General features: G+C 43.3%; 1 protein-coding gene and 1 pseudogene across 1 annotated transcript; both read right to left on the minus strand.

The window, feature by feature from the left end:
- Positions 1–26,890: 26,890 nt before the first annotated feature.
- LOC106589200 (high affinity cAMP-specific 3',5'-cyclic phosphodiesterase 7A-like) lies at positions 26,891–28,162 on the minus strand (annotated as a pseudogene).
- A 28,025-nt stretch (positions 28,163–56,187) lies between these two features.
- Positions 56,188–105,720, minus strand: shisa9a (shisa family member 9a). The gene is made up of 4 exons (XM_014178923.2): positions 104,533–105,720; positions 102,792–102,898; positions 67,347–67,475; positions 56,188–62,750 (listed from the first exon to the last, which is right to left on the minus strand). Exons 1-4 carry the CDS (start codon positions 105,048–105,050, stop codon positions 61,420–61,422), a joined length of 2,085 nt encoding a protein of 694 aa, XP_014034398.2. The 5' UTR covers positions 105,051–105,720; the 3' UTR covers positions 56,188–61,419.
- Between the last annotated feature and the right edge of the window lie 8,241 nt (positions 105,721–113,961).

Genomic DNA, 113,961 nt, shown 5'->3' on the forward strand with positions numbered 1-113,961 from the left:
ATGTGAATCATGGAGTGTTAGAGACAACATGGGTCCATCAATAAGGCTGCGTTCCAAATGGCAATCTATTCCCTATATAGTTTACTACCTTTGAACAGGACCCTGGGCGCATACAGGGAATAGGGTGCCTGATGTATGTCCTGATCCAGGACAGGATCGGACCATGTTTCTCTTTCACCCTGACTTTTTATTTATTTATTTTTATTTAACTAGGCAAGTCAATTAATGCAACGAGTGTGCTGAGAGTCGGAAACAAGTTCAGGGAGTGAGTTATTTAATAAATAAACAAAACATAGTACAAAACAAGAAACACGAACAACACACAGACATGAAACAGAAACAAAAACAATAAAGCCTGGGGAAGGAACCAAAGGGAGTGACATATATAGGGCAGGTAATCAGGGAAGTGATGGAGTCCAGGTGAGTCTGATGATGCGCAGGTGAGCCATAACAAGCAGCCTGGTGACCTAGAGGCCGGAGAGGGAGCACACGTCTCAGTTAAGAACAAATTCTTATTTTCAACGATGGACTACCAAAAGGCAAAAGGCCTCCTGCGGGGACAGGGGTCTGGCATTAAAAATAAAAAATAAATACAATATAAATATAGGACAAAACACACATCAGCGAACTGAAAAGAGGAGCGACCCAGGGATGTTTGTGCTTTGGGGACCTTTAACAGAATGTGACTGGCAGAACGGGTGTTGTATGTGGAGGATGAGGGCTGCAGTAGATATCTCAGATAGGCGGGAGTAAGGCCTAAGAGGATTTTACAAATACGCATCAACCAGTGGGGCTTGCAACGGGTATACAGAGATGACCAGTTTACAGAGGAGTATAGAGTGCAGTGATGTGTCCTATAAGGAGCATTGGTGGCAAATCTGATGGCCGAATGGTAAAGAACATCTAGCCGCTCAAGAGCACCCTTACCTGCCGATCTATAAATTATGTCTCCGTAATCTAGCATGGGTAGGATGGTCATCTGAATCAGGGTTAGTTTGGCAGCTGGGGTTGAAAGAGGAGCGATTACGATAGAGGAAACCAATTCTAGATTTAACTTTAGCCTGCAGCTTTAATATGTGCTGACAGAAGGACAGTGCACCGTCTAGCTATACTCCCAAGTACTTGTATGAGGTGACTACCTCAAGCTCTAAACCCTCAGAGGTAGTAATAACACCTGTGGGAAGAGGAGCATTCTTCTTACCAAACCACATGACCTTTGTTTTGAAGGTGTTCAGAACAGGGTTATGGGTAGAGAAAGCTTGTTGGACACTAAGAAAGCTTTGTTGTAGAGCATTTAACACAAAATCCGGGGAGGGGCCAGCTTTGTATAAGATTGTATCATCTGCATATAAATGGATGAGAGAGCTTCCTACTTCCTGAGCTATGTTGTTGATGTAAATTGAGAATAGCGTGGGGCCTAGGATCGAGCCTTGGGGTACTCCCACGGTGACAGGCAGTGGCTGAGACAGCATATTTTCTGACTTTATACACTGCATTCTTTGAGAGAGGTAGTTAGCAAACCAGCCCAAAGACCCATCAGAGACACCAATACTCCTTAGCCGGCCCACAAGAATGGAATGGTCTACCGTATCAAAGCTTAGGCCAAGTCAATAAAAATAGCAGCACAATATTGCTTAGAATCAAGGGCAATGGTGACATCATTGAGGACCTTTAAGGTTGCAGTGACACATTCATAACCTGAGCGGAAACCAGATTGCATACCCGAGAGAATACCATAGACATCAAGAAAGCCAGTCAGTTGATTATTGACATGTTTTCCCAACACTTTTGATAAAGCGGACAAAATAGAAATAGGCCTATAACTTCACCCATCATAATGAGGCCCTGCTCTGAAGACTATGGCCCAGCTGGGACACAGCTATGTTTATCTAAACCAGGGGTTCAGCAGGGGGGTAGGGGAGGGAGAGAGGGGGAGGGAGGGAGGGGGAAGGAAGGAAAGAGAGAGAAAGGGATGGAGAGCGAGAGAGAGAAATTATGGAATATGTCAAGTTGCAGCAGAGGAATGCATGACATTGATTGCTCTGCAACCACCTGAGATTTGGGAAAGATTGCTTCTTTCTTCCTGCCTGGTGTTGCAAAGATGAGAGCAGCAGGCTCTTCCTATCTCTACCTTTAGATTTGTGGGTAAATGAGGTGGTTACAGTATGTCACGATTCTGCTGATGGTCAGAGATATTCTAGGGGTGATACAATTCCCATGTTGTGATTTGCATTTGATAATACAGCAGGATGCAGATTGAGAGGGACGCTGGGTGCATCTCAATGAAGTCTGACCTGGCCTCCTCTCCTTTCCTTCCTCTGCATTGATGTGAAACAAGAAGAGAAAACACACAAAACTGATTGTACTATCCTTATTTCCAGTGTATTACTCTCCAGCCTTGAGAATCTCTGGTCATGCCCTGCCTTGTTTCTGAAGTTGTGCTGGTAATCGGCTCCTTGCTCCCAGTAATCACAGATTTGTTGAGAGGAGGAGGGGCTTGTGCTGCAAAGGAGAATGCTACGGCAAATCTGTTGGCCTAATTAAGGGGATTACAGTGCCTTGCAAAAGTATTCATCCCCTTGGCATTTTTTGTATTTTGTTTAATTACAACCTGTAATTTAAATTGATTTTTATTTGGATTTCATGTAATGGACATACACAAAATAGTCCAAATTGGTGAAGTGAAATGAAATAAAAATAAAAAATATTCAGAAAAGTGGTGCGTGCATATGTATTCATCCCCTTTGCTATGAAGCCCGTAATTAAGATCTGGTGCAACCAATTACCTTCAGAAGTCACATAATTAGTTAAATAAAGTCCACCTATGTGCAATCGAAGTGTCACATGATCTGTCACATGATCTCAGTATATATACACCTGTTCTGAAAAGCCCCAGAGTCTGCAACACCACTAAGCAAGGGGCACCACCAAGCAACACTTGAGTGGTTTAAGTGGAAACATTTAAATGTCTTGGAATGGCCTAGTCAAAGCCCGGACCTCAATCAAATTGAGAATCTGTGGTATGACTTAAAGATTGCTGAACACCAGCGGAACCCATCCAACTTGAATGAGCTGGAGCAGTTTTGCCTTGAATAATGGGCAGAAATCTCAATGGCTAGATGTGCCCAGCTTATAGAGACATACCCCAAGAGACTTGCAGCTGTAATTGCTGGAAAAGGTGGCTCTACAAAGTATTGACTTTGGGGGGTTGAATAGTTATGCAAGCTCAAGTTTTCTGTTTTTTTTGTCTTATTTCTTGTTCCACAATAAAAAATATTTAGCAATTTTAAAGTGGTAGGCATGCTGTGCAAATCAAATGATACAAACCCCCCAAAAATCGATTTTTATTCCAGGTTGTAAGGCAACAAAATAGGAAAAATGCCAAGGGGGTGAATACTTTCGCAAGCCACTGTAATCTCTCACTGGCTCTCATATCGGGAGGGACCTTGGTGCTTTTTGTTTGGAGGATAGAGATGAATTCCCTCCATAGCTGAGAGTCTGAGACACTGGGTGTTGGGAGGGAGAACGTGAATGTGTGATGTTTCTATCAGAAATAAATCTAAAATGTAATGTTTTTGTCATACTGGTTGCCTCTGAAGTTTTAGGGTGTAAAATGTTTGAACAGTTTTAGGGAACTCTCTCTTGGCTGTGCAGCTGGGTTGTCGAGAGCTACAAAGCTACAAAGGAAACTCAACCCAGATCAGTTGTGTGAGGACGTTGAACTCTCCATATAAATTAATGTTACTTTGAAAAAAGTATTTTGTCTTGAGGGATGTCTCTTACTTTGGCCTTCTGTGACTGTTCAATAGATATACTCCTGTCATTATCTCAATGTTCTCTAGCCTCAGCCCCAGCTTCACAGTAGGAACATAAAGACTAATACATTTTCAGGCTAATAGCTCTTTTATTATCTGTAATCCAAAGACAAATGGATTCAATAAGCTGCCCAAATCTCTCTGTCTGTTTGTGCTATTCTCCCTCCTCTATTCAGAGTAGGATTTATTTGGGGACCTGCTTCATTGATTAAAATAAAAACGCTCAACTGTTGTGGTTTTTATGCTAATTTGTTGGAGTAAGTAACCAGGGATAGTGTGGTTGTTTCATGGAGATTAGCACAATTTCATGAATATTTCCTCTTTAGGACATATTTATGAGGCTCTTTTTAGACATGCTGTAGTCGTGTGGTGTGGTTTAGTATGTAATGTATAGTACAGTATGTTGGCACTATGAAACTGAATTGTGTGTAAAATATGGGTTTTACACCTTTGGGACTGAGTGACTACTGACTTGTGTGGGTGCGGGTGTGCGTGTGTTTGTCCCTTTCTGTGTATGTTAATTAAGACCTGAACATGTGCCAAAGCCCCACCATATCTCTGACAACCATCTGGGGAGTGTGCTGCTGTAACCATAATAACGTCTAAATTCCAATTTCCCAGCCTGCCCTTTGCTTTTAGTGGGGGTCAAGTCTCTTATGCTAATTTGTTTGCCTGGCTGGTGAACGCTTGGTGCTCTGTGGTACAAACAGAGTGTGCTGTCAAGTTTAGGAGAGCAGGGCTGAGTCTAGCCTTTTGGGGGCCCTAAGCGAGATTTGGTTCGGGGGCCCTACTACCCTTGCGCGCAAAACTTTGAAGTGGCACCCCTCTAGGCTGTGTTTTTTTTTGTTCTTGCAGTTTTAAAGCACATTTTCTGTAATTCTACACATTTTGCCATGGGGCGGAGAGAACATTTTGTTTTTCTTATAATTGTTGACTTATGCCATGATATCTGAGTTAAACTGACTATTCAAGCAGATCCGCTTTAGCCGACATCCGCATAGCTGATGTTTTGATGTTGTCAGAGGTGGAACTGCGTTACAGCCAGGGGCGGAAATCCCGGGGGGGGACGGGGGGGACACGACCCCCCATCCTGGGAAAAATATGATTTGTTCCCCCCAATATATCACTGAAACATAACTATGTAATTTAAATAATATGAATAATACGCAATGAAAGCAATTGTGCTGATTATAGACACTTAATAGCGCGTTTTTAAGTTTCAAAAGATTGCGACCCCCCCGCCCTTTGTCTCACAATGGTTTGATCCACTGCCAGTTCCTTAGCTTGCTACGTAACTGCCGTGAGGTTCATCCAGTCAATCGCGCACACACACACTAGCTGAATATGCAGAGCTAGCGCGCAAATATGAACTATTAAGCTAGCTAGTACCTATTCCATTTATGTGGCGTCGTCAAAGATGGAATCAGCATGCAGATGATGTAAGTTAGTGCTTCAAAGTCCCTGTGATAAGGTTAGCGATAAACTGAAGTCCAAACTGAACAGAACTACACTCTCATCTACCATTGTCTTAAATATATTTAATGGTCTCGTTGCAAAAGCTAAATTGTCGCAAGGGAACTTTTATTTATTTATTTATTTTATTTCACCTTTATTTAACCCGGGTAGCAAAGATTATAGCAAACACCACTGAAACTGAATTGGTGCTCGCTAGCTTTGCAAATTCAGCTATTGTTGGAAGCCAGCCAATATGAAACAAACTATTAAAATTACAAAAGGTTGCAGCATATGTTGTGTAAATGGTGAACTCATACAGCTGTCAACTCTTGTCATTTTAATCCGTTTCACATTTGCTAGCTACCTTTTAGATCGAAGCCCATATAGAATGATTGAAGATGATAGAAGCCCATCTCCTACTGTAAATAGCCAGCCAGGTAGAAAAATGGCAGAAAAATAAAAGACGGACATCAGAGTATTTTTCAATACACCAAAACGCATAGTAAGAACCCTAGTAGCCTAATATCTCAAAGACTAGTTGATAAAATGTTCATAAGAAAGAAATGAAATTCTAATGGAAATGTTTCACAATGATGTCATTAGGCAGAGCAGGCAACAGATGGCACACAGACAGCAGAGTTGGGGACAGATATGCAGGGACAGACTGGCAGAGACAGGGAGTCTCAGGTAAGTTTGTTGAGTCTTTGTTTGGCAACATTATGAAAGGTTCTCAATTTTTTTGACTTGTAAAATAGGAACATAATTGGAAAATGCCACGGATACCCCCACTCTCAACTTAAACTGGTGACTGAACTAAGATTTGTTAAAGGCAATGGTATTGCTGTTGTGATTAGTTGTGTAGTTTTGGGTACCGGTAGTTAGGAGTACGGCAAACACCTTATTTCTTTGGTTCCTCAATATACATTTACCATATTACAATGTAGGCTATGTGTTACAGCACTACTTTTGGTGTCCCCCTCAGGAATTGCTCTTGAGAAAATTTCATGTAATTGTCCCCTCCAAAGTGGATATCAGATTTTCGCCCCTGGTTACAGCTGTCAAATCCACAAGCGGCTCCTGGCATATACCTAAACCAGACATTGCTATTGGCTGCACGGAGTCACATTAACAGAAATCCCATGCAAGTTTGAACAGTGGAATGTGAGATGTAATCTACACCTCCATTAGGATGATAGAAATCCACATTATTTTGTTTAATGATTTTTCAATATGAGCGTTATTATTTCTGTATTGCCGGCACTTTCTCGTTCTGAACTTCTAATGCGCGTGTGGCGGGTGTGGCTTCCTGACAATGATCACAAGAGCAGCTGCACACTAATTTGACGGCTCCAACGCAGTTCCACCTTTGACACTGCCAAAACCTCCTCTATGCGGGTGTCTGCTATTGCTGGTTAATGCTTGATCTGATCGAATATAGGCCTAACATAATCAATGGGGGCACCCTTGAGGTCAGGGCATGGGCAGGTGACCTACGTGCCCGGTTGGTAATTCAGCCATGATTACTACAAGGTTTAGATAGCTGGCTAGACTAACTACCTGGCAATCTAAACATGTTAGCTTACATGGGTTAATTGAGTGAGATAACAAGAGGAAAACTGCTGATGCACTATCGTGGGGCTTAGAAATGGCATCTTGTGACTTCTACTATTCTAACTCTCCACAGTAAGTTGAGACCCTGACTAAACCGGCACTGGAGGAGAGGACCCAGGGAGGAGAGGGGGAGGAGAGGAGCCGGGTAGAGAGGGGCCAGGGAAGCGAGGAGCAGGGCTGCGGTGGCTTCCTTTACGGAAAGAAGACAATTTCACGTGAACATGTGATTTCGTGTGATCTCATGTGATCACGTGATTTAATGTGAAATTCATGTGAAATAAATATGACATCATGGGGATGCGAAATCTCAACATGTGATAACATGAAACTACAAGTGACATGTCAGCACATGTGAAAACACAATCTCATTTGAAATAAATGTGACAACATGGGGAAGCAAAATTTCAACATGATACCATGAACAGTATTTTAACAGCGAAATTGAGGTGTTAAGGTTAAAGGACAGTAGGATGCTGACTATTTGGGACTCAACCTCGCTTGGGATATGAACTCACAACCTCTAGATTTGTAGTTAACTGAAGTTCCCGCTGTGCCACCAGGCCTATGGACGTTGTGGAGATCGGCTATATATTTATTGCCAAGAACACACTTCTGTGCTTTGCTTGAAGTTGCAGTTAATATAAAGTAAATATATATATAGAAAAAATGATGGTGTTATTTCTATAAAATCACAGTATGCTGCTGTATTCTGATTTCAATTATTGTAAAATCTTGTAGTGTGACCACAATTGGGACTAAGATGCAAATAGGATTTGAATCAATAACCTCTTGGTTACTCGCAACCTGAAATGTCCTGCTACAGTTCAGCTGCACCACACGATCTGTGAGTGTTTAAGAGCTATGGGCCACAGACTTACTGGCAAGAATGTATTTCTGCACTTTGCTAAAAAGCTGCCCAGAATCAAGTAGATAAATGTCCAATTTCACCACCAACATACCCTTAATTTAATGTAAAACTAGCAGTGCTCAAGGACACTTGACATCATAGAATATACATTGATTATTTGAACTTGCAACCTTGGTTGGGAGTGTAGCGATGTTTCTGCAGTGCCACCAGGTTCATACTTACTACTTGAAAAGTATATTAACACGCTCTCAAAACATAATGATATAGTTAAGGTACACTACAGTGTTGTTCCCTGGGGTACAAAAAGGTAAAGGTACACTTCACAGGTACACATATGAACTCACATGGTACTTTGTAGGTATAATGGATACATTTTCTACCAATATTTTTTATGTAAGGTACGATCATCACTGCGCTTTGAAATATAGGTGGTGGCAATGTACTGGTGGGAAACATTAGCATATTTGGGGATATGGTCAAATATTTCTTCATTTGTGCCAACCGTCAGTGGAAGTGTTTGATGGTTATGCCGAAGTTAAGCACCTCCTTTGACACGGTCTATTCTGCAAATGTATAAGAGAATGCATCATTAATGAGCTGTATTGTAAATAGATATTGTGCATTTTACTGTAAGTTAATGGCAACTACACTGAACAAAAATATAAATGCAACATGTGAAGTGTTGGTCCCATATTTCATGAGCTGAAATAAAAGATCCCTGACATTTTTCATACATACAAAAAGCTTAGTTCTCTCAAATTTGTTTATATCCCTGTTAGTGAGAATTTCTCCTTTGCCAAGATTATCCATCCGTCTGACAGTACAGGTGTGGCATATCAAGAAGCAGGTTAAACAGCATGATCATTACACAGGTGCACCTTGTGCTGGTGACAATAAAAGTCCACTCTAAAATGTGCAGTTTTGTCACACAACACAATGCCACAGAAGTTTTGAGGGAGCGTGCAATTGACATGCTGAATGCAGGAATGTCCACCAGAGCAGTTGCCAGAGAATGTAATGTTAATTTATCTACCATAAGCCAACTCCAACGTTGTTTTAGAGAATTTGGGAGTGCGTACAACCGGCCTCATTGTAACCGACTTCAATGGGCAAAGGTTGACCTTCTATGACCACTGGCACGCTTGAGAAGTGTGCTCTTCACGGATGAATCCCAGTTTCAACTGTATTAATCAGATGGCAGACAGTGTGTATAGTGTCGTGAACAGAGTGCTCCATGGTGGCGGTGGGGTTATGGTATGGGCAGGCATAAGCTACAGACAACGAACACAAATGCATTTTATTGATGGCAATTTGAATGCACAGATATACCATGATGAGATCCTGAGGCCCATTGTCGTGCCATTCATCCGCAGACATCACCTTATGTTTCAGCATGATAATGAACAGCCCCATGTCGCAAGGATCTGTACACATTCCTGGAAGCTGAAAATGGCCCAGTTCTTTCATAGCCTACATACCCACCAGATATGTCACCCATTGAGCATGTTATGGATGCTCTGGATCGACATCTACGACAGCGTGTTCCAATTCCCGACAATATCCAGCAACTTCGCACAGCCATTGAAAAGGAGTTGGACAACATTCTACAGGCCAAAATCAACAGCCTGATCAACTCTACACGAAGGAGATGTGTCGCATTGCATAAGGAAAATGCTGGTCACACCAGATACTGACTGGTTTTCTGATCCACACCCCTACCTTTTTTTAAGGTATCTGTGACCAACAGATGCACATCTGTATTCCCAGTCATGTGAAATCCATAGATTAGGGCCTAATGAATTTATTTCAATTCACTTATTTCTTTATATGAACTGTAACTCAGTAAAATCTTTGAAATTCTTGGATGTTGCATTTAGATTTTTGTTCAGTGTAGTTGCCAGAAGTTGCTGTGAATTTGTAATTTCTTACCTTGAAACTACTAGTTAGTAAGTTATTGTAAAATCCACTGTAATTTACTGGCAAAACGTTGCCAGTATCAAACAGGACACTTTCTGCCACTAGCAATTCTTGCCAGTAACATATTGTGCCATCACTGACTTTTCTGTTGAAAACATGCGCATCACTTGCTGATTGGTAGCATATTGTAGCAGCAGCAGCATATCAGAAGATTGCAGGCGTGGCTTTCAGCTAACTCTTTTTGGTCTCCCATGAGAGGGAATGTCATCCCTGTTAATGTGCTCTGTTGTATTCTGTTCATAAACACTGTAGTTGGAAGTTCTGTAGCCTTGTTAAAGGCTGATATACGTGCATGTACTACAAAATAGCCATACAATATTTAATTTCTAGCATGTCACTGTAATTAGCTACAGTAAATTACTGTGATTGTTTTTGGTTTTAGTTTATGGTTTATGCAGCTTGTTCGTCATTAGCCAATCAGCATTTCTCAACAATTTCAAAGCATGTAAATGCATCCAACTGGTATTTACTGTCATACCCGGATCTGTTTCACCTGTCTTGTGCTTGTCTCCACCCCCCACCAGGTGTCTCCCATTTTCCAGCATTATCCCCTGTGTACTTATACCTGCGTTTTCTGTTGGTCTGTTGCCAGTTCGTCTTGTCAAGTCAAGTCTTACCAGCGTGTTTCCTGGTTTCCAGTATCTGTAGTTTCTGTTTTCTAGTTTTCACGCTTCTGACCATTCTGCTTGCCCTGACCCATCTTAGATAAGGATTCCAGACCTTGGCGGAACGCCATCACCACGCTTTCAGTACATTGCTGGAGCAATTCCGCGGATTGTCTATTAGGCAGCCAGCCACAACAGTATCCTCCCAGACTCTCAGTAACCCCTCTGTCAGCAGCACGTCTCCCCAGCCCACCATGGCTTCCCGAGAACCCTGCTTACCTCCTCCAGAGCGCTACGCTGGAGATTCAGGAACCTGTCGGGCATTTCTCTCCCAGTGCTCCCTCATCTTCGAGCTGCAGCCCTCTTTTCCTTTGGACCACTCGAAGATAGCATACCTTATAACGCTGATGTCCAGGAGAACTCTCGCCTGGGCTATGGCGGTGTGTGAGCAACAATCCACCATGTGCTTCATTCTGGAGGAGTTCATGGCGGAGGTAAAAAAATGTGTTTAAAAAATGTGTTAGATCCGTTGTCCGGGAGAGAGGCTGCTCGGAAGCTACTCCTACTATGTCAAGACTCCTGTAGTGTGGCAGGCTATGCGGTCGATTTCCGCACGTTAGCCGCCGAGAGTGCCTGGAATCCGGAATCCCTGTTTGACATGTTCCTTCATGGATTATCGGAGAAGGTTAAAGATGAGCTCGCAGCCCAGGAGCTGCCCATGGATCTCAACTCTCTCCTCGCCTTGACCATACGGATCGATGGGCGGCTACGAGAACGTAGGAGGGAGAGGTCTGTTCCCACTCACACTCGCTTGTCCAAGGATCCCACCTCGCCCCCAAGGAATCCCGGAAGTCCCTGGCATTTACATTATCGAGAGAACCCGAGTTCTACCGGGAATCACAGATGTCTGCCGACTGAACACCAAGACCTGTCTGTATTGTGGAACTACAGGTCATTACATTTCTACCTGTCTGTTAAAAGACCAGACTCATCAGTAGGGATGAGTACGCTGGTGGGCCATATGGAGAATTTCCAATCTCCCATTACTCGTACCCCTCTCCATGCCAACCTGCTGTGGGGTGACCGGTCAAAATCTATCCGGGTACTCATTGACTCTGGGGCCAATAAGAGTTTTATGGACACTACCCTGGTGTCAGAGCTGGGAATCCTCACTCAACCCCTCTCCATTCCCATGGATGTCAGAGTGCTGGATGGGCGCTCTATTGGCAAAATCACCCACAATACGGTTCCTATCAACCTGCGAATGTCAGGTAACCACAGTGAGTCTTTGCAATATCTGCTCATCGAATCTCCTCAGGTACCCGTGGTTTTGGGCTTTTCATGGCTCCAGAGGCACAATCCCCTTATTGACTGTACTGCTGGTTCTATCAAGGGTCGGAGCCCGTTCTGCGACGCTCATTGTCTGAAGTCGACGCAGCCTGCCCTGGGCTGTCTTCCTGCGGGCTTGGGAAAAGCCTCGAACCTCTCCGCCGTTCCCGTGGAGTACCAGGACCTCCGGGAGGATTTCAACAAGGCCAGTGCCACATCGCTTCCTCCGCATCGGCTCCACGACTGCGTTATTGACCTTCTCCCAGGCATAAGGGGAGAGGCGTTGTGCCGTGAGGTGTTGCTTTATCTGTTTTTTGAAACCAGGTTTGCTGTTCATTTCAGCAAAATGAGAAGGAATGGAGTACCATGCAATAATGGCTCTATATAATATTGTATGCTTTCTTGAATTTGTTCTGGATTTAGGGACTGTGAAAAGACCCCTATGGCATGTCTGGTGGGGTAAGTGTGTGTGTGTCAGAGCTTTGTGTAAGTTGACTATGCAAACAATTTAGGATTTTCAACACAATGTTTCGTATAAAAAGAAGTGATGCAGTCACTCTTCTCAACTCTTAGCCAAGAGAGACTGGCATCCAAGAGGTTGTAAGTTCAAATTCCAGTTGTGGTTGTGTCCCAAAAGTGCTAACCAATGTTGAGGTCGATTCCATTTAAGTTTCAGTCAATTCAGAAAGTAAACCAATTTTCCAGCATTGAAAATAATTAGAATTGGAATTTCTATGTACTTCCTGAATACAATTCATTGTTGTATGTCTACTGACAAAATACAGTTCAGCTGTAGAAATACATTAACAGTTGTTTCCACTAACTCAGTAGTCGGTAACTTACTATAAAACAATGTATAGCAAAACACTAATACAGTATCCTATTACTGTAGAAATGTACCTTAAAATTACTAACATTTCCACAAAATCAACAGCAATGGCGAACAGTGTAGTTTTATGTTATTACATGTTGAACCACCCGATTTCACATGTGAAATTCATTTTTGGAACACTTCACGTGTGAAATTTCACATGTGAAATTATGTCAAAAGTGTTTTTGGAACACTATATCTGACATTTCACATGTGAAATGATGTCAAAAGTGTTTTTGGAACACTTCATCTGAAAATATGTTTTTACAATACTTCACATGTGACATGTTTAACTAGGCAAGGCAGTTAAGAACAAATTGTTATTTATTATGCTGGCCTAGGAACAGTGGGTTAACTGCCTTGTTCCGGGGTAGAACAACAGATTTTTACCTTGTCAGCTCAGGGATTTGCTCCAGCAACCTTTTTGTTACTGGCCCAATGCTCTAACCACTAGGCTACCTGCCGCCCGAAAATCATGTGAGCATGTGTTTTTGGATTACTTCACATGAAATTTCACATGTGAAAACATGATTTTAGACCACTTCATGTGACATTTCATATGTGAAAACATGTTTTTGAAACTTCAAATGTTTTTCACATGTACAATTTCTTGTGTTATTGCTGTTCAGCTAAAGTATGACCACACCTGGGATTTTAACTCAGAACCTCTGGATTTGAGGTACGCTGACCTTTCTGCTGCGCCACAAAGTCTGTAGTATTCTCATACACATTCAATACCTATAATAGATCTCTGCTCTTAGCAAAAGCGTGTCATCTGCACTGCTATTTTAGTTATCAGATATTCTGACTATTTTCTCACCATTGATCACATTTATTATTTCAGCAATTTGAGGGTTTTCTGTATAGTTGTCTAATATTGGTGAGGTATATTATTTTGATTTAATGTTACACCTGAATCACTATGATAAAATATAATAGTTTTTCTTTCGTATATTTTCAACAAAGCTAAGCTGTACTTTGAAGTCCAAAGTGTAGGAACACAGGTGAAATCAGTTATTGACACAGACATGATGGTATAGCAGGATGATCAAAATCCAGTAAATCAAGAGTTCAAATCACAGGTAAGGACATGTTGACTAACAATTACTGTTCAAATAAATATAGGCTACACAATGTGGTCAAATATGTAAGTTGAAAACATTGTATGTTAAAACCACTATGTGTGTATCATAACTACTCGTTTTTGTTTGCAGGGCATCGCCAGTTAAAGTTCATGTGAAATATCACTTGAAGTGTTCCAAAAACGCATGGTTTCACATGATTTCACATGTGAAAGTCCACATCATCACATGTGAATTGTTCCAAAAACACATGTATAAATGTCACGTGAAATCGTGACAATTTGACAGGAGATGAACATGGGGTGTGTTTTCGTGGGCACGAGGTGGTTTAAAGGGGTTGAATCTGATCATCTATTGTAGAATACATTTGTTGCTGCATGTTGTTGACTGCGTGGGATGTATGGGGCTACATACAAAGTGCTAACTCTCACTCCAGCCATGCATACCAGAAATAAAAGTTTATGCTTTTATACACTGCGAGCAACACAGAGATAAATCAAATCAAAGTATTAATGACTTTTTAGAGCCTGAGAGAACCAATATTTGCTCCAATATTACTACACAATTGTATTTCACGTGTGCTTTTCAAAACATTAATTTGATAGTCCTCACCAAACTGAATCACTGCAACTTTTGATATAGCAGTTGCCACAGCAACCAGAATGTCCAGCACTACTTGTTGCCTGCAAAGCCCGTGCTGTAGGTAATGGTTATGTAAGGATTAATCAATGAGGGGGGTATGCATTATTGAAAATAATGAACGACGTGGAAGGTGTGTTCCATAACGCGCTAGCGGAGTGGAACTGACCTTCCACGGCATAGAGCCTCTGTATATAGTCCATTTTATACAATGGCTATAATTTAGCACACTAGCTGCTTGAAATCTGTTCAACATCCACTGAAGTAGCTAGCAGGTTTATTAGATAGCTACAGTAGTTTCTGTGGTAACCAAACAAACAGATTTGCTTGTTTAGCTAACCAAACCAACAGTCCTAGCTTGACATTATGAAAATCGAATTCAGCAATGCCATTAATGTCTTCAAATCGACTTTTGCTGTCAAAAGCAGTTTAAACATAGAAGATATAAGAATGAACTATAGCCATTGAATTCTACCGTGCAAATATACCCTGCGTTTTTGGGAAATAATGCACGTTCTAGATTGCCCTTCAAACCAATCAGAAACAAGTATTTAACAATGCCATGGTATAAGATGACTTTAACACAGGGCCAATATCAACCCCTATTCCTTACATTGTGTACTACTTCTAACCAAAACTATAATGACCCTTTTGCCAAAAGTGCACTTTATAGGGAGGGAATAGTATATTATTTGAGATTGAGCCACAGTAGATCACAAAAGAACTAGCTTGGCTAGCCAAAGACCGTTGTCCAGGACAGCAGCTGTAGAAAAGACTGCTAATGGCTGGTTGACAACTTGGAGATACTGTAGTTCCCTGGCTTCTCTCCTGGCATGTTGGCTTACATGATAAGCAGCAGTGTAATTTTGGGGGAGAATAGCACAACTCTCATATTACCAGTCATTACAGTTTAGTTAGTAACAGTAACTGAAATAACGAGGAGGGCAGTGATCAGAACAGATACCGTTCACAAGTTTCTCCTCCTTTCTACTCCCCCCTTCCTTCTCGCTCTCTCTCTCTCCCCCTCCTTTCTCAGCTGATACACTCTATATTTCCTAATATTGCGTGGTAATTCATCAGAGCTGTGTAGAGCTGACTTGCAGACTGTGGGAATAACTGGTTTCTAAGGACAGAGGTCCTCACTACCCTGATGCAGTTGAAAAACATCACTCTCCATTTCTCCAACTGTACTGTACCTCTTTCCTGTAATCAACTCATTCTACATCCTGTAAGAGATTGTCCTTATTCATCTGAGGACTTCAGTCAGATATGGGAGTCATTTTTGAAAATGTTTTGAGTATTAAGATCTACTACACCTCTCTCTTCCTTTCTCTCAAACTTCCTCACTCTTCTTTTCCTCTTGATTACTTTCCGTTTGTCTCTCAATCTCTGTCTGCCTCTCTTTCTTTCTTTCTTTCTTTCTTTCTTTCTTTCTTTCTTTCTTTCTTTCTTTCTTTCTTTCTTCCTCCCCTTCCCCATCTCTCTGTATCTCCCAGTGATTGTCATACATCTCCTGTATGTCTGGTTGATGATACTGCCCGTCTATCTGTCAATAAATCACTGCACTATAGATCAGAGCTCAGAGGAAAACCTCCCCTACACAGATAGTCTTGTCTGTTTCTGTCAATCACTAAACACACTCTGTCTCTCTGCCAGTTATCCAGCACTCCCACTTTATCCTCCTCCTCTCCTCTCTCCTCCACTACGCTGTGCCTTCCCTGCCAGCCTTCTCCAATGTCACCCCATGATGTCCCAGGGCAGATCATTTCATGGACTGCCCCTCTAGCCATTTTACCTCTGTTGTCCCAAAACACCAAGATCACTGTTGTGCAACCATCTTGTTGTAAAAAAATAGAATTTGTATACACCTGGATTCTGAGCACCCAGTTGCATACAGTCAGTTCAAAGCTAAGTTAAACGGTTTATTACAGACACAGAGGTAGCCTGAGGTTCTGTGTGTATGGAAGGATGAGCAGGGGACTCTTTTGGATTGGTCTGGGTCTCTCTATTAATTGTGGTGGTGCTGTGGAGATTGTGGTGCTGGGGTGACTGTGGTGCAGGGGAGCAGAAGAACGTTAGCGCTGCTGGGTGTCATTGAGACATGCCAGCCCCAACAGACGTGCCAAATGGAGCAGAACAGCCGACCTGGCATCGCACCACCGCCTTAGCCACACAGCCACATAGCATTGCCTCAGTCGCACAGCCACCCAAAGAAAGGAGGGAGGCAGCGAGAGAACACGATTAGAGGGAGGCACTGAGGAGGAAGGGAAGGAAGGAGCAGGGAGGCGACGAGGCGACGAGGCTGGGAATACATGGGGGGGAATTGAAAAGAGGACAAGATGAAAGAGAGTTTGTGAGTGGGGAGTAGGTGAAAGGGGAAGCGGGGAGAGGAGACGGTGAGGAGAAGCTGGGAGGCAAAGGCGGTGTGGAGGAGGCAATGAGGCATGCAGCCATGTCAAGTATACCCCGAAGGACCCTCTTCTCTCCTCTCCTCTCCTCTCCTCTTCTCTTCTCTTCTCTTCTCTTCTCTTCTCTTCTCTTCTCTTCTCTTCTCTTCTCTCATCTCCTCTCCTCTAACTTCACTCGTGTTTTATAATCTATCCTTGTATGTCCTCTCCTCTTCTGTCCTCTCGCTTTGTCTCATAACCTCTGTTCAAATCCCTCTGTTCTCCTCCACTCCCTCCTTCAAAGTATTACCGTGGAGATCTGAACAACTGGATCCAATATACACTGCTCAAAAAAATAAAGGGAACACTTAAACAACACAATGTAACTCCAAGTCAATCCCACTTCTGTGAAATCAAACTGTCCACTTAGGAAGCAACACTGATTGACAATAAATTTCAAATGCTGTTGTGCAAATGGAATAGACAACAGGTGGAAATTATAGGCAATTAGCAAGACACCCCCAATAAAGGAGTGGTTCTGCAGGTGGGGACCACAGACCACTTCTCAGTTCCTATGCTTCCTGGCTGATGTTTTGGTCACTTTTGAATGCTGGCGGCGCTTTCACTCTAGTGGTAGCATGAGACGGAGTCTACAACCCACACAAGTGGCTCAGGTAGTGCAGCTCATCCAGGATGGCACATCAATGCGAGCTGTGGCAAGAAGGTTTGCTGTGTCTGTCAGCGTAGTGTCCAGAGCATGGAGGCGCTACCAGGAGACAGGCCAGTACATCAGGAGATGTGGAGGAGGCCGTAGGAGAGCAACAACCCAGCAGCAGGACCGCTACCTCCGCCTTTGTGCAAGGAGGAGCAGGAGAAGCACTGCCAGAGCCCTGCAAAATGACCTCCAGCAGGCCACAAATGTGCATGTGTCTGCTCAAATGGTCAGAAACAGACTCCATGAGGGTGGTATGAGGGCCCGACGTCCACAGGTGAGGGTTGTGCTTACAGTCCAACACCGTGCAGGACGTTTGGCATTTGCCAGAGAACACCAAGATTGGCAAATTCGCCACTGGCGCCCTGTGCTCTTCACAGATGAAAGCAGGTTCACACTGAGCACGTGACAGACGTAATAGAGTCTGGAGACGCCGTGGAGAACGTTCTGCTGCCTGCAACATCCTCCAGCATGACCGGTTTGGCGGTGGGTCATGTCTCGCTCCATCCACCAATGCCACGTTGCACCACAGACTGTCCAGGAGTTGGCGGATGCTTTAGTCCAGGTCTGGGAGGAGATCCCTCAGGAGACCATCCGCCACCTCATCAGGAGCATGCCCAGGCGTTGTAGGGAGGTCATACAGGCACGTGGAGGCCACACACACTACTCAGCCTCATTTTGACTTGTTTTAAGGACATTACATCAAAGTTGGATCAGCCTGTAGTGTGGTTTTCCACTTTAATTTTGTGTGTGACTCCAAATCCAGACCTCCATGGGTTGATAAATTGGATTTCCATTGATTATTTTTGTGTGATTTTGTTGTCAGCACATTCAACTATGTAAAGAAAAAAGTATTTAATAAGATTATTTATTTCATTCAGATCTAGGATGTGTTGTTTAAGTGTTCCCTTTATTTTTTTGAGCAGTATATTTCTGAATAAATGCTTTCCAGGAGTTTGCATGACGCATTTCAATACTTCTGCCATATTTTAAATGATTCATAAATCAACTTGCAAATGTTGCTTGCTGTGTTGTATAACATTTTGGAAGGTACCTCGGCTCCGCATTTTCTCCCCTGCCAGCAGCCAGCCATGTTTAGAGCCTTGTTAGAATGAAAATGATTAGATTCTCCTTGCTGAGCATCCATTCTCCATGAATTTTCTAGTTTAGCTCCCTTTTCGTGTCTTGAAATGTGCTATTTGTGAGAAGGTGGTGTGAGATGTGGTGCTGTTCTATGTGTGTGTGTAGTCTCACCCAGGGAGAGGAGAGAGAGGAAGCTGTGCCTGTGTGAACCCTAGGCCTGCCTGTGTGAACACCATTCAGCGATCCATTCTCCTACCTGAACAATACCCAGTCCAGCTACCTAGCTTCCCATTTCACACGCGCTACAATGCTCCCATCTCGTGCAGCCAGCAAGGCTCTCCTCACATTCACACTCCATCTCCCAGCTCCTGAAACTTTACAATTCTCTCAGAAAGCAAATGCAAATTCATATTCGAAGCATTCCTGTCCCAGTGGCTGTGCAGATATCCTGGCATATTAACCATGGAGAGCACACTCAGAAAAGATCAGATGTGACAATTAATATGCATACAGCTTGGCAAATGACCATTTTAATTTATTTAGTGCTGTCTCTAGGGTTACATAGTTTGTTAATGCTGTATTACATGAAACATTCCATTAAACAAATTACATAATTCCTCACATTTATCTGGATGAGCTGGCTAGAGAGGATCGTCAGTCTGAGTGATAAGTAAATAAAGTGTTTCCGACTAGTGGGATGCTAGTAACATGTTTGAGCTGATGTCAGGGGCGGTCTTGAAATCAAAGGGACCAGTACCCTCAACCTCCTCCTCTGTCTGACAGAATTTGATGCAACATGTGATTTTACATCACTAATTGGACACCAGTATATCTTAATTGGCTGATTACACATCGTATTTAATCATGGCAACTAGCAGTGATTGTGACCCAGTCGTCGTGGCGATGGTAGAATAAGCAAGAAGCAAGCAACAAGACAGAAGAGAACAGCAACACAACAACAACAGGCAGAGAAAAAGAGAGAGGAATGTTTTAGCAAATGAAAACAAAGCACTCTAGGCCTTTTGAGCAGCCACACACAGGCGAGTACTTAATGATGCACATTAAAGAGGAGATTTATTAAGGAATGTGCAAAGGCCATTAGCTGGGGCTTTGATTTGTTCATCACAGCCACACTTCAATAAATATGGAAATAGCTTCTGCCCTTTTTGTGTCATGGAGGTGCTGAGTGGAAAACTCGAATATAAGGTTATACACTACATGGCCAAAAGTATGGACACGTGCTCGTTGAACATCTTATTCCAAAATCATGGCCATTAATATGGAGTTGGTCCCCCCTTTGGTGCTATAACACTGACGTTGGGCGATTAGGCCTGGCTCCCAATATGCGTTCCAATTCATTCCAAAGGTTTCCGATGGGGTTGAGGTCAGGACACTGTGCAGGCCAGTCAAGTTCTTCCACACCAATCTCGACAAACCATTTCTGTATGGACCTCGCTTAGTGCACATGGGCATTGTTATGCTGAAACAGGAAAGGACCTTCCCCAAACTGTTGCCACAAAGTTGGAAATAAAAAAGAATCTAGAATATCATTGTATGCTGTAGCGTTAAGATTTCCCTTCACTGGAACTATGGGGCCTAGCCCCAGACCATTATTCCTCCTCCACCAAACTTTACAGTTGGCACTATGCATTGGCATTCGTCAAACCCAGATTCGTCCGTCGGACTGCCAGATGGTGAGGCGTGATTCATCACTCCAGAGTCCAATGGCGGTGAGCTTTACACCACTCCAGTGGACGAATCGAGGACATCTTAGGCTTGTATGCGGCTGCTTGGCCATGGAAACCCATTTCATGAAGCTCTAGACGAACAGCGTTGCTTCGAGAGGCAATTTGGAACTTGGTAGTGAGTGTTGCAACCGAGGACAGACGTTTTGTACGCACTACGCGCTTCAGCACTCAGCGGTGCCGTTCTGTGAGCTTGTGTGGCCTACCACTTCGCGGCTGAGCCATTGTTGCTCCTAGACGTTTCCACTTCACAATAACAGCACTTACAGATGACCGGGTAAGATCTAGCAGGGCAGAAATGTTACGAACTGACTTGTTGGAAAGGTGGAATCCTATGACGGTGAAAGTCACTGAGCTCTTCAGTACGTGCCATTCTAGTGCCAGTGTTTGTCTGTGGAGATTGCCTGGCTGTGTGCTCGATTTTATACACCGGCCAGCAACGGGTGTGGCTGAAATAATGTTAAGGGGTGTCCACATACTTTAGTGTATCTAATGCTATGACTTTTCCCAGACCAGTAGACAAACCAGAAAGAACTCCAAGCCCTAGTTGTAGTTGTTTTGTATTACTATGAGTTTTCTAGTCATTTCAACTTCAAACTCGGCCTTATATAGATCTACAGAAAGCAATATTGATGTAGGCCTACACTAATTACAGGTTGAATATCATTCAAGAATCGTTATTTATTGATACAAAACAATCTTTTTTTTTTTTAGCTTGCTTGATGTATTCACTCTCCCACACCACCATTATGTGAAGTATGCATTACTGCAGAATGCATAATGTTGTTTTTCTATCTGTCCAACCTTTCGAATATTCATGAATCTCATTGGACAGCAGATGTAAAATAAGGTAATGCATTTATTGGACGTGTGTACATTCTCTCTCCTCTCCAGCTCTGCTCTACTCTGCTCCTCAGAAGTGGAAGGTGAATTCATGTTTAAAGATTTCCTACCTTTCCCAACTCAAGTTCTGACAAGTCTAGTCAATTCTGCCTACTCACGTCAACTGTGCACCTAATTATAAACGCTTCTAATTCTTTAGAGAACTGTGAGTTTGGACAACCCTGCTTACAGGGCAGCTTAATTTCCACAGAAAACAGACCAAAGTGTTATTTTGCATATTCTATCCTGTTTCAGCACTGTGGACAGTTCCAATTGGCTTCTGTATATTCCTGCATAGGGGAGGCAATGATAAGACTACCTTCAGCAATTTCCATGTGTCCTTGCTTAACTTAGCGTAATGGTAATGGTTAGGTTTAGGGTTAGAGTAGTGGCTGAGGGTAAGGGTTGAACCGGGATGTGGATATGAAGCTAGGTTAATTTTGGGGGGAGTTTGTCAGGCGGCCACACTGATTAACAACCAGTGAGTCTATTTAAGGTGGAAAGGGTGTGGTAGAAGTCCCACCTCGGGAGTGGATGGAGATTGGTTAGTGGGAAAGTTAGTCATGTGAGGTGGGCGAAATGTCCTACATGGAGTGGAATTTCCTATGCTAGGGTTAGGGTTATGGTTAGTTAGGGTTAGGGTTTGTGTTATGGCTGAGGCTTGGGTTAGGGTTAGGTTGTGTGGCTGTAGATAGGGTTAGGCCTACAGGTGTTTATACTGACTAATTGTGGATTCAGAATTCTCTCAGTCATAACAAAACATTACAGATGCCATTAATAAACTACACTGAGTGTACAAAACATTAAGAACACCAGATCTTTCCATGACATAGACTGACCAGGTGAATCCAGGAGAAAGATATGATCCCTTATTGATGTCACTTGTTAATTCAGCTTTAGTCAGTGTAGATGAAGGGGAGGAGACAGGTTAAAGAAGGATTTTAAGCCTTGAGACAATTGAGACATGGATTGTGTGTGTGTGCGATTCAGAAGGTGAATGGGCAAGACAAAAGTCCCTTTGAACAGGGTATGGTAGTAGGTGCCTGGGCACCAGTTTGTGTCAAGAACTGCAACACTGCTGGTTTTTCATGCTCAACAGTTTCTCATGTGGATCAAGAATGGTCCACCACCCAATGGACATCCAGCCAACTTGACACAACTGTGGAAAGCTATGGAGTCAACATGGGCCAGCCTCCCTGTGGAACGCTTTCGACATCTTGTAGAGTCCATGCCCTGACAAATTGAGGCTGTTCTGAGGGAAAAAAGGGGTGTGCAACTCAATATTAGGAAGGTGTTCTTAATGTTTTGTACACTCAATACTCACACAAAGACCTACAGTACAGAGCAAGGGTGTGATCTATGGGACTATAAAGATGATATGTGAATGTAGAGCGAATAAAATGCATCATTGATTATGATGGGCTTTACAAATGGCTGTCTGAATGTCAGCCTGTACATCTTTCAGTACGGAGAAAAAAATGTATGAAATGTATGCACTCACTACTGTAAGTCGCTCTGGATAAGAGCGTCTGCTAAATGACTAAAATGTAAATGTAAATTATCCCTATGTATTGTAGTGGGATAACAAGGGACTTTTTCTTAGATACTTTATTTCCATCCCAAAGACAGAGGAATAAACAATGCATGTTCTTGAATAGTATATTAATATGTTATCATGTCTTTAGATACTGTTACCAACAAAGAAGTTACAGGTAACTGCCAAAATTAAAGAAAAGTGATGGCATAGATTCTACCACTGTCTGAAACTCTATTGGAGGGATGCAACACCATTCTTCCACAAGACATTTCATCATTTGGTGTTTTGTTGAAGGTAATGGATAATGCTGTCTCAGGTGCCGCTCCAGAATCTAACATAAGTGTTTAATTGGGTTGAGCTCTGGTGACTGACACACACACACACACACACACACACACACACACACACACACACACACACACACACACACACACACACACTGTCTTGCACAGCTAACCTTGTAGGGACGTGCAATTCAGTCCCATTTAAAATCCTATTTTCCTTAACCCTTAACCCTAACCTGTACCCTTACCCTAACCTGAACCCTAACCTTAACCCAAAAACCTAACCTTAACTCTAACACGAAAACCTAGCCTAATCTCCTAATCCTAAAACTAACCCTAGCTCCTAACCTTAGAAATAGCATTTGACCTTTTGGGGACCAACAAAATGTCCCGAGTTTGTTAAATTGTTGTTTGTTTTAACTATACTTCTGGTCCCCACAAGTATAGTTAAACACATCCACACACAAACACGTCCACACACACACACACACCATCATCTGATATTCATGAAAAGAATACCACTCTGCAGTGGATAGTAGCCATCTTACGGGCTATTATTTTACGCTGATCTTAACTTTTTTGGTACATAATATCTCCGGTGATTTTAATGCAAGGAAAGTGAAATCTGTTTTCCCTCATTTTTACCAGCATTTTCACCTGCGCAACTAGAGGGGACAAACTCTGGATCACTTTTACTCAACACACAGAAATGACAAGGCTCTTTCTCGCCCTCCCTTTGGCAAATCAGACCATAACTCTATACTCCTGCTTCCGGCTTACAAGCAAAAACTCAAACAGGAAGTACCAGTGATATATTCAATACGGAAGTGGTCTGATGAAGCAGATGCTACGCTACAGGACTGTTTCGCTAGCACAGACTGGAATATGTTCCCGGGATTCATCCGATAACATTGAGGAGTTTACCACATCAGCCACTGGATCTTTTAATAAGTGAATCGACAACGTCGTCCCTACAGTGACCGTACGTACATACCCCAAACAGAAGCCATGGATTACAGGCAACATCCGCACTGAGCTAAAAGTTAGAGCTTCTGCTGTCAAGGTGAAGGACACTAATCCGGACGCTTATAAGAAATCCCGCTACGACCTCTGACGAGCTATCAAATAGGCAAAGTGTCAATACAGGACAAAGATTGAATCCTACTATGCCAGCTCTGACGCTCTAAGGCTGTGGCAGGGCTTGCAAACTATCATGGATTATAAAGGGAAACCCAGCCACGAGCTGCCCAGCGACGCGAGCCTACCAAACTAGCTATGTTCACTTCGAGGCAAGCAACACTGAACCATGCATGAGAGCACCAGATGTTCCGGACAACTGTATGATGTCGCTCTCATATCCTCATGTGAGCAAGACCTTTAAACAGGTTAACATTCGCAAGGCTGCGGGGCCAGACGGGATACCAGGATGTATACTCAGAGCATGCTCTGTCCAGCTGGCAAGTGTCTTCACTAACATGTTCAACCTATCCCTGATCCGATCTGTAATACCAACTTGTTTCAAGCAGACCACCGTGCCCAAGAACGCCAATGTAACCTACCTAAATGGCTAGCGCCCAGTAGCACTCATATCTTTAGTTATGAAATGCTTTGAAAGGCTGGTCATGGCGCACATCAACACCATCATCCCAGATACCCTGGACCCACTCCAATTTGCATACCACCACAACAGATCCACAGACGACACAATCTCTATTGCACCCCACACTACCATCACCCACTTGGACAAAAGGATTACCTATGTAAAAAGGCTGTTCATTGACTACAGCTCAGCATTCAACACCATAGTCCCCTCCAAGCACATCACCAAGCTCAGGACCTTGGAACTGAACACCTCCCTCTGCAACTGGATCCTGGACTTCCTGACGGCCGCCCCCAGGCGGTGAGGGTAGGCAACAACACATTTTCCACGCTGACCATCAACATAGCATCAAGTTCTTGGGATCATGAGTGGAATGTTATTCATATTTTTCATAATTTCATAATTCATTAACATAATTGTGTTTAAAATGCCGAAAATCCAGTGTTTCTATGTTTCTTTTGTTATATTTAAGCATTCTATGATGTGTATAAAGTGTAATATTGGGTTGGGATGCAAACTCTACATCTGACATGGTACAGGTGTCTTCTTTTATTAGGACCATACCCATATGTGTGAGGTGTATACTTCTGTTTTAAAGTAAATGTGTTTAAGACTACCAAGAAACACTCTGTGACCCTGATTTACCCCACTGCAGGAAAAGGTTAACACGGTCCACACACACCCACAGAGTTGTGAAGAGGGCATGACAGCACCTCTTCCCCCTCAGGAGGCTGAAAAGATTTGGCATGAGCCCTCAGATCCTCAAAACGTTATACAGCTGCACCATCGAGAGCATCTTGACTGGCTGCATCACCGCTTGGTACAGCAACTGCATGGCACCCAACCGCAAGGCTCTCCAGAGGGTGATAACTATGGCCCAGTACGTTACTGGGGCCGAGATCTCTGCCATCCAGGACCTCCAGGTAGTGTCAGGAAAAAGCCCATAAAATTGTCATAGACTCCAGACACCCAAGCCATAGACTGTTCGCTCTGCTACCGTTCGGCAAGCAGTGCCAGTGCACCAAGTCTGGAACCAACAGGACCCTGAACAGCTTCTACCACCAAGCCATAAGACTTCTAAACAAGACCCTTTTTTTTGTACTGACACCCTAACACATACAGTTTTTTTGCACTACCTCCCCTACACTGACTCTATGCACACAAACTGGACTCTACCCACACACTCACACATACTTACACTGAAACCCCAACACACACACACTACATACGCCCACATACACATTACAAGTGCACACATGCATACTGACACCACACACACAAGCACACACACAAGCACACTCACACACACACACGCACACACACACACACACACACACACACACACACACACACACACACACACACACACACACACACACACACACACACACACACACACACACACACATTAACACTCACCACATACGCTGCTGCTACTATCCATTTTCGATCCTCTTGCCTAGTCACTTTACCCCTACCGATATGTACAAAGCTACCTCAATTACCTCATACCCCTGCACATCGACTCGATACTGGTACTTTATTCATTATTCACTGTGTTTATATATAGATTTTTGTTATCATCTTTAACGCTGCATTGTTGAAAAATGACCCATAAGCAAGGATTTCACTGTTAGTCTACACCTATTGTTTACAAAGCATGTGACAAATAACATTTGATTTGATTTGACATTTGATTTGATTCCCTTCAGCCGAGGATAGCAATGTGGGGTGTTATAACACCATTAATGCCAATACCCTCCGGAATGAGAACATACATATGGTCCCGAGGGACAGTGGCACACCGAGCATATCAAAGGAGAAGTAACGTAATATATGTGATTGTGATTTAATGGGAACGCAGATGTTCCCATGTGTGCATGCAGAAGAGTATAACTCTGTAATCAAATGAATCCAATCTGGGTCTGTGTTCTCTCTGTGAGAGTTATAGGTATACGGCACATACAGTACTTTGATCAAATGCAAAACACAAGACAACACAGCAGGGCCTTTTCTTTTGTTGTGAGGCAACTTATATGTAGGTTTGTTGTCATGTCAATGTGATGTCACCATGGAGTAGGCATTTGTATGTAATTTCACAGGGAACCTGACTAATTACATAAAACAAAAGAGGAATAATTGTCTGCACCCAAACCTTCTTTCCACTTTTACCCTTACATTAAACTATTAAACTTACATTAAACTAGAACCATGAAAAGTGTAAGATAAACCAATTAAATCAATTATAATCGTGCAACAGGCAAGCAACAACTGAACAAAAACACTTTTGTGACCAGTAGCTGTGTGTGGGTAAAATCACTGGGGAAGCCAAGCCCCCCAAAAATGCCATATTACAACCTGTGTTGTAATAATTGCATGGTTTGCTCTATAATCTGTTAGTTCATATACATTTATATTTACATTTAAGTCATTTAGCAGACGCTCTTATCCAGAGCGACTTACAAATTTCACTCTTTCTCACCTCACCGTGGGCGCCAGTCATGCTTGGCATGTCATGACCCTTTGCTTCCCTGAGGTAATACTTTGGAGTTTGAGTCTTTGGTGGCAGGAGTCCTCTGTTCCTCTGAGACCCTACTAGAGCTAGCCTCCTGCTTGTCCTTCCCCTCCTTCCAGCCTTGCTTGTTCAGGCTCAGGTGGCTCATCATGGTCATGGACAGCTGTGTGTCAGAGAAGCGTGACCATTCCACAAAGAGAGGCTCTACCACGTACGCCATGAAGCCAATCTGTATATTGGCAACCGAGTTGGATTGCCTGTCACAGAGTGGGGTTACTTCAAGATTATGTTTCCGCTCAATGTCACCTTGGTGGAAGAACTCCTCCGTCACTTTCTCGCTCCACTGTTTGCTGAGTTTCCACGGGCGGCAGGGGTTGCAGATGTCCGCACACTTCAGAGCCATCTGAAGGATAAAGTGTCGATGTCCTCCGTTAGTGAGGCAGAGCTCTCCCTTGTCCAAGTGTGTCCTGAACTCTGAAAGATAGTCATTCTGCCTGCTGATGTCCGTAGCCAGAATCAGGGATCCAAGCCTCTCCTCCATGTTCAATCTGTCTTCAGTGGGGAGGTGGGACAGCAGGTCTGATTCACGGAGCAGGCCCACCGCAGACTTCCAGTGGTGATTCTCCAAAACTGAGCTATTCTTGTACAGTGCTGCAAGGTAATGGTCCGTTTTGATGAGGAAAGGCTGGTTGACACCTGGATGGTCCAGATCATGGGTGGCAGCAGCAAGCAGACCCAGCAGGATATCACAGGAGGTCAGCGTCTCAGCAAGCTTGGGCTCCTGCAAGTAGCAATACATGGCCTGAGTCACATCTGCAGCGTGGACTGCATTGTGGTAGGGGTTCTGGCAGTGGTAGTCCTCTTGAATCATGACTAAAAATCTCCTAAGTTTAACCATGTCCAACTGGAAGAGCTCAATTAACCCATACGTGTTGAATAAGTGAAAGGTCAGGTTGACGAGGCTGTTCCCGTTCGTAAGTCTGTCAAACAGGAAAATATCAAAGTTCCAGTTTCCAACCTTCTGCAGCATTAACTTGGCTTGACCTGTGAAGTCATCGTCAAGGATGTAGCCTAGAGGGTTGGAGGCTGGGATGCCGTGAAAGAACCGTGACGAGTGGAGGTACCTCTGAAAGCTCAGCAGCCTTCATATATACCTTGCCACCATCATACATAGGCCTAAGGCCAAGACAATACGAAGACACAGTGGCAGAATAAATTCTACCACACCTTTGTTTCATCACAAAACCGGACAGCAACCTCTGTCCGGTGAAGTCCACAAAGCATATTACAGTAACACAGTTACATGACCTACAGCATGGTCAAGCAAGGTAATGTTTCTGACATTTTCGGACCACTAAACAACTATTGATTTAGAACCACGGAGAGTTACCACAAGTCGCAAAGAAAACAGGAGCTGCCTCCACTATTCCATCACTATTTCAACTTCAACATTATCAAATCACCTCTGCTTAGTCTAATACAGTGACAACTGAAAGATACCCCCCCCAAAAATGTGTCCAATCAACTTAAGCTACATATGATGTGGCTGCCCATGGTTCTGATTTCTATGTGTGTGTGTGTGTGCGTGCATGCGTTCATGCAAATAGAAAAAACCCTACTTGTAGAGAAACGCCAATGTCATCCTCCCTTTCATGTTGACGAAACGGTCTCTGACACTATCATACAGCACACGATTTTGGTTTTTATTGTCCTAGGCTACCTGGCTAAAATGCTTGCTCGCTAGCCTAACTTCCATTCATGGGCAATGATGAGCCAGCTAGTTAACATTAGCCTACTTACATATTGAACTTCCATCCTCTCAGCTCAGGGGCACAATGTATGAATTGATGGTTTGATCAGAATCACCGTTAAAATCATTGGCCAGTACTGAGAATTAAGTAAAATCGCAAGTCCAAATCTCTATCTATTATCCATGGATAATTTAGGAAAGGGCCAATTTTAGCTAGCTAGCCACAACAAGATGCAACAATTACATTTTGAGGTGATGTGATTGTTGTGAAGCCAAATCCAAACTGGCTTCCCTTCACACTTTTTTTTGGTGCGCCAGGACCATTCACAGTTGAGCTCACTCAGTTTAGCCCAACACTGATTGCCTATTATTTGATATTTTTTTATCAAGGGAGGCCACATACAGAGACAGAGGGGCACTGGTTCGCTTGCTCAGATGCTTTCTCTAGTGAGATATATTCAGGATTTTGCAAATGGAAGGACATTTATGAAACACAGAGAGACGAAAGATCAATTATTTTATGTCTTTTATTTTTTTATTAGTACATTTTTTGGGGAAAGCCTGGTGTCCCTTGGCATCCATGAATACACGCCACTGCTTGTGACACAGTACCAGTCAAAAGTTTGGACACTTTTTTGCTGTTTTCTACATTGTAGAATAATAGTGAAGACATCAAAACTATGAAATAACATATGGAATAATGTAGAAACCAAAAATTCCAAAACCCCAAATATTCTTCAAAGTAGTCACCCTATGCCTTGATGACAACTTTGCACACTCTTGGAATTCTCTCAACCAGCTTCACCTGGAATACATTTCCAACAGTCTTGAAGGAGTTTCCACATATGCTGAGCAATTGTTGGCTGCTTTTGCTTCGCTCTGCGGTCAGCTTTAGGAAGAGTTGGTGGTTCCAAACTTCTTCCATTTAAGAATGATGGAGGCCACTGTGTTCTTGGGGACCTGCAATCTTGCAGAAATGTGTTGGTACCCTTCCCCAGACCTGTGCCACAACACAATCTGGTCCCGGAGCTCTACGTACAATTCCTTCGACCTCATGGCTTGGTTTTTGCTCTGACATGCACTGTCATCTGTGGGACCTTATATAGACAGGTGTGTGCCTTTCCAAATCGTATCCAATCAATTGAATTTACCACAGGTGGACTCCAATCAAGTTGTAGAAACGTCTCAAGGATGATCAATGGGAACAGTACGCACCTGAGCTCAATTTAAAGTCTCCTAGCAAAGGGTTTGAATATTTATGTAAATAAGGTATTTCTGTTTTTTGATTTTAATAAATCTTTGTCATTATGGGGTATTGTGTGTAGATTGATGAGAAAAAAATCATAATTGTATCCATTTTAGAATAAGACTGTAACGTAACAAAATGTGGAAAAGGGTCTGAATACTTTCCGAATGTACTGTGTTAATCTTAATAATTAATTAATGTAGGGAAACTCAATTGAATAAATCATGGACCGGACATTATTCAGAATTAATATTTGAATTCTATATACATCTCTCGCTGACAGGCAAAGTAATTTTTTTCATGCTAATCAACACGTTTAGAGAGAGATTTCGTAGAATAAATCAACTTGGTTTTAGGTTTGGCAACTTGGCTGTCAAAATCTTGCTACCTTGGATTCCAAATGAATATGACCCAGGTGCAAATAACATCACTTTACTAATTCTATGAAGCCTGCATCATTTGTGTTCGCAAGGTCTTATCTGAATAACAAACCAGCAGGATTGTACTCCAGATTGTGTTTTAATCGATAACTGTGTTGATGTCTAATTGATGTCCGTCCTCTTGCAAAGTTGATGATATATGTCAATTAGAATTCCACCTGCTATATTCCAGTAGTAACAAAGATAACAGTCCAGTCCACACTTTGTCCACTGTTCATTCATCTCACAGCTTCGGTCTAAATCCTCGACCGACCATTCACCATTTGGGAAACACTGGTCAGCCATGTTTAGACAAAAGTATATATACAGTTGAAGTCAGAAGTTTACATACACTAGGTTGGAGTCATTAAAACTCGTTTTTCAACCACTCCACAAATTTCTTGTTAACAAACTACAGTTTTGGCAAGTTGGTTAGGACATCTACTTTGTGCATGACACAAGTAATTTTTCCAACAATTGTTTACAGACAGATTATTTCACTTATAATTCACTGTATCACAATTCCAGTGGGTCAGAAGTTAACATACACTAAGTTGACTGCTCCTTTAAACAGCTTGGAAAATTCCAGAAAATGTCATGGCTTTAGAAGCTTCTGATAGGCTAATTGACATAATTTGAGTCAATTGGAGGTGTACCTGTGGATGTATTTCAAGGCCTACCTTCAAACTCAGTGCCTCTTTGCTTGACATCATGGGAAAATCAAAAGAAATCAGCCAAGACCTCAGAAAACATTTTTTAGAACTCCACAAGTCTGGTTCATCCTTGGGAGCAATTTCCAAATGCCTGAAGGTGCCACGTTCATCTGTACAAACAATTGTACGCAAGTATAAACACCATGGGACCAATGCGCCATCATACCGCTCAGGAAGGAGACGCATACTGTCTCCTAGAGATTAATGTACTTCGGTGCGAAAAGTGCAAATCAATCCCAGAACAACAGCAAAGGAACTTGTGAAGATGCTGGAGGAAACAGGTACAAAAGTATCTATATCCACAGTAAAACGAGTCCTATATCAACATAACCTGAAAGGGCGCTCAGCAAGGAAGAAGCCACTGCTGCAAAACCGCCTTAAAAAAGCCAGACTATAGTTTGCAACTGCACATGGGGACAAAGATCGTACTTTTAGGAGAAATGTCCTCTGGTCTGATGAAACAAAAATAGAACTGTTTGGCCATAATGACCATTGTTATGTTTGTAGGAGAAAGGGGGAGTCTTGCAAGCCAAAGAACACCATCCCAACCGTGAAGCACGGGGTTGGCAGCATCGTGTTGTGGGGGTGCATTACTGCAGGAGGGACTGGTGCGCTTCACAAAATAGATGGCATCATGAGGCAGGAAATTTATGCGGATATATTGAAGCAACATCTCAAGACATCAGTCAGGAAGTTAAAGCTTGGTCGCAAATGGGTCTTCCAAATGGACAATGACACCAAGCATACTTCCAAAGTTGTGGCAAAATGGCTTAAGGACAACAAAGTCAAGGTATTGAAGTGGCCATCACAAAGCTCTGACTTCAATACCATAGAACATTTGTGGGCAGAACTGAAAAAGCGTGTGCGAGCAAGGAGGCCTACAAACCGGACTCAGTTACACCAGCTCTGTCAGGAGGAATGGGCCAAAATTCACCCAACTAATTGTGGGAAGCTTGTGGAAGGCTACCCAAAACGTTTGACCCAAGTTAGTCCATTTAATGGCAATGATACCAAATACTAATTGAGTATATGTAAAATTCTGTCACACTGGGAATGTGATGACAGAAATAAAAGCTGAAAGAAATCATTCTCTCTACTATTATTCTGACATTTCACATTCTTAAAATAAAGTGGTGATCCTAACTGACCCAAGACAGGGAATGTTTACTAGGATTAAATGTCAGGAATTGTGAAAAACTGAGTTTAAATGTATTTGGCTAAGGTTTATGTAAACTTCCGACTTCAACTGTTGCACAATCTCAAAGTCCTCTTGTGTACAATATGAATATGCTTTTCATGTTGAGATTAAGGAGAAATTGACTTCTTGGAGAACATCATAAAAGCAGGGGGACCAACTCAATGATTACACATTCCTTGCCATGCAAATAATCTCTCTAAAAACCTTTCTGTTCTTATTGATCAAAGGTCCAGCCAGTGATTAAAGAATGCCCATTGAAGTCAATTGAGCTCACTGAGGGAATAGACTTGCACACTGGGGCTATTTGAGAAGTCACTGACAGCGGCAACATACTTAATGCAGACAGGACTAATTTCACATAATTGCAAATACACAGCTTTATTTTTACTTCAATGAGTCTTTGCTGGGTTGTTAGAAGTATGAAACCATGCAAGTCAAGTGTGAGAGAACTGAAGCTGTACATCTTCAGTGAAATAGGTTTTTAATGAACTTGTCTACTCCCTATTTTAAGGCATCAACTCTATGGTTTCTCCAACTATCTGAAGGTGTTTTAGCATGTGTCATCATCATAATACATTTAATGCCACCAGGACAGTATGCTTTATCTAAGAAACATAGTAGCACCAAGAATATCAGGCTGATCATTTTATCCAATATTAATCTGTAAAATAAGCCTGCAGTAATCACAGCTTTGGATCTTCAGTACTTAGATAACACTGAATTAACGAGATATGTTATTCCACCACTAAGTCCATCTTGCCTGTTGTCTGTTGAACCATAAGAAATACATTATCTTCAAAGGAACTTATTCTTCTTCAGGTACAATTGAAAGTGAGAGGAGATACTCTCACCTTAAATTAAATCCCACCCACCCATGAGTGTGTGTGAGTGTGTGATCACTCAATGTCATGAAAGCCCTGTATGAAAGGTGTAAAAACCTGAGTAAAAATTCATCATCCCTTTAACTTCTGTTCCAACTTTCTAACTTGACATATTGTATCAAAGATGTGCAGCTGGAATACTAAAAAGACTGAGGTTTGACATCACAGCGCAAGTTTAAAAAAAGCATGTGCAAGCAAGTAAAAAATATTACTTTTACTCACCCTATTTGTGTACTAGTTGAACACCAATTCCATCCTCCTCTCTTTCATGTTGGCAAAACGGTCTATGGATCTGATATAATGTATGCTTTAAGTTTTTGTTGTCATAGGCTATCTAGCTAAAATGCTTGCTAACCTGACTTCCTCGCATGGGCAACAACGAGCCAGCTACGTCAGTTAGCTAGTTATCGTGAGCCTACTAGAATACAGGCTACATACTGAACTTCAATCGTCTCAGGCCAGTGGCACAATGCAGTTGAAGTCTGAAGTTTACATACACTTAGGTTGGAGTCATTAAAACTCGTTTTTCAACCACTCCACAAATGTCTTGTTAACAAACTATAGTTTTGGCAAGTCGGTTAGGACATCTACTTTGTGCATGACAAGTCATTTTTCCAACAATTGTTTACAGACAGATTATTTCACTTATCATTTACTGTATCACAATTCCAGTGGGTCAGAAGTTTACATACAGTACACTAAGTTGACTGTGCCTTTAAACAGCTTGGAAAATTCCAGAAAATGATGTCATGGCTTTAGAAGCTTCTGATAGGCTAATTGACATAATTTGAGTCAATAGGAGGTGTACCTGTGGATGTATTTCAAGGCCTACCTTCAAACTCAGTGCCTTTTTGCTTGACATCATGGGAAAATCAAAAGAAATCAGCCAAGACCTCAGAAAAAAAATTGTAGACCTCCATAAGTCTGGTTCATCCTTGGGAGCAATTTCCAAATGCCTGAAGGTACCACGTTCATCTATACAAACAATAGTAAGTATAAATAGCAAGTATAAACACCATAGGACCATGCAGCCGTCAAACCGCTCAGGAAGGAGACACATTCTGTCTCCTAGAGATGATTGTACATTGGTGCGAAAAGTGCAAATCAATCCCAGAACAACAGCAAAGGACCTTGTGAAGATGCTGGAGGAAACAGGTACAAAAGTATCTATATCCACAGTAAAACGAGTCCTATATTGACATAACCTGAAAGACCGGAAGAAGCCACTGCTTCAAAACCGCCATAAAAAAGCCAGACAATGGTTTGCAACTGCACATGGGGACAAAGATCGTACTTTTTTGGAGAAATGTCCTCTGGTCTGATGAAACAAAAATACAACTGTTTGGCCATAATGACCATGGTTATGTTTGGAGGAAAAAGGGGGAGGCTTGCAAGCCAAAGAACACCATCCCAACCATGAAGCACGGAGGTGGCAGCATCATGTTGTGGGGGTGCTTTGCTGCAGGAGGGACTGGTGCGCATCATGAGGAAAGAAAATTATGTGGTTTTATTGAAGCAACATCTCAAGACCTCAGTCAGGAAGTTAAAGCTTGATCACAAATGGGTCTTCCAAATGGACAATGACCACAAGCAAACTTCCAAAGTTGTGACATAATGGCTTAAGGACAACAAAGTCGAGGTATTTGAATAGCCATCATAAAGCCCTGACCTCAATCCCATAGAAAATCTGTGGGCAGAACTGAAAAAATGTGTGCGAGCAAGGAGGCCTGCAAACCTGACTCAGTTACACCAGCTCTGTCAGGAGGAATGGGCCAAAATTCACCCAACTTATTGTGGGAAGCTTGTGGAAGGCTACCCAAAACGTTTTACCCAAGTTAAAGGCAATGCTACCATATTCTAATTGAGTGTATGTGAACTTCTGACCCACTGGGAATATGACAAAATAAATAAAATATGAAATAAATCATTCTACTAGGATTAAATGTCAGGAATTGTGAAAAACTGAGTTTAAATGTATTTGGCTAAGGTATATGTAAACTTCTGACTTCAACTGTATATACATTTTTGGTTAGACCAACATTGCTCCTTTTAATCATTGAACTATATAGAAAATTAAGTCAAAACCACAAGTCCAAATCCCCATCTCCAGTCATGGCTTAGGAAAGGGCTGATTTAGCAAGCTAGCTTCTGCAGGACATCAACACAAGCAGACCAGAAACAGACATGTTTTTCTGACAATGATGTGTTGCTTTGGATTTGATTTGATTAGCATTAAGTCAAATCCAAACTGGCCTCCCTTGGGGGGCGTTTTGCTGCGCCATGAAAACCCGCAGTTGAGCTTAGCTCAACGTTGATTGGCTAATTCTTTAATATTTTATTTATCAAGGGAAGCCAAACGCTTGCTGGCGCCAATCAATCAAATGCTACGGTGGCAACATGTCATACTCTTTTGGTCCAGACAGCATCAGATACATGGACTACACATACTGAGACAGAGGGCTCTGTTTCCCTCACTCTGTTCATTTCTCTAGTGAGATTTCAGCTTGCGAATTGAAGGAAAATTATGAAAATACAGACTGACGAAAGATAAATAATTGTATAACTTTTATTTTTGTTTTTGTCAAATATTTTGGGAAGCCACTGTATCCCTCAGCACCGGAGCTCTGCAAGGATGCATGCGCTCACCTCACTCTACTCACCTTACTCTACTCACCTTACTCTACTCACCTTACTCTACTCACTCTACACTAATGACTGCAACTCCAATGACGTAACTGTCAAACTACTCAAGTTAAATTCTGAGAATGTGTAGATGTATAAAGGAGATTCTGATTTGGATTTGCCTCGCCTTGTGATTATGTAGGTATGATGACATTCAAACAACATACAAGGAAACCCCATATGTCAGATTTCCCCAACAGCAGAGCCTCTTTGTTGTACTCACCTACTAAACTTTTTCTCTCACCATTGTTTTCTGTCTCATCCCTCCACCTCTGGTCTGAGTTGTCGCTTGTATCCTTGGTTTATTTTGTTCCCAGATTGACCCACTCTGCAGCAAGATGAGATTCTAGCTCCAGCTGTAGCCTCAGCAGGCCACACAGTAAAGACCTCTGTCTGCTGACCTCTGTCTGCTGACTCATATGTCCATCTCATTTATTGTTCTATAGAACCCACTAGAATCCATAGTGCTAAATCTTTATCTATTTTTATCCTTAAATCTGTCTATGCGAGAATGTTGATCCGTCATTGATTCAATGGAACAAAAAAACATTCCAGAAAGATTAGAATGGATTTGAGAGGATCCTGACATTTAGAATACTCAAACTGGGGGATGGAATTCCATCAACATCTTTAGAAAATCTTTGTGCCATGATGTGAATGAAGAGAATGAACAGAATAAACACACTCACTGGTAATGATCTGAATTGATTTAGTTTTTTTTTCTTTTACGTTTTACTGTAGTTGAAATAAATCAAGATTAGCGCAGGGATTAATCAATCTGCGAATCAATCTTTCCAAAAGGTCATTGTCACATCCTGACCATAGAGAGCTCTTATTTTCTATGGTAGAGTAGGTCAGGGCGTGACTGGGGGGTTTATCTAGTTTATTTATTTCTATGTTGGGTTCTAGTTTCTTTTTTCTATGTTTGGGTTTTTGTATGATTCCCGACTGATTCCCAATGATTCCCAACTGGTCATCGTTGTCTCGAATTGGGGATCATATTTAAGTAGTTGTTTTTCCCACCTGTTTGTGGGATATTATTTTGGGTTAGTGCATGTAGCACCTCTTTAGTCACGTTTTGTTTATTCTTTATTGTTTTTGTATTTTGGCTAAGTTTCACATATTAATAAAGATGTGGAACGATACTCACGCTGCGCCATGGTCCTTCTCTACACACAGACGTGACAGTCATCCTGATTTCTCTTCAAGCCTGGTGATTTATTGTTTTATTAATTTTGTCTGTGGAGACTTCCCTCCTAAATCAAAAGCAGGATATGAGGTCTACTGGGTCCAGTCACGCTACTTCATCTGCTTCTATCTGTAATCCTCCATGTGTAATAACTCTTCCAGCATATCAACACTACATTATTACATTGCAATCTGGAATCTCCATCTAACGCTGCAGTTTTATCATTACGAAGCCTGCTGCCTCCACACACAACACTGATCGATGAAGGAGTAGACGACAACCTGAAACTAATACATTCTCCTCTCTCTTATTATGGCAAATTACAAAATGCAATGCTGAAATAAGCTTTCCCATTATTTTTTTGTTTACTTGTAAATGTAGTGTTATTTTTCACACTGCGGAGCAGAAGCTGGTTCTAATTAATTTACAAACTGTGTCCCGGAAAAATAATAATCTGTCATTTTCATAACAGAGTGTTATGATTTCGATAAATCATCCTTTATTTAATGCTTTTGAAGATTTAGGGCAATTTATACGGCTGTGTGTGCGTGCGTGCAAAAAACTGGAATACTGCCACTAATTATGTGCAGGGAGAAAATCCATGTGTTTATTAGCTTGTTGGAGTGAGATGGTATAAAAAGCTGTCTGGGGTAACAGAGTAATCCTCCATCCATCTCAGTGACTCCACTGGTGGTGGTGGCACTGCACCATTCATTACAGTGTAATCCTGTAATTACTGACGGTACTGTAGTTATGATGAGATTAAACATGGGGGCAGTGGGGGGAGGGACCTGGATGGGAGCGAGGGATAGGAGGGAGGAATGGAGGGAGCCTATTGGGTGTCATCAGTCATAACAGTCCCATGTGGTTTGTTTAGTTATTGTACATGAATCTGTACTGATGATGACAACTTTGAGCCCTCTCTAGGCGGGAAGACTGATCCAACCTGACTGTGTCCTGCTGTGTCCAGTGACATGAAGTTAGGCTACCTCTGAAATGTCTTTCTATGTGGGTGTAACCAATGTGAAATGGCTAGTTAGTTAGCGGTGGTGCGCGCTAATAGCGTTTCAATTGGTGACGTCACTCGCTCTGCGACCTTAAGTAGTTGTTCCCCTTGCGCTGCAAGGGCCGCGGCTTTTGTGGCGTGATGGGTAACGATGCTTCGTGGGGTGTCAGTTGTTGATGTGCGCAGAGGGTCCCTGGTTCGAGCCCAGGTTGGGGCGAGGAGAGGGACGGAAGCTATACTGTTACATGGGCTCTGATCAAAAGTAGTCCACTATATGATATGTCATTTTAGACAATCCCAACGTAGGCCTCCTGTACTGTGTTGGATGAATTAGAACAGTAACTGAGCTAGAGACAGAAAGTTAAGAGGCTTAAAATAGCTTTAAACACATATCTTAGGTACTTCATTTACTTACCCTGTAATCTTTTTAAGGGGAAGGGATTATGATGAGTGAGTGAGTGTAATGATTTGGGAGTAGAGTAAATGGGTGCAGCATTGTGGATCATAGTTTTTGAGGGGTTTATCCATGCTGAGATTTGATTGGTTATGGAGCCAAGCCCACATCCTGGTCTGTGTGTTATCCCAGTCTGTGGGCTCGTCAGCAGGCTGTGAAGCGTGTCGTGATCCAGGTTTGCAGACAGATGTGCCCGTTAGAGAGATGTGATGAGGAGTCATGTATTTTTTATCAGACCTCTCGCTGAAAATGTCATGTTTGAGTCAACAGCAGGGCTCATGATTATGTGAGTTAGACCAGCTTTGAACATAATAAAAGGACAAAAGCATGTTAATATTGAATGTCAAACAGTTGGCTAAATGGCCAATAGGCTAAATGGACTAAATGGCCAAAAGTCAAACATCTCATTCCAAAATCATGGGCATTAATATGGAGTTGGTCCCATGCTTCAGCTCTCAGCGGTCCCGTTCTGTGAACTTGTGCGGCCTACCACTTTTTGGCTGAGCCGTCGTTGCTCCTAGAAGTTTACACTTCACAATAACAGCACTTACAGTTGACCGGGGCAGCTCTAGCAGGGCAGAAATTTGACGAACTGACTTGTTGGAAAGGTGGCATCCTATGACAGTGCCATGTTGAAAGTCACTGAGCTCTTCAGTAAGGACATTGTACTGTCATGTTTGTCTATGGAGATTGCATGGCTGTGTTCTCAATTTTATACTGCTGTCAGCAACGGGTGTGGCTGAAATAGTAATAGTAACTCATTTGAAGGGGTGTCCACATACTTTGTATATATAGTGTATGTGGACAATGTTCCAACATCTAGTGGAAAGCCTTCCCAGAAAAGGTGAGGCTGTTATAGCAGCAAAGGGGGAACCAACTCCATATTAATGCCCATGTTTTGGAATGAGATATTCGACGAGCAGGCGTCCGCATACATTTGGCCATGTAGTGTCTGTTCACACTGCATGGCTGTTCGAGTAACTTGTTAGGAACCTTTCTGAACAGCCCAGTTAGGTCACCTACATCAAGACAGAAGGCATTATGAATGTTGAAGAACCAAACAAGACATGTGGGGAAGGAAAAACCAGCATCACAAAACACATTTTTCAGGAACATCAGCACAACCAGAGATGTCCCTTTTCCTAATGCACTCTTATTGTACATCATGTAAAACCATGAGCTTTTTCTGAAGAAACTGTTGCAATGAAGCACTTGCCTCTGTTATCCTAAACCTCTGGTGTAGTGTGGCTATCAGACGAGCCCATATACTTCATTATCATTAAACTGGTTTTCTCTACCTCAGGCTACTGGATAAGCCCATTAGCAACGAGGGAAGCAGAGTAGGAATTATTTAACTTACTTTCACACAAAGTTTGAGCTCAGAAATATCGTATCTTTTCGTTTGTGTGGGTCTCTGTCAGAGAAAACTGTATAGTTAGGGTCAGAGTGGTTCCTGGCTAGCTGACATGATAAGGATAGACTCTGAGCCCTAGTGATTGCAAATACACATTTTATTACTGTCATTTCATTACTAGGGCACAGAGATTTTCCAAATCAGTTTGCCAAGAAAATTCCTGGCCCTAAATTTAGAAGGCTATACCTGCCTGTGCTTTCCCCTCCTTCATACTAATTTGTATTCTCTCCACTAAGAGGTATTGAATGTCTGGCTTACGTGTGAGCACTGGAATCTCTGTTCTTACAGTAAATCTCAGTCCAGGTCTCAGGGACGTCACCTCCAGTTGTTATTATATGTTTATATCCCATTTGATTATAAGGTTTACCAATTATATTGTTGGGAGCATAGTGTGTGCAACTTTCTTTCTTTATTTCTATAACACGTTTTATTTCCATAACTTTGCAAGAGTTAAGAATAGAAGTCAAACAAACTTTTTTATTTTAATCTGCACCTGGGAAGTGTGTTGTTCTTTTCTACTTCACAACGGTAATTGGATGTTAAATATGCAGTAGCGGAAGCAGACTCATACACTCGTATGTGATAGTAATGTATCTACCTGCGGCATATTAATTCACGGGCAATAAAGATTTTAAAAAAACCTAGGTGTTATTTTAGATTCTGAACTCAATTTTAAATCACACATTAGTAATGTGACCCAAATAGCTTTTTACAACCTGAGGAACAATGCCAAGGTGTGGCTGTTTCTTTCTCAGGCTGCTACAGAGAGACTCATCCATTATTTTATTACAAGCAGGCTTGACTAACGTAACGCTCTTCTGTCTGGTCATACAGAATGCAAAACATACAGAATGCTGCACGGGTACTGACCAAGACCAGATGGAGAGCACACATTACACCAGTTTTAAGGTATCTGCACTGGCTGCCTGTGAGTTTTAGAATTCATTTTAAGATTCTTCAATTGGTTTTTAAATCTAATTCTCATACTGCCCTAACAGATCCACAGACGACGCAATCTCCCCTTTGTTTTTACACTGCTGCTACTCGCTGTTTATCATCTATGCATAGTCACTTTTATCACGTTTCAGGTATGACCCAGATGCAGACAGTGTCGAAGAAACAAAAGTTTATTTCTAAAACAGGGGCAGGCAAATGACAGGTCAAAGGCAGACAGGGGTCAATAATCCAGAGAGGGTGCAAATGGTCCAGAATGGCAGGCAAACTGGAGACAGGAGACAAAAGGCTGTGAGACATGGGTTTAACTCTGGACACATGAAAGGTGGGATGTATACGAAGGGTACGGGGCAACAGAAGACGAACAGCAGAGGGGCAGAAGGACGGGTGAACCCAGCAGCTAGGGAGACCTCAATGTCGGTCTCCATAGCCTTGGTCTCCGGAGCCGACAGAGAGTACAGTCGTCCCTAGGTCGAGTGGGGCCTGGGAGACGATAAATCCCGCAGTCATATGGTCGGTGCGGCGGCAGCGAAGTTGCCCGTGCCTTACAGAACATCTCCCGGAGATCCTGGTACGCGGCAGGAATGGAGGAGAGGTCCATGGCAACTTCCGATGCCCCAGGAAGACGTCCCAGGAAGACGTCCCGGGGCAGGCTGTGCTGACTTCAGGCAATAGGCGTGGCAGAATGGGCTCCAGCCCATGATGGAACCGGCAGACCAGTCAATGAGGGGATTGTGTCGCTGGAGCCAGGAGAATCCCAACACCACGGGAACCTGAACAGGAACTGGATCGTCTCACTGTGATTCCCTGGATGATGGGGATGGTATTGTAGGTGACCCGGCCTATAGAGCGCCCGTCCAGTGCTCTAACGTCCATGGGAATGGAGAGGGGCTGAGTGGGGATATCCAGCTCGGAAGCCAGGGTCATGTCCATAAAGCTCTCATCGACCCCAGAGTCAATGAGGACCCGGAGAGATTTCGACTGGTTTCCCCACAGCAAAATGGCATGAAAAGGGATGCGAGTAAGGGGAGAAGAAAAGTTCTAAGTAAGGCCCACCAGAGTACTCGCTCCTACCGGTGAGCCTGGTCTTTTAGTGGACAGGGAGATGAAATGACCAGTAGTCCCACAATACAGGCAGCTCTTAGTGTGAAACCTGTATAGCCTTTCAGCTGGAGACAGCCTAGCTCTGCCTAGTTGCATGGGCTCGGGAAGAGGTGAATCGGCAGCCTTCAGAGACTCATGGGAGAACTCAGGTAGCTTTGGGTTCTCTCGGCAACGGAACCGTTGGGGACTTCTGGGATACCTCGGAGGCGAGGTGGAATCCTTGGACGGGCAAGTGAAATCCAATCTCCTTCCTTTGTTCCCGTAGTCGCCCATCGATCCGAATGGTCAAGGCAATGAGCGAGTCAAGAGCGAGTCCTTTACTTCCTCCGAAACTCCGTGCAGGAACATGTCGAACATTGGGTTCCAGGCACTCTCAGCTGCCAATGTGCGGAAATCCACTGCGTAGTCTTCCACCCTGCAGGAGCCTTGCCGAAGCTGGAGTAACTTCTGGGCAGCCTCTCTCCTGGACAATGGATCATCGAAAACCTTCTTTACCTCTGCCACAAACTCCTCCAGATTGGAGCATACAACCGACTATTGTTCCCATACTGCCATAGCCCAGGCAAGAGCCCTCTCGGACATCAGCGTGATGAGGTATGTCATCTTAGAGCGGTCCGAGGGGAAGGAGGAGGGCTGCAGCTCGATGATGAGTGAACACTGAGCGAGAAACGCCTGACAGGTGCTCGACTCTCCATCGAAGCGCTCCAGCGGAGGTAAGCGGGGTTCCCGGTGAACCGGGGTGATGGCGCTGCTAACAGCCGGGTTACTGAGTTGCTGGGCGGTTACCGTCATGGTAGGCTGCATAGTAGACAACCCACGGAATTGCTCTAAAAATGTGTTCAATGCTTGGTCGTGGCGTTCGGCTAAGGTCTGGAACCGTTCCAAAAGACCACGAAGCAACTTCCAATGGTGGCTCCTTGGGAGGAGAGGGCGTTGCGGAGCTGGTCCGAGTCTGCTGGGTCAGTCATGACCAGTTCGTACTATAACGGCACAGGTATGACCCAGATGCAGACATTGTCGAAGAAACAAAAGTTTATCTCTAAAACACGGGCAGGCAAACGACAGGTCAAAGGCAGGCAGGGGTCAATAATCCAGAGAGGGTGTAAAGGGTCCAGAATGGCAGGCAGGGTCTCAGGGAACAAATGCTGGTAGGTTTCACGAACAAAACAAACTGGCAACAGACAAACAGAGAACACAGGTATAAATACACAGGGGATAATGAGTAAGATGGGCGACACCTGGAGCGGGGTGGAGACCAGTACAAAGACAGGTGAAACATATCAGGGTGTGACACCTTTACAAATTACCTCGACTAACCTGTACCAACGCACATTGCCTCGGTATCGGAACCCCCTGTATATAGCCTTGTTATTGTTATGTAATTTTCTTGTTACTTAAAAAAAAAAGTATTAACTTTATTTAGTAAATATTTTCTTAACTCTATTTCTTGAACTGCAATGTTGGTTAAGGCCTTGTAAGTAAGCATTTCACGGTAAGGTCTACACCTGTTGTATTTGCCGCATGTGACAAATAACATTTGATTTGATTTGATGATATCTCCTGGCGTACATTTACAGTTTTTTCAATTTCTAACATGCATTGGTCAAAACTGAAGTCATATTGTCAAAACTCTTCACACAGTCAGCGAAACAGTAGTGTATGTGGACCAAACTGTGAATCGTTTTTCATTGCTTTCACACAAAATGCATTCAATGACCACATACTCCGAAATCCATGAACTCTTTTCTCATTCATACTCCACCACCTGCAAAACTATATATTTGCAGCACATGTTTTCAAATGCAAACACACTGTTTCCAAAACTGTTAAACACATTAAAAACAGAATGATGGCAAATGTCGTGCATTTCTGCAGTAACCACATTGAAACATATAGAACATCTCAGAAGAATATTTAATCATTCTTAACACAGCTGATTGCAATTTCAGTTGAAAGCCTACTCAAGTGTCCTGTTTTTAGTCTCGTTACCAAACAGATAAAAGAGGACGGCTTCAGAATGATTTAGTTTGGAAACATGGATCAAGGAAGACAGGTTGTTGGGGAAAGAAGAGTGGCAGGGAGAGGGAGAATGCGTGGAGGACAAAGGAGAGGAAGACCTAGAGCGGTGGTCTCTGATGAGACAAGGGCCACAATTATTGACCATGTTGTAAACCATGGTCTCTCTTTGTGAGAAACATTTTACATTTTTACATTTGACATTTTAGTCATTTAGCGGACGCTCTTATCCAGAGCGACTTACAGTAGAGTGCATACATTTTATTACATTTTTAAAAAATGGCCGGTTTAAGGGTGCAACCAAATCTGCAGCGTTCAACAGTTGCATCAATAGTACAAATTTTCCCAGCGAAAGATGAGATGTGCATCCTTCAATGATAATTGAACTACATATTACAGTACAATACAGTATGTTCACATTTTTACATGTACTGACATTTTGAAATATATTGATTGTTTTGTGTTTTTCAGTAAGATCCAAAGGTTGCCTCCCACAGGAGGGAGAGGCAGAGTATTATCAGAGGCGCAGGAAATTGACATTGTTGACATGGTAATTGGTAACGATACAATAAAACTGCGGGAAATTCGGGACAGAGTGCTGGCAGACAATATCACGTGTGGGAATGTGAATACGGTCAGCACAACGACAATTGCCAGAATCCTAGAGAAACATAAAATAAGGATGAAGCAGTTGGACACTGTACCCTTTCAGAGAAACGGTGAACGTGTGAAAGAACTCCGGTATCAATATGTCCAGGTAAGATGTCTGTTCAATAACCAAACAGGGTATATACACAGCGATGCATAATATAAAGTACTGTAAAACTGTGGATTTACTTATTTTAGAGAGTAATGGAGATGGAAGCCAGGCAAACTGCACATACATTCATCTTTGTGGATGAAGCTGGATTCAACCTGGCAAAAACATGCCGCAGGGGAAGAAGAGCAGAGAGGAGCTAACATCCCAATGTGTGCAGCACTGTCCAATGATGTTTTGCTGTTACACAAACCACTCATTGGCCCCTACAAAACACAGAGGTTAATTTCTTTTCTGGATGACCTTCATAATGGACTTGTGCCAGCAGAGGAGAGAGGGGCAAAAACCCCCCTACCTTTGTTGTTGTGTGGGATAATGTGGCATTCTACCACAGTCACAGACTGGTTTGCTACACATCCCAGGATGTCATTTACATTTAAGTCATTTAGCAGAGACTCTTATCCAGAGCGACTTACAGTAGTGAATGCATGCATTTCATTTCATACATTTTTTATTATTATATTTTTTTTCCCTCCGTACTGGCCCCCCGTGGGAATCGAACCCACAACCCTGGCATTGCAAACACCATGCTCTACCAGCTCTACCAACTGAGCCACTGGGAATGACGTCAGTACTATAACTGCCTCCATACTCCCCCTTCCTAAACCCCATAGAGGAGTTTTTCTCTGTGTGGAGGTGGAAGGTTTATGACCACCATCTACATCACCAGATGTCCTTACTGGATGCCATGAATGCAGGGTGTGGAGACACTTCTCCTGAAGACTGTCAGGGTTGGATTAGACATTCCACAAGATACTTTCCAAGATGCATCGCCAGAGAAGACATAAGATGTGATGTTGATGAGAACTTGTGGCCAAATGCAAGAGAGAGGGAGAACTAGAACCCTCACAGTACTGTACAGTATGTGCAATCATTCAAACTTCAAAGAGAAAAGTTAATCATTTATGTAATGCTCCCTGTTGTTAGTGTTTTTTAGGTCAGTGTGTTATGAGTGACAATGTATGCTTTCTGAGGGAGAATTGTTGCCAGTGTTATGGTCGAACGAGCTTATTTTGAGACATGTATGAAGTGTTTTGGTGGTTTGAGTGAGTTTTGGAGGTGAGATGAACTGTTTGGTCAAGATGCATGTTGGTAATGCAGACTGTGTGAAGAGTTTTGAAAAAGTGGTTTCAGTATTGACCGATGCTTGTTAGCAATTGAAAAAAACTGTAATAAAGCAGTGTTTCTAAGGTATCCTGGGGAGATTTTGCATGCTTTTACAGCCATATGCATTCCCTCTTGAAAATAATGTGCTGGTGTTTTTATTTGCTAACACATATCTGTTAGCTATATATGGATGTTTTCCCCTTCAGCTTACTGTAAGTAGAGTGTGTGGAAGAGTGTGTCTCACGTTGTTACACAGATGCGGAAAATGCTTTGCTTCAGGTGGATCGTGTGTCTGTGTGTGTGTGTGTGTGTGTGTGTGTGTGTGTGTGTGTGTGTGTGTGTGTGTGTGTGTGTGTGTGTGTGTGTGTGTGTGTGTGTGTGTGTGTGTGTGTGTGTGTGTGTGTGTGTGTGTGTGTGTGTGTGTGTGTGGAGGGAGTGGGTTGGTAAGAGATGCATGCGTTTCTATTTGTCTTCTCCACTAAGCACTGAGTCCCTGTGGAATAACACTTGATTATCACTCTGTGCTGAGCTTCGCTTTCGCTGCAGAGCAAAAATTAAGAAGGATGGTGATTGTGTGTGTGTGTGTGTGTGTGTGTGTGTGTGTGTGTGTGTGTGTGTGTGTTTGTGTGTGATAGTGCCTGCATGTGTGTGTTTGTGTGTATCTGTGTATTCTGAATTAGGGGGGGGCGAGGGGGCAACAACCCCTTCGCTAATGTCTGTGTAATGCCCACGATAAGGAGCATGGCTATATTGATTCAACATGGTGCTTTACCTTCTATTCTATGGTCTGGCTTGTAGATAAAGGTAGAGGGCTGGCTATCCCAGCTACTGCGTTGGCCTTGTGGCTGATTAAATCCCAACAGCCACAATTAAAGGAGGAGGAGTGAGATGTTCAGAAAAATGCCTGATCCTGGGGTTTAAGTGGTACAGTACCCTCACAGGGTATATGTAAATCTCCCTGAGATAACAGGGTTTAACTGACAGTTGAATTTTCATCGCCTCATTCAGAATATTCATGGTGAGAGCTTCACATTTCCATGGCGGCCGTCGGTCTCTGTAGACAGAAAACAACCTCACATGGAAGGAAGCCGGGGGAACAAACTAATAAACACCCCGAGGAGATTTTCTGAAAAGTTGGAATTGAGTCTTCAGCCCGTTCAGCTCTCTCCTAGGGTTTTTTCTGCAAGTTATTGTGCTACACATGTCATATAATACCAGACTTGGATAATATTTACCCAGAGGTATAGATCCATCTTCCCCTGAAGATCTCCTGAACTCTGTTGTGTGTGTGTGTGTGTGTGTGTGTGTGTGTGTGTGTGTGTGTGTGTGTGTGTGTGTGTGTGTGTGTGTGTGTGTGTGTGTGTGTGTGTGTGTGTGTGTGTGTGTGTGTGTGTGTGTGTGTGTGTGTGTGTGTGTGTGTGTGTGTGTGTACTTTATGCACTCTTCATTCTTTCTCCACACATGTACAGTACATTTGTAGATAGTGAGAAACTAAATGGCAAAAACTTCCAATCCCTTTAATTTATGGGTAGACTGTTCAGCAGACAGTTTGAATCTAATCCACACCATTATCCAAATGAAGTCATACATACTCTTTAATCAAGTAACAAATCACTGGACCTGAACAAAACGTAAGTTATATATTATAAAATAGATTCTACTGAGGAAAGAAGGAGCGTCTTAGTGGAATCTGTTGGTATGGGTAAACCAGTTTTATATGCGAGAGAAGAACTCACAACATTATTAATCAACTGTAAAATCACTGCTAAATTTATGCAATCAATTATCACACAGTAGGAATCCATATCCTCTCTACACTAAAGCTATTGTAATAAAAAATAAATAAAAACATACATTTGGTCCCAATTAAAATCAACAACTTTTCAGGCTTAATAAAGTTTTGATATGAGAGGTGCTTTGCCAAATGTAGATTTATGTCCCTTTTCCATCTACTAAAGGCTATATCATGACATATTCTCAGAAATGGTTTATGACGCATCTATGAAGGTTTCATAAAGGGTTTTAAAAAGGCTTCATAAAGCTTTTAAAGTTGTTGTTTGTTTAAAATGGAATCATCTCTAGGGCTGTTGCAGTGACCATATTACCGCCACACTGGCAGTTATCATTCCCGACCGCAGTAAAATTCTAAGTGATGCTTGAGTCACGGTAATCTCCTTTTATGCACATAGTAGTACCCAACTCGCTAACGACGGTCAGGTCCTAATGGTCTGCTACTCAGGGCTCTATTGTCCCTCCAACCACTCTGACATCAATGCAAATACAATCTAAAAACACATCAAACACTTATCATCAAAACAGTATCATGCTTTAAAAACTCACCTCACTGTGATTGATCAATTTGAAGAAAGAAGTTCAACAACAGGTGGAAACTGAGTGGAAAACATGGTCCTTGTGGATTTTATTTCAAAGCCAAATACAACAAAAATATATTGGCCTATGCATAAGCACAGGCCTCTAAATGAGCCCAAGACCAACATAAAAACTGAATTCAAATGATGATTGTGATGTTATACAATACTAGACAGATTACGCATGGCATAAACACATAAGAAAATATATTTAATATCTTTGGTACATAATTGGCAGCCTAAATTAAACAAATTTCGAGTTGGCATACAATTAAAGTGAATTTGTATTTGATTTTGAATAGCCTAGTAATAGGGCTTTCCCCCCCATAATTAATAGACTGACACATTACCTTTAGCTACAGAATATCTCACCACCATGCATTTCCATCTCCTCCCCTCTCCTTCATTCCTTTCTAAAGCGGACAGAAAGAGGGGCTGTCAACAGTTTAATGAAATATGTTTTGTTGTGAAAACATGTTACTGTCAATATTCCCAGATAGATTTAACTTGGTTTCCCAAATGAAACACTGGGTAGCTGCAGGAACAGGGTTGGAGAGACCATGGGTGGGAATATCACCCGTCACACAGCCAGAGCCTGCGTGCTCCTCAAACAGTGGTTGATGCATGGAGTGAAATAACCGGAATAGCCTACCTGACATGAGTGAAAAATGAGCCGGGAAAGTGGCCTCCATTCTCTATTCCAGTGCATACAGATGACATGTATTTTTTCTCCTGCCTCTCTTTCTGCCAATTTGATAGGGTGCCATTCTAAATCAAAACTAATAGTACGTATTATTAAAGACAAGATTAAATTGAGAATAGTCTGATTGGTGAAAATATGAGAGAACAACGTGTACAGCCTGAGGCAAGGAACAGGCAAGCTTTTCTTGCGACTTCCTCAAATCAATAACCTATAGCCGCATCATGCAGCTCATACAGCTTTTGATTTCTAAGGCATTCTAAGACTTGTATCATTCACAACTAAAGTTGCCAAATAACTCTAAATCTGGCATATAGGACCTGTTTCAAATGATCCCTTCAACGCTCAACATAGCCACTTCATATGCGCACTCGCTCTGGTATGGGAAAAATATCCTTTCTATTTTATTCAGCTAAGTTCAATTATACTTCTTCTTACTATAAAATCATATAATATAAAATAATGGCATGGGACTTCTAAGCATATCTTGTCTGCTGAATGAGCAAACATACAGCCGATGCCATGGTGCACAGCCAGATAACATACAAGCCAACTCATATTCTGTTCTTATAAAATACATTTTCTTTATATCATAATGTTTCTTTAGACATTTTAAAATGTTTTATTGAACCTTTATTTAACTAGGCAAGTCAGTTAAGAACAAATTCTTATTTACAATGACGGTAGGCAAAAGGCCTCCTGCAGGGATGGGGCTGGGAATTAAAAAATAAATAAAATGTAAATATAGGACAAAACACACATCATGACAAGAGAGACAACACTACATAAAGAGAGACCTAAGACAACAACATAGCAAGCCAGCAACAAATGACAACACAGCATGGTAGCAACACAACATGACAACACCATGGTAGCAACACAACATGTTGGCAGCACAAAACAGGGTACAAACATTATTGGGCACAGACAACAGCACAAAGGGCAAGATGGTAGAGACAACAATACATCTCGCAAAGCAGCCACAACTGTCAGTAAGATTGTCCATGATTGAGTCTTTGAATGAAGAGATTGAGATAAACTGTCCAGTTTGAGTGTTTATTGCAGCTCATTCCAGTCGCTAGCTGCAGTGAACTGAAAAGACGGGCGACCCAGAGATGTTAGACCTGCCTAAAGTAAAATTGATTTATTGTGATGGGACAAGGACATCCCATCCAGCCAAACCCTCCCTAACCCTAACGACGCTGGGCCAACTGTGCGCCACCTCATGGGTGTCCCGGTCGCGGCCGGCTGCGACACAGCCCGGAATCGAATCTGCATCTGTAGTGATGCCTTAGACTGCTGGAGGCCCATTTATTCAACTTTTTTTATTCAACTTTTTTAAATGTAGATGTTCCAAAGGCGGGCATCAGCTGCTTGTATGTGTGGAGGCCTGGAGCTGCTAAACATGTTTATGTTAATTAACGGTCAATTACCGTGAGACCGGCAGTCTTTTGCATAACAATAACCGGCTGACAAAATGTCACAGCTCTAATCATCCCCACAGTAAATCTATGAAGGTTTTATAATGTTTTTTTTTTAAAGGCTTCATAAAGACTTTGAAGTTGTTGTTTGTTTAAAACAGAATCATCCCCGCAGTAAATCTTGTTTTTCATGTCCTATTCTATAATCTGGAAAGAGCTTTCGGGTTGACAGTCTCTTCAATAACTGCACATAAAAACACCTCAAACATCGTCAAGAACCATTGTATCTTACTCTTTCCCTCTGCAAGCTATATCATTGCACCTGACTTAATAGAATCTGCTGAGTTATGTTGTTTGGGGGGATTTATATCATATGACTTTGCCCACGCAAACAACTACTGAACATAAACAACACAGACATGGGAAGAAAAATCTAACCAAACCCAATAGCCCTACCCACTCTACCCTCAGCCTCCTTCTCTCTCTCTCTCTCTCTCTCTCTCTCTCTCTCTCTCTCTCTCTCTCTCTCTCTCTCTCTCTCTCTCTCTCTCTCTCTCTCTCTCTCTCTCTACAGTTGTTGCCTTGGAAACAATACAAAGAGATTTCTTCACAGGAGGCACAAGTTCGGTCACCCTGGCAACGGCTGGCTTTCATCCACGAACTGTTGAGTCCTGCAACCCCTCTGGCTCCTCAAATTCAGCTGTCAAATTGACCACCAGCAGACACTTGACTGGAAAACACGAAAGAAGCAGTGCTATCTCTATTGATGAGGTTATAATTTAAGAGTTTGGAAACATTAAGAAACGCTGTGGGGATAGGAGAGATTGATGGGGTAGGCTTGCACTGTACAGTTGCAGGGTATGAGTAGAGAACCACATTTAGCCACATGATTCTGGCCAATTTACTGTATATAAAGTATTTAAACCAAAATGGAAAGATACACACAAAGTACATTTCCAGTTTTAAAGTTCAGCGTGGATAAAGACAGAAAAACTGCACATGTTATTATCACCCCCAGGTGGCTGTGTTCTCAGAGTTGTGCCTGTATGCATACATCACCCTCCACCCTGTCATAAAACCACAGTTAGCGTGACGCAGAATAAGTAGAGAGGCACAACATGAGTGCCTCCTTTAGAAATATGGAGTGTTCACTCTGCTGACACGAAGCCAGCACAGGGACACCTGGGTACCCTCGTCAGAGCGGGGTGAATAAACGGTGCTGTCACCGTGTCATTGAAAAGGGTACCAAACAGGTATGTCGGTGTGTGTGTGCGTGTGTGTGTGTGTGTGTGTGTGTGTGTGTGTGTGTGTGTGTGTGTGTGTGTGTGTGTGTGTGTGTGTGTGTGTGTGTGTGTGTGTGTGTGTGTGTGTGTGTGTGTGTGTGTGTGTGTGTGTGTGCGTGCGTGCGTGCGTGCGTGTGTGTGTGTAAATAAAATGTGCTGTCACGGTGCACACAGGGCACAGTGGTGGCTGCCACCCAAGGACTTTCCCATTAGCTCCTAACTATATAGAGTCATGTATTCTATTGAATATGTTCTACAAGAGGGGAATAAATGCAGAGGCATTTGGCTTCTCAGTTGGGAAAATAGGTGTTGAAAATAACATGCAGGAAAATAGTGATAATAGTTTTCAATGGATTTAAGGCTTTTCTAAAGAGCATTTCCTCAATAATTTCATATCAACATGAAATATCAAATGAATCACTGAATCGCTGGTGTTGACAAATATATTCAGAACAAGTTGAGAAAAGGCGAGACCAGATTGACGTTCATTTCAGAGGACAGACAATACCAATACAGGTCTTTGTATGTCTTTAGAAATCTGGGATAATTAGATAAAGGTGTTTCTAAGCTAGCCTTTATTGATGTTATCCTGTCTCTGTAGCTTTTATGAACGTCTCGGTCTGAGTGGTGTGAAAAACAGCTGAACAACAGCTGGTGCACAAAATCTAAGGAAGTCTCTAGATTTTGCTCGCCTGAAGTAGAGTATCTTATGATAAGCTGTAGACCACACTATTTGCCAAGAGAGTTTTCATCTATACTTTTCGTGGCTGTTTATTTGCCACCACAGATGGACACTGGCACTAAGACCGCACTCAGTCAGCTGTATAAGGAAATAAGCAAACAGGAAACCACTCACCCAGAGGCGACGCTCCTAGTGGCCGGGGACTTTAATGCAGGGCAACTTAAATCAGTTTTACCAAATTTCTATCAACATGTTAAATGCGCAACCAAAGGGAAAAAAATCTAGATCGCCTGTTCTCCACACACTGTTCTCCACACACAGAGACACGTACAAAGCTCCGACGAACCATCAAACAGGCAAAGCGCCAATAAAATAAAGTGGTGATCCTAACTGACCTAAAACAGGGAATTTTTACTAGGATTAAATGTCAGGAATTGTGAAAGACTGAGTTTAAATGTATTCGGCTAAGGTGTATGTAAACTTCCGACTTCAACTGTACCTTTATTTTAAGAATGTGAAATGTCAGAATAATAGTAGAGAGAATGATTTCTTTCAGCTTTTTTTCTTTCATCACATTCCCAGTGGGTCAGAAGTTTACATACACTCAATTAGTATTTGGTAGCATTGCCTTTAAATTGTTTAACTTAGGTCAAACTTTGGAAGTTTGCTTGGTGTCATTGTTCATTTGGAAGACCCATTTGCGACCAAGCTTTAACTTCCTGACTGATGTCTTGAGATGTTCCTTCAATATATCCACATCATTTTCTTTCCTCATAATGCCATCTATTTTGTGAAGTGCATCAGTCCCTCCTGCAGCAAAGCACCCACACAACATGATGCTGCCACCCCCGTGCTTCACGGTTGGGATGGTGTTCTCCGGCTTGCAAGCCTCCCCCTTTTTCCTCCAAACATAACATGGTCCAAACATGGTCATTATGGCCAAACAGTTCTATTTTTGTTTCATCAGACCAGAGGACATTTCTCCTAAAAGTACGATCTTTGTCCCCATGTGCAGTTGTAAACCGTAGTCTGGCTTTTTTTATGGCGGTTTTGGAGCAGTGGCTTCTTCCTTGCTGAGCGGCCTTTCAGGTTATGTCGATATAGGACTCGGTTTACTGTGGATATAGATACTTTTGTAGCTGTTTCCTCCAGCATCTTCACAAGGTCCTTGTCCTGGGATTGATTTGCACTTTTTGCACCAAAGTACATTCCTCTCTAGGAGACAGTATACGTCTCCTTCCTGAGCGGTATGACGGCTGCGTGGTCCCATAGTGTTTATACTTGCGTACTATTGTTTGTACAGATGAACGTGGCACCTTCAGGCATTTGGAAATTGCTCCCAAGGATGAACCAGACTTTTCTGAGTTCTTGGCTGATTTCTTTTGCTTTTCCTATGATGTCAAGCAAAGAGGCACTGAATTTGAAGGTAGGCCTTGAAATACATCCACAGGTACACCTCCAGTTGACTCAAATTATGTCAATTAGCCTATCAGAAGCTTCTAAAGCCATGACATCATTTTCTGGAATTTTCCAAGGTGTTTAAAGGCACAGTCAACTTAGTGTATGTGAACTTCTGACCCACTGGAATTGTGACAAAGTGAAGTATAAGTGAAATAATCTGTCTGTAAACAATTGTTGGAAAAGTACTTGTGTCATGAACAAAGTAGATGCCTTAACCGACTTGCCAAAACTATAGTTTGTTAACAAGAAATTTGTGGAGTGGTTAAAAAACAAGTTTTAAGGACTCCAACCTAAGTGTATGTAAACTTCTGACTTCAGCTGTACATACTACCTCAATTAGCCCAACTAACCGGTCCCCTGTATATAGCCCCGCTACTGTTATTATTCAGTGTCTTTTTACTGTTGTTTTTTATTTTCTTACTTATCTATTGTTCACCTAATACCTATTTTTTTACTTTAAAATTGCACTGTTGGTTTGGGCCTGTAAGTAAGCATTTCACTGTAAGGTCTACACCTGTTGTATTCGGTGCACGTGACAAATAAACTTTTATTTGATTTGAACGGGCAGTAAGGACCAGGGGAGCGTGTCAGTGCACCTGGATACCACATGGCTCATCAGTGGGCCTCTTTCCCTGTCCTCTCTCTCAGGATATGAGCCACTGTGGGCCAGGCTCCGACACAATTACTCCAGGTCGACTTGTGGAGGACCAGACATCAATAAAGACATGAATGAATGGCAAGAGGGAGAGAAACCCCTGTCTTCAGCGACATATTGCACAAACAGTTCAATGTTGTGTTATTTGCTTCATTGTTATGTTATTTGGCTCACTGCTGTGTTATTTGGCTAGGTTGATCAGGAGGAGAAGGTAGCTTCTATGGTGGGATGAAACTCAGGGCTTATTTTTTCCTGATTGATTGGAAAACCCAGGGTTGCCTCTACAGATGTTCTTTTATAGCCAATAGCGCCGGCAGCATGCTGTAATTAGTGCTTTGGAAATCTGGCAGTCTCCTACCTGTAAAGGTGAGGACAGCATTTGTTTTCTCATGAATCGCCGGTTCATTTGAAGGTAAAAGCAATGTTTATGACCAAACAGTATGGCTTGACTGTAGCTGGCAGCAATCAGCAGTTTTAATTCCAAGGACACATTAACTGACTGGCATGGACTCAGCGAGCTTGAAAAGGAGAGGAAGAGAGGAGAGACAGGGATAGTGGGAGAACCTCTTGGGGGACGATTAGGACAGAAAAAACAGGACGATAAAGAGAAAAAGGAACAGGCAGAATACAGTGTTTTCAGAAGTTATGTACTCATCTTTTTATTGCCACATAAGAAAGTTGAATATAGAACACTGATAGTAATCTGTAGATGACAAATTAACATTTTTCAACATCAAATTAATTGTTGAAAAAAGAAAAAAAGAAGGAACTCCAGTCAATCCATAAACTAAAAAAGACAAATTCATAGCAACACTATAGTAATATATTCTCGGACAAAACTTTGCTATATATATATATTTTTTTTTTATATCTATTTATAATTTAACAGTACCCAAAAATACAGCTACCCCATAACTGAACCTCACAAATCATAGGTCAGGACTGGCAACAGTGGGGCAGCAGTGTATTCTTATAGCTACTGTTTAAACAAGAGTATGGGATAGGCTCTATAATAAAATATGCTTGACTAATAATCACTCTAATCAGTCCAATGTATAAATATACACATATGTACACTACCGTTCAAAAGTTTGTGGTCACTTAGAAATATCCTTGTTTTCGAAAGAGAAGCACATTTTTTGTCCATTGAAATAACATCAAATTGTTCAGAAATACGGTGTAGACATTGTTAATGTTGTAAATGACTATTGTAGCTGGAAACGGCTGATTTTTATTGGAATATCTACATAGGAGTTCAGAGGCCCGTTATCAGCAACCATCACTCCTGTGTTCCAATGGCACGTTGTGTTAGCTCATCCAAGTTTATAATTTTAAAAGGCTAATTGATAATTAGAAAACCCTTTTGCAATTAACAGATACCTCACAAGTCCTCAACTGGCAGTTTTATTAAATTGTCCTCAACGTCAACAGTGAAGAGGCGACTCCGGGATGCTGGCCTTCTAGTCAGAGTTCCTCTGTCCAATGTCTGTGTTCATTTGCCCATCTTAATATTTTCTTTTTATTGGCCAGTCTAAGATATGGCTTTTTCTTTGCAACTCTGCCTAGAAGGCCAGCATCCTGGAGTCACCTCTTCACTTTCAAAAACAAGGACATTTCTAAGTGACCCCAAACTTTTGAACAGTAGTGTATATAAATATCATAGAATGAGTTGGACATCAAAAACAGACTTTTATTGATTAATGCATGATTAGAATTCAGATGATCTAATAAATGTAAGAATCTATTAAAGGATGTGGTTTCTATGGATTATATTTATATACTGTAGTTTATAGAAAGCATATTAATCATTCCACATTGGCCCTTGATTGCAATTGAGTTCAAACCCCAGAAATATCAAACACACAGATTGTATGGGTTTGATACCCTTCTATTGATTCTGATATCAGATAATAACTTAAACGATATACCTCCTATTGGAACAAACCCCTTAATCAGATGTAAGAGAAACGGCAGATGTTGTTTGATATCTTCACCCTCATCATGTGTATACAGTACAATATTTAGTTTAGACAGTTTTTGATAGAAGGCAGAATGACAGAAATCAACAGGTTGGCATAGCAGACAAAAGCATGATTAAACATTCCATCGTTTCAACGACAGGGTGGAACTGAAATTAACTGGAATTTATTCAACTCACCTCTTCTGGGTAACCAAATAAACAGTGTAAAATGTGTTATAGAAATCAGACCTGCAGAAGTCCTTTAGTATCAGCCCATTGTATGTATTCCTTTTTTACGGCTTGATAAATACAATTATGTTTCTCTGTCATACAGAATGGTTTAACAATAATTGCTAACGTCCCCGCCTGGTTTGCTTATCTGGTTAGTACAGAACTGTGGTAAAAAGTTCATAATCTAATACACTTCCAATTTCTGTTCTGAGCATAAACCGTCGTTATGTTTTCAGCTGGCTCGACATAACCTGGTGTACATTATCAGTACAACCAAATCATACAAACATAACATTCACGGACAAATACATTTTTCAATATACATTTGGTTGGGTAATCTGCAAAATTGATGCCTGTGACTACATTGCTCATTTTAATCATTTATAAGAATTTAGACAACTTCCATTATTTGTCAGTGCTCACAATCCTGATACCTTTACTGATGCTGATTACTGTGGGAGAGTGTGTGTGTGTGTGTGTGTGTGTGTAGGTTGCAGATGTTTTATGATTTTATATTATAAATGTCAATAATGGTAAGTAGTAATGGCAGGTATTTTAAGGTCAGGTTTAATCTCGTCTGGTTTGTATATCTTATTGATTGAAAAGCAAAGTCCTCATCCCCCCTACACCGAGTTTCCAAGATGAGTTTTTATGTTGAGTTCCCAGGTGGAGTTTCTCCCTGTTACAGCAGGCAGCTGAAAGAACGCGAGAGTCTGATGTTGACGGTTTAGAGAGGTTTTTATTTTCTCCCCCTCTCTCTCTCTGTCTACAGATTCATTTCAGTCACTTCTTTTCTGAAAGGATAGGCGCAAGATTGTAATTATATGTAATTATCTCAACTTCCTCACTTCAAGGTTGTAGGAGGAAAATCAAATGAAACCACCAAGTTAAGTTTGACAGAAAGAGAGAATAACGGTGTAGTGGCTTCAAACATCGTCCCAACATTCTAATGAGTCACTTCCTTTAGACACCTTTACAAGAATGGTTTCAACACGTTTTCAGGTTTCCAAGAAAATGAACAAAAATCACATTTATTATACACACGAAATATTTCCGGGTTCACACAGTTCCTTAATGTAGCCTCTTTGAGTGACAATTGGTACTGTACAGGTTTGCCTGAATTGTTCCCTCAATCAGGGGTAGTTTATGTTAATTGGTCTCTCAATCAGGGGTAGTTTATGTTCAAGCCATACAGAAATCCAGGGTGATTGTTGTTATTAACGAGCAACACTATACTACACAATACTAAATCATATTCAGCCAGGCAGTTAATACAAGACTTCAGCTGCATGCCTGGCAGCCCTGATTGTATCGACCACCCGACTCCTTCGATCAATTTGCTACCGTGAGGCAAGAGCAGAGTGGGGGAACGAGAGGGTCTGATTCCACTAATTAGGCCACTCGCACCATCCAGTCTTAATTTCGCTCCTTTCAGCCGAGCAGAAACAATTTTCTTTGGCAGCAGGTCAATCAGGAACTAGGCTGGGTAGGCAGGAGCTGGCTGGCTCGGCGATCTGCTAATTTCAGACACCTGGCTTTAGAGGGGAAGAAAGGATCAGATGTGATGAGGGGGAATTAGGCTCCATTCCAATATCCAGACTGGCACACTTAGAATGAGGGAATGCATTGGCATGGCCATGCATTCTAAATGGTGTGCTAGTGTGGAATGGTCTGCTAGGGACCTTATACACTTTGTCCGAGTGGGCCGAATCAAGCCAGGTAAAACTATGGAAATGATAAAGCTATGATATCATAACATTACTATAAGGACAGTCACGAGAAGGCAATCATTGACAAAGTAGTAATATACTACACTAGTAATACTCCAGTATCTCCTGCCCTCTCAGCGTCTCAGAGCTGTATGACTGCTACTTCAGAGTGAGTCCCGCTGACCAACTGTGCTCTGAATGCACTCCGAGTCTGCTGCTGGGAAGAACACAGTGTGAAGGATGACTCTTCTCTATTAAGTTATGCTGAGTGCAGAATGCTGCTCAGACAAAATATGTTATGCTTGAGCTGCTTTGCCTCCCTGGTTTGCCTGCCTGCCTCCTCCTCTGCCTGTAACCCTACCTGCCCGCCTCCCTCCCTGCCTCTCTGACTGCCTCCCTGCCTCTCTGCCTGCCTTCCTGCCTCTCTGCCTGCCTGCCTCCCTGCCTCTCTGCCTGCCTCCCTCCCTGCCTTCCCGGTGCACTGCTCAGACAAAATATGTTCTGTTTGAGTTCCTTTGTCTGCCTGGTTTGCCTCCCTCCCTGCCTGCCTTCCCATCTGCCTTCCCGCTGCACTGAGAGCAGTGTGAACTTTAATGTTGTTGGTTTGGGGTTCATATTTCCAGATTTCCGCATAGCTGGATTAATTCAATTGAATATTGTGATAATGCATATCCTGAAAACATTGATGTTATTTATCATGGCTTACACAGTGGAACCACCAGGGGAGTGTAGCACATGGAGATGTGTGAGACTTACTCCTAATCCTGAAGTGTCCCTACTTGCGCCAGCGAATAGCTAGCTTTTCACGTGGAACCGACTTGTAAATCGCTTCAAGAGGATGGTCAGGTGTGAGGAGGATGGTCAGCCAGGCAGAGGTCCTGAGTTCGCGCCAAGTATGGGCCAACTTGGGAGGAAGTGGTACTGGCTAAGCAAGCAGCGTGATGTCCTTTACAGTGGTGCCTAGTGACTCGGATGTACAGTTGCGCTCAGCTCAAAGCTGGGGTCGCAGTTGAGTAAGTTTGGGGGTGAATGTAGCACATGGAGATGTGTGAAACTTACTCCTCAGCCTGAAGTGTCCCCACTTGCACCAGTGTATAGCTAGTTTTTCGAGTGGCGCTGACTGGTACGACGCTTCAGGAGGGTGGTCACGTGTCCTAGCAAGGCAGAGTTTGCGCTAGGAATTTTTTTATTTTTTTATTTAACTAGGCAAGTCAGTTAAGAACAAATTCTTATTTGGTATGGGCCGAATCGGGAGGAAGTGGTACTCGATAAACAAGCATCGTGACGTCCTTTACATGAGCAAAGAAGAGAAAGAAAATAAACATGAGGGGTTTGTTTACAATCAGAAACACATGGGGGATGTTTACAATCAGAAACACATGGGGGATGTTTACAATCAGAAACACATGGGGGATGTTTACAATCAGAAACACATGGGGGATGTTTACAATCAGAAACACATGGGGGATGTTTACAATCAGAAACACATGGGGGATGTTTACAAACAGAAGCACATGGGGGATGTTTACAAACAGAAGCACATGGGGGATGTTTACAATCAGAAACACATGGGGGATGTTTACAATCAGAAACACATGGGGGATGTTTACAATCAGAAACACATGGGGGATGTTTACAATCAGAAACACATGGGGGATGTTTACAATCAGAAACACATGGGGGATGTTTACAATCAGAAACACATGGGGGATGTTTCCAATAAGTACATGAATGCAGTATGCTTTCTATAGGCTGAAATGGGACTATAAATTCAGCTTGTATAGATTTGACTGTTCAATTTGCTTGAAGAGGTTTTGTCTTCTACTTTTAGACCATCATATATTTGGATGCCCTAGCAACAGTATTTTCCACAAATGCCAGAGTGAAGAGATGGCCAAGAGGACACAGTCATACAAAAATACAAACAGAAATACAAATGTTGGTACATTATATAAATCACAATACCGTGTAGCAATAATACAGGTGAGGGATATCTCTCAATAGGGTTTCATAGTTCTTATCGGGGCCTTGCCATACACTGTAGAACAGAAACGATTCAGAACCACTTTCTCTCTCTTTACATTGTCTTTACCTGAAGGTTGTCTTTTCTCAGAGGGATAGAGAGAATGAAAGAGAGAGAAAAAGGGGAATATAAAAGCTTGCTGGTATCACTACAGATGGCCATGGTCTGTAGTCACATGTTTAAATATTGGATCACAGATTCTCTGTGATTCTATGTGTGAACAGCATTGGGACTGATGAGTCTTTCAGGAGTACAGGACTATCCTCAAGATAATGCTTCAGCCTCCTTGCCTTCGGGTCAGCTGTGATCAAGTACTGTACTTCAAATATACAGGACAATGGCCTTCATTCTCTGTGTTGATGACCAAGAGACTTTTCAAGGCTACAAGCACAGAACAAAGCCCATAATGTTCGTAGCCATATCCCATAACCCTAAAACTGTGGCTGATTCAATGGCTTTGTAGGAGAGAGCCTCCTTAATGAATGTCTTTTCCTTTCCCCACAGTTTGTTGTTTCCCTGCTCAATGTTTTAGCCCCAGCCATTGTGGTGTCCATAGATCTCATATTGCTTGTCAGATTTGGTAATGCAATCCATGGCAATCTCATGTTTCCTTTTGCTGTTGCTGTATTCACGTTTCACTGTCATTGGTTGATAATGTTGTCATTACACAGATATTATAACACACACAATGAATTTGATACTTCTGTTGGACGTTGCCATAGTTATACAATCCCGCCCCCCTGCCGTCTGACTGAGGATCTGTGTAGGATTGACTGACAGTCACATGTGCAGTTACCCACTCATACTGGACGGCACACGCAAGCACACTGCCACACCACCAGGGTGCACTGTTCTGGCCCCCGCTCCCAGAAAGACACAAAACAACCTGGGCCTTACACACCACCATCTCTGTCCTCTCCCTCTTTGCCTGTTGGGTGACTCTGCTTTGGGCAACCTTCGTCCCCCTCTCCCACTCTCTCACACAGTTACCTCCGTCTTACTGTTGGTCACAAAGTAAGGCTGGGTGGGCAGGAAGTGCTGACTGTGGCTCTGGGAGCGGGACTGACTGTGCAGCTTGTTGATCTGCTCCACTGTACACTGGGGCCTCTTGGAGCCGTAACCCTTCCTCCTGCCTACCGTCTCAGTCCCGTCCCAGCCCTTCAGACCCATCCCCGCCCCCATCCCCCTGGGGGCTGCGATGGTGTTGGAGCTGTAGGCCAGTGGGTGGTGTTGTTGCTCTTGATGTTGGTGGTGGTGTTGTTGTTGGTGGTGAGGCCCGGGAACCGTCCCGGTGTGGCGGTGAGGCCCCGGGAAAGTCCCTGTTCTAGTCATGCTGGACATGGTCATGGCTCCTGAACCTTTATTACTGACTCTGTCGCCGCCACAGCCACTGCTGCTGAGTCTTTGGGGCTTCTGTGCGTTCAGCTTGGGCGCGGCTGGCATGGTGGAGCCCTGGTGGGAGCTGGATAGAATGGGCAAGCTGCTGGGCATCTCTGTGATGTAGGTGGCCACGGGCTCTGGGCCTAGGGAGCCCAGGGGGCTAATGGGATTCATGGGATTGTGGGCCATGGGGTTGTTGTGGGCCATGGGGTTGTTGTGGGCCATTGGATTGTTGTGAGCCATGGGGTTGTTGTGGGCCATGGGGATGTTGTGGGCCATGGGGTTGTTGTGGGCCATGGGGTTGGTGTGGGCCATGGGGTTATTGTGGGACATGGGGTTGTTGTGGGCCATGGGGTTGTTGTGGGCCATGGGGTTGTTGTGGGCCATGGGGTTGTTGTGGGCCATGGGGTTGTTGTGGGCCATGGGGTTGTTGTGGCCCATGGGGTTGTTGTGGCCCATGGAGTTGTTGTGGGCCATGGGGATGTTGTGGGCCATGGGGTTGGTGTGGGCCATGGGGTTATTGTGGGACATGGGGTTGTTGTGGGACATGGGCTTGATGTAGGACATGGGGGTTTTGTGGGACATGGGGTTGTTGTGAGACATGGGGTTGTTGTGGGACATGGGGTTGTTGTGGGCAGTGGGGTTGATGTGGGCCGTGGGGTTGATGTGGGCCGTGGGGTTGATGTGGGCCGTGGGGTTGATGTGGGCCGTGGGGTTGATGTGGGCCGTGGGGTTGATGTGGGCCGTGGGGTTGTTCATTGGATTGTGGGTCATGGTGGGGTTATTAATTGGGTTGTGGGAAATAGGGTTGTTGGTCATGGGGTTCATAGGTCGCATGGCGTTCATGTGTTGGAGGGGGAGGCCGCCTTCGGATGGCAGTTCCACCATCAGACGCCGCTTGTTGTAGAAGTCGCCGTTGGCCTTGGCCGCTGCATGGAGATAGAGGCAGATGCATATGTTTAAGATGTTTTGTAGTTTATAATACTACTGTAATACTGCCCTATAGCACCTTTAGTAGCCTACGCTCCCAAAAGTCATCTCTGGTTGTGCACTTACCATTACCTTTAACTCTAGTTCTTTCCCCTACTGTAATACCATACCAAAACAAACATGTTTTCTACTTCACCCTGTTGGAGGAGGAACTTGCTTAGAAGGAATTATATTTCGCTCAACCTTTCCAACGGCCCTGGAATCACCCAGACAGCCTACAACCATCAAAGTAACACAGACTGCTTTGGTTGAAACCCTATGATATAATACAGACACTGCAGGCTACTACTTCTACACATGTACTGTAAATACCGTAAATGAGGAGAATTTAAATTGGACTCTGCTGATCAATTGATATGAAGGCATTTCTAGGCAGGTGAACGTTGTCTAGGCTATAGCATTCTCTGCCTCATATGCTTCCTGTCTCCCAAGACCTGTGCCCTCCAACTAGCCTACATCATTCAGTTTAGTCACGTTAAATTGAACTCATTAATTTCTCTGTCGTTCATGTCGGCAATCTGTAATCGCTCTTATCACTGAGAAATGTGTCCTTTTTACTCGGTGATTCACATTCCCCGGTTCACTCAATAATCTTTAACCTTAGCTGTTGAGCAATGAGCATCCTAGTGTGACTCTTAGGTTAAGGTGGATGGCCCTTCGCTTTTCACATCCTTGAAGATAAAGTTAACATACTAGGGGAGTTTGACTTGCCGCTGCAACTATGCATCTAGTTTATTGCTCTGCTCTCCTTCTAGTGCAGGAAAACGAGCCAGGAGGGCATGGCGAGGCACTGTGAACGGTGAGCTCGCCTCATGTCTGCCTGTCTGCCTGGCTGCAAGAAAACCGCCCCTGGGATCAAACTCAGTCAGGCGACACATAAATCAATCTAGCAACAGTCAGCTCAACGGCACACACACATTCACAGGGAAACGTGACGAGAAACAGAATAACCACAGACGGACAGAGTAAGTTCCTCCGTCACAAAAGGCCACAGACATACAAAAACGATTCAAATGTGGATGCTTGGCGTCGGGACTGTAGGGACTAAATGATGTGTCAACTCCAATTAGGCTACAATAGTATCTGAGAAATGCCAGCAATAGCCTAACTGTTGGTCTCTATGGTATTGGGGTGGTGGAGTAGTGAGACACAAATGCATTTGCAATGCCATACATAGTAATTGGCCATTTGCTCCAGTGAAAGATAGAGATATCCAAATCGTCTTCAGGGTTACGTTTTGGGTACTGGGTCCCTTTTATTAGTCCGTCTCTCCATGTCTGGTTCTAAAATCCAATAGTGTGACCTTATAGATTCGCTTGGGGACAGTACAGATACATATTGATTTGCAGAATTGTGGCTTATCAGCTCTCAGCCTGAGGATTCTGTAGCTACCGTTGGGAATGTGACAGAAAGGCAATTAAAGAAAAAAGGGGAAAACAACACTGTGGTTTCAAACTAGAGTGTTTCTTTCCTTCAGGCCACTTGTGATGAGTGGAATAAGGGCAGAGCAATATGGAGGAGGGAAGAAAAAGTGCTCAGTTAAAGTTTCGCAATAACACAGCTCAAATGAAGGCACCATTTATCGTCTGTCTCCGTGCCGCTCTCTTTCTCAGTCTCCGTCTCTCTCCCTCTCTCCCTCTTCCTGTCCCTCTCGGCTGCCCTCGTTATTGTGCGTCTCCACGTGCATATCATCGGTTCATGACTCCAGGAGATGGAGATGGTCTCTTGGGACTATGCGTCCATTCCTTTCTAAAGCAGATTAAAATAACTCCTGTGCAATCTCATTGGAGAGCGGCTCTAGAATGAGAAGCTATCAGTTAGGCCGTAGTCAAGGCTCTGAATACTGGGGGTGGGAGACCCTCTATTACAGACATTAAATCAGATAGAGTCCTGGGGAGCGGAAAGGTGAAGATGAGAAAAGGAGAATCACATTGAGATTAGGCTTGGGGGTAGAGGGAGAGGAGCACGGGAAAGAGGGGAGGAAAATGATGATGAGGGGGAGAAGGAAGAGGGGGGGAGGAGGAGGGGGAGGAGGAGGAAGAAGGGGAGGAAGAGGGGGAGGAAGAGGAGGAGGAGAAATAAGCAAATATAGGTGTCTCTCTAAAAAAGTTGCTGGTATTGTGGACCTACTCCAGTATGCAGATAGCCTCATGAATACCAAGCTACTAAGCTCAATTTATTAGTCAAACATAGGAGATATGGGCCATATCAGTCAACATTTCCCATTCTTAATTGTCTCAGATTGAATAGCTAATGGTTATATAAACTGTGTGGCATAAACACAAAACAGAAAAACACTTCATCTTCTCTACTCCCTCTGAATGCCCCAGCATAATGGAGTGTCTTTGTGTAAACAATCACAACAATCTGTTCAAAATGAGTCAGGGACTGAATGGTAAAGTGATGGATTGGGAATTGCATTTAAAATTAAGAGCTTTACTCCTACATTTAACATCTCAATGAGATGTGGGTATTTTGCATTCCCGTGATGTTGTGTTTTCCAAAGGTAGTGACTGTGATTATACAGTACTCAGAGCCAGATGGATCCTATCATTTTGTTTCTGGGGGAGCTGCCTTTAGCATACTAAAGAAGAAGACTCAGCACGACTTCTACTCAAATAAATTGTTGTTTGCTTTGCTCGTATGTATTATGGTATTGAAATTGAAAAGTGGTTTAGGCTCTATTCAAATCAAATATGCCGTCAGTGGAATGGAATGTACAGAATGTCAACCACCAAACAAATTGATTCTGTTTTTGACTGTGACTGTGAGACCTTTATATTAGACACCCACCGATCTTTATCTCCAGCGAAAGTGGGCAATAAACAGAAACCCTTTATGAAACGTAGTGTACAGTCGTGGCCAAAAGTTTTGAGAATGACACAAATATCAATTTTCACAAAGTCTGCTGCATCAGTGTCTTTAGATATTTTTGTCAGATGTTACTATGGAATACTTAATTATAATTACAAGCATTTCATAAGTGTCAAAGGCTTTTATTGACAATTACATGAAGTTGATGGAAAGAGTCAATATTTGCAGTGTTGACCCTTCTTTTTCAAGACCTCTGCAATCCGCCCTGGCATGCTGTCAATTAACTTCTGGGCCACATCCTGACTGATGGCTGCCCATTCTTGCATAATCAATGCTTGGAGTTGGTCAGAATTTGTGGGTTTCTGTTTGTCCACCTGCCTCTTGAGGATTGACCACAAGTTCTCAATGGGATTAAGGTCTGGGGAGTTTCCTGGCCATGGACACAAAATATCGATGTTTTGTTCCCCGAGCCACTTAGTTATCACTTTTGCCTTATGGCAAGGTGCTCCATCATGCTGGAAAAGGCATTGTTAGTCACCAAACTGTTCCTGGATGGTTGGGAGAAGTTGCTCTCAGAGGATGTGTTGGTACCATTCTTTAGTCATGGCTGTGTTCTTAGGCAAAATTGTGAGTGAGCCCACTCCTTTGGCTGAGAAGCAACCCCACACATGAATGGTCTCAGGATGCTTTACTGTTGGCATGACACAGGACTGATGGTAGCGCTCACCTTGTCTTCTCCGGACAAGCTTTTTTCCAGATGCCCCAAACAATCGGAAAGGGGATTCATCAGAGAAAATGACTTTACCCCAGTCCTCAGCAGTCCAATCCCTTTACCTTTTGCAGAATATCAGTCTGTCTCTGATGTTTTTCCTGGAGAGAAGTGGCTTCTTTGCTGCCCTTCTTGACACCAGGCCATCCTACAAAAGTCTTCGCCTCACTGTGCGTGCAGATGCACTCACACCTGCCTGCTGCCATTCCTGAGCAAGCTCTGTACTGGTGGTGCCCCGATTCCGCAGCTGAATCAACTCTAGGAGACGGTCCTGGCGCTTGCTGGACTTTCTTGGGCGTCCTGAAGCCTTCTTCACAACAATTGAACTGCTCTCCTTGAAGTTTTTGATGATCCAATAAATGGTTGATTTAGGGGCAATCTTACTGGCAGCAAAATCTTTGCCTGTGAAGCCCTTTTGTGCAAAGCAATGATGACGGCACGTGTTTCCTTGCAGGTAAGCATGGTTGACAGAGGAAGAACAATGATTCCAAGCACCACCCTCCTTTTGAAGCTTCCAGTCTGTTATTTGAACTCAATCAGCATGACAGAGTGATCTCAAGCCTTGTCCTCGTCAACACTCACACCTGTGTTAACGAGAGAATCACTGACATGATGTCAGCTGGGCCTTTTGTGGCAGGGCTGAAATGCAGTGTAAATGTTTTTTTGGGGGGGGGATTCAGTTAATTTGCATGGTAAAGAGGGAATTTGCAATTCATCTCTTCATAACATTCTGGAGTATATGCAAATTGTCATCATACGAACTGAGGCAGCAGACTTTGTGAAAATGAATATTTGTGTCAGTCTCAAAACTTTTGGCCACGACTGTATACATAATGGTATACACTACTTAGTCGTACCAGGCTTACTCGTTCTAGACTTAGTCGAACCCAGGCCTCTACAGACACAGACAGCGTCAACAAAGCAGGACAAAGCAGATAGAGCAGACACTCACCGACGAGCTTGAGCGAGGCGTACTTGTTGAGTTCCTTCCCAGGTTGTTGTTGTTCATAGACGTGAGCCAGCTGGCTCAGAGCAGGGTAGGGGTGTGGCTGGCCCACGGTGTTGTTAATCTGACCTCCCTCTGAAGAGACAAGACACAAAATGGAGTAATGTTAGAGGGCTTTGGTACCAACATGGTCTCATTACAATAAGTCAAGATAGTGACATTTAACCATTGTAGTTATATGTCAATAACACACAAATATTAGGTATGTCACTTGTGGGGACACATAACACATCAATAAACAGCTATTCTCACTTTACAATACACATGCCCTGTCCCAGTATCAGCCCACCATGGGTCGAAATAATGAACCATTAGTTATATTGATGTTTTTGTTGGGTAAGTACATGACAGGTCTGGTATTGTCTTTTTTCTCATGATAATGACAGTAAAAAAAAGAGCAAGCTCTGATTTAGAACCATCCTCCTACTGTAATGGAGATGAACGTTAATTGCCATCTTACTCAAGGTAAAGTGATACTTTATAAGAGACTACAGCCCTTGAAAGCCGGATTAAGCGAGGGAGAAGGAGTGGAGAGCGAGCGAGCGAGAGCGTGAGAGAGAGAGAGCGTGAGAGAGAGAGAGAGAGAGAGAGAGAGAGAGTGAGTGAGAGAGAGCGTGAGAGGGAGAGAGAGAGAGCGCAGGAGAAGGAGTGAAAGAGAGAGAGCGATACAGTACATAGAGAAAGCAGAGCAAGAGGGAAAAAATGAAAGAAAGGGAGAGGGCCGATAGAAAGCAAATAGAGACGGAAAGAGTGAATGAGACAGAGAGCAGAAAAGAAAGAGCTTTGTATGTCTGGAGGATTTACCCAGTCCTCATATTAATATTCCCAACCGACTCCGAGTAGCTTCGTCTAGCTTAAGTCTCAGAATCAAACAGAGAGCCCTACAGAGAGCTAAACGCTGCGCCGCCCAAGCGAGAGGAGAGAGCGGCAGCGGTCTTATTTACTTACGGCAGCGGCGACATCACCCTTTTGTCTTCCTCCCGTCACAGAGAGACAGACAGAGGAAGGGGAGCCATGTCAGCAACAAGAGCCTATTGATTCAGACAGTTGTTTCCCTCTGTTTCATCTCTTTGGGCTGTCAGAGTGGCGGAACAATCAAAGCACCTGTAACCTCCACGTCACACCTGTCAGACAGGCAGCTAAAGCTGTGACTAATTAATAATCTACCCTTGATGCAGGGTCTGTGACAGAGGGGGAAAGAGCGAGAGAGAGAGAAAGAGAGAGAGGGAAAGGACTGATTGCAGTCACACCATAACTTCAAGCCCACTCACACACACTTCAGCAGAACCACTCATAGTCAGAGGTTAAATCAGGATGAATGCTGTGAGAGGAGTAAACGCTTTTCATACCTCACTGTAAACAGCAATGTTTTCAATTTCCACAGTGTACCACCATATAGAATGGCTCAATGGCTGCTTCTGATCTGGCTCTAATCTACACACATGAACGTACACGCACACGCACACGCACACACACACACACACACACACACACACACACACACACACACACACACACACACACACACACACACTAAGTCTGTGACCTTGCAGTACCGTCCCACCTTGACACACATGTAGTCAGTAAGCATCTCAATCTCATCCACTGACTGTGTATCCAAACCCCCATCTGAGTGACAGATGTCAGCCTGTCCATCAGCATGATGAGTCGGCCCAGTGGAAGGCTGAGTTCAAGGGGAGTACAGTAACATCACTACACATTCACATGATCTATAGGTAGTAACATCACTACACATTCACATGGTCTATAGGTAGTAACATCACTACACATTCACATGGTCTATAGGTAGTAACATCACTACACATTCACATGGTCTATAGGTAGTAACATCACTACACATTCACATGGTCTATAGGTAGTAACATCACTACACATGCACATGGTCTATAGGTAGTAACATCACTACACATTCACATGATCTATAGGTAGTAACATCACTACACATTCACATGGTCTATAGGTAGTAACATCACTACACATTCACATGGTCTATAGGTAGTAACATCACTACACATTCACATGGTCTATAGGTAGTAACATCACTACACATTCACATGGTCTATAGGTAGTAACATCACTACACATTCACATGGTCTATAGGTAGTAACATCACTACACATTCACATGGTCTATAGGTAGTAACATTACTACACATTCACATGGTCTATAGGTAGTAACATCACTACACATTCACATGGTCTATAGGTCGTAACAGCACGGCACATGATGCACTCCGCAGTATGAGAGCATTACTTTTTGTATCTGTACTCCTCTACTTGTGCCTCTGAGGTCTGTATGGGGTATCGAATGACTCACCTTCACACTGTTTCTGAATTGCATGAATCGCGGCACGAATACAACAGTACTCTATCTGGACTTTTGCTCCATCTCTGCTGAAACAGTAGCAGTGCAGTAAGAACATGTACAGGATGAAGAAACTGACAGTTTAACAGCAGCACAGTACTCCCATGTACATGTGATCCATGTACATGGGAGTTATTCACATGCTTAGTGCTTGGCATGGCTTCATATCGAGCTGCATGTGGAATTCAGTGTTTGTTTGGTTTGGTGTTTAAGAGTGGTGTCATAATAAACCTCCTCTCCAGGATTCAGCTACTGATTGCTTTTATGTTCTCCTGTTCTCACGCTTTCACTTTGTCATGGCAACATGAAGTGTGTATGTGTGTGTGTGTGTGAGAGAGCTCTTTTCTGTCTTGTGCGCATCGCCCACACATACCAACAGGCTACTGTGTAGGCATACAGTAAATTGAGAAATCACGTAACTAGACTGAACAAGGAGAAGGAACTATACTATGGAACAAAGATAAAGGATATAAAGAATGCTAGAAAAAAGCTCTGGACTACTTTAAATGAAAAATGAACTCGGCTCCATCCTTCATTTAGGCAGACGGCTTCTTTATAACAAAACCCTTTGATAATGCCAACCACTTTAATAACTTCAGCAAACTTAGGCATGACATGCAAACAACAAACGATGAGCCTTCATATTCATGCATAAAGACCAAATAATGAAAGACAAGCACTGTAGTTGTGAGTTCCACAAAGTGGGTGTGGAAGAGGTGAGAAAATTGCTGCTATATATAAAAATATATATTTTTATTTTAGTTTACCTTTATTAAACCAGGTAGGCCAGTTGAGAACAAGTTCTCATTTACAACTGCGACGTGGCCAAGATAAAGCAAAGCAGCGCGACACAAACAACAACACAGAGTTACAAATGGAATAAACAAACATACAGTCAATAACACAATAGAAAATTCTACATACAGTGTGTGCTAATGAGGTAAGATAAGGGAGGTAAGGCAATAAATAGGCCACAGTGGCGAAATAATTAATTACACTTTAGCAATTACTTTTTACACTTTAGCAATTAAACACTGGAGTGATAGATGTGCAGAAGATGAATGTGCAAGTAGAGATACTGGGGTGCTAAGGAGCAAAATAAATCAATAACTGTATGGGGAGGCACGACTCCAACACCCTCATTAAGTTTGCAGACTACACAACAGTGGTAGGCCTGATCACCGACAACGACGAGACAGCCTATAGGGAGGAGGTCAGAGACCTGGCCAGGTGATGCCAGAATAACAACCTATCCCTCAACGTAACCAAGACTAAGGAGATGATTGTGGACTACAGGAAAAGGGTCTGTAGTGGAGCAGGCTGAGAGCTTCAAGTTCCTTGGTGTCCACATCAACAACAAACTAGAATGGTCCAAACACACCAAGACAGTCGTGAAGAGGGCACGACTATTCCCCCTGAGGAAACTTAAAAGATTTGGCATGGGTCCTGAGATCCTCAAAAGGTTCTACAGCTGCAACATCGAGAGCATCCTGACTGGTTGCATCACTGTCTGGTACGGCAATTGCTTGGCCTCCGACCGCAAGGCACTACAGAGGGTAGTACGTACGGCCCAGTACATCCCTGGGGCTAAGCTGCCTGCCATCCAGGACCTCTACACCAGGTGATGTCAGAGGAAGGCCCTAAAATTGTCTAAGACCCCAGCCACATAGACTGTTCTCTCTACTACTGCATGGCAAGCGGTACCGGAGTGCCAAGTCTAGGACAAAAAGGCTTCTCAACAGTTTTTACCCCTAAGCCATAAGACTCCTGAACAGGTAATCAAATGGCTACCCAGACTATTTGCATTGTGTGCCCCCCCAAACCCCTCTTTTACGCTGCTGCTGCTCTCTGTTTATCATATATGCATAGTCACTTTATCTATACATTCATGTGCATACTACCTCAATCAGCATGACTAACCGGTGTCTGTATGTAGCCTCGCCTTGTTTTTATTTCTTTACTTACCTATTGTTCACCTAATACCTTGGTAGTTGGATGGGCTGTTTACAGATGGGCTATGTACAGGTGCAGTGATCTGTGAGCTGCTCTGACAGCTGGTGCATAAAGTTAGAGAGGGAGATAAGAGTCTACAGCTTCAGTGATTTTTGCAATTCGTTCCAGTCATTGGGAGCAGAGAACTGGAAGGAAAGGCGGCCAAAGTGGGAATTGGCTTTGGGGGTGACCAGTGAAATATACTTGCTGGAGCGCATGCTACGGGTGGGTGCTGCTATGATGACCAGGGAGCTGAGATAAGGCAGGGCTTTACCAAGCAAAGACTTATAGATGACCTGGAGTCAGTGGGTTTGGCGATAAATATGAAGCGAGGGCCAGCCAACGAGAGCATACAGGTCGCAGTGGTGGGTAGTATATGGGGCTTTGTTGACAAAACGGATGGCACTGTGATAGACTGCATTCAATTTACTGAGTAGAGTGTTGGAGGCTATTTTGTAAATGACATCACCGAAGTCAAGGATCGGTAGGATAGTCAGTTTTACGAGGGTATGTTTGGCAGTATGAGTGAAGGATTTTTTGTTTGCGAAATAGGAAGCCGATTCTAGATTTAATTTTGGATTGGAGATGCTTAATGTGAGTCTGTAAGGAGAGTTTACAGTCTAACCAGACACCTAAGTATTTGTAGTTCTCCACATATTCTAAGTCAGAAGCGTCCAGAGTAGTGATGCTGGACGGGTGGGCAGGTGCGGGCAGCGATCGGTTGAAGAGCATGCATTTAGTTTTACTTACATTTAAGAGCAGTTGGAGGCCACAGAAGGAGAATTGTATGGCATTGAAGCTCGTATGTAGGTTAGTTAACACAGTGTCCAAAGAAGGGCTAGAAGTATACAGAATGGTGTTGTCTGCGTAGAGCTGGATCAGAGAATCACCAGCAACAAGAGCGACATTATTGATGTATACAGAGAAAAGAGTCGGCCCGAGAATTGAACTCTGTGGCACCCCCATAGAGACTGCCAGAGGTCCGGACAACAGGCCCTCCGATTTGACACACTGAACTCTGTCTGAGAAGTAATTGGTGAACCAGGCGAGGCAGTCATTTGAGAAACCAAGGCTGTTGAGTCAGCCAATAAGAATGTGGTGATTGACAGAGTCTAAAGCCTTGGCCAGGTCAATGAATACAGCTGCACAGTATTGTCTCTTATTGATGGCAGTTATAATATCGTTTAGGACCTTGAGCGTGGCTGAGGTGCACCCATGACCAGCTCGGAAACCAGACTGCATAGCGCAGAAGGTACGGTGGGCTTCGAAATGATCGATGATCTGTTTGTTAACTTGGCTATCGAAGACCTTAGAAAGGCAGGGGAGGATAGATATAGGTCTGTAACAGTTTGGGTTGAGAGTGTCTCCCCCTTTGAAGAAAGGTTGAACAGGCTAGTAATAGGGCTTGCAACAATTTCGGTGGATAATTTTAGAAAGAGAGGGTCCAGATTGTCTAACCAGGCTGATTTGTAGGGGGTCCAGATTTTGCAGCTCTTTCAGAACATCAGCTATTTGGATTTGGGTGAAGGAGAAATGGGGGAGGCTTGGGCAAGTTGCTGTAGGGGGTGAAGGGCTGTTGACCAGGGTAGGGGTAGCCAGGTGGAAAGCATGGCCAGCCGTAGAAAAATGCTTATTGAAATTCTCAATTATCGTGGATTTATCGGTGGTGAAAGTATTTCCTAGCCTCAGTGCAGTGAGCAGCTGGGAGGAGGTGCTCTTATTCTCCATGGACTTTACAGTGTCCCAGAACTTTTTAGAGTTTGTGCTACAGGATGCAAATTTCTGTTTGAAAAAGCTAGCCTTTGCTTTCCTAACTGACTGTGTATATTGGTTGCTAACTTCCCTGAAAAGTTGCATATCGCGGGGGCTATTCGATGCTAATGCAGTACGCCACAGGATGTTTTTGGGCTATATCAGTTCCTGGTTCTACATTTTTTGAACGGGGCATGCTTATTTAAGATGGTGAGGAAAGCACTTTTAAAGAATAACCAGGCATCCTCTACTGACGGAATGAGGTCAATATCCTTCCAGCATACCCGAGCCGAGCTCGATGAAGTGTTTTAGGGAGCGTTTGACAGTGATGAGGGGTGGTCGTTTGACCGCAGACCCATTACGGATGCAGGCAATGAGGCAATGATTGCTGAGATCCTGGTTGAAGACAGCAGAGCTGTATTTGGAGGGCAGGTTGGTTAGGATGATATCTATGAGGGTACCCATGTTTACGGATTTGGGGTTGTACTTGGTAGATTGTAGGACGGCCGGGGTGTTAAGCATGTACCAGTTTAGGTCAAGTAACAGTATGAGCTCTGAAGATAGATGGGGGCAATCAATTCACATATGGTGTCCAGGTCACAGCTGGGGGCAGAAGGTGGTCTATAGCAAGCGGCAAGGGTGAAAGACTTGTTTCTGGAAAAGTGGATTTTTAAAAGTAGAAGCTCAAATTGTTTGGCCACAGATCTGGATAGTAAGACAGAACTTTGCAGGCTATCTCTGCAGTAGATTGCAACTCCGCCCCCTTTGGCAGCTCTATCTTGTCAGAAAATTTTATAGTTAGGGATGGAAATTTCAGGGTTTTTGGTGGCCTTCCTAAGCCAGGATTCAGACACGGCTAGGACATCCAGGTTGGCAGTGTGCTAAAGCAGGGAATAAAACAAACTTAGGGAGGAGGCTTCTAATGTTAACATGCATGAAACCAAGGCTTTTACATTACATTTAAGTAATTTAGCAGACACTCTTATCCAGAGCGACTTACAGTAGTGAATGCATACATTTTCATAAAAACATTTTTGTACTGGCCCCCCGTGGGAATTGAACCCACAACCCTTGCATTGCACACACAATGCTGGCATTGCAAACACCATGCTCTACCAACTGAGCCACAGGGAAGGCCACGGTTACAGAAGTCAACAAATGAGAGTGCCTGGGGAATTAGAGTGGAGCTAGGCTCAGCAGGGCATAGCTCACCAGAGGAACAGAGGAGGAGTAGGCAAGGGTACGGCTAAAGGCTATAAGAACTGGTTGTCTAGTATGTTCGGAACAGAGAGTAAAAGGAGCAAGTTTCTGGGCGCGGTAGAATAGATTCACGGCATAATGTACAGGCAAGGGTATGGTAGGATGTGAATACAGTGGAGGTAAACCTAGGCATTGAGTGACGATGAGAGAGGAATTGTCTCTAGAGACACCATTTAAACCAGATGAGGTCACCGCATGTGTGGGAGGTGGAACAAAAGAATTAGCTAAGGCATATTGAGCAGGGCTGGAGGCTCTACAGTGAAATAAGACAATAATCACTAACCAGAACAGCAATGGACAAGGCATGTTGACATTAGGGAGAGGCATGTGTAGCTGAGTGATCATGGTGTCTAGTGAGTAGCTAAGCGAGCTGGAGACACAGTGATTCAGACAGCTAGCGGGCCGGAGCTAGCAGGCTAGCAGAAGGGCCTTAGGGGGACATCGCGACGGAAGAGTCTGTTGGAGCCCCCTCCTGCGGTTACATCGGCAGACCAGTCATGATGGATTGGTAGGAAGTAAAAAGGTCCAGTCCAATTGGCAAAATAGGTATTATAGCCAAAGAAATTGGCTGATGGACCTCTTCAACTAACAGTCCGATATGCTCTAGACAGCTAGCGGGCCGCGGCTAGCAGGCTAGCAGATGGGCATTCAGGGGACGTCACGACGGAGGAGCCTGTTGAAAAACCCCTCGGGCGGATTACGCCGATAGTCCAGTCGTGATGGATCGGTGGGGCTCCGTATCGGCAGTAAAAGGAGTCCAGGCCAATTGGCAAAATAGGTATTGTAACCCAAGGAGTGGCTGATGGACCTCTTCAGCTAGCCGGGAGATGGGCCTAGCATAGGCTAGCTCCAGGCTAATTGGTGCTTGCTTCGGGACAGAGACGTTAGCCAGGAGTAGCCACTCGGATAGCAGCTAGCTAGCTGCGATGATCCAGGTGAAAAGGTTCAGAGCTCGCGGTAGGAATCCGGAGATGTGGAGAAAAAGAAGTAATGTATGCTCTGGATTGAATCGCGCTGTGCAGACTGGCAGGAGTTGTCTGGGCTAAAGGTTAGCTGATGACTGCTAGCAGTGGCTAGCTGACTACTAGCTAGTAGCTAGTAAGCTGGTTAGCTTCTTTTGGGGGTTCCGGTTCTAAAGTACAGAAAATAGCAGATCCATACCACATTGGGTGAGGCGGGTTGCAGGAGAGTATGTTGTAGTTGAGGTTAAAAAAATATTAAAAAAATATATATGAAATATATGCGAAGAAAAAGACATATACACGGGACACGACAAGATGAAGACAAAAACTCCTGACTGCTACGCCATCTTGGATTCAGATAAATAAGGACAAGCCACCTCGTACCAACAACCTGGATGGTAAATTGCTGAGGTAGGTAGCGGAATACATTACGACTCCTGTTTGCCACATCTTCAATTTAACTCTAGAAGATGGTGTGTTTTCTCGGGCCAGGAGGGAGGAAAAGGACATTCCACTGCCCAATAATAGCAGAGGACCCTTTAATGGTTCAAATAGCCAACGAATCAGCCTGTTACCAGTGCTTTGCACATTTTGGGAAAAAATGGTGTACAAAGTAAATTTACAGAAAACAAGTTATCAACAGACTTTCAGCATGCTTATAGGGAAGGGCACACAATCCGCTCGGCACTGACACAAATGACTGATGATTGGCTGAAAGAAATTGATAGTAAGAAGATTGTGGGAGCTGTTTTGTTAGGCTTCAGTGCAGCTTTTCATATAATTGATTTGCATCCTCTGCCTTATCATGGATTGAGAGTTACCTATCTAATAGAACACAGAGGGTTTTCTTTAATCCAAGTTGCTAAATATTTTTTATTTCCATTTTTTACCCCTTTTTCATGATATCCAATTGATATCATGATATCCCATACGGACTAGGGAGAGGCAAAGGCCAAGAGCTCTGAAACATGACCCTGCCAAGCCGCACTGCTTCTTGACACACTGCTCGCTTAACCCAAAAGCCAGCCGCACCAATAAGTCGGAGGAAACACCGTACAACTGCCAACCGAAGTCAGCGTGCATGTGCCCAGCGCACAACAAGGAGTCACTAGAGTGCAATGGGACAAGGACATCCCAGCCTGCCAAACTCTCCCCTAACCCATATGACGCTGGGCCAATTGAGTGCCACCTCATGGGCCTCCTGGTTGCGGATGGCTGCGACACAGCCTGGGATCAAACCTGGGTCTGTAGTGATGCCTCAACCACTGCAATGCAGTGCCTTAGACTGCTGCGCCACTCGAGAGGCCAAATGAAAGCCCCTCTAAAGCAAATTCAGTTGAGTGTGGTGTACCGCAGGGAAGCCGGCTTGAGCCATTATTGTTTTCTGTTTTTACTGACCTCGAATAAAGCATGTAGGTTGATGACTCAACAGTATACATGTCGGCTACGACAGTAAAATAAATAACTGACACCCTTAATATAGAGCTCCAGTCAGTTTTTTAACTAGCAATAGGCTGGTGCTAAATATCTCCAAAACGAAATGCATCGTTTTTGGCACAAATCACTCACTCAACACTAAACCTCATGCTGTGGGGATGTTTTTCAGCAGCAGGGACTGGGAGACTAGTCAGGATCGAGGGAAAGATGAACTGAGCAAAGTACAGAGAGATCCTTGATGAAAACCTGCTCCAGAGTGCTCAGGACCTCAGACGAAAGTTCACCTTCCAATTAGACAACGACCCTAAGCACACAGTCAAGACAACGCAGGAGTGGCTTCGGGACAAGTCTCTGAATGTCCTTAAGTGCCCCAGCCAGAGCCCGGACTTGTACCCGATCGAACATCTCTGGAGAGACCTGAAAATAGCTGTGCAGCGATGCTCCCCATCCAACCTGACAGAGCTTGCGCTGATCTGCAGAGAAGAATGGGAAAAACTCCCCAAATACAGGTGTGCAAAGCTTGTAGCGTTATACCCAAGAAGACTCAACGCTGTAATCGCTGCCAAAGGTGCTTCAACAAAATGCTGAGTCTCAATGAACGTCTCAATGAACGTCTCAATACTTTTGTAAATGTGATATTTCTTATTGTAATTTTTTTTTTTTATGCAAAAAACATCTCAAATCCTGTTTTTGCTTTGTCATTATGGGGTATTGTGTGTAGATTGATGAGGGGGGAATGCAAGTTAATCCAATCCAACAAAATGTGGAAAAAGTCAAGGGGTCTGAATACATTACAAATGCACTGTATATCTATACTAAATCTTGCCCTCTAAGCTGGTTTATCTGCTCTGAGAAGTGTGAGGTCAGTGTGAGCGTGTGTGTGTGTTTGTATGTGGATTTATGTGTGTTTTCTCTATCTGTAAGAGTGTGAGTGTATACTGTATGTGTGTGTATGTGTGTGTGTTCGGCATTTCAGATGCCGTATCTTAATTTGAGCCAGTTTGATACAGCAGGTAAATAACCCTACAGCATCAGGAAATGTGAATTATAATGTGGATTATAAATAATTTACATATTTTGTAGGGGTTGATACACTTTTTGTTTTAGGAAAATCAAGTCTGACATTTTTAAGTGGAAATTACAAACTTTAGAAGCATTTTTAAACCTTGAATACACTACATGTTTGGATTTTCTTCTGTGCAGGAAAATTCTCAGCAACAAAAGAGTGATCAAATTAAGATCCTACATCTGTATCCGTAAATGTGTGATTGTACAGATTGTGGTGCTACTGCGTGTTCTATTTCTCACATAAAGGTGGCCATGCATTGTTTTTGCGCATTTGACGCTGAATCTGTAATTTACATTAGCCTCCTCCTGATATACTGTATGCGATCATTTGGAGTGTTGTTCAAGAGTGCACTTAACCGGACTATGCAGATACCAGTCTCTGCACTTATTCCAAGTGTACACTTATCCAGTAAGTGTCAACTGATCAGGAGTCTGTATAGCTGCTGTATAGCTGCTGTATAGCTGCTGTATAGCTGCTGTATAGCTGCTGTATAGCTGCTGTATAGCTTAAATTCATAGGTTTTGCAGTAGTCATACTGTACGTTGGCGAAGACAATGTGTGAGATCCACAGCACGGTGCTGTACAATACATGGCTTGTTTTCTAAACATTGTGGTGCTCATTATCGTCACCATATGTACATCTCTTCATCATCTGTCATTAGCAGGACAGGATGTATTCATTAATGAGAATACAGTTAAAGGAGACTCAGAGGGGAACAAGATACAGAACCTGACTGTTTTAAATGGCACCCTATTCACTATATAGTGCACACCTTTTGACCAGGGCCCATAGGGCTCTGGTCAAAGTAGTTAACTATATAGGGAATAGGGTGCCATTTCAGACCCAGGCCCTGCACACAGAGCATCCATCCTGCTGCAGAATATAACCTACTAATGTCTATTCCAATTCCTAACTAACATACAGATCACTCATTCCAAGTAATGCTCTTGAGAATCTGTTTGGTATTGTGAATGGTATCATCATCATTACGGGTCAAAACATAGTCCTGAAACATTGTCATGATAATGAAAAATCACTTGGGAGTGCAACCAGTGTGAAATGGCTAGCTAGTTAGCGGTGCGCAATAGTAGCATTTTAATTGGTGATGTCACTCACTCCGAAACCTTGAAGTAGTTGTTTCCCTACAAGGGCCACAGCTTTTGTGGAGTGGTAGGTAATGATGCTTCGAGGTTGACTTGTCGATGTGTTCAGAGGGCCCCTGCTTCGAGCCCAGGTTGGGGCAAGGAGAGGGACGGAAGCAATACTGTTACAGGAGCATACAAAATGTGCAGGGTTTCATATATTTGCTTAGAGTGAGATGATCACAGATAAAGCACTGGCTTCTGTTGCTTTCATTGTCCTGCCCGTACCTTTCATGCTATGATTAGTTGTCTGTGTCTTTTATGCTATGATACAACGTGTTGGATCACGCTATGAATTCCACTTGGCTCCTGTTATAATATTCCACCCCTATTCCGTAGACCACATATTTATCTCCATTGTTCTATTCACTCACAATTGAATATAGTCTTCCCAGATGGATTCACAAACAAGCAGCCTTCTCCACCATTGTCTTGTCTGGTGAACAAGGAATTAGATAATGAGGGACCTAAACCTAAATATGAGGAAAACAGAAATATTATCTCTCAAAAAGGATAGTTTATAAATTCCAATAGACATTTTGTTATGAAATGTACACATCCAGTTTCTGTCATGCTAGGTGGTTACAGGTTTTCTTTCTGTCTCAGGTCATGCTCTGGTTTCCGGGCAGGTAGGACACTGAACAGGAACCCCCTCTTGTTTCCCCTGTGACTAGCCTTTGTGTCTCCTCCTTGACAGCCTCATCAGTCAGACAGATAGATAAACAATGGTCCACTAAACAATAGGATTGACAAAGAGCAGCTCGTTCATCATAGTGATGGACCACCACAGCACCACAGAGACCGGAGCAACAACTGTCCAGTTCGTATTGTTCAAGGTGTTCTCTCCAAGCCCTACATGCGTAGAAAAGGTCCATGGTTGCTTCTGTGAGTATAAAGGGGGCCAGCCTGGCTGACAGTCACCCCTGTTAAGTTTTTAATCTTTGGTTTTCCCTGAGTGGTCTGCAGAGAGCATTTTGTTTTGGCCTTCTGAGTAGCTCTTTACCACCGTCAGGGTGAGTTATATTCCCTGCCTGCTCACAGTTCCTGGACAGCTGTATGAGTCAGCAGCCAGCAACCCTTCGTCATAACAGCTGATAAAAACATCCTACAGGTCTCGGAGAGAGACAGGCAGGGAGGAGATGTGATGAAAACATCCTCTCCGTCAGAGAGACAGACAGGGATGTGATGTGATGAAAACATCCTAAGAGAGACAGACAGGGATGTGATGAAAACATCCTCAGAGAGACATGAGCTCTGATTGTCTTTGGACCCCATCCCTATCAAAGTTGCCCATCCCTGGCCTAGAGTGTAACAGTCTGGCTCCTGTGAAACGACTGTGCGTTAAATAACTAATACCGCCAGCCTCAGCCTGCATGGCCTTGTGTTGTAGGCCTTGGCAGGTGTGAGAGAGTTCCAGGCAAAGCCCGTTCTCTGAGGGAGTTTCTTGGCCCTGAGAAGAGAAGACAGAGCAGAGTAGTTTGATTGCCAGCAGTTCTGCAGTTCATCCCAAGCTGGGTTCCCGAGTAGCGCAGCGGTCTAAGGCACTGCATCTCAGTGCTAGAGGCATCACTACAGACCCTGGTTCAATTCCAGGCTATATCACAACCGGCTGTGATTGGGAGTCCCATAGGGCGGCACACAATTGTCCCAGAGTCGTCCGGGTTCGAGTTTGGCCGGGGATTATTATTTGACCCTGCTGGTCATCTATGAACGTTTGAAAATCTTGGCCATGTACTGTTATAATCTCAACCTGGCACAGCCAGAAGCGGACTGGCCACCCCTCAGAGCCTGGTTCCTCTCTAGGTTTCTTCCTAGGTTCCTGCCTTTCTAGGGAGTTTTTCCTAGCCACTGTGCTTCTACATCTGCATTGCTTGTTCTTTGGGGTTTTAGGCTGGGTTTCTGTATAGCACTTTGTGACATCAGCTGATGTAAAAAGGGCTTTATAAATACATTTCATTGATTAATTGTAAATAAGAATTTGTTCTTAACTGATTTGCCTAGTTAAATAAAATACAAATATTATTTAAAATTCCTATACAACAGAAGCTGGATGAGAGAGGCAAGTGATTATATGTGGGTTTACGGGACAAACAGGAATAATCAATTAACGGGCCCACTATTTACACGGCAACGCTGCAAACGAATCTTTCACCAGGTCCAAAAAAGAACTCTGTAGTGTTTTACAAAAAACTATTGATTCTACAAAATTGCTTCTTATTGCAGTTTGACGTGTTAGCCTACAGTCCATTAAAGTATCATAATCTACTCCTCAATAAATGCACCAGTGAATCTACATCGGGATCATAAAGGGGGATGTTTAGAAATGTGTGGTGGTAGCGTCAAAACCCTAGCACTCAAACTCACATCAAATCATCTCTGGTAATACTCTCACTGCCTTTTAAAGTGTCCATGACCTTGAATAGACCTGACCCTCTGACCCATCTAAATGTACAGTATGTAACTGGAAGAAGTCATCTGAAATTGTAAATCATGAAATGTGTAATAACTTGAAATATGAAATATGAAAACTGGGAAAAACCTGAATAAATACATATATTTATCTCTGGTTAAAAAAAACAGAGTGAAATCCCAAACAAGTGAGTCAAAGGCATCTGCTTGCCTTTCCGTACCAGGCAGATCACTCAAGATTGACTTTAAAATTGGACACCTGTCCATGTCCTGAGGAAGTCAGGAAATGTCTTCAAAACCGACCACTATGGGCAACGGTGAGTGCTATTACATCAAGTAGGTTTGGGGTTTGCTAGGGTGGATGGGGGTGGTGGTTAGGCGTAATCCCATGACTCCAGATCCGAAAGGCTGCGTGTTTGATCCCAGTGATACACACACATTTTTTTGGTTTTGTTTTACCCTATCCCAAACCTTAAACCTAAACTTAACCATTCGGAATGAGTGCCTAAACGTAATGTTTTAACCCTATAAAAAACCTCAACCCTTAACGTTGAAATTTGACGCTTGGAGAAACGTGGATAAACGTCAGACTCAAATTGGTAAAACTGTGAGATCTGACTTAGATAATACTGTACGTCTGTCCCCCTGTTCTTTAAACGACACTGTCATTCTCTTCCTGTTCGGGCCCTCAGGCTACTTCATGCTTTTAATCTGTGTACTGATGTTTTTGTAAATCAGCCCAGACAGGGTAGCTGGGTAGGAATCTTCTGGAGAGGTTTTACCCAGCATGGGGATTAGCGTTTGTGAAAGGCAGCAGTGAAACTATAATTAGCTGAAATTGAACATGATTAAGCTGCTCTTTTTACAGGTTCACTTTCCATTACTGAGAGAAAATGCTATTATTAAAAAACATCATAATAAGAGACACTAAACCTCAGGGCTGTGTTTTTAGGGCATGGGGAGCTTGATGTGTGTGTGTGTGTTCATGTGTGCACGTGTGTGACTACGTATATGTCTGCCAGTCTGTCCATGTGTGTCTAGTTGTCCGTCTCTTCGCTTTGCTCTCATTTCTCTCTGTGTTTGGAAAGCAGTGACGGGCCACTGTGTGTTGAAGGTTGCTGCAAAGTCTGTTGACACAGAGAGACTAGGTCAACACTCCAGCAGCAGATACCTTTCCTCTCCTATAGCTCATAAAAGATGCAGAGGCATATCTTTCAGGAGGAGCAGAAGCATCCCAAAGGAATGCAGCAATGAGAAGGGCATATTAGCTCACCAGTGATGTCCACCCTGCATTGGACAAGCCAATCCATCTATATTCTAGATGGATGCACATCATTTTTATTATTAGCTAAAACTGAACATGTAACTTAGTGGTGATCTGAGAGATGAAAATCAATTCAAAGAAGACAACTATACTCCCTTGGAGAAAAATACAAGCTAGCACATTTAGCAGAGAGAAAACTAGGTTACTGAACACAGCGTGTGGCTCTGTTGGTGAGGGCACAAGCAGAATGAGCAGTAGTTTTGGGTGTGCTTTGCCATTGCGGCGTCTTGGAAATGGTGAGAAAAATATATTGGTCCAAGACAAAGGATCTCCTTCTTCCTAATATGAAGCAGCGCCAGGGAGGGACTACTTTTTTTTATGGAGGAAGAAGTGGGTCACTAGGAAACCCCATATGGAACCCCGGGCCGTTCGGCTCAGCCCCACTGCCTTCAGGGCTGCAGAACTAACTCATCGCCTTCAGCAAGGAACTGTGTATGTACGGTATGCATGCTTTCATGCACACAGACATGAGTGTGCGCAAGCACAAGTGCACACATGCACGCACACACACAAAGATACACACTCCGAGTGAACTAAAATTCTAAAATAGTTAATTATGAGATTCATCCCAGTTAACACCTGTTAGGTAATTAATGCCAATCACTGCCTCAGGAGAAAATGACACGCTGCCACAACGGAAGAACTTCAGTTTTACCAGCAAGACTCTCTACCCTTCTCCTGCTGCTAGCAAATCATTTTAGATAATAAACTAACAAATAAACAAACACTCAGCTGTCTGTTGTGGTCCAGGAGACGAGAGACAGAAGAATAGAGACATGCAACGTTCTTGTTTTTTATCAGGACGATATGTCAATGTAAAGTTATGATACTGTATGTAATGGATTATAATTGGGTACATAAACATACATGCTGCCAATTTTGGAGCTAATTGAGGAACATTGATGTTTGTTAATCATATTTTCATGATTACCAAACTGAGGAGTATACGGTAAGTACTGCAGTACTGTGCTGTAGTGTAGATAAAATACAGAAAACCATAGCAAGCGCAGAATTCCTATGACAACATGTAAAATAATATTCCCGTTTCTCTTACTTCACCCAAGAAAAGTGAGTAATGCATTAAAATCTAGAGAGTTTCCACAAGATAAATATTCTAGGTCACAAACAGAAATCAGACATACATGCTATGAATTATACATGATTTAGGCCTGTAAAATGTTTTTATGAGGACTGCAGGTCCTGGCACAAAATCAATACACACATACACCTGCTAAGTGACTGAGGTCAGGATAGATGCAATTCTATATGATACTAAAATAATTGCAAATGTGGGTGTGCGTCATGCAGACACACACATGAGCACACCGACACACACACAGTCTTGTACAGCTAACCTTGTGATGACACACAATTCAGTCCCATTCAAAATCCTATTTTCTCTAGCCCCTAACCCTAACCCTAAACCTAACCCTAACCATATACCGTACTATTACCCTAACCCTAACCCTAATCCTAACCATAACCTTAACCAAAAAGCCTACCGTAATTTCCGGAATATTAAGCGCACCTGAATATAAGCCGCACCCACTGAATTAAAAAAATATATATATATTTTGAACATAAATAAGCCGCACATGTCTATAAGCCGCAGGTGCCTACCGGTACATTGAAACAAATGAACTTTACACAGGCTTTAACGAAACACGGCTTGTAACAAAAATAAATAGGCTTTAACGAAACACGGCTTGTAACAAAAATAAATAGGCTTTAACGAAACACGGCTTGTAACAAAAAAATTATAATTAGCAGTAAGCTTTAGTTGTCTTTTTGCACTGAGTCAATTCTTCACGCTGCTGTTTCCAACATCTTATCATCGACTCATTAAGACCAAGCTCCCGTGCAGCAGCTCTATTTCCTTTTCCAACAGCCAGATCAATCGCCTTCAACTTGAAAGCTGCATCATATGCATTTCTCCGTGTCTTTGCCATGATGAGGCTGACAAAATGACTACCGTAATCAGAATGATGAAGTTTGAGAGCGCTCGATTTAATCTAAACAGTAAACAAAAAAGTTGTTTGACCTTAACCCATTCGGCAATTTCATTGGTCTAATGAAAGCTTCATGCCGCCAAAAAACTGAGCACGTCACAGAATGTGTTTTTTTGGAGAAAAAAAATTTGAAAGTGGGAAAAATCCATATATTAACCGCGTCATTGTTTAAGCCGCGAGGTTCAAAGCCTGGGAAAAAAGTTGCGGCTTATAGTCCGGAATTTACGGTAACCTTAACCCTAACCCTAAACTTAACCCTAACTCCTGACCCTAGCCCCAAAACTAACCCTAGCTCCTAACCCTAAACTTAATTCTAACCTTAAACCTAAACCCCCTAGAAATAGCACTTGACCTTGTGGGGACCAACAAAATGTCCCCGGTTGGTAAAATTGTTGTTTGTTCACTATTCTTGTGGGGACCCCACAAGAATAGTTAAAGATGTACACAGACACACACACTGCCCAGCAGGCCAACCAGGCCAAGTCTTTTCATCATGATCGTACTGTATGACTATAAAACTGCAGCCAAGTCCTTCAAGGAATCAGTTATCAATGACGCATCATACAACTGGCTGCTATCTTTTCAAATGAAATTCTACTAGAATGATGCAACCGATTTCCTATTGGGCTCGGGCAGTTCTTTACATACTGAGAATCATTGACTAATTATAAACCCTTACAGAAAAACCACATGATTTCACATATGGAAAATCATATGATTTCATGTGAAGTTTTATGTGAAATCATGTGAAAACGTGTTTTTGGAACACTTCTCATGTGATCACGTTTTCACATGTTGTGTTACATGTTGTCACATGTTATCACATTAACTTCACATGTGACCACGTGATCACATGAAAATGTGTTTTTTACGTAAGGAAAGTCGAAGCCGTCACCAAAACATTGTGCCAGAATCCAGCACCAGGTGACCGACTGGGAGAATTCTCTCCTGAGCCGTCAGGCACTCTGCAAAGCATGGCTCCCAGATCAATATTCCGAAGAGAGGTGCTCCTGCGGGTGTGTGACACGACTTACTCCCCTTCGGGCTACAAACCATATCAGGGAAAAAGATCCTTTCAACTCCTGTGTTCTTTTATTTTCCAGGAATCCTAGGGGCAAACTCAATATAATTTCTAGAGAGAATGACAGTGACATTCAAGGTATTTTTCTCCCTTTGGAGCTCTTTCTCCCCATGCCCTGTTTGAATTTCAACTGTACAGAGTACTTTTACCTTTTCAGTCATTCTCTGTTCTATGTTTTCAAGATGTCTAGATGTTTGATTATACGTTGTGTGACCGTGGGAGTAGTATACTTACTGCCTGCTTGAGTTTAGCCTGTGCATGTTCAGACAATGGGCATGTTTCACTTTGAGGAAAGGACAGAAATCCTAAAAGTAGGGTTGGAGTATTCTGCAGTGTGCCATACTGACAGATAGATAGACAGATTCAGACGTTATTGATCCCCAAGGGGAAATTCGCTGTCAAGTCGCAGAGAGAAACATACTACTGACAAGACAGAAAAAATGTCAGAGTCAAAACATGTCAATATGTCACAGTGCTGGATACAGTACGATGTGACAGTGCAAGATAAAGTAATTCATCAACCTGTAATAATATCATATTGTAAGCTATGTAGTAACATTAACACTATGCCACCCAATTGCAGTTGCTGTACTCATAATATACAGGAGAACTATCACCTTATGGTGAGGCTCAACCAGTGTCGCTCATTCAGCCCGACAGGAACATTCAACCTGTAATAATATCATATTGTACCAGTGGAGGCTCCTTAGAGGAGGAAGAGGAGGACTATCCTCCTCAGTGGATTTCATTTTTTTTTAAAGCATAACATTAAAAAAATTATGCTTTTTAGATAAAACTATACTAAATATATTCACATCACCAAATAATTGATAAAAACACACTGTTCTGCAATGAAGGTCTACAGTAGCTTCAACAGCACTCTGTAGGGTAGCACCATGGTGCACCATCAAAGGATCAGAGAATGAATCTAGTCCTGAAAGCATAAGTTATAGCTAGCTAGCACTGCAGTGCATAAAATGTGGTGAGTAGCTGACTCAAAGAGAGAGAAAGACAATAGTTGAACAGTTTTGAACAAATTCATTTCTTCTAAAATAAAGGACAAGCAAGAGAGAGATAGAGACGGTCATTTTTTTAAACTTTCAGTTTCACTTACTTAGCTAGCAAATGCAGAGAGCTAGTTTAGCCCACTCAAACACCCAGCTCAAACAGAGAGATGCTATGTTAGCTAGCTGTCTATGACTATCCAACACAACACTGGAAGTCTTCCAAGTCAAGGTAAGCTTTTGGTTTTTCAAAAATATTGCCACCGGGCCGCTGGTGTAAGTTCGAAACTGCTTACTGACTGTACACTGTAATGTTACTGCATGATTGTAGCGGATTTACTAACTTGTTAGTTCTATTAGCTATGCTGACTGACGTTAATATAGCTAATATGATGACTACAATGTAGGCTGTCTGTAGCGGTTATGATATGGTCTGGCATGGAAAGTTTTTTTTGCCTGGTCACATACAGCTGATGTGTTGTGCATTGAAGTCCACAAGCAAAGGGAAAAGGTGAGAGGAGAGCACATAGATGCGAGAAGGAATACAACGTGGCTGCTATGAAAGTGAACTGTGTTTACCCGTGATCAGGGGTGTATTCTTTCCGCCGATTCTGTTTAAAAAAAATCTTAAACGGACGCAAACGGAACGAAATGAGGATAAACTTACCTGAATTTGTCCAATAGAAAAATTCTCGTTCGCAACTGTTCGAATAATGATTACACCCTAGATCAGCTAGATGCAAGAAAGAGTGTGCAAGCGGTATTGAATGTGTCACTGTCTGTCCATGTGTCACTGTCTGTCAAATCAAATCTTCTCTCGACCTGTGTGCACCTACATTGTAAACATGTATTCATAGGCTAGGTTGTAGCAAACTCATGAAGGGTATAGGGAACATTGGAGTATCATGTAGTAGCATTTGCATATATGCATGAGACTAAATATAGTGGGTGACAAAAAGGCAGAGAAACTGCCAGCATTTCCAGAACAGTCACCAGATTCACAAACACACACTGAGAAATCTATGAGAAGAGTGAAGGGGATGATATACTGTACATGATAATAGATCAAGCTATGTAGAGATGATGATGGGTGGAGATTATATCATTTGATCTCATCTATTCAAACAGATTTTATCCCTGGATTTATTTTGAAGGCAAGGTTGTATGAATGTCTTTGATGTTATACATTCAATCAGGAAGGGTAACATTAAAAACTTTGACCAATCTCTTTGATACTGCGTCTCTGTGAGTGATCGTCTCAGATTCAAGGTGGCAGGTATCAGAGGTATCAAAGTTTCTGAAGGACAGTCCTGACCTTTGATGGAAGTATTACCTGTCAAACAAAACACTTATTTCACTCTGAGAAAATCTGGCTTTAAATGAGATACTGTTACGACCTGACAGTATGAAGAAATATTATTACTTTAAAGGCCACTATAAAAATGTAAAATACAATATATGTCTCTATATGTCTCTGTTAATTGTAAAACATATTTACTAGCTACTTAGCGCATTGGATGAGTTCTGTACAGCTGCTATCTTGATTTTTGAACAGTCCCAGACAGTCCTAACAAACTTCCGGACTTGTCTCCATGCTGCTGTGCTATTTGTTGCTACTTGACTATCTATCTGCCAAACATTTTGTTTTTTCCTCGCTCAAATTTTTTCTGTAAAAATCTTCACCCCGGACGCTATATATGTTTCTACAGGACCTCCATCCGCAGAAAAAGCTATGTAGTAACATTAACACTATGCCATCCAATTGCAGTCGCTGTACTCATAATATACAGGAGAACTATCACCTTATGGTGAGGCTCAACCAGTGTCGCTCATTCAGCCGACAGGAACTTTCAACCAGTTCTCCCCATTAAGCAATGAGTCGGAGTCAGAGGCCGAGCATTCTCAGGTCTCTCCTCCACCCGTTACGGGGTCTGAGCCGCTGAAGCGTCCCACCATTAGCTCTGACAAATTGAAAACCCTAGTCATTGGCGATTCCATTACCCGCAATAAAAATTCAATACTCATCCAGCAACCATACACTGTTTACCAGGGAGCAAAGCTACTGACATAAAGGCTCATCTGAAGATGGTGCTGGCTAAGGCTAAAACTGCCGAGTGTAGAGAGTATAGGGACATTGTTATCCACGTCGGCACCAACGATGTTAGGATGAAACAGTCAGAGGTCACCAAGAGTAACATAGCTTCAGCGTGTAAATTAGCTAGAAAGATGTGACGGCATCAAGTAATTGTCTCTGGCCCCCTCCCAGTAAGTGGGAGTGATGAGCTCAACAGCAGTCTCACAACTCAATCTCTGGTTGAAAACAGTTTTCTGCCCCTCCCAAAAGATAGAATATGTAGATAATTGGCCCACTTTCTGGGACTCACCCACAAACAGGACCAAGCCTGGCCTGCTGAGGAGTGACGGACTCCATCCAAGCTGGAGGTGTGCTCTCATCTTATCTATCAACATAGACGGGGCTCTAACTGCTCTAGCTCCACAGGCAGGCTTAGTGGAGTCTGCCACTAGCACAGTCAGTGTAGTCAGCTCAGTTATCCCCATTGAGAACGTCTTTGTGCCTCAATCTAGGTTGAGTAAAACTAAACATGGCGGTGTTCACTTTAGCAATCTCACTGGAATGAAGACCTCCTCCATTCCTGTCATTATTGAAAGAGATTGTAATATCTCCCATCTCAAAATAGGGCTACTTAATGTTAGATCCCTCACTTCCAAGGCAGTCATACTCAATGAACTAATCACTGATCATAATCTTGATGTGATTGGCCTGACTGAAACATGGCTCAAGCCTGAGGCCTCTCCTCCCGGTTACACTGGTGACCATATTCCCCTCGCATCCCGCAAAGGCGGCAGTCTTGCTGACATTTACGACAGCAAATTTCGATATAGATAAAAAAATGTCATGAAATCTATGAAGCCTACTCAATCACTTTTTATAGCTATTGTTTACAGGCCTCCTGGGCCGTATACCGCATTCCTCAGAGTTCTCTGAATTCCTATCGAACATTGTAGTCATGGCAGATAATATTCTAATGTTTGGTGACTTTAATATTCACATGGAAAAGTCCACAGACCCACTCCAAAAGGCTTTCGGAGCCATCATTGACTCAGTGGGTTTTGTCTAACATGTCTCCGGACCTACTCTTTCCCACAGTCGTACCCTGGATCTAAACTCAGCAAAAAAAGAAACGTCAATTTTTCAGGATCCTGTCTTTCAAAGATAATTTGTAAAAATCAAAATTACTTCACAGATCTTCATTGTAAAGGGTTTGAACACTGTTTCCTAATTAATGAACATTCACCTGTGGAACGGTCGTTAAGACACTAACAGTTTACAGACGGTAGGCAATTAAGGTCAATGTTATTAAAACCTAGGACACTAAAGAGGCCTTCTACTGACTCTGGGGTCCCTGCTCATCTGCGTGAACATGCCTTAGGCATGCTGCAAGGAGGCATGAGGACTGCAGATGTGGCCAGGGCAATAAAATAAGTCCGTACTGTGAGACGCCTAAGACAACGCTACAGGGAGACAGGACGGCCAGCTGATCGTCCTCGCAATGGCAGACCACGTGTAACAACACCTGCACAGGATTGGTACATCCGAACATCACACCTGCGGGACAGGTACAGGATGACAACAACAACTGCCCGAGTTACACCAGGAACGCACAATCCCTCCATCAGTGCTCAGACTGTTCGCAATAGGCTGAGAGAGGCTGGACTGAGGGCTTGTAGGCCTGTTGTAAGGCAGGTCCTCACCAGACATCACCGGCAACAATGTCACCTACGGGCACTAACCCACCGTGTCACAGCATCATCGGACTGAGCTTGTTGTCATTGCAGGCAATCTCAACGCTGTGCGTTACAGGGAAGACATCTTCCTCCCTCATGTGGTACCCTTCCTGCAGGCTCATCCTGACATGACCCTCCAGCATGACAATGCCACCAACCATACTGCTCGTTCTGTGCGTGATTTCCTGCAAGACAGCGAAGAGCCCGGATCTCAATCCCATTGAGCACATCTCGGACCTGTTGGATTGGAGGGTGAGGGCTAGGGCAATTCCCCTCAGAAATGTCCGGGAACTTGCAGGTGCCTTGGTGGAAGAGTGGGGTAACATCTCACAGCAAGAACTGGCAAATCTGGTGCAGTCCATGAGGAGGAGATGCACTGCAGTACTTAATGCAGCTGGTGACCACACCAGATACTGACTGTTACTTTTGATTTTGACCCCCCCCCCCCTTTGTTCAGGAACACATTATTCAATTTCTGTTAGTCACATGTCTGTGGATCTTGCCATGCTATAAATTCTCGGACAGCCCAAAGATTCCTAGATGCCCTTCCAGACTCCCTCCACCTACCAAAGGACGTCAGAGTATAAAATCGGTAAACCACCTAACTGAGGATCTAAATGTAACCTTGCGTAATACCCTAGATGCAGTCACACCCCTAAAAACAAAAAATATTTGTCACAAGAAATTTGCTCCCTGGTATACAGAAAATACACGAGCCCTGAAGCAAGCTTCCAGAAAATTGGAACGGAAATGGCGCTCCACCAAACTGGAAGTCTTCTGACTAGCTTGGAAAGACAGCACCATGCAATATCGAAAAGCCCTCACTGCTGTTCAATCATCCTATTTTTCCAACCTAACTGTAGAGAATAAGAGTAATCTAAAATGTATTTTTGATACTGTCGCAAAGCTAACTAAAAAGCAACATGCAACAAAAGAGGACGGCTTTCACTTCAGCAGTGATGAATTCATGAACTTCTTCAATGAAAAGATCATGATCATTAGAAAGCAAATTACGGATTCCTCTTTGAACCTGCGTATTTCTCCAAAGCTCAGTTGTCCTGAGTCTGCACAGAACTGCCAGAACCTAGGATCAATGGAGACACTGACGTTTTTTAATCCTGTATCTCTTGACACATTCATGAAAATAGTCATGGCCTCTAAAACCTCAAGCTGCATACTGGACCCTATTCCAACTAAACTACTGAAAGAGCTAATTCCTGTGCTTGGCCCTCCTATGTTGAACGTAATAAATGTCTCCCTATCCACCGGATGTGTACCAAACTCACTAATAGTGGCAGTAATAAAGCATCTCTTGAAAAAGCCGAACCTTGACCCGGAAAATGTATAAAAACTATCGGCCTATATCGAATCTCCCATTCCTCTCAAAAATGTTTAGAAAAAGCTGTTGAGCAGCAACTCACTGCCTTCCTGAAGACAAACAATGTATACGAAACGCTTCAGTCTGGTTTTAGACCCCATCATAGCACTGAGACTGCACTCGTGAAGGTGGTAAATTACTTTTTAATCGCGTCAGACCCTGGCTCTGCATCTGTCCTTGTGCTCTTAGACCTTAATGCTGCTTTTGACATCATCGATCACCACATTATTTTGGAAAGATTAGAACGCCAAATTGGTCTACATAGATAAGTTCTTGCCTGGTTTAGATCTTATCTCTTGGAAAGATATCAGTCCGTCTCTGTGGATGGTTTCCTCTGACAAATCAATTGTACGTTTTGGCGTTCCTCAAGGTTCTGTTTTAGGACCACTATTGTTTTCACTATATATTCTACCTCTTGGTGATGTCATTCGGGAAACACAATGCCAACTTTATGTGCTATGCTCACGACACACAGATGTACATTTCAAGAAACATAGTGAAGCCCCAAAATTGCTTACCCTGGAAGCCTGTGTTTCAAACATAAGGAAGTGGATGGTGGCAAATGTTTTACTTTTAAACTCAGACAAAACAGGGATGCTAGTTCTAGGTCCCAAGAAACAAAGAAATCTTCTGTTGGATCTGACAATTAATCTTGATGGTTGTACAGTCATATCAAATTAAACTGTGAATGACCTCGGCGTTACTCTGGACCCTGATCTCTCTTTTGACGTACATATCAAGAATATATCAAGGACAGCTTTTTTACATCTTCGTAACATTGCAAAAATCTGAAACTTTTTGTCCAGAAATGATACAGAAAAGCTAATCCATGATTTTGTCACTTCTAGATTAGACTACTGTAATGTTCTACTCTCCGTTTAACCGGATAAAGCACTAAATAAACGTCAGTTAGTGCTAAACACGGTTGCTAGAATCTTGACAAGAACCCAAAAATGTGATCATATTACTCCAGTGCTAGCCTCTCTACACTGGCTTGCTGTTAAGGCTAGGGCTGATTTCAAGGTTTTACTGCTAACCTACAAAGCGTTACATGGGCTTGCTCCTACCTATCTCTCAGATTTGGTCCTCCCGTACATACCTACACGTAATCTACGGTCACAAGATGCAGGCCTACTTATTGGCTCTAGAATTTCCAAGCAAACAGCTGGAGGCAGGACTTTCTCATATATGGAATGATCTGTGAGAGACGCAGACTCGGTCTCGACCTTTAAGGCATTACTGAAGACTCATCTCTTCAGTAGGTCCTATGATTGAATGTAGTCTGGCCCAGGGGTGCGAAGGTGAACGGCAGGGCCTTGCTGTCTCTGCCTGGCCGGCTCCCCTCTCTCCACTGGGATTCTCTGCCTCTGACTCTATTACGTGGGCTGAGTCACTGGCTTACTAGTGCTTTTCCAAGCTGTCCTTAGGATCTTCCTGTCCAGTTTTGCACCCCCTCGGGCTTGTGCAGTGGAAGAGATCTTCCAGGGGCTATAGTCAGCCTTGTCTCAGTGTAGTACATTGGTGGTCTGTTGATATCCCTCTAGTGGTGTGGGGGCTGTGCTTTGGCAAAGTGGGTGGGGTTATATCCTTCCTGGTTGGCCCTTTCCGGGGGTATCGTCGGACAGAGCCACAGTGTCCCCCGACCCACCCCTGTCTCAGCCTCCAGTATCTATGCTGCAGTAGTCTATTTGATGGGGGGGATAGGGTCAGTCTGTTATATCTGGTGTAATTCTCCTGTGTTATCTGGTGTCCTGTGTGAATTTAAGTATGCTCCCTTTAATTCTCTCTCCCTCCCTCTGCTCCCGGAGGACCTGAGCCCTAGGATCATGCCTCAGGACTACCTGACCTGATGACCACTGGCTGCCCCCATTCCACCTGGTCGTGCTGCTGCTCCAGTTTCAACTGTTCTGCCTACGGCTATGGAACCCTGACCTGTTTCACCGGACACGATACCTTGTCCTGGACCTGCTGTTTTCGGACTCTCTCTCTCTCTCTATCGCACCTGCTGTCTCGACCTCTGAATGCTCGGCTATGAAAAGCCAACTGACATTTACTCCTGAGGTACTGACCTGTTGCACCCTCTACAACCACTGTGCTTATTATTCGACCCTACTGGTCATCTATGAATGTTGGAACATCTTGAAGATCAATCTGGCCTTAATGGCCATGTACTCTTATAATCTCCACCCCTCATAGCCTGGTTCCTCTCTAGATTTCTCCCTAGGTTCCTGCCTTTCTAGGGAGTTTTTCCTAGCCACCGTGCTTTTACATCTGCATTGCTTGCTGTTTGGGGAATTTAGGCTGGGTTTCTGTTTAGCACATTGTGACATCTGCTGATGTAAAAAGGGCTTTATAAATACCTTTGATTGATCGATTAGCCATGGGTGGCAGGTATTATCATCATACATGACTGATGAAAGAAACTACTAGTTAATTAAAAACATCAATCAAAAAGATCACACTTCAAACAAAGTACAGCATAACAAACAAATGCTTTATGAAACCTTCATGAAGCCTTTATAATCCCTACATACCTGGGGATCACCAACAAACTATCATGGTCCAAACATACCAAGACAGTCGTGAAGAGGGCATGACAAAACCTTTTCCCCTTAAGGAGACTGAAAAGACTTGGCATGGGCCCCAAGTTCTACAGCTGCACCATCGAGAGCATACTGACCGGTTGCCGCCTGGTATGGCAACTGCTCGGCATCTGACCGTAAGGCGCTACAGAGGGTAGTTCGAACGGCCCAGTACATCACTGGGGCCAAGCTTCCTGCCATCCAGGACCTATATAATAGGCGGTGTCAGAGGAAAGCCCATAAAATTGTCAGAGACTCCCGTCACCCAAGTTATAGACCGTTTTCTCTGCTACTACAAGTCTAGGACCAAGAGGCTCCTCAACAGCTTCTACCCCCCCTTTTGTACACTGCTGCTACTCGCTGTCTATTATCTATGCATAGTCACTTCACCCCCACCTACATGTACAAATTACCTCAACTAACTTGTACCCCCCCACACTGACTCGGTACTGGTGCCCGCTGTGTATAACCTCATTATTGTTATTCTTATTGTTACTTTATTATTATTACTTTTCATTTTTGTCTACTTGGTAAATATTTTCTTAACTTTCTTGAACTGCACTGTTAGTTAAGGGCTTGTAAGTAAGCATTTCACAGTAAAGTCTACACTTGTTGTATTCGGCGCATGTGACAAATAAAGTTTGATTTGATACCTGATAATTTTTCCCAAATCAATTGCAAGCTAATTACAGATCAAATTCTGTCAAAACCAAAAACCAGAAAGCAGCAGGATTCAGTGTGTGTAACCACCAATCCTAAATAGATAAGATCAGCAGTAGACCTGTGAATGTGCCCAGCTCCGTGACGCACTTCTCACTGCCACCACATGTCCCTGTTTCCCGGGCTGGGCCAGAGCCCAGGAGGCATACAGAGAGCTGCTGCCAGAGAATCTCTAGGCGGGGGAGAAGGGGCCAACTCTCCATAGAGCCGTGCCCTAAGAGAGAGGGAGGTGGTGCATCACAAAATTTGCCCTCAGTGGGTGGTCCCCCTGCCAGTAATATGACATCGCTGGTGGCGTTAGTCAGTTAGCCAAAAGAATCTGCTGCCTGCCCCCAGGGCAAATCCTGAGGGAGGGAGAGTGTGAGTGTATGTGAGTTAGTGAGAGAGTTAGTGAGAGAGTTAGTGAGAGAGTTAGTGAGAGAGTTAGTGAGAGAGTTAGTGAGAGAGTTAGTGAGAGAGTTAGTGAGAGAGTGAGTGAGTGAGTGAGTGAGTGAGTGAGTGAGTGAGTGAGTGAGTGAGTGAGTGAGTGAGTGAGTGAGTGAGTGAGTGAGTGAGTGAGTGAGTGAGTGAGTGAGTGAGTGAGTGTGTGTGTGTGTGTGATTGATTGATTAATTGATTGATTGATTGATTGATTGATTGATTGATTGAGCAAGTGAGCCAAACGTCTCAGTCCGTGTCGAGAGATTGAACCAGAACTGCCAGTATGTTCTGTAATGTCAGAGCTTAGAACCAACATGAAAATTCTGTATAGTCTTTCTTCACAATACAATTTTGCAATGCAAACCTACATACAGAGGCGTTCAACAACATAATTTAATTGTAATGAATGGAAATTCAAATTGAATTTTCTCACTGAAAATATGATGAAAACCCTCCAACTATGCAAGACATTAAGGGGATTTCTCACTGTGTAGCACAGCCACATTCTAGGGAGACTAATACTAACTCAGCCACATGTTCGGCAAGCTAAATACTACTGTGTAGCCACATACAGAAGCTAAAGAGTGCTAGAATGTCTCTCTCAGATTTGCCTCCCTTCAATATTTGTATTTTATTAGGATCCCCAATTTTTTGGACCCCAGAGGAGCAAAACAGACATTTCAGCATCTTTTTGTTTTTCAGTAGGAGCTACATCGATGTATTCCATATGCATCATAATCTGAGCCTCAATCAATAACAATTTTCCGGCCTAATTTCCTTGGGGTATTACATTACATTACATTAAAACTTAAGACATTTAAAATCAGAGGACATCTGGAAAAATAATTTCCTTTTGCAGATTAAACACATAATCCTAATATTTGTGAAGATCTTAATTCAAATGAATTAAACTGTGTAATAAGATATACTCACTGTAGCATTTAATTACAATCCAATGGATTCCCGACTGTTCAAACATAAAAAGGAGGAATGCTCATGTTTTTATTGATGTTGATGTAGATGGGTGTAGTAATACAAATGTCTGATGAGTCGCTCCCTTGAAGACAAGACAGACTCTTATCCACTTGCCCTCCTCAGACCCAATCCACACACACACGAGCAGATACACATGCACGCACAAACCCACTCACGCACGCACAAGCCAAACACGCACACATGCAGAAGCCACACACACACGTAATTATCTGTCAACATTTTTATTTTGAGTCTCTAGCTGTAAATGAACTGATTAATATTCCCCAGGGTCGTACAAGGAAATGGGCAGTCCGCTGATTACACCCTGAGATATTCAGCCTCCTTACAGCTTATTTTGTTATTACACCATGACAACAAGATGGCAGATTATACAGTACATAGGAACAGAGTCATACGTTAAGACCAAGTCCAGTAATCAGTCAGATAGAGGACAATTAGGACATACAGGAGAACTTCCCTCCATGAAAAAAAATCCTTAGATGGCTAAATAATCTCTAAAAGCATTTAAACAGCGTGTGGCTATTCTACTTCCCTTGTTCAACTTTAGTTCGCTTCCTTTTTCTATGTTTTCTACTCTACTTCTTCCAAGGAGCAGTGAGTCCCAGCCTCCCCATGTGTATGACTCTGAGCTGATTACTGTGTCTGGTCGATCAGAGCCGTCTGAGGAGGCTGGGAGGCCCACAGCCCTAATGAACACAGCCTAATGGATCTCCGGTGCTGCTGAGGGGACCCATATTAGTGTAATTAGCCTGAGCAAGGGCACGGGAACGAGGCCCGGGAGGAGCACGTCTGGACCTGGGTCTGTCTGTAGATTAAAAAACATTCTGCAACTTTTAGGAGGACAATGGATTAAAAAAACACAATGGAAGTTCACGTTATACACTTGTGACCTGTTTCAAGAAACTAGGCGTATGTCGCTCATTACTACTTCACAGGAGAAGCTTTTGAAAGTTTTTTTGGGGGGGCAGAAATGCCTTCTGGAACATGCAAACTTTCATGTGCCTTAATAACAAACTTGTATGCCATCTGTAAATACGAATAAAATTGTTAAATAATGAGCATAGTTGGTTTAGCCAAGGAAAAATACAGGAACCTTCCCGCTAGCCATGATTGGCTGAGATAATGGATGGGCTGGACATGCCAAGAGATGAGTTCGGATTGGTCTGCCATGTAGCATGCTTCTGTCTTTAACATGAGCTGCTAAGTATGTGTGGATAATCCTGTCTACAGCAGATTTTTTTTAAAGATATCATGAAGAACTGAAAAAGTTTTGCTATTGCTCTCAACATTGCTGCCCTGAAGTTAACAGCGCTATCGACAGCTCAGTGAGAAAACGTTGTGATGGACTACTTTCTGGAAGATGATCGTGCCATGCCGACTCTCACCTGACTCTGAAAATGAATCAGAGAATGAGGAAATCCCTGATTTAGGTAAAAGCATTTTCATTGAACCAGACATTGTATAGTCTTCTGATGACAATGCTGGGGATGAAACGGTGTCGTTGTCAGGGAATAAGTTAACCGAGTTTTGAAATCAGTGGAATGCCCAGTGAAGCAGAGAGATGATTGCTAAATGCGGAGAGAGTCCAAAAAGAGAACATAGAAAGAAGGCTGTTGTATAAAACACCTGTCTCCGGATTACATCTTCAAACTAAGGGCAACCATGGCATCCATGACAGAGGGAGAAGCGTCCATCCATGTATGCGGGTAAGAGTCTAGCTACATTTTCAGATATTATACATTTCATATTTTGAGTTAAAAAAAAGTTAAAGCGTGCTGTTAGCTAGCTAGCTAATGTTAGCTGGCTGGCTCGCTAGCTAAAGTTACGTGTATGATCTGTGTAGGAGCTCTAGAAAGAGGCCAGAGTTCCTGAGCTGGAATTCCGAGTTGGATGACCGTTCAAATAGATTTTTCCCAGGTAGAGGTTTTTTTTCCTGACTTCCCAGTTGTTTTGAATGCGGCATTAGAGTTGGGATTATGGTTCACTGTTTAGCTAGCTAGCCAAAAAGACTCCATTATGCAAGTAACCATTTCACTGTAGCGTTTACACCTTCTGTATCCTGTGCATGTGACAAATAAACTTTGATTTTATTTGATATAGTGTGTGTTTACCAGAAATGGTAATGCGAAGAACAACATGACCTGCACCAAAGTCAAATTAGAATATAGGCCAAGGACTAGATAAAGTTTATTTTTACTGCTACTTTTTGTTACTACTTTCACTACTTGAAATCTTTGGTAGTTTACTACCATGTGAATCCTTAAAGCGATGGGTGTGAACGTTGCTGAATGGGTGTAGACAAAGAAGAGCTTCTCCAGTAGGTGTACGAACCTATTCACAGTCCATTTTCTCAAAACCAGGCTACAAGTTTATCAACTTTCGAAGCAGAATTACTTTCTCATTGTTCCTCAACTGCAGAGTATGATATACCATTTTCTAGTTCGGATTCTGGACTTTTATCCTTTGTAAAAAACAATTTCAAATTTTGCTACATAGGACCGAATCCAGGTGGTGGGTCACATTTTTTCTTTATTGTTATGTTTTTTTGCCAAAAATAAAGAACTATTTTTGATGTGAACTCTTATTGTCCTCCCTAGAGTTGCTGAATATTTTTTTATTCTAAGCTTGCTCCTGTTCCTGCAACTTGATTGGAAAATGACAATTTTCTTTATTTTCCTTTCCTTTGCTTTGTGCCTGTCTGTAGCTGCTTCCCTGGACGCCTGTCTGTGTAGGATTCAGGATGAAAGAGTCTGGAGTCTTAGGTGATGGGTGACTTAGAGGTCAGGGTAAAGTTGTATCTCTCAACAGAACTGTGTGATCTGATAAACCCAGCAGTAGCGTTACATTTTAGACACACACACACACACACACACACACACACACACACACACACACACACACACACACACACACACACACACACACACACACACACACACACACACACACACACACACACACACACACACACACACACACACACACACACACTATTGCTGCAGGTGATACATTTCAGCATAATTAATAAACAGTAGATGAGGTTAGAGAAATCCAAGAGTGGAGAGTGTTTTGGAGACAGAGCCTTTCTTCATGCTTTGTAATCTCCAAGCAATTACTTATTAGCAATTTCATACTTCATATCTGGAGATGTTTAACGGAAGATTAGAACTGCTGGGCAGGTAATTACCTTTGTGAACGTGAGTTGTAAATACAGATCACTCTCAGTCAGCTCACGGATGGAAAGCCTACCCTGTTCTCTTCCTGGGGCTCTCATGTAATAATATTTCATTTTTTTCAGAGTACCATTTCTATCTTCTATTTTCTCAATGACCCACCTCATGAGTTTAGGTTGAGGTGGGAAAAATCTACCAGAAGCAGCAGTGACTTTATATCGTTTGTATGACACTTTTCCCTTCACAGATGTAAACGAGGTTACATTCTGCCTGCAGGTTGTCAACTTTGTCACTCTAAAGACATTTGACTGTTGACATTGCACTGATCCTCTCCGACAGTCTTGACATGTTGTCCTCTCTCCCTTTCTCTCTCTCTCCTTCTCTTTCATTCTCTCTCCCCATTTCCCCTTCTCCTTCTCTGTGTCTCGCTGCCTCTTTATTTCTGTCTCCGTCTCTCACCCCATTTCTCACTTTGTGCTTTGATGCTGAAGGCTCGGAGACATGGGATTTTGAGCTCTTTAAGAATATTTTTAAAGTATCCCGTTTTGAGATGACATGAAAGTGTTATCACCAGCACAGCAGGGCTTGGGAGGGCTGCTTGGTTCATGGTCGCGGAGCCACCAAGATTAAACTGTTAATTTTTCATATGTAGAGGGGTACAGAGCAGAGGCCCCAGTCCTCATGGGGTCTAACATAACATGGAGAGATCTGACGTATTACTCACTGATGTGGTGTGTGAGACATGTCTCACATGTGCGATACATGATGAAGGGTTTTTACGCATTACATCCCATATGATGTCAAAACAAAGCAACGTAAGGAGCAAAACGCTTGCTCTAGTCTTGTCCTTAGCTAATACTCAGAGGTGCTTGAAGAAAATGCTTGGGGGAGAAAGTAGCTCATCCCAAGCTGTTGTCCACCATTGCCCTGCTGAAAGAGGCATTGTTATGACTATCAGCCATACAAACTGCCCTCGTCATTCTTTTCCAAAGCTGGGTGAGGACAGCTAAGATGTGATCTACTGATAATGTCAGTAATAGGGTAATCTGGCCATAAGCTATAATCAATAGATGGTCTACTCTAAAAATAGAATGTGATCAACAAGACAGGTACACAGCTGAACTCCCTTCATCCATCCCTCTCGCTATGATAAATCCGTCTGCCGGCTGGTCGAGACCTCTAAACCCATATGAAGCCTCTCTGGGGATCTAATCAGATCACAGGGGTTAATAACACTCCCACATGATTACCCACAAGACCCCAGACTAAAGAGTGGAGCAGGGTTCCACATCAATAATAATCACTATTTCATCAGCCAGGCCTCCCAGGTGATATTATCCTATTTCTGTGTTCCCTCACAGCAGCAGAAGACATATATTACTATGCATACTTCAGAGAGCCTGGCTTTAGACTAGAGCCTTGTTTAAGATTTCCACACACGTCTCCCCATGTTTGGTACTTCTATCTATATATATTTTACCTTTATTTATTTTGAGGTAGACCTGGTACATCTGCCTCTTCGAAACATCAGTGGCAGTTATTTATAGATATAGTTGATGACAGAAGACACCAGCACCCCAGAAGACATTAGAGACAAAGGACACTACTTTAAAATGATTCGAAGGAGAGCTGTTAGGAGCCCAGTACAGTCACACCAGATGATAAGGTGCGTCAGTCAGATTGTGTTTGATAGTATCAAGAAAATAGGACAAATCCCACTGACAACAGCACTGTCAGCTACACTCTCAGTTTCAGTCAATACGTCTCAAAATACATCCTTTCAAGTAGGAGGGGGCTTAGATGTGCCGCTGGCTTTGTGTTTTAATAATTTTTCAATTTTTAGGATGAAACACATCCAGCCACAAAAGATGGTGATGTAATCATACTGGAATCAGAATCACTTGGTACAGCAGTATGGAATGTGTATGAAATACTCCAGATTAAGCCTCTTCTGTGTTTCTGAGTTGTTTACACAAAGCCCATAACTGTGCTGCCCACATGATGCAACAGAAATAGATGCCATTCACACCGCTCTCTCTCTCTCTCTCTCTTTCTCTCTCTCTCTCTCTCTCTCGCTCTCTCTCGCTCTCTCTCCCTCTCCTACACATTTTGAATCATGTAGGCATGGGACAAAATAAAACTGTGAATTACCACTGGATTTCTAAAGCATAAGGCAGTTTGTTTCCCTCCACATGACTCCATCTAAGATTATAAAATGAATGCCACACTTGAAACGAATACATCTGGCTATGATACAAGCATCACACCCATACCCTTACAGAGACCAAATGCTTCATTGAGAGTCAGTGTACAATATGCAACAATGCAACCTGCCCACATTACGTTTGCTATTATCTGTTTGGGGCCCTCATGGCCAACCCTCCCAGTCTCAAATTTCTCTGAAGTTGCAGATACATCCACACACAGCTGTCCACAACAATCACCACCAAAAACTTCTGCTTAAAGGGGCCAAAACTGTGAAACTTACGGAGGTTGTTGGACCTTGTGTCATAGTGCTGTGCGTGCATGCCAAGGGTGTCCTCCCCCTGGAACTGCTCACCTGGACAGCCGACCTGTAACACGCTTTGGACAGCCCTGTGTGTGTGTGTGAGAGAGAGGAGAGAGAGAGAGAGAGAGAGAGAGAGAGAGAGAGAGAGAGAGAGAGAGAGAGAGAGAGAGAGAGAGAGAGAGAGAGATTGAGATTGAGATTGAATGAAGAATTGTGCCTAATGCATGCTAAACACCGCTGCTCTGCAACCTGGTCTCAGAGCACTTCGTATTATTCTGTAAGGAAATCTGAGACAATCCATTTAGTATGATATGCTATGTTTCGTATAGTGTGTATTCATTTGTGGATGTCCATCCTCCATTTTGTATATGTTACAAATTACAATTCGTATTATATGTTATGTAGTAGCAAAACGTACAATATGTTACGAATTTTCAAAACGTGTGACATGTTACGAATAATAGCTAGGTGGTTAGGTGGCTAACGTTAGCTAGGCTAGGGATTAGGGTTAGGGTTAAGTTTAGGAGTTAGGTTAAAGGGTTAACTCAAATCAAATCAAATCAAATGTATTTATATAGCCCTTCTTACATCAGCTGATATCTCAAAGTGCTGTACAGAAACCCAGCCTAAAACCCCAAACAGCAAGCAATGCAGGTGTAGAAGCACGGTGGCGAGGAAAAACTCCCTAGAAAGGCCAAAACCTAGGAAGAAACCTAGAGAGGAACCAGGCTATGAGGGGTGGCCAGTCCTCTTCTGGCTGTGCTAAAAGGGTTACGGTTAGGGTTAGGGGAAGGGTTAGCTAAAAGGGTTACGGTTAGGGTTAGGGGAAGGGTTAGCTAAAAGGGTTACTGTTAGGGGAAGGGTTAGCTAACATGCTAAGTAGTTGCAAATTAGGAAAAAATAAGTAAGACGTTGAAAAGTTGCTAATTAGCTAAAATGCTAAAGTTGACCAACCACGTAACCATCTGTCTTATGTAACCATACCAAACATAACATATCATGCTAATTTTAGTGTCTCAGATTTACATTTACTATGATATGTCTAGTCTATGAGACCAGGCACAGGGCAGGGAGTTCAAGAGAAAGCAAAATGTAACATTTTCAAATGAATAAGTTAATTTGACTAGTTAATTGAACGGGTTCCACATTAATTCGAAAATATTAAATTCTAAGAATAAATAAGACGTGATGATGAAAACTAATAGGACAAAATTGGTCCATTGTTCGAGAAAGATCTCCAAATAAAGGCATAGCATGCGCATGTTGTGCAGGGCATTGTGGCCTCGCTCACAACTGCAAGAGACACACGCCCCCGTGCTCTCTGCGAGTGAAGCAGGCAAGCAACCCACACAGGTGAGCCAAGTGTCTGATGATATTATGCAATCTAGTCCAATTGATAAACTGTCGATGACAGCTACTTTCTGTCCACCGAAGAGGTCTTATTGGGCGCGTAAAAGTAATATATTGGGTGGATTTCTTATTATAATTTTAAACAAGAACCACATTTAGATTGGATCCTTCCTACTATCAGTGACAAGGCTATTTCAATAGAGCCGTTTACCAATCTAATACTGGCAAGCACGAGTCTAGAACTCAAGCTTTAAATATTATTGTGGCGCGCGCTCTAGCCTACATGTGCGCACCAAGCGAGCTCCATAAAAACAAGCGCATGAAAGGAGCTCGCGGCGCGCTCAACAGCAGCAGAACCCCAGAAACCCACCTAGCCATATTCTCTCTCTGGGGTCGGTGCGCCTTTTCCAGGCCGAGTTTGGTGAATATCCCAACAAGTGCCATGATAGCGACTACTCCACAGATTATATACACGATTAAATTAGTTTTATCTTTGGTGGGGTCGTGCCGGAGGTCGTTTTTCTTAAACGGGGTTTGACCTGTCATCATCCACACCGGAGTGTCGTAGTTTTTACAGGTGCTCTGATCCAGCCGCGAGGTCTTGTAGGAGCAGCAGAACCGAAAGCCACAGGTGCCGCAGCAATACAGATAATCGCCCGTTTTGCAAACGAACGGCGGGTCCCACTGGCCCATCACATCATAGTACCCGCGGCACCGGTCCTCCGTGTGTGGGGGCTCTGAGAAGCCTGCGCCCTCGTCCTCCCTAGATCCGTTGGACGTCGTCATCATGACAAAGCCATCCAGTTGTCCTGGTTCTCCGTCCGCCTTGCAGACCAGCGCCATAACTTTGACCAACAAGTAACCGAGCAGAAAGTATTTCCCCCTCATTGTGTTGTCCTTCTCCCCCTTCCTTTCAGCTCCTCTAGCGCATTTCAGAAGACACTCGAAGAAGAAGAAGCAGAAGAAGAGCGTACGGTCTTGGTATTATGAAAAGTCCAAAAACATACATGCAAATTGCAGAACACTGCCATCAGTGTTGGTGAGCGTTTTCACTAATGTCCTCGACATCCATGAAGGTAAAGAGAACCATTTGTTGTTATTTTTTTCCAAATAAAACGTTGCATTTATATGGATATTGTCCTTCTTAGAATAGTTCCCCAGTGCACAATCTCTCTACAGGTGTTCTTAGAAAAATAATTCCATGATGTTATCAAATCTAGGCTACTTCACTTCTCACATCCATCAGCGCGCTCTCACACAGGAGTCGATGGAGCTAGAACTAACTGCACAAATGTTTTGAGCGGGAGTGAGCGAATAAGAGCTGAGGTGGGAGAGCATGGTGCGCAAAAAGATAGGAGGAGAGAAGGTAAGGAGGAATTCCGAAGAAGAAAGAGAAATCACTGTATTGTTAAACATGTCTGTGGCGGCCCAAAACGCGCATTACGAATTGTGGGTCGAGTTGTGCTGCCTAGCAATTCAGTTTTTTCCTTATTTGCGCACGGACAAAATATGGTCACGGGATGCAGACATTTCCGTTATGGTAACTTCCAAATGAGATTAGAAAGAGGGTTATAGGGGGGTTGTTTTGCCAGCCTGAAGAGCATAGGCTACACGTATGTATTTATTTTTTACACTCGAAGGCTAATGCTTTTATACACTGGCCTGACTAAGAGTCCACACAAACACTCTTCTATTTCCATGCACAGTGACATACACAGAGACGTTTCTCTATTCATCACAAAATTATATTTGTTATGCCTCACAAACGTTGGATTATAGCGTTCTGTGGATTGATTTCCCTTATAACCAATTCATATTTCCCATATGCTATCATATTCTACTCACTGCCTTTCACCTGCTCAAAAAGATCACCTCATCAAAATACTGTGCAGAACCAGTCTGTACCTTCAAAACACCCGTTTCAACATCAACAGTGACAGTGAAGAGGCGACTCCGGGATGCTGGCCTTCTAGGCAGAGTTGCAAAGAAAAAGCCATCTCTCAGACTGGCCAATAAAAATAAAGATTAAGATGGGCAAAAGAACACAGACACTGGACAGAGGAACTCTGCCTTGAAGGCCAGCATCCCGGAGTCGCCTCTTCACTGTTGATGTTGAGACTGGTGTTTTGCGGGTACTATTTAATGAAGTTGCCAGTTGAGGACTTGTGAGGTATCTGTTTCTCAAACTAGACACTCAATAATACAAGAAACAACACTTCTGTAGCTTGTCAACTATGTGTCTGTCTATCCCTGTTCTCTCCTCTCTGCACAGGCCATACAAACGCTTCACACCGCGTGGCCGCTGCCACTCCAACCTGGTGGTCCCAGCGCGCACGACCGACGTGGAGTTCCAGGTCTCCGGCAGCCTCTGGAACTGCCGGTCTGCAGCCAACAAGGCTGAGTTCATCTCAGCCTATGCTACCCTCCAGTCCCTAGACTTCCTGGCGCTGACGGAAACATGGATTACCACAGATAACACTGCTACTCCTACTGCTCTCTCTTCGTCTGCCCACGTGTTCTCGCATACCCCTAGAGCATCGAGCCAGCGGGGTGGTGGCACTGGAATCCTCATCTCTCCCAAGTGGACATTCTCTCTTTCTCCCCTGACCCATCTGTCTATCTCCTCATTTGAATTCCATGCTGTCACAGTTACCAGCCCTTTCAAGCTTAACATCCTTATCATTTATCGCCCTCCAGGTTCCCTTGGAGAGTTCATCAATGAGCTTGACGCCTTGATAAGTTCCTTTCCTGAGGATGGCTCACCTCTCACAATTCTGGGTGACTTTAACCTCCCCACGTCTACCTTTGACTCATTCCTCTCTGCCTCCTTCTCTCCACTCCTCTCCTCTTTTGACCTCACCCTCTCACCTTCCCCCCCTACTCACAAGGCAGGCAATACGCTTGACCTCATCTTTACTAGATGCTGTTCTTCCACTAATCTCATTGTAACTCCCCTCCAAATCTCCGACCACTACCTTGTATCCTTTTCCCTCTTGCTCTCATCCAACACTTCTCACTCTGCACATACTCGGATGGTATTGCGCCGTCCCAACCTTCGCTCTCTCTCTCCCGCTACTCTCTCCTCTTCCATCCTATCATCTCTTCCCTCTGCTCAAACCTTCTCCAACCTATCTCCTGATTCTGCCTCCTCAACCCTCCTCTCCTCCCTTTCTGCATCCTTTGATTTTCTCTGTCCCCTATCCTCCAGGCCGGCTCGGTCCTCCCCTCCTGCTCCGTGGCTCGACGACTCACTACGAGCTCACAGAACAGGGCTCCGGGCAGCCGAGCGGAAATGGAGGAAAACTCGCCTCCCTGCGGACCTGGCATCCTTTCACTCACTCCTCTCTACATTCTCCTCTTCTGTCTCTGCTGCTAAAGCCACTTTCTACCACTCTAAATTCCAAGCATCTGCCTCTAACCCTAGGAAGCTCTTTGCTACCTTCTCCTCCCTCCTGAATCCTCCTCCCCCTCCCCCCTCCTCCCTCTCTGCGGATGACTTCGTCAACCATTTTGAAAAGAAGGTTGACGATATCCGATCCTCGTTTGCTAAGTCAAACGACACCGCTGGTCCTGCTCACACTGCCCTACCCTGTGCTTTGACGTCTTTCTCCCCTCTCTCTCCAGATGAAATCTCGCGTCTTGTGACGGCCGGCCGCCCAACAACCTGCCCACTTGACCCTATCCCCTCCTCTCTTCTCCAGACCATTTCCGGAGACCTTCTCCCCTTCCTCACCTCGCTCATCAACTCATCCTTGACCGCTGGCTACGTCCCTTCCGTCTTCAAGAGAGCGAGAGTTGCACCCCTTCTGAAAAAACCTACACTCGATCCCTCCGATGTCAACAACTACAGACCAGTATCCCTTCTTTCTTTTCTCTCCAAAACTCTTGAACGTGCCGTCCATGGCCAGCTCTCCTGCTATCTCTCTCAGAATGACCTTCTTGATCCTAATCAGTCAGGTTTCAAGACTGGGCATTCAACTGAGACTGCTCTTCTCTGTGTCACGGAGGCTCTCCGCACTGCTAAAGCTAACTCTCTCTGCTCTCATACTTCTAGACCTATCTGCTGCCTTTGATACTGTGAACCATCAGATCCTCCTCTCCACCCTCTCCGAGTTGGGCATCTCCGGCGCGGCCCACGCTTGGATTGCGTCCTACCTGACAGGTCGCTCCTACCAGGTGGCGTGGCGAGAATCTGTCTCCGCACCATGCGCTCTCACCACTGGTGTCCCCCAGGGCTCTGTTCTAGGCCCTCTCCTATTCTCGCTATACACCAAGTCACTTGGCTCTGTCATATCCTCACATGGTCTCTCCTATCATTGCTATGCAGACGACACACAATTAATCTTCTCCTTTCCCCCTTCTGATAACCAGGCGGCGAATCGCATCTCTGCATGTCTGTCAGACATATCAGTGTGGATGACGGATCACCAGCTCAAGCTGAACCTCGGCAAGACGGAGCTGCTCTTCCTCCCGGGGAAGGACTGCCCGTTCCATGATCTCGCCATCACGGTTGACAACTCCCTTGTGTCCTCCTCCCAGAGTGCTAAGAACCTTGGCGTGATCCTGGACAACACCCTGTCGTTCTCCACTAACATCAAGGCGGTGACCCGATCCTGTAGGTTCATGCTCTACAACATTCGCAGAGTACCAACCTGCCTCACACAGGAAGCGGCGCAGGTCCTAATCCAGGCACTTGTCATCTCCCGTCTGGATTACTGCAACTCGCTGTTGGCTGGGCTCCCTGCCTGTGCCATTAAACCCCTACAACTCATCCAGAACGCCGCAGCCCGTCTGGTGTTCAACCTTCCCAAGTTCTCTCACGTCACCCCGCTCCTCCGCTCTCTCCACTGGCTTCCAGTTGAAGCTCGCATCCGCTACAAGACCATGGTGATTGCCTACGGAGCTGTGAAGGGAACGGCACCTCCATACCTTCAGGCTCTGATCAGGCCCTACACCCAAACAAGGGCACTGCGTTCATCCACCACTGGCCTGCTGGCCCCCCTACCTCTGAGGAAGCACAGTTCCCGCTCAGCCCAGTCAAAACTGTTCGCTGCTCTGGCACCCCAATGGTGGAACAAGCTCCCTCACGACGCCAGGACAGCAGAGTCAATCACCACCTTCCGGAGACACCTGAAACCCCACCTCTTTAAGGAATACCTAGGATAGAATAAAGTAATCCTTTTAACCCCCCCCTTAAAATATTTAGATGCACTATTGTAAAGTGGTTGTTCCACTGGATATCATAAGGTGAATGCACCATTTTGTAAGTCGCTCTGGATAAGAGCGTCTTCTAAATGACTTAAATGTAATGTAAATGTAATATACTTGTTCTCTTGCTCAGTTGTGCACCGGGGCCTCCCACTCCTCTTTCTATTCTGGTTAGAGCCAGTTTGCGCTGTAATGAGTAGTACACAGCATTGTACGAGATCTTCCGTTTCTTGGCAATTTCTCGCATGGAATAGCCTTCATTTCTCAGAACAAGAATAGACTGGCTAGTTTCCAAAGAAAGTTATTTGTTTCTGGCCATTTTGAGCCTGCAATCGAACCCACAAATGCTGATGCTCCAGATACTGTGCTAACATAATTGCAAAAGGGTTTTCTAATGATCAATTAGCCTTTTAAAATGATAAATTTGGATTAGCTAACACAATGTGCCATTGGAACACAGGAGTGATGGTTGCTGATAATGGGCCTCTGTACGCCTATGTAGATATTCCATAAAAAAAATCTGCTGTTTCCAGGTTCAATAGTCATTTACAACATTAACAATGTCTACACTTGTGGGAGGTGCTTCAGGAAGCATGGGGTGAAATCTCTTCAGATTACAAAATCAAAAGTAACAGTCAAAATCAAAAGTAACAGTCAGTATCTGGTGTGGCCACCAGCTGCATTAAGTACTGCAGTGCATCTCCTCCTCACGGACTGCACCAGATTTGCCAGTTCTTGCTGTGAGATGTTACCCCACTTTTCCACCAAGGCACCTGCAAGTTCCTGGACATTTCTGGGGTGAATGGCCCTAGCCCTTACCCTCCGATCCAACAGGTCCCAGACGTGCTCAATGGGATTGAGATCCGGGCTCTTCGCTGGCCATGGCAGAACACTGACATTCCTGTCTTGCAGGAAATCACACACAGAACGAGCAGTATGGGTTGCTGGCATTGTCATGTTGAAGGGTCATGTTAGGATGAGCCTGCAGGAAGGGTACCACATGGGGGAGGAGGATGTCTTCCCTCTAACACACAGCATTGAGATTGCCTGCAATGACAACAAGCTCAGTCCAATGATGCTATGACACACCGCCCCAGACCATGACGGACCCTCCACCTCCAAATCGATCCCGCTCCAGAGTACAGGCCTCGGTGTAACGCTCATTCCTTTGACGATAAACGCAAATCCAACCATCACCCCTGGTGAGACAAAACCGCCACTCGTCAGTGGAGAACACTTTTTGCCAGTCCTGTCTGGTCCAGCGACGGTGGATTTGTGCCCATAGGTGACATTGTCTGGTGAGGACCTGCCTTACAACAGACCTACAAGCCTTCAGTCCAGCCTCTCTCAGCCTATTGAGGACAGTCTGAGCACTGATGGAGGGATTGTGCGTTCCTGGTGTAACTCGGGCAGTTGTTGTTGCACTCCTGTATCTGTCCCGCAGGTGTGATGTTCGGATTTATTGCCCTGGCCACATCTGCAGTCATTCATGCCTTCTTGCAGCATGCCTAAGGCACGTTCACGCAGATGAGCAGGGACCCTGGGCATCTTTCTTTTGGTGTTTTTCAGAGTCAGTAGAAAGGCCTCTTTAGTCTCCTAAGTTTTCATAACTGTGACCTTAATTGCCTACCATCTGTAAGCTGTTAGTGTCTTAACGACAGTTCCACAGGTGCATGTTCATTAATTCTTTATGGTTCATTGAACGAGCATGGGAAACAGTGTTTAAACCCTTCACAATGAAGATCTGGGAAGTTATTTGGATTTTTATGAATTATCATTGAAAGACATGGTTCTGAAAAGGGGACATTTCTTTTTTTGCTGAGTTTATATATTTATATATATATAGAGAGAGAGAGTGTCACGACTTCCGCCGAAGTTGGTGCCTCTCCGTGTTCGGCGGTCGATGTCACCGGCTTTCTAGCCGCCACCGATCTACGCTTCATTGTCCATTTGTTTTGTCTTTATTGTACACACCTGGTTTCCATTAGATTATTATTTATTCCCTATTTAACCCTCTGGTTCCCACATGGTTTTGTGTGTGTTTGTTCTTTGTTAAGTGTTCGCTATTTCTGTGAGCTGGAATATGTTCCCTGCGTGGAATTATTTTTGTGGTTTATTCGAGTAAAGTACGTTTTTTTACTCAGTTCTGTGTCCTGCGCCTGACTCCGTCCTACCCGCTGCACATTGACACTTGACAGAGAGAGAGAAAGTTAAGGGACAGCTCCCAGATGCGGTCAGCCGGTCACACGGGCTGCTACAGAAAAGTTATGCAGCCAAGCAAAATTAATAGATAGATGATGTAGTCGACATTGGTAGAGAAATTAACATTCAATTCTCTGGCAACAGCTCTGGTGGACATTCCTGCAGTCAGCATGCCAATTGCACACTCACTCGTAATTTGAGAAATCTGTGGCATTGTGTGATGAAACTGCACATTAGAGTGGCCTTTTATTGTCCCCAGCACAAGGTGCACCTGTGTAATGATCATGCTGTTTAATCAGCTTCTTGATATGCCAACCCTAACAGGGATGTAAACAAATTTGAGCATTTTATTTGAGAGAAATAAGCTTTTTGTGCATATGAAACATTTCTGGGATCTTTTTTTTTCAACTCATGAAACATGGGACTAACACTTTACATGTTGTGTTTATATTTTTGTTCAGTGTATATCGGCTATATCATAAAAATGTATGAAAACAAATAATTGCTTTTTGGCATTAATTTAAGGTTAGGCATAAGGTAGAAGTGCATCCTTCCCTGTGCCTCAGTTGGTAGAGCATGTTGTGTGCAACGCCAGGGTTGTGGGTTTGATTCCCATGGGGGGCCAGTAAAAAAAAATATATATACATGAAATGTATGTATTCACTACTGTAAGTTGCTCTGGATAAGAGTGTCTGCTAAATGACTAAAATGTTAAAGTTAGGTTTAGCCATAATTTATGACTTTGTAGCTGTGGTAACTAGTGAAGACCCTATCTACCTTAGATCTTTGACCAGTGAACAGACTGGGCTGAATAGTCCAATTTCTGGCCAAGTTTACAGACTGAGCCATTTGAGTGTTCAGACTAATCAGATTTGCAGACTAATCTCTTCCTCTGACAGCTTTGCTGATTGCACCATCACATCTCTACAAACCTTGTTAGTTTTTCAGCACCTCAAACTGATGGTGGAATTAATAGGATTTTCTCTTCAAGTGACAATTCCACATAAGTTCCATATTTTATTCATTTTTTAAATTTTTTATTAAAAAGGCCCTCAGTGCTTCATGTTGAACTATGATTAGCATTGTTTGAACATACCATCTGCCACCTCTCTCCGATTTATGTTTGAAGTGGCGCTCGCTCAGCGCATCCGCACAAAGTTGCGTGTACTTATCAGCGGTCATGGGAGCTTTGGCTCCTTGTGTAAAAAACTATTTATGCTTTTTTTTTTTTAAGTTGCCTCTAAAATAGTTCACGCAGCAGCGATTCCTGAGACGCACACTACTGTAAAGTTTGTTTAATGTTAAAAGGTTTCCCGGCTTGCCTAGAATGAGAGATTAAAGGCTAGGCTAGTATGAAAGCCTTACAAATCACGCGTCTGTCTCATGAGGCAGTAAAAAAAAAAGAGAGGGCTTAGCCTGTTACATATCTAGGGTTGGGAGGAAACACATATATCCAATTGGTGATGGAGAGATCAGTGAACTAAGGCCCATATGCTGATGCAGGATATTCCATTATATTGCTGCATAAACCTTAACAGCATAAGAATTTTGCTGAATTGTAGAAGTTCAGGGAAGTTTTCAACCTATGAAAAGTACCCAAGCAACATTCTGTCTTCAGTGAAAATGATATAAACTTAGACTGAAAATTGTAATGTCAAAATAAGTTAGCATTTGCCTGTAATGAACACGATGGGAGACAGAGAGCTGGTTTCAAGTGCAGGGCGCAGCAGGTGTTTATTGGTAAAGGCCCACAGGAGGAGGCAGGTAGCTGGGTCCAGGGGCAGGCAGAAGGTCATACACAGGAGGAAGCAGGTAGCTGGGTCCAGGGGCAGGCAGAAGGTCATACACAGGAGGAAGCAGGTAGCAGGGTCCAGGGGCAGGCAGAAGGTCATACATAGGAGGAGGCAGCTAGCTGCGTCCAGGGGCAGGCAGAAGGTCATACACAGGAGGAGGCAGGTAGCTGGGTCCAGGGGCAGGCAGAAGGTCATACACAGGAGGAAGCAGGTAGCTGGGTCCAGGGGCAGGCAGAAGGTCATACACAGGAGGAGGCAGGTAGCTGGGTCCAGGGGCAGGCAGAAGGTCATACACAGGGGTTCCAAAAAGGGCAATAGTACAGGCAGGGAAAAGGCTAGTAACGTAGTCCGAGAGATCAGGCAATAGGTAGATAACAGGAAATCCAATTGGCTAACGTACAGGCAGGGAATAAGCAAAACTACCATACACGGGAAGAGTAACTCACAGGAAACCCAGCACTCCAAAAGCCATGTGGCACAAAATAAACAATACCTCACAGTGATGGGGTGCAAAGAACTGAATTAAATAGTGTGTGACAAAGAGATACAGGTGTGTGATCAGAATTCAGGTGATTGGGATCTGGAGAGTGAGCTGT

Source organism: Salmo salar, chromosome ssa28, assembly GCF_905237065.1.
Source record: "Salmo salar chromosome ssa28, Ssal_v3.1, whole genome shotgun sequence".
NCBI lineage: Eukaryota > Metazoa > Chordata > Actinopteri > Salmoniformes > Salmonidae > Salmo > Salmo salar.

Excerpts from the sequence above, each read along its gene's own strand:
- shisa9a (XM_014178923.2), bottom strand. The coding sequence starts at position 105,050 with ATGAGGGGGAAATACTTTCTGCTCGGTTACTTGTTGGTCAAAGTTATG. Across the intron at positions 102,899-104,532 it reads CAGAGAGAGAATATGGCTAG|GGCTGTCCAAAGCGTGTTAC; the intron begins GTGGGTTTCTGG and ends ACACACACACAG. Across the intron at positions 67,476-102,791 it reads CACAAGGTCCAACAACCTCC|AGGGAGGTCAGATTAACAAC; the intron begins GTAAGTTTCACA and ends TTGTCTCTTCAG.